We start from the raw sequence: 144,179 nt of genomic DNA on the forward strand, positions 1-144,179 counted from the left end.
TTGGCTTAAAAAATAATAAAAGTGCTTAAATCAGATACTAAAGAAAAAAGAGTAGTCAAATGCTTTTTCAAGTTCACCTGACTTCAGTAAAATCTTTAATAAATAAACTGACTTTAAAATTATTGGTAAAATAATATTAGAAATGTCTTAAGAATTTGCCAATATACTTGTTTTTGCATTTATTAATCAAGCAATATCATATTTATCCCTGCCAAACACTGTAAGGTGTCAAAATTTGGCACAGGGGTTACAAAACTATACACCTAGCCCAAAACAGAATGATCTTTGTTTGTGTAATCTTTAATAGATAAGACATTTATATTAGTTTAATAAAACTTGCTACATCTTGAATTTAGTAAGATTACCATAATTTTTTTTTTTTTTTTTTGAGATGGAGTCTCACTCAGTCACCCAGGTTGAAGTGCAGTGTTGTGATCTTGGCTCACTGCAACCTCTGCCTTCTGGGTTCAAGTGATTCTTGTACCTCAGCCACCTGAGTAGCTGGGACTATAGGCACCTGCCACCACATCTGGCTAATTTTTGTATTTTTAGTAGAGATGGGGTTTCACCATGTTGGTCAGGCTGGTTTTGAATTCCTGACCTCATGTGACCCACCCACCTTGGCCACCCAAAGTGCTGGGATTACAGACATGAGCCACCACTTTCAGCTGATTACTCTAACTTTTAATCTTGTAGCTTTAGACAATCTAGTCCAAAGGCAATAAGGTTTCTATCATCTTTGTTACAAAGCTGAACTCTAAGTTCCTCCCAAAGTTAGTTCAGCCCACACCCAGGAATGAACAAGGACAGCTTGGAGGTTAAAAGCAAGAGGAAGTCAGTTAGGTCAAATCTTTTTTACTGTGTCAGTTATAATTTTGCAATGGTGGTTTCATAACTTAAAATAATGACTATCATAGTTTTCACAAATAATCTAGGTAAACAATTAAAATAAAGTAACTATGTAAATGTAATAGGATAAATTCTTATAGATAAATTCATCATAATTTAGGATCTGAATAAATAATAAATATTTCATTATTTGGGTATTTGCTAATGAAAATATAATTGTAGAAAAACATTCTTTCTAAAAAATAAAAAGTTGGGTCCTTTTAAAAATGGTGAACAATTTTTGTCTAATTCAAAGCTTATTTAAAGGTCATGTATAAAACAGGGTAAAAGAAACCAGAAAATGAAAAAAATGTAAAGAAAGTTATAAGAATAAACAGTTTTTTTTAAAAGAAAGCTGAAAGAGAAATAATTTCATATAAGAAAGAATGTTGTATAGTAAATTTAGTCCTAGAGTAAAATGACTGACTGTTTAAGAGGGAGGGATGTTTAGCATAAACCAGAAAGTCCAAGCATGTCACGAATAGTCTGTGTAAGTCCCAAGAAGAGGATTTATATATTTTTTTTAAAAACAAACTTTTATACGATCAAGTTGTCACATTACTATTAAGTGTTAGTTTGCTCAGAAAAAAACTAAGATTAAAAAGTTTTTAAATAAAGATGATTACATCTGTGTATCTCTCTGTATGCACTTTTAAAGTACTTATGACATTGAGTTACAGGGCTTTGACTCCTGGATCTAAAAAGGATACAAGGTCCTGCTAAATTTTAAACACTGAAAGCAATTAAAGCCTCATATTCAGGCCTAGTAGAAGATGCCAATCAAAATAAACTGCATTCCTGAAACACAGGCCAGAAATTAAAGCTATTCAACTCCTTAAGGCCCAGGGACTATCTCAGAGGAGATGGGTGTATGAGATTGCAAAGACCGATTTTGAGAGAGAAAATATGTTGCTTCTCTGTAAATTACTCATTAATGTCAAAGGCACACTGAGGCAAGACCATCATATAGGCCCATGCCAGATTAGCAAGATTTTCCTGAAGCATTAAGTGACTCCCAAATAAAGGTTATAAAGGTTATGAAAGGCTAATGGAAATTTTATCTTATAGTCAAGATTAAAATTTTATATACTGTGGCTGGGCTCGGTGGCTCAGGCCTGTAATCCCAGCACTTTGGGAGGCCAAGGTGGGCAGATCACGAGGTCAGGAGATTGAGACCATCCTGGCTAACACGGTGAAACCCCGTCTCTACTAAAAATACAAAAAATTAGCCGGGCGTGGTGGCCGGCGCCTGTAGTCCCAGCTACTCGGGAGGCTGAGGCAGGAGAATGGCATGAACCCGGGAGGCGGAGCTTGCAGTGAGCCGAGATGGTGCCACTGCACTCCAGCCTGGGTGACAGAGCAAGATTCCGTCTCAAAAGAAAAAAAAAATTTATAGACTGTTTATAAAATTTTGAAAAACAAACGTAGTTGGCTTCATGCTGTTTTTATTAGGGCTTATCATTTGGAAAATTAAATCTCCTCTCTCAAAGAATGAAGGTTTTTGCCTTTTTTCAAAAAAAAATCCTTGAGTTATCACTTCAGTCAACTGAATGACTTATTTTAAAATAAACTGTGATATCAAGTATTTTAAACATTTGATATTTGATAACCTTTCCAAAATCAAATTACAAATTATGTCTATTTCTGATCTAATTAATCTTTTAAGATATGACATTCCCTAAAGTCCAAAAATGACATAATTTGGCTTGTTTAGCGTAAAAATTATACAGAAAGCATTGTCAAATATGAAACGGTATTTGGTTTTCTTTAGGGCATATTTGTATAAATATGTTATTGGTATGTGTTCCAAACACATGGGACACTCCTATAACTCTGATACAACTTAGTGTACATTATCAGTAATAATTGGGTAATAAATTTCCTTTTCAATTTCATCTTTTACTATGGCTCCCCTAAAACATTTGGTAATGCAGACAATTTTTGTCTTGTTTTGGTCCTCCTTAGAAGGTAGTTTTATAATCAGCTATAGAACTCTAACAGGTGTTCTTAAATGCAGGTTTCTGGTAACTTTGGAGATTGTGACATTAGAATAGAGGAAAGAATGGGATATAAAGCAGAACAGGATATAAATATGAACTGAACTGATATAAGACTAACCCTTTTAAATTTTTGCTTAAGACATTGCTGATCCTTTGTTTAGTTTTTCAGAGTCAGGAAAACTTTTAAACTACTTACAACTTTTAACAATTGAGTAAAGTACACTTCTATGAACAAAATTTGAGCATATTTGTTTGTCTCTACCGGTTTTCTCAAGAATTTGGAAACTATTTGTGAGTATTCTTAACTTATGACAATACAGTTATTTGCATAAGTTCAATGAGAATTTGTTTTCATCTGTAACAGGACACAATAGGAGAAACTGGTTTTTACCAAGGCTTTGACTGAAAAGGTGTGCTTTTCTCCAAGGAATCCAGCTTGACTTATGGAACTACTAAAAGCCATTTGGAAAAACTGGCCTCATGCCTTTGTCTACAGAGCCTCTGTACAGGGGTCCTGTCCTGTGATAGGTAAAGAATGTTACTTTCTGACAGGCTCAGGAGCCCCAAGCTTATCTTGGAACCTCAAGAAGAGATGATTACCCAACTCATAGGTATTTGGTGGCACAAACCCATGGCTGGGGTTTGCTTTGAAAAGTCTTATCTAAGATTCCTCCTGTGGAACACAGTTCCATCATAGCCAACTTAAAAGCCTATGTAAAAAATAATTTTTCTTGCTGCACTGTATACAAATTATTAGGCCAAGTATAATAAAGCAAATCAGTCCTACCATGATTTGTCTTTAGTAAAAGTGGGAAACTGGAGAAAGGAAAACTATGTTTCAAAAACTATAGTACACCTGTTGTTAGATTCTAGTCTTCCCTAGTGTTTTTCAATTTTTATTATTTTCTACATTTTGAAATGAATTCTAATTTTTCTTGGCTGTAAGTCTTCAAAATAATGTTTTTAATTTTTTTACTTTCTTTTTAAAATTTTTTCCTAATTTGGAGTCATTGAAAACTAAGCTGTGCTTTTGTAAAGCCTTGCAAACTGAAGCTGACAACTTAAACTTCAGAAGAAAATAACAACAACCTATTTACATACATAAGCCACTTTCATACCTGCCTACTAATATATGGAATTCAGGGTAATGTGGACTATATCTATTTTCCAGGATTGTTCTTTTGTTTGTTGTTGTTTTTCTCCCTTCCTCCCCCTATTTTCTTTTCACAGGACATGAGACTTAACAGTCTTCTAAAAGTGAGCTTTCCTAACAAATGAGGACCTACTCATAGCCATGAGAGATCAGACAAAACCTGGGACCACAGACTCATTTTCTTCTGAAATGCTTTGTCTGAAAGATTTTTAAAAAGAAAAAGGGGGAAATGTGAAAGGAAAATATCTTTGGCCCCCAAAATCACTAAAATAAAAGGAAAATTCAAGGTGCTTAGGGTAAACTTGCCTCCCATTCTATTCAAAGTCATCCCTGTGCCTACTGAGATAAATGCAAATCTCATTGCCTCATTTGGAAAAGCTAATCAGAAACTCAGAAGAATGCAACCATTTGTCTCTCACCTACCTGTGACCTGGAACACCCCTCTCTGCTTTGAGTTGTCCCACTTTTGTTTTGAGTTGCCTTGCCTTTTTGGACTGAACCAATGTTCGTTTTACATATGTTGATTGATGCCTCATGTCTCCCTAAAATGTGTAAAACCTAGCTGTGCTCCGACCACCTTGGGCACATGTCCTCAGGACCTCCTGTGGCTGTGCAGGGGTGCACATCCTCAACCATGGCAAATGAAACTTTCTAAATTAACTGAGACTTGTCTCCAGTTTTCAGGCGTCACGGCTGGTTCTTACATTGTGACTAATTTGTAGTATGGTCTTCTTTTAGCACATTCATATTTAGAACACCAAGGGGAACCTATAAATTTTTTTCTATCATTCAGATTTCTTTAATTATCTGTTTTGAAAAAATATTGGCTTCCCACCAATATTTTGCTGCATCAGCTTGAATTTTTCGTTGTATTATTTCTTTTTTTTTTTTGCTAACACAATGAAAGAATATAAACCCTTTTTATTAAGAAGGCAGATTTGAATAAAGTGTTAACATGCATTGGAAATAATTCTTTAAAATTCCTTTTTAATTTAATGAGGCACTTTTTCAACCTTTAGCCATTACCTAGACTATTTTTGAATACACAGCAAAAAGCAGGCAGATGTCAGAAAATAAAATGGCAACCCGCATTTGAAGGTTAATCTTTAGAATACATTTTGAAAGCAAATAAGACTTCTAAAACCCAAACTTGAATTCTTCTGAGCTCTTTTTGTAACAACAGAGCACCTTCATTTCCCTTTAACTTAGTCTTAACAGCACCCCTCTCTCCCAGCTGGGTATGCAGTGTTGACTCCCACTCAGATTCTTGCTGAGTTATTTCTTTTATGGGATCTGACCTGCTGCCGGAGCTAGTCAACATCTCATTTCTTATTTGGGTCTTCTCTCTTTTATATCAGCTCTGCCCCTGGGGTTCTGTTAGCTTAACTGCTCTAGATCCTCTGAAAGAGCTGAGGGAGAAGGCAGCCCCCAGCTGGTATCTATTCCCTCATCAATACCAGCAAGCTCCTCTTCCCTGAAAATATCTCTTTACCGCTAGTGTTTTCTAAAATAGGTCTCAATGTTAATAGTTTTATTTAGGGGAAAAAATGCTTTCTGGTCAAATAAATAAATAAATTTGGGAACTGCTCACTTAAAATTAAATTGGTTTCTTTATTGCAGAACAGCTCCAAGCTTTTAATATGCTAATGTGCATTGTGAATCTCTTAGAAGATGATGTAGTATACAACCCAACCCATTTTAGTGCAAAGCATTATTATTATTTCTAGGAGTATGTTTTGGGACTAATGTTTTTATGAAATTATGACTTGTTAAAACTCATTTTACTTTTTCTATTTTTTTTTGCTCAGTAGTTTCCAAACTTTAGCCATTAAAATATCAAAGTTGTAATTCTTGCCAACAGTTTTCTATAAATCAACTCATTTTTTTTTGCTAAAGTAAATATATATTTGAAAAGAAAACCACAGTGAATGAAAAATTGGAATTACCTACCATAAATGGAAAGTAACTATGAAAATAAGTAAAATAAAGCAATGCTATTTAAAAGACAAATTGAAAAAATAAACAAAAATCAAGTAGTGGAATGCAGGAGTAATATATTTAGCTGATTTATAGAAATTTGTGTCTTTTTAAGAAGAATAGAGCCAATAATAATCAAAGAATGATAAAAGCAATCTGTTCGCTTATTTTGGATGATTATGAGGATTCATCAGTAAGAGTATTTTGTTTTTTTGGGTGATACAAAATCTTGATTCCTCTGTGTACATAGCCAAACTGACCAAAAGTTATTGAAACATTTTCTGAGAAAGGGGTGTATACTAAGAATTGGTTTCTTTTTGAATTTTTTTCTTTTAGCCAGTCATTTGGTTCCTCACCATATTTTTGTTTCCTGTTTAGTAAAAATTTTCAAACACAGCATTGTAGAAAGGTACAGGAAATATACACATCACCATCTTCCATAGTCAATAAATGTAGTAGTCAGTGTTCTCAAGAGAAACAGAAGCAATAGGGCATATATAGATATGTAAGAGAAAATCCATTATGGGGATTTGCTTATGTGACTCTGGAGGCTAAAAATCCCCATAATTTGCCATCTGCAAACTGGAGAACCAGGAATGTTGGTGATGTAATTCAGTCTAAGTTCAAAGGCCCAAGAACCACACAGGGGTGGAGGTGAATGGTGGTGCTGGTGTTAAGTGCCAGTGCCCAAAGGCCTGAGGACCAGGAGCTCCAATGTCCAAGGGCAGAAGAAGATGGATGTCCCAGCTCAAAAAGAGAGGGAGCAAATTTGCCCTTCCCTGGAGTATTGGATGATGTGCACTCTCTTTGGTGAAAGCAGCATCTTCTTTTCTCAGTCTACTGATTTAAATGCTAATCTCTTCCAGAAACACCCTCATGGACACACCAGAAATAATGCTTTACCAACTATCTGGGCATCCCTTAGCCCAGTCAAATTGACCCATAAAATTAGCATCACAACAATATTTACTTTTAAAAATATATGCCTCATTTCTCAGCTGAATTATTTTTATTTCAATTTGTATTTGCATATACATTATTGCTGAACTACTTTAAATTAATAAAATGATGTCATTATATGACATTCCTAAATTTTTCTACATGTATCTTCAAAAATAATATTTTTCTGCTAGTCACAATATCATATCTGTATCTATCAAACATTAGTAATTTTTCAACATTATCTAATATTTAGCTCATATAAAAAACGTTTGTTCAATCAAAATTTTGTTACAAGAAGCTATTGAATGACCTCTACGTGAACTTCTTTCGAGAATGTCATGTTATTTGGTACTGTCCAGAAGTGATGAAAATAGTATTCCTTATCTATTCTCTACTGCTGTTTAATTTGGAGAAATACTGATGAAGCCTTTCTATAAATATTTCCAGTTATACTTTATAACATTAAAAATATTTTCAATGAGTTTTTCAGATGACTTGATAAATGAAACATTCAATCTGTGATGGTTAAGTTTTAGATGTCAACTTGACTGGGTTAAGGGATACCTAGAGATGATAAAGCATAATTTCTGGGTATGTCTGTGAGAGTATTTCTGGAAGAGGTTGGTATTTGAATTAGTGGACTGAGTATGAAGATCTGCTTTCATCCAATGAGAGTGGGCACCATCCATACTGCTGAAGGCCCAGATAGAACTAAAAAGAAGGAAAATTGGGTTTGACAGCTTCTGAAAGGCAAGAATAAAATAAAAGAAGACTTTCCTACTATGACTGGGGAAGTCACAAATGGTATGTGAACTCTGGAACGGAAATAACACTACTATTAATACAGTCCAGAAAGAGAGAGAGACCCAAGCAAAGGCCTCCTGAGAATGACTGAACAGAGGCTTAGCAGTAAGTCTCTAGAAGGACCAACATTTTAATTTTAACCTTGAAGGAAAATCGGACAACTCACACAGGCTCTATCTCTCTCCTCCCATTCCCCACTTTCAACTGTGGCATGAAATAAGCCTGAGGACAGGAGGAATTGTTTTATTTGGCTGGCTTGATTTTGTTTTTAAATTGTATATTAATTTATATGTTTTAAGTACTATATATACTCTGCTGTTAGTCCTAAACTCACTTTTCTTGTACTGTACTTGGCCCAATTATGTTACCTTCCTGGCCCGGGCAGACATTTGAGATAGAGATCCTTGGTCTACTAATGGGGTTAAGTGAAGAATAATGCAGGCTAGGAGAAATAACATCTTGGGACCTGAATCTGCAAAAAAACTTACTGGCAGAAGAAAGGTAAAATCGGGTGAAACTAATTTGGCCTATTTAATAGTTTTGCTGAGGCCTACACAGAGCTATCTCTTCTATCTGCTACCTAAAATTGTTTCCTGTTCTATTCACTCAAATTCCAAAAAAGTCACAAATAAAGAGAAAACACAAACTGCTGATTGGCTTCTAAAACCTTCCAGATGAAAAGGCTGGAAAGTGATGTGTATCTATACTTACACAATGGAGCCTCATGTGGAAGATATTAAAAAGTAAAAATGCTATATTAGGCCAGACCATCATATTGTAAGCCCAGTTCTCTGCCACTGATTTCAACAGCTGTAGGGAAGAGATTTTACCTTTAGCGTAATAAAATCTTAGCCTTGGGAGGGAAATAGATTTCATAAATGAGGAAACCAAGTGAGTAATTCTTTCCCAGGTCTCACAAATTGTGACAAAATGGCAGTATAAGAACAAAAACTCTGGTTGACAAACTTCCAGTTGCTCTTTTCACTGTACAATATATGATGGAAACATAATAGTTTGGCTCAATTTATTCAAATTATTGGTCTATATGACCTATAGTTACCAGGAGTTCTTACTTCATTTCTTCCTGAGAAAAGTTTTTGGCCTTTGGAATTCTGGGAATGTGTATGTACATATAATAAAGATTTAACTTTAACTAACATTTAGGTTGTATATCCACAGGAAAAGTGAAACGGAAATTTCACCTTGTCATTTGACCAATTTAGGGAAAAATGAAAATAATCTGCTACTGAAGGAGAAGAAAAGGGTGTTCAAAATTGATTATTGATGTTGATTCAACCTGTTTGGTCTTTGCCTAATTCCTCTTTTTTCTTTATATAAATGGAGACAAGAGTGATAAAAATAAGTCAGGGTCAGCTAGTTCAAACTATATGACTTGATTCAGATATTTGGTCTCTCAGTAGAAAACTTGAGAATAAACAAATCCACTCTCTAAGTTTCTGTTTTAGTGGACTCCAATTCAATTTGCATACTTCCAGAACCAGTTACATCACAGCACAAAGCATGGAAAGCTTGGATTATCTTTAGAGCATTCACCAATTTGTTCCTGGGTTCATTTGATCTTTAAACAAATAATTGTTGGTGTCAATGAAATGTTTATGAATAAAGATAAATAAGATGAATATGTTGCTCTTAAGAAGCCTATGGCTTACTGATGGGGTTAAAATAAGCATAGGAATTTCTATCATTCCAAGTAGACCGTAACAATGGAAGATATCAGTTATAAATAGGACTGGGGGAATCAGATAAATCTTAGAAGGGGAGATTGATTTGGTCTTGGATTTTGAAAGACGAATAAGATTTCTACAGGCTTTAAATCACACGGGTTTCTCAACTTAGAATGGCTACCTTGTATCTTACTAAAACGTCAATAATTATTTGAACAAGTACTGTTTGAATGCCTATGATATTCTATGAAAAAATTCTATTAATCCTTTACAGCTCAGTTAATAATACCATCTTACCTGAGCTTTGTATGAGCATCTCAGCAAAGATTCCTTCCTTGTTTGTGTTTCTGGTCTACTTAATTCATGCTGAGTACTTTGCATAAACCACATACGTAGAACTGTGTGCATTTATGTGTATACTCATTTTCTCTGTTTGACTTATAAACTCTTTGAAAACAGAAATGACTTTGTATGTTATTTTAATTTTGCCCAGCACTTAGTACAGAATAGGAGTTTCAAAAAATTGATTGAATAAAATGAACCAGGCAATTATCAAATCTTCATTTTCTGTATGTGTGGGGAAATTGTCTGTGTCTATGTCAGGCATTTATGTCTTCTTCATGACAAATAATACCACCATGGTCAACCCACCACAAGCCATGTTTCAGATAGTTGAAAATCAAATGATCAGATAGACAGAGCTTGAATTTCCCTATTGTCTATAATGTATTCTGGGTACAATTTAGTTTATTCTAATACCTAGTTTTTATAGAAATAGTTTGAACTTTTATGTAAAACTATTTTGTAAAGACAATGAAATGTAATCTTTGTAGAAAATTACATAAAGATATGTAACTTTGAATTCATAGAGCTTCAATTTTTTGTCACAGTATATTCATGTTAACTCTTAAGAGCTTCTAAACTCAGAAAGCTTTGGAGATTAAACACTGAAAGATTTTGTGCAGAAGAATGCTCAGGGGCTGAAAAAATAAAGCACCTCATCATTTTCTACATGTACCCATCAGCTAAAGCCTTTCCTATGGCCATATAAAAATTACTGAGGTAAGTTGTCTGGCTTCCACTTTGTTCCCCAATCTGCCAGTGGGGTTTAAACTCAGACTCTGAAGGATGTGTGTGACATACACTATTTTAGTCTGCCAGAATTGACTCTACCAACATATCTACCATCAAAATAAGATAGCTTTAGAGACTAAATCAGCTTTATTGTCTGAGAGGCCATTCAGATACCATGAAGCATTCTGATTAATAAAAGCTAACAAAACTCAGAGTATATGCTGTCATACTTAAGAATCTTAAGAGGTAGTTACTTTTAGTATCAAACAAATGAGAAAAAATTAAAGCTCGGAATGTTTCTGTAAGTTGCCCAAGGTCATGTAGTTGGTGAACAGTGAAGCAATGATTTGAACTCAGGCAGTCTAACTCTATGCCCACTATATTAATCTCTTAAGTTATTTTGCCTGGTGGAATTCCACCTCAAAATTTTATATGACACATTAAGAATACACCCAATTTCCTCTGAGAAAATAAACTAACCTTAGAAATAGATTCCGTTCTAGGTTATAGATTTTACTACAAGTTTGTTTTTGAACCTGCATGAAATAGACCCTGGTATCATTAAGTGTTACATAAATATCCCCTGAATGAAGGTATAAATAAATAGCATACCCCTATGGTGTTCCCTTCTTTGTTCCACTCTTCACTGAAATTTTCATTAACTCCTCAGTTTGATTCAGGGTAGTATGTAGTCAATGGAATTTCAGTGAATACTCCCCTCTTCTACTCAAATGCTGCCTGGGAAAGAAAAGCATTTGGATGTGAGTATTAGCAGAGTATTTTCTATGCACTCTATTACATTTGTAAAATTGCTATTAATTTTCCTCAATCCACTGCCATTTTAAGAAGTACTGAGATGTGATTATACAGCAATTTACTTGCTAACTTTGCCTTTTCCATCAACAATGTAGATGCATAATTAAACTATGTGCTCTGGGGAAAAGACACTTTTAAGTACAGAGGTAAAAGCAAATTTTTTCTCAAGAAAAGAGTACAAAAACCAATTTAAATACCAAGTTAATATTAGTATGTTAATATCAGTATGCACTTTGGCAAGAGTATATTTGAATAATTTGTTTCCATAGTGCTTTTTAATTTATTGACAGTGTGTTGTTGAAGTCTAATTGATCAGGTTCTGAGCCATGAAATCTTAATATATTACATAAAATAATTTAAAAAATCAATAATCATTTAATTATTTAGATATAGTGCTTATAAAAGTGACAAAAATCTCTCATGATGATTTGGAAGGATGGTATACTACATACTGTAACATAATTTTTAGGTTTTTAAAGCTGCAGATAAGACACAGTCATTCTTAATTTGCAGCAGGCATAGGATGAGCAGACGCAAATTAATCTGAATCCCCTGGAAGTCATTTTTATACTAGTTTCTTTGGCATTTCCCATTCATAAATACATGCATCCTATTACATTTATTTGCATTTAGCTGCAGGCTAGTAGAAAACCTATTTTAAAAATATGATGCTAAGCTCTGCTTGATTATTTGGCAGTGTATATCTCACAAGACAAAGCCACTATGAGCTATAAATGTGAGGCACAGAGAAACTAAACACACGCAAGATGCCATCCATGACTCTTTTTCTATGGCTTGGTTATGTCACACAGATCATAGGCTGGAGGGAAGATTTTCCCATTTTCTTTCCCCTACCACTTTTTACACTGGTAACATGGGTCAATATTGCTTTTCTCTGTAAGCCAATTTACACTTGGAAATGAAGTGAGCATTCAGCAGGAAAAGAAGGTGAAAGTATTCTGCTTTGTAGCATCTGCCAGGACTAATTTTTAAATTTATTTTGGCTGCTATAACAAAAAGCTATAGACTGGGTAGTTTATAAACAACATAATTTTATTTCTCATAGTTCTAGAGACTTGGAAGTCCAAGATCAAGCTGTGAACAGATTTGGTGTCTGATGAGGGCCTGCTTCCTGATTCATAGACAGCACCATCCAGCTGTACCCTCACATGGTGGAAAGAATGAGGCTGCTCTCTGGAATCTCTTTTATAAGGGTATTTATCCCATTCATGAGTGCTCCACCTTCATGACCCAATCAACTCCCAAAGGTCCCACCTCCAAATACTATGACATTAAGGTTAGGTTTCAAAGTGTGTACTTTTTCAAGAAAGGCAGGGACAGGCAGAGAACACAAAACTTCAGTCTATAGCAGTTGGTTAACCCTTTAAGTTTCTCTAGTTTAACCTGATCCCAAATGGCGGAAGAATGCCACAGAGTTCAGAGAAGCATCTTCTAATTGTCTTTGGTCAAATCCAGGGATCCAAATCATGACAAAAGAAAATCAATCTGGAACACATAGAAAATACTTTTGAGGAGGATTGTCATAGTTTAGGATCTACCTCGCAGACCTTAAAAATTCAGTTTCTCTTTAAAGTAAATTCAAGTGACAGTTACCATCTCTCAGGCAATAGTGGACCCTGGGTATTAGTAAAGACAGTTCTCTCAGGAGCAAGGCTTAATCTATATTTCTACATGCTACATTTCCAACATCTGGGGATGGCTGAATGTTTGTTCCACAAAGAAGAGCCTCTGCCCCCAACAAAATAAGTTTCCAGGGTTCCAGTTTCTGGCTTCATGTAATCATTTTAAGGATTTTTTAGCTTTAATATTCAGTGAAGGACTTTAAAAGAAAAGAAAGAAAATACAAGCAAAACAAACATACCCTTTGAACCCAGTGTCAATGGGTGTATCTAAGAATAAAATAAGTCATTCAGAGGCTTGATACAGACCAAATCTCTGTAGCTTCATAATTTGTGACATGGGCATATTAGCAACTTCCAGAAATCATCAAACTTGAGCAATTGGATCTCTTTGGTGGAGAAAGATGGCGAATAGAAGTCTCCATCAATTGTCTCTCTGTAGGAACACCAAATTTAAAAAACTATCTACACAAAAAAATCACCTTCATAAGAAACAAAAATCAGGAATCATCTCAGCCACAAGCGGGTAGAGCTCTTGGGGTAGGTGCTCTTGGGGTTCCTGATTTCAGGACTTGACTTATGTATGGCATTTCTGGACCTACCCTGAGCAGGAGGGGAGCCCACTGCCCTAAGGGTGAGTCTGAGGCCAGGCAGCATTCACCATAACCTGACAGAAGAACCCTTGGACCTTAAGTGAACGTTGGCTTTGACTGGCAGTACTCCTCATGAGCCTGTGGTAATGGTGGCCATGGGGTGAGGCTCCTCTGCTTATAGAAAATGGAAAGAGCATGGGAAAGACAATGTCTTGTGATTTGAGTGCCAGTTCAGTCATAGTAGAATAGAACAGCAGGTAAACTTCTAAGATTTTTGACTTCAGTCCCAGGCTCCCAAACAATACCTCTGGACCCACCTGGTACCAGAGAGAACTTGTCACCCTGAAATAAAGGACACTAGTCTAGCTGGCTTCACCACCTGCTGATTGTAGAGCCACAGGTCCTTGAGTGAACATAAGCAGTAGCCAAGGAGTGGTCACAGCAGGCCTTGGGTGAGACCTAGTACAGTGCGGGCTTCAGATCTGACCCAGCATAGTCTCAGTGATGGTGGCCACAGGAGAGTTTCTGTCATACCACCCACAGCTCCACAGCTCCAGGCAGCTCAGAACAGAGAGAGAGAGAGAGAGAGAGAGAGAGAGAGATTATTTGTTTGGGAGAATATAAGGGAAGAGAACAGAAGTCTCTACTTGGTAATCCAGAGAAATCTTATCCAAGACCAGCAAGGTGGCATCTCTATGAGTCTGCAAAAACCACAGCATTGCTGTCCTTGAAGTGCCCTCTAATGTAGCTATGGCTTGGATCACAATACCAAAGTTCTTTTGAAAACCTGGAAAGCCTTCCCAAGAAGGATAGATAGAAACGAGCCCAGATTGCAAAGACTACAATAAATACCTAACTCTTTGATGCCCGGACACCAATGAACATCCAGAGGCATCAAGACCATCCAGGAAAACATGACCTCAACAGATGAACTAAATAAGGCACTAGAAACCAATCCTGGAGAAATAAGGATATGTGACCTTTCAGAGAGATAATTCAAAATAGTTCTTTAGAGGAAACTCGATAAAATTCAAGATAACACAGAGAAGAGATTCAGAATCCCATCAAATAAATTTAACAAAGAGATTGAAATAATTAAAAATAATCAAGCAGAAATTCTGGAGCTCAGAAATTCAATCAGCATATGAAGAATCCATCACATTCTCCTAATAGCAGAATTGATCATTAGAAGAAATAATTAGTAAGCTTGAAAAGAGCCTAGTTAAAAATACATAGTCAAAAAAGATGGAAAATAATAAAAAACAATAAATCACACCTACAAGATTTGGAAAATAGTCTCAAAGGGCAAATCTAACAGTTATTTCTCTTAAAGGAGAGAGAGAGTAAGAGATAGGGGTAGAAAGTTTATTCAAATGGAAAATATCAGAAAACTTCCCAAACCAAGAGAAAGAGAGCAATATCTAAGGACAAGAAGGTTATAGAACACTAAGCAAGTTTAACCCAAAGACTACCTCAAGGCATTTAATAATCAAACTCCCAAAGGTTAAGGCATTTAATAATCAAGCTCCTAAAGATCAAAGATAAAGGATCCTAAAAGCAGCAAGAGAAAAGAAGCAAATAACATGCAATGGAGTTCCAATATGTCTGGCAGCTGCCTTTTTCATGGAAACCTTACAGGTCAGCAGAGAGTGTCATGATATATTTAAAGTGCTCAAGAAAAAAGTAACTTTTATCTTAGAATAGCATACTTAGTGAAAATATTCTTTAAGCATGAAGGAGAAATAAAGACTTTCCAAGACAAACAAAAGCTGAGAAATTTCATTAATACTATACCTGTTCTACAAGAAATACTAAGAAGAGTTCTAAAATCTGAAGAAAAGGACATTATTGAGCAATAAGAAATCATTTGAAGGCACAAAACTCAGTGTTAAGTACACAGAAAAACATGAACTATTATAACACTGTAATTGTGGTATGTAAACTACTCTTATCCAGTAGGAACCCTAAAAGAATAAGTACGACAGCTTTTCAAGATATAAACAGTACAATCAGATAAAAATGGAAACAAGAAATAGTTAAAAAGCAGAGGGTTAAGGTGTAGAGGTTTTGTCAGTTTTTTAAATGTTTGTTTATCTGTTAGTGCGAACAGTATTAACTTGTTATCCACTTAAAATAATGGGTTATAAGATAGTATTTACAAGCTTTATGGTAAACTCAAATCACAAAAAATGTAAGATTTCTAAAAAATAAAAACCAAGTAATTAAATTATACCACCAGCGAAAATCACCTCCCCTAAAAGGAAGACAGGAAAGGAGGAAAAGAAGACAACCAAACAACCAGGAAACACATAACAAAATGGCAGGAGTAAGTTCCTACTTATCAATAATAACATTGAGTGTAAATGGACTAAATTCTCCAAGAAAAAAATCATAAAATGGCTGAGTCGATAAAAAAAGAAGACCCGATGATTTATTGCCTAGAAGAAACATACTTCGCCTCCAGATATATTCATAGACTGAACATTAAGGAATGGAAATAGAAATTCCATACAAATGGAAACTGGAAAAGAGCAGGAATACCTAAACTTATATCAGACAAAATAGATTTTAAGACAAAAGCTATAAAAAGAGAGACAAAGCAGGTCACCGTATAATGATAAAGAAATAAATTCAGGAAGAGGATATGGCAATTTTAAATAAATATATATATATATATATATATGCACCCAACACTGGAGCACCAAGATATATAAAGGAAATATTTTTAGAGCTAAAAAGAAAGATAGACCCTAATACAATAATAGCTGGAGACTTCAACACCTCACTTTCAACGTTGGACAGATCTTCCAGACAGAAAATCAACAAAGAAACATCAATTTAATTTGCACTATAGACCAATTAAACCTAAAAATATTTGCAGAAGATTTCATTCAATGGCTCTAAAATACACATTTTTTTTTCTCAGCACATGGCCCATTGTTATGGATATGTCATATGTTAGGTCACAAACCAAGTCTTAAAACATTAAAAACAATTGAAGTAATATCAAGCATCTTCTCTGACCACAGTGGAAGGAAACTAGAAATCAGTAACAGGAAGAATTTTGTAAACTGTAAAAACATGTGGAAATTAAACAATATGTTCCTGAATGACCAATGGTCAGTGAAGAAATTAAGAAAGAAATATAAATATTTCTTGAAATAAATGAAAATGGAAACACAATATATCAAAAGCTATGGGATACAGTAAAGCAGTATGAAGATGAAAATTTATAGAAATAAGCACCTACATCCAAAAAGTAGAAAAAATTCAAGTAAACAACTAGATGATACATGCTAAAGAACTCAAAAAGCAAGAGCAAAGCAAACCCAAAATTTGTGGAAGAACAGAAATAAAAATCAGAGCAAAAATAAATAAAATTGAAACAAACAAAAACAAAAGATCAACAAAACAAAACGTTATTTTTTTGAAAAGATAAACAAAATTGAAAAACCTTTAACCACACTAAAAGGAAAAGAGAGGAAGCCCAAATGAATAAAATCAGAGAAGAAAAAGGAGACATTACAACTGACACCTCAGAAATTCAAAAGATCACTAGTGACTACTATGAGTAACTATATGACAATAAGTTGTAAAACTTTGAAGAAATGGATAAAATGGATTCCTAGATACATAAAAGTGACCAAGATTAAACTATGAAGAAATAAAAAACCTGAACAGACAAATAGCAAGTGATGATTTCAAAGCCATAATAAAAAGTTTTCCAGTAAAGAAAAACCCAGGACCCAATGGCTTCACTGCTAAATTCTACCAAATATTTAAAGAAAAGCTACTGCCAATCATGCTCAAACTGTTCTAAAAAAATAGAGGAAGATAGAATACCTCCAAAGTCATTCTATGAGGCCAGTATTACTCTGATAGCAAAATCAGCCAAAGACAAGTTAATATCCCAGATCGATATTGATAGAAAAATTCTCAATAAAATATTAGGAATTTGGACTTAACAATACATAATTAAGATAATTCTTTTATATGGATGTGGGATATTCCTATATGGAGGAAACACATTACCTGATTGCAAATCATACTACAGAGCTATAGTAACAAAAATGGCATGGTACTAGCATAAACAGTACATAGTTCTGTTTAGACACATAGAACAATGTAACAGAATAGAGAACCTAGAAATAAATTCATACCTCTACAGTAAAGTCATTTTTGACAAAAGTACTAAGAACATACATTGTGGGAAAGGACAGTCTCTTCAATAAATGATGCTAATAAAACTGGATATCCATTTACAGGAGAAAAAAAACTAGGCCTCAATGTCTCCTCATGTGTAAAAATCAAATCAAAATGGATTAAAGACTTAAATCTAAGACCAAATACTATGAAACTACTTCAAGAAAACATTGGGGAAACTCTCCAGGACATTTAACTGGGCAACGATTTCTTGAGTAATACCCCAGAAGCACAGGCAGTCAAAGCAAAAATGGACAAATTGGATGACATCAACTTAAAAAGCTTCTGCATGGCAAAGGATACAATCAGCAAAATGAAGAGAAAACCTACAGAATAGGAGAAAATATTTTCAAACTACCCATTTGACAAGAGATTAATAACCGAAATATATAAGGAGCTCAAATAACTCTAGAGGAAAAAAAATCCAATAATCTGATTAAAAAATAGGCACAGGATTTGAATAGACATTTCTCAAAAGAAGACGTACAAATGGCAAACAGGTATATTAAAAGGTGCTCAACATCATTGATCATCAGAGAAACGCAAATCAAAACTATGATGAGATATCCTCTCACCCCAGTTAAAATGGCTTATACCCAAAAGTCAGGCAGTAACAAATGCTGGTGAGGATGTGAAGAAAAGGGAATGCTTGTATACTGTTGATAGGAATGTAAATTAGTACAACCTCTATGGGGAACAGTTTCTAGGTTCTTCAAAAACTAAGAATGGAGCTATCATATGATCCAACAATCCCACTGCTAGGTATCTACTTGAAAGAAAATCAGCATATCAAAGAGATATCTGCACTCCCATGTTTACTGCAGCACTATTCAAAATAGCCAAGATTTGGAAGCAATGTAAGTGTCTGATATGGTTTGACTGTGTCCCTACCCAAATCCCATCTTGAATTGTAATCTCCATGACCCCCACATGTCATGGGGGGTCTTGGTGGGAGGTAATTGAATCATGAGAGAGGTTCCTCCATGCTGTTCTCGTGGTAGTGAGTGAGTTCTCATGAGATATAATGGTTTTACAAGCATCTGCCATTTCCCCTGCTGACAGACATTCTCTCTCCTGCTGCCTTGTGAAAAGGTGCCTTGCACCATGATTGTAAGTTTTCTGAGGCCTCTCCAGCCAGGAGGAACTGTGAGTCAATTAAATCTCTTTTCTTTATAAATTACCCAATCTCAATTATTTCCTTATAGCAATGCGAGAACAGACTAACACAGTAAATTGGTACCAAGGTAGTGAGGTGCTGCTATAAAGATACTAAAAAATGTGGAAGTGACTTTGGAACCGGGTACTGGGCAAAGGTACCCGGGCAGGGGCAGAATGATATGGTTTGGCTGTGTCTCCACCCAAATCTCATCTTGAATTGTAATCTTCATAATCCCCATGTGTCACGGGAGGCACCTGGTGGAAGGTAATTGAATCATTGAGCTGGTTTCACCTATGCTGTTCTTGTGATAGTGAGTGAGTTCTCACGAGATCTGATAGTTTTATAAGCATTTGACATTTCCCCTGCTGACACTCATTCTCTCGCAGGCTGCCTTGTGAAGAGCTGCCTTCCACCATGATTGTAAGTTTCCTGAGACCTCTCCAGCCATGTGGAACTTTGAGTCAATTAAACCTCTTTTCTTTATAAATTACCCAGTCTCAGGTATTTCCTTATGGCAATGTGAGAAGGGACTAATACAGTGTCCATCAACAGGTGAATGGATAAGCAAATTTGGTACATATGCACAATAGCTTACTATGCCACCGTAAAAAAGAATGAGATTCAGTCATTTGCAACAACATGGGTGGAACTGGAGGTCATTATATTAAGTGAAATTAACCAGGCAAAGAAATAGGCAAAGAAAGACAAACTTTGCATGCTCTCACTTGTTTGTGGGAACTAGAAATTAAAACAACTGGAGTCATGGAGAAACGGAGCAGAGGAATGGTTACCAGAGGCTGGGAACGGTAGTGGCAGTGTATGTGTTGGGGGTGGGGAAAGGGCATGATTAATGGGTACAAAAAATAGTTAGAAAGAATAAATAAGACCTATTATTTGCTAGCCCAACAGGGTAACTATAGTAAAAAAATAATTTAATTGCACATTTCAAAATAATTAAAAGTGAATAATTAGACTGTTTGTAACACAAAGAATAATTGCTTGAGGTGATGGGATATCCTGTTTACCCTGATGTGATTATTACGCGTTGCATTCCTGTATCAAAATATCTTATGTAACCAATAAAAATATACACCACCATGTACTGATAAAAATGAAAAACTAAAAAACAAACAAACTTGTATAATTGCACAAATGTGGTTAATCCCATGGTGTTTTTCTTTGTATATGCTTGTAATGAAACGTTTGACCAGCAAACATAAAACTTATCTAAAGGTAGGTGTTCACTGGCGCAGTGATGATCTGTTTGACTGTGTAAATAATGTTTGAAGCTGTCATTAAAATGTGTAATCCTATTTTCAATGCATGGCAGAATTCTGTTATTTCAAGGAATACAATGGTATTTCAGCACCGCATATACTGGTTTTCCAAGTTGGGATTTTTAGCAATATAAAGTATTATAAAATAGTACTCCCCTAAGGGCCTATGAAGAAATATTTAAACCTTTATGGTTATAAGCATTCTCAGATTATTGTGAAGTTGAAGACATAGGGCTGGTCCAGACATAGGGCTGGTCCAGATTTTCTATGTCTTTCTTCCCTCCTCAAAGTTACCTTCATTACCAGGATCAAGTCCAGGCTCACATGGATGACTCCATCTGAGATATGTCAGTGTTGAAAAGTGGAGAGTAGAAGTAATTATCCATATGCCAAGGGCCCCAAGTCATTCATCTGAGGCAACTGATATATCTGGTCTGAATTCTGCAACTGGTCGTCAATTTCATTCAACAAATTCATTCAATATACATTTATTGAGTTTCCTTCTGCAGAACCTTGCCTTTAGTGCTGGAAGAAAAATGAGGATATAGAAACACAAATTCTTTTAGCCAGTAGTCCCTATTTCGCCTTACAAAGCTGTGGCCGTTTACGGTCCTGTGATAAATAAAGCAGACTATTCTTAGTGATCTAATTGGCCTGATTTTTTCCTTTGCAGAGACCAGTGGATAATGCCCACCTCCAAGCCAGCATATTATATAGTATCTCAATCCCCACCTCCAATTCTTCTACCTATTCTATCTCTCCCCACATTATGGAAATCCATGTAATAGAAAAGGGAAAAAGGTGAGTTCAGATTCTATCTTATTTATAAATCATGTCACATACTGACATTTTTCTATGATTCTCAAAGCCACCTACATGTTCAGCATAAATGATTTGCATCATGCAGGTGATATCAAAAGTAGTTTTTAAAGCAATCATTTGGGGCAACAGGAAGAACGTTATATAAATGCCTCATAGAGCCTTGGCAGAGAGCAAGGAACAAAGCAGATTTGAAAGTTTTCTACTATTTGATCTATCTGGATCTCTTGTAATTAATATCAAGCCTCTGTAGTATTTTTAATATTATTCCTTAATAATAATTCAATATTCCATTTAAGAGTTTGCAGTTTAGTGGGAGTGACTGCATCGTCACTAGACAATTTCTCAGCTCTACTCTTCCTTTTACTTTTGGGAGGCTTCCACAAGCCAATTTCATTGCAAATGGGAGTATCATATATTTCATAAAGGAGCAATAAAATGTTCTGCTGAAGTCTTAGATCAGTGTTTCATTTCCTTTCCAACCAATTCAGAATTCTCTTTGGCCTGGGACTTAAGAGATTATGCTAATTTTTCTGGCAGCCCCATAAAAGATCAATTTCATTGTCTTCCAGTGTTTTTCACCTAATTAGCATTTTTGATCTCAAATAAATAGATGAGCTCTTTTTGTATAATTTATTAACTTGATTATTTCATCTCTCTTTTGTAAAAAAAAAAAGAAACCCAGAACAGTTTGCGCAGCTTAGGAAAATTTTAACATAACACAAGTCAAGGAGTTTCTATTTCAGAATTTTGTATACATTATCTGATATTGGATAGAGAGAGCTGTGTTCTCTCAGGCCCCTCAGAGGGTTTGTGGTTGGTGGAGGTGGGGAGTTGTGGAGAAATTTGTTTCCTCATTCCTTTCTTTTTTATCTTTACCTTTGATCAGTGTGGATTGTTAAAGGATTAAAAGAAAAGACATTTATATATTATATGCTTTAAATTTGTTCTGTAACATCAAACTGTAAAATATCTAAATATTGTTTATTACATATTTAATATTTGTGCCTCTTTCCTAATAATAGAGCACATATAGGGATATTAAATTAACAATGAAAGAAAGCATTTTATGAGAGAAATTATGGTTAAACGATTGTGCACACCATTTAGCCTCAAAATGTTATCTGTCATTTCTTGTATAGTCAATATTTAAAATAGCTTTGTTATTTAACTGTTTTGGTTTCTTCTCTTTTCTTTAATTTTTGCTGGCTTTTCTGGTTGCTTCTTCCTCTGACTCTTTTTCTTACCCTAGTCTAGGCTTCTACTTTCAGCCCAGCTAGGAGGACTCTCCCTCCAGATCCAAAACCAATGCTTTTTTGGACAAGAATTTTATTTACAGGTAGAAGGTGGTTTCATTGTTAGAGTAAGAAGTGGCTTCAATGAGTGGTTGGCCCTGCTTTGGAGAAGGGCCACAGATCAACTATTCCAAAAGCAAAGTTATTGTTTTGGTAGCTGTACTCAAATTTTACCTGGTTATACAAGTTGTCTCCTTCCAGTCTCATCCCATCCCACACTCCTTTGTCTCACTCGGCTTCAGTCTTCTTTCAGTTCCACAAATGTTAAAAAACACTATCCTGCTTCCAACCTGTCATACACCTTGTTCCCCACCTTTTGTCTTTTCTCTCAAGCTTAAATGTCATCTTCTAAAAGAGGCCTTCACTAATCATCAAAATAGATTACCCTGTTATATCTTATGATAGGCTTTTCCCTCATCACAGAATTTATTAAATTTGTCCATTTGATTTTCTATTTTCTTGCTTTTGTCTGTTATATTGGAAAATAAATTTCATGAGGCTGGGAATGTGTTCGAATTGTTCATTATTGCATCTTTATGACTTGGTTTAGAGCCTGGCATATATTAGATGCTTGAAAAATATATGTTGAGTAAATAGGCAATGGTCTTCATAGGAAGTTACTTCATTTAGTTAGATGATCACAGCGTTAAAGTGACTGTCTATGTTAAAGTATCTATGTGAAAGTACTGTGTTAAAGTATCTACATAAATTAGGAATTAACTTGATGTGAACTTTATTGCAAATTTTCTGAATTTGTGCTTAGCAAAGAAGAATTTTAGGAGCTAAAATGATCATTTGTCTCTGTGGTAGTGTGAATTTAAATTATTTTATTTAAAATAACAATAATTTTTCCTTACATATAGATCACTATAATGGCAGTACATGTTTGTTGCACAGAATTTGGAAAAAATAAGTGCGGTGAAGAAAGTATAAAACTGCTGACCATCAGTCAGAGATAAGTTGTGATACTTTTCTGGTTTAAGTGCACATAAAATGTACATACACATTATTCATTAAGAAATTTCCATGTATTGGGATCATACAGTATGCACCTACTTTGAAACTTGCTTTTTTGCACTTAATCTTTATGATGACCAATTTCCATGCCACTAGATATTGCTCAAAAATACAAGTGGCCACATGGTATTTAATCCTCTGAATGTTCTAAAATGTGTCCACTAATTATAATTCTGGCTCTAGTAATTGGTTGGGAGTTGGAAACTTGACCCAAGCCTGGATAATTGAATCTTCCTCTAGGATATTTATGACTATCGAGGATAAGAACTTCCTTCTTCTTTGGAGATGGAACAGCTGATATACAAATTGAGATCCTCATTATTTAGAAAAAGAAAGTAATAAGAGAGAATAAAATAAATATAGAAAGATGTACAGAGATAAAAGAGATGAAGAAAGAGCATACCTTGAAGGTATGCTAGCTCCTGATTCCGTTAGTACCTGAGACAGCTCTACCCTTCTTGTAATTTAAATGAACTGATAAATCCTCCATGAGCTTAAATTGGTTGGAGCTGAGTTTAAGTGACTTCTCACCAAAAGCATTTGGAAAAATATAGATTCCAATGACTTTTACATAGAACTTTGTGACATCAGCGAAAATCTGGGCTAATTATCATGAATAGCCTGAAAAAATTGTAGTCCATACACTCCTCTAGGTAATCTTACATCTATCCCTGAATTCAGTCACAGGAGCAAAGTGCTATAATCCTGAATTCTTTTGCATTGACTCCCTTTTAGATCTAAACTTTAGAGTGATGGCATCAGCTCATCTATTGGATCCATTAAGAAGAAGCCTACACTGTCACATGTGCTGAAAAGGATGCTATTGAGCATAGTGTCCATTTCTTTACCCAGTGTCCTCATTAGCAGACTATAGATAAAAATTCCTGTCTTGTCTTAGTAAATGGCAGGTTTAGTAGAGGACAGAGGACAGTCATACATTCCGCATTTCCAAAACATGTTTCAATTTACTCATAACTCAAAATTCAATATAATAAAGGATAATGAATAGTTCTGCTTGCAACTGAAATTGGCACTAGCCAATCTGGAAGGCAATAACATAAACATAGTTTATAATTTTCTTGGCACAACAATTATGAGATTATGCATTTTTTATTAGGAAAAATATGTTGTGAACCACATTATTTCAAATTTTATGCAAAAGGTAGAAGTTTATTACTAGTGCTGTGTTGCACTATTTTGTTTATTTTTACAGTGATTAGAGATATTTTAATGGCTACTTTGCAATTTACAACTATTTTTTGGTATGTATTCATGGGATCCTTGTGCAACTTTGCTACATTAGTATATTGCATTGTGGAAGTCAGGGCCTTCAATGCATCCATCACTGGAGCTACACACATTGTACCCACCACACAACCTCCTATCATCCACCCTCCTCTCACCTCTCCTGCTCTGAATCTTCATTGTCCATCATTTCACACTCTTTTTACTGTATTAGTCTGTTCTCACACTGCTAATAAAGACATACCCAAGCCTGGGTAATTTATAAAGGAAAAAAATTAATTGACTCATAGTCCCACATGGCTAGGGAGGCCTCACAATCATAGTGGAGGGCGAAGGAGGAACAAAGTCATGTCTTACACTGTGGTAGGCAAGAGAGTGTGTGCAGGGGAACTCCCCTTTATAAAACCATCCAATCTCATGAGACTTATTCACTCATGAGAACTGCATGGGAAGGACCTATCCCCATGATTCAGTTACCTCCCACCGGGTCCCTACCATGACACGTAGTAATTACGGGAGCTACAATTCAAGATGAAATCTGAGTGGGGATGCAGCCAAACCATATCATTCTGCTCCAGCCCCTCCCAAATCTCATGTCCTCATGTTTGAAAACCAGTCATGGCTTCCCAACAGTCCCCCAAAATCAACTCACTTGAGCATTAACTCAAAAGTCCACAGTGCAAAGTCTCATCTGGCACAAGGCAAATCTCTTTTGCCTATGAGCCCGTAAAATCAAAAGCAAGTTAGTTACTTTCCAGATACAATGGAGATACAGGCATTGGGTAAATAGATCCCTTACAAATGGGAGAAATTGGCCAAGACAAAGGGGCTACAGGCCCCATGCAAGTATTAAACCCAATAGACAGTCATTAAACCTTAAAGTTCCAAAATGATTTCCTTTGACTCCATGTCTCACATCCAGGTCATGCTGATGCAAGAGGTGGACTCCCACAACCATGGGCAGCTCTGCTCCTGTGGCTTGCAGGGTATAGGTCCCCTCCTGGCTGCTTTCATTGGTTGGTGTTGACTATCTGTGGCTTTTCCAGGCTCACAGTGCAAGCTGTCAGTGGATCTGATCTGCCATTCTTGGGTCTGGAGGATGGTGGCTCTCTTCCCACAGCTCCACTAGGCAATGCCCCAGTGGGGACCCTGTGTGGAGACTCCAGCACATTTCCCTTTCCCACTGCCCTATCAGAGGTTCTCCATTAGAACCCTGGCCATGCAGAAAACTTCTGTCTGGACATCCAAGTGTTTCCATCAGTTCTCTGAAATCTAAGCATAAGTTTCCAAACCTCAATTCTTGACTTTTGTGCACCCACAGGCCCAGCAACACATGTAAGCCACTAAGGCTTGGGGCTTGCACACTCTGAAGCAATGGCCTCAGCTGTATGTTGGCCCCTTTTAGCCACAGATGGAGCTGAAACAGGTAGGATGCAGGGCACCATGTTTGGAGGCTGCATAGAGCAGGGGGCCCCTGGGCCCGGCCCAGAAAACCATTTTTCCTGCTTATGTTTCCAGGCCTGTGATGGGAGGGGCTACCATGAAGGTCTCTGATAAACCCTGGAGACCATATTCCCTATTGTTTTGGTGATTAGCATTTGGCTCCTTGTTACTTATGCAAATGTCTGCAGCTGGCTTAAATTTTTCCTCAGAAAATGGGGTTTTCTTTTCTACTGCATTGTCAGGCTGCAAATTTTCCAAACTTTTATGCTCTGTTACCTCTTGAATGCTTTACTGCTTATAAATTTCTTCAACCAGAAACTTCAAGTCATCTCTCTCAAATTCAAAGTTCCACAGATCTCTGGGGCAGGGGCAAAATGCTACCAGTCTCTTTGCTAAAGCGTAACAAGAGTTACCTTTGCTCTAGTTCCCAACAAGTTCCTCACCTCCATCTGAGATCAGCCTGTACTTTATTGTCCGTATCTCTATCAGCATTTTGTTCGAAGCCATTCAAAAAGTCTTTAGGAAGTTCCAAACTTTCTCACACCTTCCTGTCCTCTTCTCAGTCCTCCAAAATGTTCCAGCCTTCACCTGTTACTCAGTTCCAATGTCACTTCCACGTTTTTTAGTATGTTTACAGCAGCACCCCACTACCTGGTACCAATTTACTGTATTAGTCTGTTCTCACACTGTAAATAAAGACATACCTGAGACTGGGTACTTTCTAAAGAAAGAGGTTTAATTGACTCACAGTTCCATGTGGCTGGGGAGGCCTCACAATCATGGTGGAAGGTAAAGTAGTAGCAAAGTCACATCTTACATGGCAGCAGGCAAGAGAGCATGTGCAAAGGAACTCCCCTTTATAAAACCATCAGATCTCATAAAATTTATTTCCTATCATGAGAACAGCATGGGAAAGACCTGCCCCCATGATTCAATTACCTTCCACTGGGTCCCTCCTATGACATGTGAGAATTATGGGAGCTACAGCTCAAGATGAGATTTGGGTGGGGACACAGCCAAACCATATCAGCTTTCATGTGTATACGTTATTTAGTTCCTGCTTGTGAGAACGTGCAGTATTTGTCTTTCTGTATTTGAATAGTTTCAGTTAAGGCGATGGCCTCCAGTTCTATCCATGTTGTTGCAAAAGACATAATTTTATTCTCTTTAATGGCTGAATCCTGTTCCATAGTGTATATATATATCACATTTTCTTTATCCGATCCTTTGTTAATGGACACTTGGGTTGATTCCATATATTTGCTGTTGTGAATAGTGCTGCAATAAACATATGAGTCTAAGTGTCTTTTTTATATAACGATTTCTTTTCCTGTGGGTAGATACCTAGTAATACTATTACTAGATTATATAATAGTTCTATTTTTAGTTTTTTGAGAAATCTTCATATTGCTTTCCATAATGGCTATACTAATTGCCATTCCCAACAGCAGTGTGTAAGAGCTCCCTTTTCTCTACATCCTCTCCAACATTTATTATTTTTTACCTTTTTAATAATAGCCATCCTGATTGGTGTAAGATGATATAATACCTCATTGTAGGAGTTTATTACCAGTTTTATATTGCACTGCTAAATTCTCATAAAAGGCAATTATACTCTACTAAGAATGGTTGAGCTTCTTCAAGTAAATTGTACTGTTTATATCCTGTAAACACTGTGGGTTATATAATTCATCAGGTTTTTCTGTTTTTGTTGATGGCTAAAAATCATAGAGATAAATTTGTGCCTCATTTATAGAAAATGCATAATAAAAATTGTTCACCATATTCCTGTTTTGTAATTAACTTCCTTCTTGGATCTAGTTTATATTCTTCCTGCCTTTGTGGTTATGCACTGTAACCTATTTTATCTTCCTTTGGTTCACAAATTTTATAAATTGTTTTATGTTCTTATTGGAAAATAATGAAACATTAGAATATAAAATACTTTGGTGGTACCTCTTTAAATCTTCTTTGCATGCCCCTCCCATTTATTCCCATGACCTTGCCCAATGACTGCCAAGTCCTTTGTTTCCTTTTTCCCAAAATCATTTCCTTTGGCAAGTGTCTATTCCTCTGTTGAATAAACGTAGAATGACTTAAGCAGCAAATGGTTTGGTAAGACACTCCACGTTGCTTTTTGTTTTGTCCTAATTCTTTTGAAAAACATCTTCTTAAAAAATCCACTTATTAAGAAATTCATCAATTTTAATTTTAAAAGTATAGTCTTTAAAAATTCTTTGCATAGTTCTCTTCTCAGCCTTCTGTAAATGACTCAAATTTTATCTCTCAGTCTTGCATCAATTTTTAAAATTTATTTTATAATTTTTATTAGTGTTTAGTGTAACCAGCCTTAAGGGGATGCCAGTCTTACAGGTAGAATCACAAACAGAATAAGAATTGGCATTAGAAAGCACTCAGTCTCTTTTTCTTGTTGTGTAATTACAGCTTTCAGTTTGCCAAGGAGAATCATTTTATAGATGAAGATCCATGGTTAACTAGACAGCAGAAGCTGGGGAAATAATTGAGCTTTACTATCAGTTAGATTTTATTTTCATCACACAATTTTGTTTTACATGCTTGCTTTTCTTTCTGCATTTTAATTACCAGTGTCCCTTCTGGGTTTGTGTATGTGATATCGTTTATGTATGATTTTAAAATATTTTCTATGTTTTCCTCCTCTCATTTTGACATTTTCATTTGTCCAAAGCAGTAATGGCTTTTATGGTAATACTTAGCTCATAACAACTTAATTTCACTGAGAATCAGCCCACCTGTAGGAAGGGATCTTCGCAGATCAGCTTATACTGTGTGACTCTCCCCCTTTGCCAAAGCACCTTTGCTAGATGTCCATTCATATTCTCTCCCAGTGAGTCAGCCAGTGTATGGTGCCTTGAAATGAACTGACGTCCACTCAGGAAGCTCTGGGGCAGGCATCTCCCAACCAGCTTCTGTGCTGGGAAAACAAAGAGAATGTCCAGAGAGAAGCAGAAATGGAGAGAAGGCATGACTAGTTTTTATTTTTAACTTTTTGTACCTACTTATTTACTGTTTCCAATGTTTCCCCAGTCTGGCTATCCTTGAGCTCAGTGTGTTACCCAACATCTTCCTCATAGAGTCTTTTTCTCTTTCTTAAGCCATGATAAATTGCTTTCTGTTACTATTAGAACTGGGGCCAAGCCATTATTACCAAAGTGAAGAGCCTCCAATGCAGTACTTTAGGAGCAGTAAATTCCCCTCTTCATGTCCCACCTTGTTTCTCTCATAAGAATTACATCAGTATTTTCTTCTCTCCTAGCCCCATAGCTAACATATTGTGCCCCTTGAGTTCCTTTGCCATTTGTGTTGCGCATTCCCATTTTGAATTATGCTTGTCCCAAGTTCAGGTCATTTTCCTTATCTGTCAAGTATTCCTCTGAGCCCTCTTCTCTCTTTGTCTCTCCTTGTGCTTCTGGCCATCTCTTAGACCCAGGTATTTCACACTATTTTGGATTTGGATTTCCACCTACAATAGGCCTGCTGCTCTCCTTGGCTTTGACCTCTTCCTACATTAATTCTTCTGCATCTTTTCTCCCTTATTCCATTCTTCCTGCAGGTTTTTGACAAAGCTGCATATATTGATTGGACTGCAAGTATTTTTTGTCTTCTTTCTTCTGTAAGAACAATTTTCTCTCTACTGTTTTTCTCATGGTGGTTCTTATTTATCTCTAGATTCTTCCTCTTTTCCTTATAAATTATAAAATTTTCTCTTTGGAAATAAACTTTCTTCTTTATATTCCTCTAACTGTTCCTGGAGTCTTATCTTACTGTCTTCTTATTGGCCTGTGTGTCCTCCCTGCATACATTTGGACTGAGAGAATAAGATCCTGACTCATTCAGATGCTCTGGTCAACCTCACTTAACTATGGCTAGTTCTTAAAAAATTTGTACGAGTGTGACTTTGTAGATATAGATATTAAAAAGGAAAAGAATATTTTAGTCTGGGTTTTCCAGAGAAACAGGAACAATGGGAGATATATTTATACCTATATCTTTATATATTTACCTGTTAATTTTTATATAACTATGAAAAAAGACACTTGCACACACGTTTATAACAGCACAATTTGCAATTGCAAAAATACGGAACCAGCCTAAATGCCCATCAACCAACAACTGAATAAAGAAAATGTAGTATATATACAATATGGAACACTACTCAGCCATAAAAAGAAATGAAATAATGGCATTCACAGCAATCTGGGTAGAGTTGCAGACCATTATTTTACCTGAAGTAACTCAGGAATGGAAAATGTTGCATGTTCTCACTTATAAGTGGGAGTTACACTGTGAGGATACAAAGGAATAAGAATGATATAATGGACTCTGGGGACTCAGAGGTAAGGATGGGAGGGGGATGAAGAATAAAAGACTACACATTGGATATGGTATATACTGCTTGGGTGATGAGTGCACCAAAATCTCAAAAACCACCTCTAAAGAGCTTATCCAAGTAACCAAAAACCACCTGTTCCTCCCCCAAAAATTTAAATAAAATAAAATAACAATTTTTAAAATTTTATATAATGATATATTTATATGTAAATAAATCTTCATTATGTATATGTATGTATACAGAGAAAGAAGAGAAAGAAAGGCAGATTATTATACAGAATTATATACAATTTATTCAAATAATTTTGGAGGCTATGAAGGCCGAGAACTTCAGTCAGCAAGCCAGAAACCCAGAGTGCTGATGGTATAATTCCGGTCTGAGTCCAAAGGTCTGAGAACTAGGAAAGCAAATGGTGTAAGTTTCAGCCCAAGTCCAAGTTCAAAAGCAGTAGAAGACCAATGTCTTCAAGGCAAGTTGAATTCTCTCTCTCAGCCTATTTGCTCTATTAATGCCATCAATGGATTGGAAGAGGCTTACTCACATTAGGGAGAGGATATGCTTTATTCAGTCTACTAACTTCAGTGTTAGTCTCTTCCAGAAACTCCCTCAAAGACACACCAAGAATAATGCTGAACCAAATATCTGGATACTCTGTGGCCCAGTCAGATTAACCATCATTACTTCAACTGCTCATCCACATCATGTAGGCTGTCAACTCTTGGTGAATGCCTCTGGGCTCACTTTCCTTTAGTCTCAGAAATACGAATTCCTGTTCTCAGTGAATTCTTTACTTCCCTCACACATGTCTCCCATGGCTATTCTTTCTCTTTGCTCTTTAATTTAATCCAGAAAAGAAAAGGATTTGCACAAAAACTGCCCACATATCGCATTTGAGGATAGTGAGACCTACAGAGGAGCTGGGAAAAAAAGATATTGTATACTCCATCAGTGCCATCAGCTAAATCATATAGTAGGTTCTATTTTTAATACATACATTCAGTCACTCCATCTGCAGGATTTTTTCACTGGCTACCTTCCTTCCATGAAATAGATCAATGACCTGTCTCCTCTTCCCCCTTATTCTATACCTCCCTTCTGCCCTGAAGCCCCAAGTTCCTATTTGTTTCATATGGGCAGCAGCTTAGCCTATTCTTTGCTGCATTGCATCCTTCCAAATTGTAAATTTACAAGTTCACTTTTTCTACCCAAAGACAATTCCTTTCCACAAAGCTATTAAAATGATAGTTTATTCATTTCGTCTTGTTTATTTATGCAAGTAATCATTTATTAAACTTAAATATACACCTACTTGGCATTCGTTGAAGATGGAGATGCAAACAATGGGCGAAAGATGTGTCGTAACAGTGTTTTCAGTGATACTACAAGCATGTTGTGCTATGATTTAGTATTGATTGTATTACGACAAAATTTAGAATAAGAAAGAAACGTATTGTCTCATGGGTTTAGAAATTCTGGCCTGAATAAGGGCTGAAAAAATAAAATATAAACGATAAAAAATAAATCACACATTTGTTGAAGCTACTGCTTTAAAAAATATAAAACATACTTCCTATTCCTAATGAAATTAATAGGCCAGAGAAAGAGATTTATAAGGAAAGAGGAAACTCCAGCACAGTGTGACACAATAGAGGTAAACGTGGGATGGTAGGATTTAGCGTGGATGGACAGTGGTCATCACTGAAATGGTGCCACTAAAGTTGGGTCTCACGCAAGTAACAAAGCATCTGCGTGTTCTTGCGTACCTCAGAGTGGAGGTGGGCCATGATGTTGAGGGAAGATTCAACATCTCCACAAGGGTACCTCCCTAATAGAACTCAGCATGTCCTAAATTAAACTCATTTTTTCCTCCAGTTTTGCTTTTCCTCTGACATTATCAGTACATGATATCAATGCTCGCCTTCTTCAAGCCAAAACCTGGGCATCCTTTTTCTGTCTCCTCTCCTTCAACAACATAGGGAGTCAATTTTTTTTTTTTTTTTTTTTTTTTACCAATTCTGGCTATTCTGAACAACTTTCAGATCTCTAAGTATGCCATACTTCCTTTGACCTCTAAACATTTGTAATTGTTATTTCCTTTCTCTGGGGCACAGTTCCTCTCCCATACATCACCCACATTTCCCTAGATAACTCATCCTCATTCTCAATGCCTCAGCTTAGACATCACTTGTACCAAAAAGGCTCACATAACAACCTATATCCAAATTAGATTCTCTTCCTGCAGGCTCCCCAGTGTATGCCAGCAAAGCACTTATGACACTCTATTGTAATTTCCTGCTAGTGTCTCTGTCTCCTTCAGTAGTTTATAAGCACCATAAAGGAAGAGATTATTGTCTATTTTAACTATAACTGCATTTACAGTGACTGGCACAGTGATTGCCACAAAGTAGGTATTCCATAGGTATTTGTGAAATGAATGAGTAAACACATGATTGAAATGTCACAGGTAGAAAGTTCTGAGAATGGTAAAAGCCAGAATGGGGATATCGGTCTGTGTAGCAAAATTGAAATGGAGGTAAAAGTCACCAGAATTGAGAAGGACAATTGTCTACCTTGCACATGTCTGAAGGGAATTGAAGTTGTCCAGAGTGGTAGTCAGTCATGAGGTGAATAGAAAGATCATGAGCCACAAGCCGAGGTCTTCAGTGAACATGATGAATGATATGGTTTGGCTGTAACTCCACCCGAATCTCATCTTGAATTGTAACTCCCACAATTCCCACGTTGTGGGAGGAACCCGGTGGGAGGTGATTGAGTTATGGGAGCAGGTCTTTCCTGCACTGTTCTCATGATAGTGAATGAGTCTCACAAGATCTGATGGCTTTAAAAACAGGAGTTTACCTGTACAAGCTCTCTTCTCTGGTCTGCTGCCACGTGAGATGTGCCTTTTATCTTCTGCCATGATTGTGAGGCCTCCTCAGTCATGTGGAACTGTAAATTCAATAAATCTATTTTTCTCTGTAAATTGTCCAGTCTCAGGTATGTCTTTATCAGCAGCATGAAAACAGACTAATACATTGAAGGAACAGAAAGTCAACAGATCACCAATGAGAAAGAGTAAATGATTCAGCAGCCAGATCTATTAGTGTCAAAGGAATAAGCGATTTTATACAAACATACTTTTTAAACCAAAAACATTTTATTCTGTCTCTACAGAACTCTCAGATTGTCTTCACGACCTATCTCTAGCACTTATTTACTGTCCTTAATATCAGCTTTAATCTTGGACCCCTAAGTGGAAAGCATCAGGTGACTATTTCTCATTGTTTCCTTTCAGTTTTTCATTTCCAAGTTCAGCTTTTCAGCCAGCCAACCCTTCTACTGAGACTGCCAGCTCAACATCATGCCTTTGAAAACAGTCACAATGCCTCCTATAGTGATTGTTTGCTCCCTGGAGAGAAAAAAACATGTTTTTAACCTTAGCTTTCAAAGTATGGTCTCTCATTGGTTCGTTCTCTTTCTTTTAATACTCTCTTCCAAATCTAATTTTTCTGATGCTGTCTGCTCACGTTGAATGACTTATTTTCAAGGATTTGAATTGCAGCAAACAGGTCTCTTCAGTCCATCCCAGTGAAATCAATAATCGGCATTACTACCATGTAATGTCTTGCCGGAAGTATTTTGTATTCCTTTTTATTTAGATCATTACAGCAAATCTTTATGTAATGGTGCCCTTCTCCTATCCTTCTCTGCCAGAAGTTTCTCTTTTTCCCTTTCTTCTCATTCTTGTCGCCGGTAAAAAGGTACAGCAGAGACACCGGTGATTTTTATTTTGTTCCCGTTTTTCTCATATCCACCATTACTTTTCTTCATACTGCTCCATTTCCAATTCCTCAGCTATTTCTCCCTTGTCACTTTTTAAAAGTTTCTGTTTGTGTTTGGGAGCTGACACAGAGCCTCCTGAGACACCGTCTCACTCTGACTGAGACATGGACTCACTCTGAAGGCTCAGAGTGTAGCACTGAGATCCTACCCATAGTAGGGGCTCTCCCTACCTTGCCTCTCCCCACCAGGATCTGCATGGCCAGACCAGACCCTAGGCCCCCGTCTTCATCATCCTCTATTCTCCTAGTTCTTGTTCTTCCCTGAGGTCTACGACAATGTCCCCAACAGTTAGTCACCCTGCTGAAGGAGATACATTTCTACCAGAAGACAGCAACTTGCTTTGGACAATTGACTTTGATCAGCACTTGAAGGAAAGAAGCCTTTGAAGATGAACTCACATGAAGCTGTTTTCACTAATTTGAGGCCTCCAAGTGACAATAATGAATAAAACGGCACCATTTAAGTTGGTAACATGAATTAGTAGCTTGTGAATATTATACATCCTTTATAGAAAAGAAAGCTGTCTTCATATTTGAAAAGTTTATCTTCTTTGACCAAGAAGGCAGCTCCAGTAGAAGCATGACACAGGAGAAGGAAACTAAATTAGCTCTTGTAACTAATAGGTGACACATGTTACAGATAGATCACACTTACTTCTGAGTAGAATTTCTTCTCTTAAAGTCAAACAGGATCAGTGGTAATATAAATGTTGGCCTGTTGCCTGAGATTTCCTGTGGGGGTTGCAGAAAGGCTTAAGTTAAAAGGAAAATACAGAAATCTTAGGTGTTCTTTGTGCTGATGATTTTCCCTTCAGTACTGTGGTACTATGACGTCTGGCTTTCTAGGTTATCAGGGTACATGTCTATGAAGAGACTGCATCCCCTTTCTCAACTGCATCTCCCTCTTGGAAGCTCTTTTACAGTAAACACTGGACTAGAGCCCACGCTTCTGGTTGCTGCTGGCTCTGATGCTTCTTTCTGATATGAGAAATAGGCAGAGGGACAGGTCAGAAGGATAACTTGTCCAGCTCAAAATTAATTCCTGTAGAACAGACAGCAAACCTGTGCCCACTGCCGACTCCAGGGTGAAGATATGGGCATCTAGAGGCAGCTTGTCTTCCCACAGTGGGAGGTTTTCTTTCTCTGTGCTTTTTACAATTCATTAGGTAGGTAGAGAAACCACTGTTACACCATTTTAAAAATGAAATGGAAGCAAAGATGATTATGTGTCTGGCCAGAGGCCAGAAAACACATACAAGATGCAACTAAGCGCAGGCCCCAAATATTCTGACAACCAGCCTGGTTTCTTGCTGTTGGTGTAAGCCACCTCTCTCCCAAGCCCTCATTCTTGGTCAGAAGTCATATTATTCTATACAAAATGAAGTTACATTTTAAAAATTCTAAGCATGCAGTTTGTTCTTCTGCCACTGAGCTGATTCATTTATCTAATCTGCACACACAGAGTCCTGACTTCATTGTGTTTTGCTAGAATCACATTCTGAGGCTTTGTGGTCGATATTATGCAATGCCACTTTGCCAGTTTGTGCTCTGCCAATTTTTTTGAGCAAGCTTAATTATGCAAATGTATCTGATAATAGATCATTCATTTTAGTCATGCACAATTATTTATTTTTTATGCATAGCTCCAATGACTTGGACAGAGCTTAGTAACAGCTCATCTCATATCTATCAAGGAGACGTAAGAGAGAACATAATTATGATGCAGGTCAACTGCTCTGGTGAGCATCAAGCTGCTTCAGGGAAACTTATATTTGAGGCAAAGCCAACTATTTCTAAGGAAAATGCCCACTGTTGCTGCCAATCTGTTGTTCTCAGAATAAAAGTCCATTTCATGGGGCTGGAGGAGCAATGACAGTTAAAGGCAGATGTAATGTTACTTAAAATTATGGTTTGGAGGTGGATGGAACTTCCACTGTTTAGTTACTTCCACTGACTCCTAAACTGTAACGTTTTGTCATTTGTGCACCTTCTAACTTTAGAGATAATAAAAAGGGGCCTGGAAGGAAATGCACTAGAGACAAGTGGAAAGAGATATCCTAGAGTGTTTTGCCCTTCTCAGAAGAAAATAGGTGACGCAAATGCTATTAAACAGAAATAGAAAGACTGGCTCTTTAACTTCTTCCATTTTTCCACATGGGCCATAATCTTATTACCTCTGGGCCTTTGCGTACTCTAACTGCACTTCACTTTGGACTCATCCTAGAGTTACCAGCTTAAATATTATTTCTCGCAAGAAGACTTCCCCGATCACTTCCCCTCTAACCTCACCCCTAGAATAGGTTAAGTATCCCTATTATGTCCTCTCGTAGAATCAGGTACATGATCTATCATACCTTTTATTTCACTTTGTAGGATTACATAATTCACTATTTCCTATTTATGAAGGTGGAGACCATGTCTATTTTGTTTATTGATGCTCAGCTAAAACTTAACTGAATCCATGGAATCGTAATACTTAATAAATATTTACTAAACAAAATAATAATTAAATGAATAAATAAAAGGTTGGAAATTGTGATGGGGGCTCAGGCTTTGGTTTCTTTCTTAATGTCCCATTGAAACCCTAAAGGACTCATCTAACGTGTCAGCAATATCTACTTCTCTCTAACTGTGGAACACAACACAATATCATTTCTAGTGTACAGTGTTAATTTGAATGGTGATTTTGTGAGAATGGTGGCCAATGTTGGCAATAGTACTTGTCTGCCCAACAAACTTTGCCTTAATCTTTCCCCTGCTTTTCTTACCACTGTTCCTCCTTTCCTCTACTTGCTCATATCCACCAGAGAGATGGGAAGAGGATGTATGCCTGGCCAGTAATGACTCTTCCCCAGGATCAATATTAGAAGAAAGCCCTCTCTTTTCTTATGAGGTTGCCGAGCTGGAGGATTTGGATCTGGGGCCACTGATGGCCATCTGCAAGAGTCTATGGATAAAGCCAGTCAGATCAAGTAGAAAGTCAGAGTCTAAGGTCCTGATTCTTATACTTCTTTGTTTGCTGTCATGGTCTTTTTCAGTATGCACTCCAAAGCTGCTCTCCTAGCCCAGCTAAACTGGACATCAGCATTCTTTTCAAATATCAGCTGTTTGCCTATTATCTTTATTCCTTTTGCCATACCTATATGTGGCAGGTTTTAAATGTATTATTATTATTTATTATTTTCTTTAACTCACTTTTTAACCCAAATATATTTATTTTAAAAGAAAATAAGTATTTTTTCCTAACGTCAATGTGAGTTTAATTTCTATTTGTTGCAGTTGAATAAGATCTGGCTGATGCAGTAATTAAAGTGCATTTATCTTCAAGGAGATAGGGAGAATCAGCTGAAGTCGGGGGAAACGCAGTCACATTCTTAGATTCCATGTTTAAGTGGGGTTCTGACTTTTAAACCTTGAAGAGTCCTGATAAATATAGACATTGACACCTGAGGCCAGAATTAAGGGTCATGTTTTGATAAAGTTTTTAATGTTGGTGACTAAGTAGTGGAGGGTACAAGAATTGAACAGAATTGGGTGGTGACCCCATTGAGATTTTAAGGAAATTGTATTGACAAAGACACCCCAAACCTGGCAAAGGATGTCCTATAATTACGGCCCTTAAGGCCCTTACCACAGCTATACTTGTACCAACAGAAAGTACATAAAGCACCGTAACACAGAGAAGTCATAATTCTGCCAGAGGCTTATCCAAGAAGGCCAATGGTTGTGGTCAGGTAACCAGGGAGGGGCAGAGAAGCTCAGCAAGGGCTTGCACTATGACCAGAGAGGTAAGTCCTTGATATTCTGGCTCAACAATATGCTGTATATGCTGTGGACCAGAGGTGACTGGCATTGCTTCTTTTTTTCTGTGCTTTCCAAATGGGAGTTTTAATTGCAGACATTGTATATTTCTCTATAACTTTATATTGGTCGTGTAGGGCTAGTTAAATTTATTATATGACAAAACTATGAGAAGAAAGACTTGGGATTAGATACAGCAAATGATGTGCTTTGTGTTGTCTCTTTGGAAAGGGTGGATGTGTTTTCTGTTGTAGATGGGATACTGGCATTTTGGTAGGTGGGCATTTTTTAATTCAGTATCAGGAGAGAAGGGTACCTTGAGTGTGCTGGGAAGTCAAGGGGTGGAATGTAGTAAACTATGGTAGATATTGTATTGTCCACAGGGTTTATCCATCCTCTTCTATAGCAACATGCTCCTTCCTCTTATTTCCCCATCTCCTCCCACCACCACCATTCCAGCCATAGGGATGACCTTGCAAACCACGCCTGACCAAAATTGTGTCCTTGGATTGAGAAAATTTTGGAAAAAAAGACACTCTGTTTTCTACTGGGGTTGCCTTAATGGGAGGATGCGAATCTGAGAATGTTGAGACTAAAGGGGAGGAGAAACGGAAAGGAAGGTTGTGTTTTCTTGGTTTGATTTCCCATCTCTGAGGCCCCAAGGCCCTGGACCCTGCAGTTACTCATTTGATAATGAGGCTACCTTAGTGTTCTATCCACTTTCTTGGGTCAATAAAATCTATTTTTCTTAGTGTTATTTGACATGGATTTTTATCATTTGGAACTAAAAGAGTTGTGAGCTTCTCTCCTTGGAGAGTCTTTCTTTGACTCACTGTAGCTAATTTAGGATCCTTTCTGCTATGTTCTATGTTTTATAGCTCTATTGCTCTCTGAAATTACCTTTCTTTGTCTAATTTTCTGTTTATTGCTCATTTCCTTCCTCCTCACTCTGCTGCTGCTAAAATGGAAACTCCATGAGGTCAGATATTTTGTCTGTTTCATTTATTAATTAATTTCTCCAAGGCCTAGAACAGAACTGGGTATAGACCAGGTGTGTCTTAATAAATACTTACTAATTGAATCACTCGCTGTCACAGGTATAAAGACTATGGAGTGACAAAGAGGAGGGAATCTACAGAAGGAGATATTCATCGGTTTATCCCGGTTCTCCTAGTTTTCCTATTACTTCACTAACTGATATTACAAGTTTTCCCCTTTTTTCTCCTTCAGTTGCTTTTCTCAGTCCTTTTTCTAAAGTAACCTCACTACTTGATCTACAATACTACTTTCCATTACCCATCTCTGCCCCTTTGCTTTTTTTTGTTGTTGTTGTTGTTTAAAACCACCAACCTCAGTTCACATCCACCTTCCATAAATACTTATTTACTGGGTGATTTAATTAGTAAAAACACTGCATTTCCTTTTGCTTCTTCATCCGAGGAACCAAACTCATCACAGGGCCTGAACTCTTCATGACCAGCCTGAATAGTTTTCTCGACCTTCCTGTGGGTAGAAGGTGATTAAGAACTCTATTTTCTTAAAGGTGTATAGTATTTTATTGTCATTAAAGCATTTTTGATAAATTAGTTAATCTCAGTTGATTTAGATAGCATCCCTTATGAGGTAGGCTGGGATAGGAATTGGTATCAAAAATTCAGAGATGAGAAAACCAAAATACAGAAAAGCTGATGATTTTTCTAAAGCCACAGAGGTAGTGAAGGCTAAGTCTGTACTTTAGTGTTTTGCTTCTTTGTAACATGCAGTTCTGTAGAGAAGACTGTCTATTGGTATGAGAAAAAAATCATAGAGCTTTGGTAAGCTGCATGATGTCAAGGCCACAAACTCAGTTATGACCATATTTTCCTAGATTTCCCAAACAAAGTAGGAAATCAAATCTTTCTTACTAGGTAAATTTTGATATTAAGAAACTGAAAGCTGTCATTTGGATTGTCTTATGGTACTATCTATTGAACCTCAGACATAAGGTATAGAAAGATATAATTTTTTAACAATTTGCATTTTACCAGTTTTAAGAAAAATCCAATACACCGTAGGCCCAATGACATTTTGAAAGTTTCAAGTCTGTAATGGCTGTCATGATATGAATCATTCAAGCAGAGGCCATGGTCCTGAACAAAATAAACAGCTTGAAGAGAGACAAACACATTTTCCCTCTACTTGGCGCCATTGTTCGAATGAAACAAATCCACTAAAGCCATGGATACTATGAAGAAGGCTGAGGCTTCTACTGTGTCCGTGGCAGAAGCACATTCTTGAGGAAAGGCCACCAAGCCAAGAGCAGTGACTTTTCTTCTCTACTACAGATAAGAAATGTGACCCAGACAGATGTTTTCAGTTCTCCTTGCCTAAGTTTCTTTATTGGTAAAATGCAAAAATTAGAGTACACAGGCTTAGAGAGACTTCCGATTCTAATAATTGTTGATTTGGAGTCATCTGACTCCAGTGCTGCAGTTGTTACTGATTATAGGTATTTTCTTACTCATTAAGAGAAACAATGACACCAAGTAAGAAGACCACAGAACTTGGCGATGCAGGTGCTGAAGAGTTGCTCTTAGTTCAACTACCATTGTGGCCAAGAGAGTAGAAGACAGAGTTATTGCTTGGGTGGCAAATACTTTAATTTGCACAAGGATGTTTGTATAACTCAGAGTGAGTCACTAGGTTCTTACCTACCTGATGGGTAACTAGAACATCTTTTTTCTTTTTTTTTTATGGCAAACGAAAGTACAGTAACCAGTACTTTGGTTGCACTTTTACATACTTTCTTGTCACCATTCCTGGATTCCTATTCTGCTTCCTAACCCCAGGAGGGAAGGAGAAATGGGGATTGATAGGGCTTGGATTTGGTCCCTGCCCAAACCTCATGTTGAATTGGAGGAGGGCCCTGTTTTTGGTAACAGGAAAGTGGCTTAAAGAGCCAGGCAGGCAAGCTTTCATATGTAAATGCTGGCAATTAAAAACTAGGTCCATTAGTGGCTTATGCCTGTAATCCCAGCACTTTGGGAGGCTGAAGTGGGCAGATCACGAGGTCAGGAGATCGAGACCATCTTGGCTAACCCAGTGAAACCCCATCTCTACTAAAATAATGCAAAATAAATTAGCTGGGCATGGTGGCAGGTGCCTGTAGTCCCAACTACTCTGCAGGCTGAGGCAGGAGAATGGTGTGAACCCAGGAGGTGGAGCTTGCAGTGAGCCGAGATCATGCCACTGCACTCCAGCCTGGGTATCAGAGTGAGACTCCATCTCAAAAAAAGAAACAAAATAAAACAAAACAAAAAAACTAGGTCCATTCGACATGGCCAATATGGCGATTCCCACCTTTTTCTCCTTGCCATCAGACAAGTGTCATGGCCACCTCCAAATAACACCATGTGCTTAAAACATCATGGCAGCCCACATTTACATATTAAAGGGTTAAGGTGGAAGGGCCAGGTTTTTCTCAGGCTACGTAAATAACATACCTTGTCAACCCAATCCCCTGGGCCCTATGCAAATCAAACACCACCTCCTCCAGACTTCAATATAAGCAACCACTTTTCCACCGCATGTGGGGTTCCCTCTCTTGGTTTGGAGCCCCTTTCCCTCTGTCTCTGTGTGGTGGGGCTTCTTCCTTCTTTCTTGCCTATCAAAATCTTTGCTCCTTAAAACCAGTCCAAGTTTGGTGGTGTCATTTTATCTACATTGGCACGAGACCAGAAACCCTGGTGTTCCTCCAGTCATCGGAGCCATATAGTTTTGGTGTATTGACCAGGAACGGGAATTCATTTATCCAAGTGGTGAGTACAGAGCAGAGCGAATCTCAACCTCAAATCTATCCTTTAATCTCAAGGCTGTCTTCCTGATATCCTGTCACAAAACTTTCCTTCTCTTTGTATCCACGGTCTCCTACTCTCTCTGTGTGTGTCTAACATGTGGGAATTCTTACAGTTCAGGGAAACAGGTATATTAGAAAAGATCAGCAATCAAGCAGGCAGTAACTTAATAAACATCTCCCTCTAGGGTTTCTCTGGGGAGTGCATGGTATTTTAAGACATCAGTGTTAACCAGAGGAAATAAAAATCCTCTTCATAAGACACATTGCTGGTTGTCTGCGGTATATTGCAGCTTCACAACTTTTCCTTTTTGTGTGTTTTCTACTGGAAACTAGGCTCCAGGCAACTTCTGTGAACAGGAATTTTTACCTTTAGCAGTTAGGAGTAAGATGCCTTCTGCAGTCAAATTTTAGTCCTGATACTGTTCCATTGGCATGAAAATAGCCATTTGGTTCCTACATTCCTTTAAGGCACCTATTCTGTCTCCGATTAAGACAGTACTTAATTAGTAAGGGAATTTTAAGACCAGAAGTTAACCAGAACCATTTTTCAGAAGGTAAATGCTGTAGCATGAGCCATAATAGCAGGCAATCTAGCACATTACTTCCATTAAAGCAGCCTTGCCCAAAGGTGACATAGTCTCTCCAGAGATCTGTTTTATGGGGAGCCAGGCAGATCACATAGGTTTAGAAAGTCAAAGGGAAATCACAGAAGGCAAATAAGCTAAGGTTGTGTGGGTAAGCACAGTTAGTCCCATCACTTAGTTCATCCGGTTCCATAGCTTGCAGGACCATGCCTTCAACTATGGGTGGCACATTAACATGGTGCTGAGATCCAGGAACCAGGGAGGTAAAACAGTAGGAGAACACTCCTATGGTCTTCTTCTCCACCCTGGGTCATATGGAAAGGAAGGAGGCTAAGATAATGCTTTTATTCTCGCTTTTTTTCTAGATGGGAATACATTATCTTCAGCTTGCACCCCCATGGAGTGCACTCTGAGACACTGGAACTTCTTTAACTTCAGAACTTTGAAGACAAAAATGATTCATTTTATTTTGCACAAGGGCATGGCATTTTTATTAAACCTTTGCAAGCATTGTAAAATCAACACAGCTCTTTCAGCAATCATATCGAGCAGGCCCAGGGAAAATAGTTCCCCAAAATCAGAAAAGCAACTTTCAGGGGAACCATCAAAGGAGTCCCCTTATTTGGGGCCCCTTCAAGTTCCCTTCTCATTACAGGACCTTAGGCAAATAAAGGGAGATTTAGGCCAATTTTCTAAAGACCCTGATAGGTATATGAAAGCTTTTCAAAATTTAACTCAGGTGTTTAACCTCACATAGAGGGATGTTACACTGCTCCTAAGGCAAAACCTAACAACAGTTGAAAAGCAAAAGCTCTGCAAGCAGCAAATAATTTTGGAGATGAGCTATATATCTTCTATAACACACAAAAAGGGAAGAAAGTGAATAGGGAAAGCAAAGAAACAGCAGAAAAAACATTCCCAATTGGAAGGGAAGCAGTTCCCCTTGACAACCCTAATTGGGACCACAATAGCTCTGCAGATGAATGGAAATGGAAGCATTTTTTAATATGCATTTTACAAGACCTATGGGAAACCAGGACCAAACCTCTCAATTACTCTAAACTGCCTATAATAGACCTAAAGCCAGATGAAAATCCTGCAGCCTTATGGAAAGGCTGAGCAAGGCACTAATAGAGTACACCTCCATATCCCCTAATTCCGTTGAGGGACAGTTCATCATAAAAGACAAGTTTATTACACAGGCAGCACCTGATATTAGAAGAAAACTACAGAAGCAAGCTATAGGACCAGATAGAACTTGAGAGAACCTCTTGAAAGTGGCCACTTCAGTCTTTTATAATAAGCACCAGGATGAGGCCCCAAAGAAAAAGAGAAACCTCGAAGGAAGAACAAATCCTCTGGTAGCAGCTTTGCAGGCTTGCAAAGTCCAGGATCCCCAAAGAACATCTGCTGGTTGCTATTGGTGTGGCAGTCCAGGGCATTTTAAGAAGAAATGCCCAGGCAGCAAGACAAAGCAAACTAGACCCTGTCTAGCCTGTGGCAAAAACCACTGGAAATGAAACTACTTCTGAAGGCAGAGGTCACTGGGTTCAGAACCAGTTTCACAGATGGTCCAGTAGGACTGATGGATCCCGAGGTTCAAACCTCAGCTCCAGCGGCTCAAACTGCCATTATAGCACAGGAGCCCCAGGTGATTCTGGAAATTATAGGAAGGAACGTAGACCTCCTTCTAAATGCTAGAGCCAGTCTCTCTGTTTTCTTCTCTCTAATCCAGGCCTTCCCTCTTCCCATAGCACAACTGTAAGGGGCATCTCAGGAAACACTCTAATCTAATGTTTTTCTTAACCTTAGTTGCAGTTAAAAGGATTTATTGTTTACACATGCTTCCAAACCATTGTCACGATAGCTCTACTAGTCAGAAAAGCCTCCAAGTTAACCCTACAAAATAATTGAACTGTTTACACCTACATAATGTGGCAGAGCTACTGTTCTCTTAGCTAACAAACAGCTGGTAAAGCAAGAAGTACATAAGGCAGGATAAGCAGTAGTCACTCTGAATAACATGTCTCCCCAGACACAAGCACTCAATTAGCTGAGCTAATAGCTCTTACAAGAGCATTTAATTTAAGCAAAGGAAAGGTTGCTGACATTTATACCAACTCCAAGTTTGCTTTCTTAGCTTTCCATGCTCATATTGCCATTTGGAAGAAAAAACATTTTCTTACCACCAATGAATCTCCTATGAAATATCACCAGGAAATTAGCAGGTTATTATCCTCAGTTTTTCTTTCACAAGAAATTGCAGGGATGTATTGTAGGGAATATCAAAAGAGAACAAATGAGGCAGCTGAAGTAAATAGATTAGCTGATCAGGCAGCTAAATCAAAGGCAAGGAAACCTCAAGGCATTAACACACATCAGGCCCCTTCTAATTCAGGAAGGCCTCATAAGAAAAATTAAACTTCAGTATTCTCCCGCAGAAATAGAATAGGCCACTTTTCAAGGGCATTCTTTCCAGCCCTCAGGATGACTGCAGTCAGGATGGCAAACTCTATTTGCCAGCCTCCAGCCAATGGAAAGTCTTAAAATTCTTCATCAAGCTTTTCACCTGGGAAAAGATAAAACTTATCAATGTGCTCAAAGATTGTTTTCAGGCAGAAAACCTCTAAATTGGTGAATCATGTAACCTCTCTTGCTCACTTCCAAAAGGAATTAACACAACTGGCAGAAATCCAACCCCAGGAGACAGAACCACCTTTATTTAACCTAGGAAATTTGGTATTAGCAAAAACCCTCATCTCTCTCTCTCCTTCCCTAAGCCAAGCTGAGAAGGGCCCTACACTGTTCTTCTTTCAACCCCCTCAGCAGTAAAAGTTATAGGAATTAACTCCTGGATATATCACACTCAAGTCAAAGCATGAGGAGGTGAGGGAACAACCCCTGACAGCCCAAAGGAATGTCCCGAATATCAGTGTAAAGAAATAGAAGATCTGAAGCTGGAAATCATGAAAGGTAAGTAACTGAGTGAGGGCTACTCATCTTACTCAGTCCCACTCCTACCTCACCAGATACTTTTTATTATTTCTATCATTTCCTCTCAAATTCACTGCCAAATATTAAAACTTCTTTTTAACTCATATTTGCAGGAAGATTTTAATTATACATGGGATTAAATTTCTAACTTTGCAAATCTTCAAAGGAAATGTTATATCACGGCAAGCAAAGTTTTAAAAGGAAATTATTTGCTATGCCACTCTTGTGGGAATTGTTATAGTCATGCTACTATTTGTAATAGAACTATACAGTGTGGCAGCTGTAACGTAGAATTCTGGTTGTAAAATCCTAATTGCTGTAACATTTTGCTTAATTACTGTCCTTATAACAGAAGTAATAATTGCAGGAAAGATTTAGTCCAGGTTGTTTTGCTTATAATAGGAGTAATAGTTTTGGATAAAAAGCAAGCATGGAAGTTTTACTATCATTAAGTTTAGTGGGACTTTTTACTGAAGGTTGGTAACGTAAGACACTCTAAGCTATAAAAAGAAGGTTATAAAGAAAAATATTTTATATAAGAAAAAATTTTGTATGGTAAATGCTTGTCCTAAAAGAAAATGACTGGTTGTTTAAAGAATGGATGTTTAGGACAAATCAGAAAGTTTAAGTATGTTGCAAAAGGGTCTGTGAAAGTCATGAAATAATTTAATAATTAAAGAAAAGGAATTGCCAAGATTAATGCTAAAGTTACATTAGCCACCCAATAACATGTTTCTCCCAGTCATATTACAAGTTATAAAAATGCCCTAAGCCTAAGTTATTTTCTAATGGCAAGTCAAGGGGGAAATGCATATTTTCTCAAGGAGAATGTTACTTTTCTATTAATGTTTCTGGTAATGTACAGCAACATCTAGTGGAGGAAAACTAGTATTGCAGTCCATTGGGGTAACTGACAGGTGTCTCTAAATGCTCACATTCTAACCCTGTAATTTAAACTTTACTGTAAAACGTATATCTTTTTGCCTAGAAACAATCAAACTCCAAACAGTGCTGCTAGCAGAGCCACATGTGGACATGCCATTCTGCCAGGAACCCTTAGATCAGCCTCAGGAGAAGGCCTAACTGCTGTTCCTCCACACAATGCCCCTTTTCAGCAGGAAGTAGCCAGGAAAAAATCATCTTTCAACACCTTGTAACAGCAGTTAGATTTACTTCTCTTTAAAAGGGGAATAATACAGGAGTTATTAAGAACTAATTTTAGGCAGCTGGATAGGGTAATAGTTCTCAGTGAAAATTTTTCTTTTAATGGAAACAACCCTTGAAACATTTTGCTTGTAACAGAAAGGTGGCTTGAAGAGCCAGTCTGGCAAGCTTTGATAGGCAAATGCTGGTGATTAAAAACTAGGTTCATCTGACAAGGGCAATGTGGCGATTCCCACCTTTTTCTCCTTGTCACCAGGTGTGCCGAGTGTCATGGCCACCTGAATATAACACCATGTGATCCAAACCTCATGGTGGCCCACATTTGCATGTTAAAGAGTGAAGGTGGCAGAACCAGGTTTTTCTGGGTCTATGTAAATGACATGCCTGGTCAACCCAATCCCCTCCCCTGGGCCCTGTGCAAATCAAATACTGCGTCCGCCAGGCTTCAATATAAGCAACCACTTTTCCACCACACATGGGGTTCCCTGTCTTGGCTGGGAGCCTCTCTCTCTCTGTCTCTGCATCAGGGGCTTCTTCCTTCTTTCTTGCTTATTAAACTCTGCTCCTTAAAAGCACTCCATGTGTGTCCATGTCATTTTATCTACATTGGCGTGAGACCAAAAACCCTGGTGTTCCTCCAGTCATTGGGGCCGTAACACCAGGCCCCGTAAGTGAAACATTTGACTTTAACTTGTTTTTTCTTCTTGACAAATAATTAGATTTTATTCTGGGGAAGCAGAATTCTATGATGGAATAAATGAATCATTGACTGTTGGGATATTGAGAGGCAAACGTGCCACTTTCTTTTGGAAAGCAAATAATGCTTCATGATATGTATTTTATATCAACCTCATTCTTAGCTTGATTTTATTTCCTTGCTATTGTAGTCCCTTGCTTTCACTTTATCAACTACTTCTAATGTCATCTCAATGTATTTTATGTATTTTTGAAAGGTAATGTAAGTCTTTTTAGAATATAACTATATCAATATACAAAATTAAATGACTGATGCTAGTAAGGTAACTAGCAGACATAAACAAAGGGGAAAGACCTACGTATTTGTGGATTTCTTATGTACAATCTATGGCCAGTTTGAATATTGTGTTAGGATTTATCTGCAAATCCTATAAGATCCTGCTTCACTTACAAGGTTGAAAGCAGGTATAGTTTAGGTGAAGAAAGTCACAGAATGAGAGGAAATTCTGCACTTTTAGCTTCAATATGGTTATTATTAACCAGGTGCATGACCTTGGCCAAGGCTCCTAAGAATTAGTTTCCCTATTTTAAATGTCAAGGGGTGATCAGTTCAGAAATAAAATCTTAATGTCTTTAGGGACCTGACGACCTCAGTGAGGAAGTACATGTGTGAAGTTCTGGGTGTGAGACAGGCCAAGTGGGCGCTGTGCGGGTTGAAGAACACCTGCCCCACCCACGGCATTCCAGCAGAGTGAGCTGGGTGGGTTAAATTTGTCCATAGGCTGCCAGGTGGGATTTTACCTCCTTTTTCATTTGTATTTATTTATTTCTTCTCCTAATTCCTGGCCCTAGTGATCCTGCAGGGCCCTGGCTGTTCTGACAGTCTGTGGTGATGATTCCATTATTCCATGCAGTCCGCCTCTTTCGGCCCAGACAAGTGCGAAAAATGAAATGAAATGACAGTCTGAGTGGAAGCTTGAGCAAGGGCATCACCAGCCCGGAGATGGGAGAAACCTTTTAAGAATTCATGGACAGCTTCTGGCACTGGCACCAGGGCGTAGCTGCCTATAGTTGGGGAACAACGCGGCTAACAGACTGGCCTAGTGGGTGCTGTGAGGAGCGGGTTGCCCTTTCTGATTCTGATTTTGGGTTGGCCATAGATCTAAGAAGCAGAATCACAAATAGTGGCAGGTGGTAATAAATAACTCTTTCTTGGCTTCCCTTTCTTCCCTTTCCTAGGGCCCTAGACATTCAGCCTACTTTCTGTTCCTTTTACAATTTTCTCATTATATTCTAACCATCACTCAAGTGCAGTTCAAATGCCAGTTCCTCTTGGAAGCCCTACTTTCTCCTCAGCTGGAGTTCTCCTCTGTGCTCTATCAGTGTTTTGCTTGGCGTTCATTGACTGCAGATTGCATTCTACCAGATGCTAGTATTATTATATAGGGTCTGATTTCCCCTGCTGGAACGTAAGGATATTGAGAGGAGAAACCACATCTTTTCTGATTTTCTACCTCTCTCCCAGCCTAGAATGGTGAATTGCCCAAAATAGATGGTAGTAAATGTTCAGTAAATAAGGTAGGAAAGTCTAGGGCAACCAGAAATAGAGGCTCGGTCCTGGCTGCTGGATCTGTCAGCTGTGCAACTTTGAATGAATTATCAACCTATGGCTCGATGTTTATCATTAGTTAAGTTCCTTTAAAGAATTGTATGAGAAAATCATGTATGGTTCTCAGCATCATATCTGGTGCCTATTAAGCACTGAATAAAGGTTAAAAACAATGTTGCTTTGTGTTGAGTTATATGTGCACTGCAACTGCTTTCCTTTTTTCACTGTGTGAAAAATGAATTTATGCATGTTGATGCCAAAATGCCAAAGATGGCTTTGTGAGTGACAGCTTTATGATGCACCAGGAATGCACTGACAAAAACTGGGAAACACAAATTCTGCATCTTAGATTCAGAAGGATATGGAGAGACAGTGACTGATGTTGGAAAGCAGCAATTGCAAACTAATTATGAAGAGAGGGCCTGAGGTAAACAGAGTAAATTTGATTAAGAAGAGCCATTGTACTAGCTGTCCTGAATGACATATTTGTTTTTTGAGAAAAAGAGAGAGAGTCAGAGGTAGAGATTAAGCAAAAACTGACAAAAATTCAAAGACAAAATCTGCTTGTGGAATCTCTCCCACTAGGGTTGGTGAGGTAGAGAGAGACCAGGCAATTCTTATGTGTGGATGGCTGAGGGTTGAACAACCTACTTGGAAACCTTGGGCTGTACCTGGGTCAGGGGATTCACACTGGGTCTTAGCAGAAGGGGCCAGGCATCCTCCAAGCTGAGGGAAGAGAATCCTCTGTTCTCTGGGAATGAGAAAACCCCTAACTAATCTGTAAAAACGTGCCAAGTACAGGTTGGTGACTGAGCTATGCGTGAGTGATTCCCACCTTTTTCTGGAGCCAGAAATTTCACAATTTCTTATAATTTGCATTGTTGTTCCTGATTTTTGAAGCACCCATGATTAATGAACTGATGTTGCATTAATAGAAGGATTTGAGACTAGATGAAGCTTTATGGAAAGCCCAGTAATTAGAAGGTTGCTTGGTGAGCATGGAATTAAACTACCGTATTTCACTAACTGTAAGACATATATATTCTCACATTTTAACGTCTTCAGAATTATGATATATATTAGACAATGGCTTCTTACTGTTGCTGTTGATCGAGCAGCAATTGGAATGCAGCTCGTTAAAATCTGCATATGCATAAAATCAATAACCTCAGCATCAAAATTTGGGAAATGGGTCAGCGCCTTGGGAGAAAATCTCAGAGACAAATGTGGATCACTCTTTTAAGAAATATGAGGAAAAGAAAAATCCAGAATAGGCAAATATATATAGACAGAGAGTAGATAAGTGATTTCTTGGAACCAAAGGGTGAGGGTTGGGGGATAGGGTAGGTGAGGGTGGGGGAAAGAGAGAAATTTGGAGTGACTACTAATGATTAAGGAGCTTCTTTTTTGGGTGATGAAATGTTCTAAAATTGATTATGGTATTGGTTGCACAACTCTATAAACAACTAAAAACCACTGGGCTGTACACTTTAAATGGGTGTATTGTATGACATGTGAATTATGTCTCAATAAAACTACTTTTGTAAGGAAATGTGAACTTACTATGATCATGATGACTCAGGAGATGGAAAAGAACGTTAGTGACTCTCAGGCAAAAAGTGGCTAGGAAGAATCGGGTTTGTATTGTGAAGAAACTTTAGAAATAGTTTGAATTTCACTAATATTTTTCAGTTTGTATGTATACAAGATACAAATGCTTAAATCAGTCTCTATCATTTAGGAGCCAAGAGGAAACTACGCATGTAGGAGAGAAACATAGAGGAAGTGCTGTGAGCTGGGACTGGTAACAGCAAAGCCTTTGCCACTGCTAGGTGGAAGAGGGAAGATACTACTAGCAGCCAGAAGGAGAGAGTTGTGAGACAAGGCCTAGGGTGGTAAGTATAAGAGGAGGAGGGCTAGAACTGGTGCATGTGACCCCTCGGTCAGGGAGCTGGGAGAATAAATAGCCCCATCTCCTTTTCTCTCTCTCAGTCTCTAATCTCTTACTGAGGCTCTCCATTGGTCAAACTCAGTTGGAAGTCAGAAGTTAGAGTACATAATCCATTAACTCTCAAACTTTTGGTCATAGGATTCTTTTACACTCTTAAAAATTATTGATAATCCCAAATAACTTTTGTTTGCTTGACTAATATCTACTGATATTTACTACACTGGAAATGAAACCTAAGAAATGAAAATAATTAATTCAATGAAAAATAATAGAAAACCCATAGCATATTAACAAAAATGACATATCTCAACAAAATAGCTATTTATTTCAAAAATAGTGAGTAGAGTAGCATTGTTTTATATTTTTGAGAGTTACCTTAATGTTCGGCTTAATTAAAGACAACTGGATTCTCACATTGTCTCGTGCATTCCAAGTATTGTGATATATTGTTTTGGCTGAAGTGTATGAAGAACATCTGTCCTCATACAGGCATGTGGTTGGAGAAGTAAGGGGTATTTGGAGTACCTTTTTACGTAAGTATGAATGTTCTTTTTAAATAACACACCACAACTTAACAAGTTGTTTCTTAAAGGTTGGGACAGTATGGAATCTGAAATTATATCACCACATTTTTTTGTACTTGGTTACATTAAAATCCATTGGTCTATCTTGTATGTTGAATGTACCTTTTACTTGTGCATGATTTTCTAGCTTCAAGCTTTGGTTATTTAACAAATATAGGTTTAGTGAATTATGCATATTTACCGCATATTGACATATATGACAATATTAAAAATATCCACATCTGTTTCTATCACTACTGATCTCATCTGAAGAATCTTTAAGCTCTGGGAAGTTGTAACGTCATTGTAGCAGATAAAAGTTTAAAAAAAAGGGGGAAGGGATGGCATTGGGAGTTATACCTGATGTAAATGACGAGTTGATGGGTGCTGATGAGTTGATGGGTGCAGCACACCAACATGGCACAAGTATACATAAGTAACAAACCTGCACATTGTGCACATGTACCCTAGAACTTAAAGTATATATTAAAAAAAAAGACAAAAAAAAAAAGTTAAAAAAATCTGATAATCTGATGTTTACTTGAAAGCTCAAATTTTATCATTGGCAACAAATACTAATACAATCACTTGTTTTTCTTGAAGTAACAGGCTCACTTGCATTATTTTTGAGACGATATCTGTCAAATATCTAATTTTGAATACCATCGTTTGTCTGCTAGTCTTCTTTCCAAATGATGTTTCATGAGAAAAGCAGGTAGTTTAACTTGCAGCCCAAACAATCCTGTATGTGCTTTTCTGGGAGGCAACACTCATGCTTTGGTATGCAGTAGAAGTGCTTCATGCATGCTCACATTTTGATAAACCATTACTTCTTTTTAGAGATGGGGTCTTGCTGTATTGCCCAGGTTGAAGTGCTGTGACTATTCACAACCCATAGTAGTGCACTTACAGCCTCTCAAACTCCTGAGATCAAGTGATCCTCCTGTCTCAGCCTTCTGAGGAGCTGGGACTACAGGTGCATGCTACTGTGCCTGGCTCATATCTCCATTTTGTAAGATGGAATATTAAAAAGAGGAACTCCAAGGTTTAAGTGGAATAAAATGAATATTGTGCTTGCTGCTTTATCACAGACATCCTTAAATGAAAATTGATTTTTTAAATAATTGAGAGTGCTTGGTGAGTGAAAAACATAATAACTGCTAGCATAGTTTAGTGTCCCTGCCTTGATGCCTGCTAAGGCGACAGTAGACAGGCATTATTCACCTTTGCTTTCATACCATCAATACAAATGCCATCACAGCAGAAAAGACGAATAATATATTCATATTATTATAAAGATAGTTTTGACCTTGTGTACCTCCTGGAAAAGTCTGGTGGAGGGCCAGGGGTCTGAGGGCCACATTTCGACTACAGAGGTAGCTCTTCTAAGGCAGGCTTCTGGGGCAGAAAGCCATATGGAAAAAGGTGGGGAGTAGATTTTGCAGGGACAGGTGAAAGGAAGTTATAGAAAACAAAGCCTAAATAAGCACTTTACTGTAATATTTTAAAAGTCTCTCTTATAAGAAAGATATAGTGTAGTATAATTGCAGCTTGTTTTTTCTTCTTTAGTTGTATAGAAAATAATGTGCATTTTTGAATGGATTCTTTGAGTCTTAGGTTCTCTGATTTATGATAAGGAAAGAGAATCAGAAGAATCACACGGTGGAGAGGTCCTGATGTATCTCTTTCCACGATCGTGTTGAATTGCCATGGGGAGCAGACAGGTTGGGGTCTTTGGGATTGAGCTTCTGCTCCCTAGGTGGAATATTGTGACCATCTATCTGAGAAAAACATGGTTTTCTAGGCTCCCATTGCTAATGAATCTCTTTTATGATAGACATTTTGTCTTTTAAATTTATGAATGCGTAGATGAATAGGTGCATGAATAAGTATTGGTGGCCTAGAAACCACTGTGCCTCCTCAAGGGACTTTGCCTATCCACTCTTGTGGGATGATTTTGTCCCTTCATATTTATAGGGCAGATTTACCTTCTTTATCTCCAAGCTTCTTTCACCTTTGGGGAGGACGGCTCATCTTACTGTCACCCTTGTACTCCTTGCCCTATACGCTTAAAGATTTAATGAAGAAATGGAACTGATCTGTGCATTCCAGTGTCTTTAGACACTCTTTCACATTTGTCTGGCCAGCGTTTCCACAGTTATGGCTCAAGAGGAAGATTAGTGTCATCTGCAAACTGTAATCACCTGGGTTTATATTTGCAAAAGAAATGGCAGCCTGAAAGCTATTCTTCACTTCTAGGGGATTAGAGCTTCAACTGATATTGGACTCTCTTATTTGTTTCTATAAATTTTTAACAGCCTGAAATGACATTAAACTCGGTGGAGAGCGCAATATAATGCCACTAATCCTGTTGATCTTATCCTACTTTACAGAGGTGAGAAGAACAATAAATCCCTTTATGTGTAAATCAGGAGAGATATTAGCCATTTCTCTGCAAGGACATATCTTATTACTAGAGTTGGCTGAAACAAAATCAGAGCTCAAGTATTAAATTTGAGATGCTCCGTTTTTCTTCCCCCTGATAGTCCACTGATTCTCACCCTCCTCTGATTGTCCCTTCTTCAAATAGTTGTATGTTTCCATCTGTCTGTCTGCCTGTCTGTCTACCTCTCTATCAATTTGCTAAACCTCAGGTTTTGGCCATCCTGCTATTTTAGGATATATTCCTGCAGAGTATCGTGACAGATAATTTTAGGGAACAGAGTAAGACTTCATTCTTGGTTTCTAAGATCTTGCAGTCTACTAGAAGGAATAAATCAAGTGTACATGTAACAGAAACTTAAGACTGTATTTAATAGACTGTTGGTAAGGGTGAGTGAGGACTTAGTGACTGTGCTTGAATTCTGTGCTTGTCTCTCCCACTTACCACCTGTACAACTCCAGGCAAGTCCCTTGACCTCTCTGAACCTCAGTTCTTCATTTGCAATACAAATTAATTACATAGAGTTTTTGCGATGATTAAATGAAGCATGGACTACTTAGCACAATGCTATTTATTGCTATAGTTAGTATTATAATTTGTGTTCAATGAGATGTATAAGCAATGACCAAAGTGATCCTTATAATCATTGTTAATGGTGTATTTGCTCCACTTCCAATAATGCATTAGGTTTGGGGGTTCTTTGCATGTACATTAGGACAGACTACTTTCAGAAATAAAGCTAGCCACGGGCCCCTGAGCACTCGCCAGCACTATACATATGGTAAAGTCATTTATTTTACGCAAGTGATATGGCCATGCTTAAAAAGAGATACTCCTGAAACTATCTTTCCTGTGGTAGAATATGCTGCAGTAAAACACCTGCACTGTTTCAAATAATTCCTATTCAAGTGTGTTGCCTTTCCAGAGCTGGAATTTATCCAGATCAAAGATTGTCATGGTCACTGCCCTGCATATGTCATCATGTTTGCTGTGTTTGGTCCCAAATACACCAAGCCCACTGTCTTCAGCTGTTTGCAGGTTTGGCTAGTATCTGTGCTTAATGTCTTCCCATTTTCTATTATACAGGGTGATACCTACCACTTCCCCCTCTTGCTGCCCCTTCTCATTCCAACAGAGACACCCATCACTCACTTGAGTTATGGAGGAAAAGGAATCACAGTCTCTAGAATTTAGGGTACCAGAAGAAGTCAATCTGCTTTAGGACTTTGGCAATCTGGAGTTCCCAGTGGAACAGGAGAGCAATGGAGATAAATGAAAGAAGCCTATAATCAGAACATCAAAGTGTCTTGTAGCCCAAGTTCTGATTTACTTCTTATGCTAGATGAATCACTGAGGCTTCTGGGGCCTCAATCCACCCATCTGTATAGTAGATGTATTGCACTGTAAGGTTGTTTTATTAACCACCTCACCCATTTAACATTTATAAAGAGCCTACTCTGTATTATGCATTGTGTAGAATATGAGACACAGTTACGCACACACCACACATATCATTGCTCAGAATGTGTTGAGAGCCATAACAAAGGTAAAAAAATGTGAGAGGCTGCAGTTGTTCTGCTGTGTTTCTTTTAAGCTACTTCTTAGTTCTAGGCATTAGGGACAAATCTGTGATTTGTCTCTTCAAGTTCATTCACATCTCATGGATCATCACTACACGTCTGGGACTCTGTTGTCTCCTCTAAAAAATGAGAGAAATGAATAGAATAGCTGTTCAAAAGGATTTTTTTTCAAGAGGGCAGATGGAGAAAGGTGAGGAAGATTAAAGGGGAAAATCCATCCAGATGAATCATTCTGTGGTCACATATCTATTATCTTATTTGTCTCCTAAACTCATTGTGAGTTGGGCAATGAAGATATTCTTGTTCCTTTTTGAACTAGAAGAAAATTAAGACTCAGAGGCTGAATCATGTTCTGAAGGATACCTCAAGGTCAGGATGCTCAATACAGTACTATCAGTATGATGCACAATGGAATCTATGTTAATTCCTTAAACTCAAAACTCACCTCTGCCATGATTTTAACCTTCTTTACCAAATAAGCTTTGTCAGAATTAGCTAGTCATCAGCATTTTCTTCTCCTAACTTATAATGCATGTAGTAGAAAAGATAATGTACGGTGCTATCCGTTTTTTTTTTTGGTGACAAATTTTCATCCAAGTTGAGGTTGGAGTGCTTAGAATTAGCTCACCCAGAGGATGTTTCTCCTGCCAATAGGTGGCAGAGTGAGTAAGTTTGTCTGAGAATGAAAATGAAATCTGAAAGGAGGGTGCTTGGATTGGGATCTCCTGTTGAATCAACCTACAATGATGATGTACCTACAATGCAAAGCCCACCACAAAGCATGGAAGACTTGAAAAAGACACCATCTCTTTATCTTTTGCAGTTCACATTTAGCAGATCCATAAAAAGACTTTTTCTTTATATAACAAGAAACATTATGCAAATGGTGAGTAGAGCAAAAGAAACATAAAGAGCAAAATACAACTATGTTAAGTAAACCATACATTTCTTATCTCTTCTTGATATCATGCATTCCTTAGTCCTAACTCTAATATTGAGGAAAACAAACTGTGCTTATAAGGAGCCACAAACAAATCAAAAACAATAAACCCCCAAAACTCTGACTCAGACTCAGGGACCCCAGCATTCTCTAAAGGAAGGAAGTCTCTTCTTCTTTCCCTGACTATCCACTGATACTGATAAATGCTAAAGAGTTTTCTCCGGAACAAATTGTCTTTTTTCCATTCCTTTGAATAACCAAAGGAAACTCAATTAAAACTATTTATAATTGTATATAAAGAATAACTTGCGAAAGATATATTTTACTTGTCTATTTGCCTACTGAATTATTAAAAGGCAAGAAATGGAATATGAAAATACTGGTGAACTCTTATCTATCCTCCAAAACCCAGCACAATTGGGGTTTCCCCAGGGAAGATTTTTCTGTCTCTTTGTTTATGCTTTCTTCTGGGCTCCTAAAGCACAGTGTACCTTTTGACATCACATACATTTATCAGGCTCTTTTAAGAACTTAAAAAATCTTTATATTTTTCTCACCTGAGATCTTAGATGTCATGATGATATAATTAGTTATCTTGATTCTCAGTGCCGAATGCAGGAATCATATATTAAGTATTTATGAATAAATGATGCACAAATAGACAAACGGTTAAAAAGGAAGGATTGGGCAGTTTCTAAACTGCATCTTCATTTTTGGAAGAATGTGAAAGCAACCATGCAGAAATCAGGAAATGACAGACAGCTTGGCGGCATCATTTTTGTGACACATCAGCCGTAACATATTTTAGAGCCATATCTGAGTTCATATCTGACCCTGCCACATTCTAGACAATAATTGAATACCTTTGAGTTTGTTTACTCATAAAATGGGAAAAAAGAGTGCTTTACAGAACTGTTATTAGCTTAAATTGCTAATAAAAAGCTTTATACAATGTGAATATACCTAGGGTATGATGACTGTTACTGTTATCTCTGTGACAAACCACTTTCTCTTTTAAGTGGTATTGAATATCTTTACCAAATTGCAGGCAAATTGGCAAACAGATCAAAAGTAGTTTTTGTTTGTAGTTGTGAGAAACAAAACAATAAGTTTTTTGTTTGTTTTCTTTTTTGTTCTTTTTTTTTTTTTGTTATCACCTTGGTTTTGCTACCAAAGAAGTAAAGGCAGTTTTGCAGATGAAAAATTGCTGATTCATTGAAGAAAAAAATGGTTTGCATTTGTTATTTATTTTTATAATTTACTTTAATGGACAGTTTGAAAATGAAAAGGGCTTATTTTATTTTGTCCTTATACTAAATTTTAAAAGGTGTTTTTATAAAGATCCTGAATTGTGTTATGTCTCTGATAGGTCTTAGGTACTTTTTTTCTCTGGAAGATTTATAAATTAATAATTTGATAGGCTATAATTTAAAGTATGACTTTAAGTTGAAATTGGGACCTGTGAAATTTTGAGAGTGGAGAATGCCTTTGAGTAAAGAGAAAACACTCAAAATACATTTGTGATTTGTAAAGTTGTTTACAGAATGATTCAACAACTGGAAACTCAGAGATCCAAGTCTAAGTTAAATTGTCTGTAATACCCATGGCTGTGCGGTCTCCTTCTTTCAGTTCACTCCAGGATCAGGTTAGCTGCATCCTTAGCTTTTGGCATGGAATATGCTTTGATGAACAAGTGTCTCATCAAATAGCCAGAATGGTAGAACTTGTGTACATCGAGGTCAGATACCAGGTGTTACCATAACTAAAAGATCATGAAAAAATATAAAGTAGGTGACAAGATCTCCACCTGCTGAATTCACCTCAATTCTTAAAAGTTACGTCTTTGAGGGCAAGCAGCTTGAAAAATCCATGCTTTAAAAATGCACCGTGATTTTCTCACCCCCCCATCCCCTGTCTTAGCCATATCCAAAGAAAATTTTTATCCTTATTTTTGTCTGTGGAGTGAGATTTTCTTTTCAAGTGCTTGGGAGCTTTCCATGGTGTCCTGTGGAAGATTTGAAATGAAGCCCTCTCTTTTTAAATCCTTTTCTTTTCTTAGACAGAATTGCCTGTTATAATTTCTTCTTTTTTACTCTAAAAAAAAAAAAATCAAAAGAAAGGAAGAAAAAGAAGCAGGAGAAATCCAGTTGGAGACTGCAGCCCAGGTATTACAGAGGACAACTGCTGTAATTGGTTGTTAAAAATGGCACTGCAATCATTTTCTGCACTGATGGAAAATCGACTTTTCCTCTTAACATTTTCTTCTGTGGCTAGGGAAATTAACAATTTAATTGATTTTAATGAAATGACCGTTTAAACATGCTCAAGTGCTAGCTTTAAAGAGAAACAAAAGTGTTTTGAAGCATCTCTTCCCTAAACCAAATTCTTATGTAATTTGAATAGTGAAGTGTGTGAATGTTGATACTTAAATGCTAAATCATTCAGATTTGGTTCTCAGTATAAATTTTTCTGATCAAGATATATTCCAAAGATTTAGCATAAATTGTAGCCAATTGCGAGGACAATCCAAAGTGATTTTTTTTTTTGAGACGGAGTCTTGCTCTGTCACGCAGGCTGGAGTGCAGTGGCATGATCTCTGCTCACTGCAGCCGTCACCTTCTGGGTTCAAGTGATTCTCCTATCAGCCTCCCGAGTAGCTGGGATTACAGGCATGCACCACCACGCCCACCTAATTTTTGTATTTTTGTTAGAGATGGGGTTTCACCATGTTGGCCAGACTGGTTTCAAACTCCTGGCCTCAAGTCATCCACCTGCCTCGGCCTCCCAAAGTGCTGGGATTACAGGTGTGAGCCACCACACCCGGTCCATAATTGAAATATTCTAAACTGTGTTAAATCATTGAAAACTGATTGGGGGAAATCTGAAAAGGATTGTATGATAGCCATATGTAACTAGTCAGGAAAAAGAAAGGTTTCTAGGGAAATGAACTTTATTCTCAACCATATTCTTGGACCATCCAAGAATCCTTCAGTGGTTATTGGAATGTGTGGTGATATGAGTGACATAAATTGAAAGAAAAATGTTTCCATCAGTACAAATAACCACACTATAGATACGAGCAGTCTCACACTTTGCAGATACAAAATTTCTGTATGGAAATTTGGAACTATTTTGACAAATTTAAAAAATGTTCCTATCCTTGGCTCCTCAATTCCATTCTAAAAATCTATCATAATAAAAGTTAGGATGTGTACAAAGATTAACCTACAAGCATGTTCATTGTCGAAGTGTTTATTACTGAGATAAAGTGGAAAGAAATCCAGAAATCCAACAATAGGGTTAAATAAATCATAAATAATTGTCTACAATGCCATGTCATTAGACCTGAAGTTGCTGTCAAGTTAATGAAAACAGGTTATAAAATTATATAGAGTAGAATTCCTTTTCCCTTATTTTTACAATTAAAGCATGTGAAAACATCTAGACAGTACACTTTAAAATGTTACTAATGGTTATCTAATTGGTTTTGGGATTAGGTACTCTCTTTTTATTGCTTTCTTCTTGATATTCTCTACTTTTTCTACAATGAACATGTGCTTATATAATAAAATTGTCCATTTGTCCACATATTACCATGCTGGGATGACTCAGAGTCTCCCAGCCTTCCTGGGCATAATCAGAATCTTTGTTTTAGGAGGAATTAGATTTCTTCAGATTATAAGGATTTTGTAGTTTTCAACATCTTAATGCTTTCTGATTTTATAACATCTTACGTCTTTAAAACATATATTCCTCACAGTGCTATATGGTTGTGTTAATTTTTTAATGCAAGTTTTTTTCTTGAGTATCTTTTGTGATAGCTACTTAGATAATGGGGAAAATCCAGGACTTGGAATTACTTCTTCCGAAATGTTGTTTTATGATCTACTTCATATATATGAATCACTTTGGTATGGACACTGGGTAGTGACTCTTAAAATTCTTTTCAGTAGATTGGAACTGAGAAGCAAATCAGAGTCAGAAAAGAAAATCTAGGAAGCTCCAGTAAGAAAATAACTCTCCCATCTTCATCCCTGTACTAGCATCCTGAAGAACTCCAAAACATCCTTAATTTCTGTAAATGAGGCCAGTGGACTCTCCCTGGTTCCATTATGCATGCAATCCAGTCGTAATGATCTGGATCAAAGATTAAACAGTCATATACTTCCGGCTATAATGGAAAACAAGTCATATCATCCATCCTTCAGGCGCACCAATTTTATAATTTTCCAAAGAGTATTATTCTCATCCATTTGTATGCCTGATGCCCCGATTTTCGTGTCCAAGTTTCCTACTGTCGTTGTGCCTTAATGCTCACCAACTTAACTGCATCAGGGCTTACACCATTGTTGCTAAATCTTCTTTGCCATTTTGACTAGGTCCTCAAAGGGGAGCAAACCTGGAATTAAGGTGATTAAAGTCTGGAGAAACGATTTCTATAGTGACTGGGTTAAGGCACCTTGCTTTTGTGTGAATTAAATTAGTAATTTATTTCTTGGGCCTAGTTTGTCCATACTGTTGGTATAGTTCATGCTAAATGAATAAATTGAAGATCTTCATTTCACTAGAATCATGAATAGTTTGTATTACACAACTAACTATTCTACTAATTTACTATTTGAATAGAAATATATTGACCTTAGGAGGCCCCAGAGAGTGAGTGCCTCCAAAATTCCCAACGCACTGCAGGTGAATTTCCCATGATAATTTCTCAACAAGACTAGCCCTCCCCAATCCCATCTCCCCACCCAGGCAAAGGTAGAGATTTCTTCCTCTGTGATACCACATTACATTGTAAAATCTTTATTGTTGCACTCATGATAGTATATGCTGGCTCTTTATTTGGTCTATTTTCTCTTAGTAGACTTTCAACTCCCTGAAGTTCAGTACTGTGACCTATTCATCTTTCCATATCCAATATCTGCCATAAAATACTAATCAATGGATTAAACACATGGAATGAATGAGGAGATAACTAAGAATTTGATATTCTCCTTTTGAAGAAATGCTACAGGAGATGTTCATTGACTGTCAAGAATAACCTTATGTCTTGACTAGCACCAATAAAAAGCAAGAAAGGGAAGTAATGATATTTTATAGTGCCCATTTAATGATATTTAATTTTGGGAGAAAAGAAGGAATTTTCATTCTCTACTGTGTAAGTCAATCTGATAAAGTGGAGACTTTCCGGTTCTTTGATTGCTAGGGCATTTCCTGCATATACAGTTGCTGCTCAGTCTCACCAGATAGCTTTTTTTTGTTGTTCAATAAAAGTGCAGCTAACTTCTGCAAAATGCTGATATCATTCTGCCACTTAGAAATCTTGCACTGTATCAGAGCTGCTGCAGCAAACAGCAGCCAGCACATCGAAGCTTGTCTGGAGAAATGAGCAGTCTGAACAGCAGCCGATTTCCTTTCAAAACTGTAGTATAATTGAATAAGCTTTTACTTTCTCAGACACTAGATAAAATATTGCTTGAATATATCATCATTCAGAAAAAAGTAGAGCCTTTCTGTGCTTTTTTTCCCTATTCTCTCCATATCTGTTCATTTCTACAATCTATGACATTCTAGTCAGCACACAGATTTAGGAGAAAAATGTCTTAAACTGACAGAATCAAGGAACTCCTAGAAATAACCTGAAGTTGATAAAACACATTGGGTTAATCTAGTCTTTAGCTCTAGGACTTAGAGGATATAAGCTAGAGGCTTCTTCATTCTTAGAGGTCAGTGTGATAGCAGAACTAAGGTTATTATAAACTAAGTGTCAAACAATGTGCTGGGTTACTTATGCATCCATTCTCTATCTTGGAGATGGAATGAGGAATTAGCTGAAGTGGGTTTATTGAAGGACTCAGTCTAGTGGGGAAAAGAGACAGTATGATAAATTATAAAAACACTCACTGGGGACTTTGGGTTCCTAAAGGAAAAAACATGTATTCCTCCACATCTTCTTTTGTATTACATTTGTTATGGGATTTTAGCACTTCTAGCAAAAGAGTTCTGGCTATTTTAGTCTCTTGGCCCTAAGAATACTAGACCATTCTTTCCAGTATTCTGTGCCCTATATAGTTTCTCTCCTGAGATCAATGGCTATGTCCCCAAACTTTGACCCCAGCCTTCTTCTTGATCTTGAGGCAGGACCAATGTTTACTCTCAGACTACAGCTGACATGCTTGGATTTTGAAACTTGTCATTTGGCCCACCTGGTAACACACTCCTGGATTTTTCATTCCAGGCTTCCTCTCTCTCTGTTTTTGGATCCACACCACAGCAACTCAGTCACAAAAGTCTGTTGGCAAGTTACTGAATGCAGACGCCAGAGAGAGACTTAGGTCTCTTATTTCAAAAGGTCAGCAGATTTATTATGGTATCATGGACACCAAGGGGACACTTAGCTCTCCCTCTCTGGTTGCCACTTTTTAAGGCAATTAGAGCAAATTAGGTCTAGCGAAATGGAAATTTAATTTAAAAAATTCTTATTTATTCAATGAGTAATTTATTCAGCATTTTCTGGGTGCCAGGCACTGTGCTAGGAATTGGAAATACAGACATATTCTCACGTAATTGATAGTCAATGGGAAGGCTGAGATGGAACCAAATGGTTACACAGCAAATGTTTTATGAGCTCAATAGAGATTTTGAGGGGAAAAAGAAAGACCAGGAGAACAGAATAAACCCCCAAACAGAAGACAAAACATTCTACCTGGGTCTTAAAAGTCAAGTAGTTTGCCAAGGAACAGGGAAACGATCTGTTCAAAGGCATTGCAGTGGGAAAGAGTGGTGTGATTGGGCAATGACTTTAATGTGGAAAGAAGGAAGCAAAGAAGGGCCAGGGGATTGACAAGTTCTGTCTGAGATGTACGTGAATTGTTCTCTTGCCTGTGCATTTCCTGCTATGTTTCTCCCCTCCTTAGTGGAGAAGAATCTCCACTTTCTCTCTCCCTGCCAAGGGCCAGAGTTTTAATAACTCACTACTCTCAGAAAGTTAAATTCAACATGTTCTGCGGGAAAATACTTACATTTTTGACTCTCACTATAGATGCTAAATTTTATCAGATGGTCCCCAACTCATCTGAAAAAATTAATACCATTTTAAAAAAGTGAAATTTACCCAATATTTTTTATTTAAGGAGTGGTTGAAAGATTTGGTGCTTCTGATTCATAGTTTTACTATCATACAAAATAAACCCCCACAGCCTACATGTAACTACTCTAGTAATGTACTTCATACCCACAAAATGGTCTCAGCAACTTGTAACCATCAGGGAGAGCCTCTGTGTTCTTAAAATGAAATGCTTAAATGGTAAGTAAGAAGATGACTCTTACTGTAAGCATCTGCACTTCTGGAGTTTCAATTTCTCAAGATCAAAGATTAACAATCTGGTAAGATATCGACTGCACCAGTAATTCTCAAGCCTGGATGTACATCCTAATCACATATGGAATTTGTTAAAAAATAAAGGGTAGATGGAGGTGGAAATTAAAGATTAAAAAAATTCCACAGATGACTTTGGTGCATAGTCAGGTTTGCAAATTTCAGGATTCAATGACTTATTTGGATACATCCACTCATAAGACTGCTAGGCAATTTTGTGGATGAATAGTTAAATAGTTCTACTTAGGCAAGAGTGTGAATTGTATGTATATAAAAATAATTTGTTGGGAAAGGATTCCTAAGTGTTTTTATGAATTGTGAAGGATTGTTTTGAAAACCATACTTTGAACTGCTCATTTGAACTGTAACCATTCTTCTATTCTGGTATAACAGAGCATACAAGATTTCATCTGTTATTTCTTGTTTTTTCCTTAATTGATAAATAAAACTTGTATACACTTATGGTGTGCCAAGTAATGTTCACACATAAGTGTACATTATTAAATGATTGACTCAAGCTAGTTAACTATTTATGTTTTTCTCATTCTTATCTGTAATACCTCTGTTGCTTTTGGCCGTTAATTCATAAATGTCTTTCACTCCAGGCAAACCCAGACAGGACTGTGCTGTTACCAGTGCAGAATTGTCTTCTCTTGGTGGGAGCAGGTTTCTTCAACCTGTACATTAACATTCTGTTGTGACTTTTCACACGGTTGTTTAAAAAGCAAGAGGGCTGCCTGGGTGCGGTGGCTCACACCTGTAATCTCAGCACTTTAGGAAGCTGAGGTGGGTGGATCACCTGAGGTCAGGAATTTGAGACCAGCCTGACCACATGACAAAATCTCTTCTCTACTAAAAATATAAAAGTTAACTGGGAGTGGTGGTGCATGCCTGTAGTCCCAGCTACTCAGGAGGCTGAGGCAGGAGAATCACTTGAACCCAGGAGGCAGAGGTTGCAGCGAACCAAGATTGTATCACTGCACTTCAGTCACTTCACAACAGAGTGAGACTTATCTCAAAAAAAAAAAGTGTGAGGGCTAAGTGTTGTCAAATTGTTTAATTTTTAAAAAAGATGAGGTTTATGGTAGAAAAATCAAGTTAAACATGGATTTTTGAGAGCTTGTTTGGAGGTTCTAGCAGGGTAGTACAGCTACTAGTATTCCTTTGACCAAAAACCAGTCCTCCTCTATCAGGGATGATCGACTTCTTCCACTGAGTCCACAGCTTCGTGAGGGACAACATGGCATGGTGAGGGAGGAAGGGGTCACTCGCCCAGCCAGTTGGATCTGCCAAATCAACCCAGCCAGATCAGCTGAATCAATGGGGTAACAGATGTCACAGCCAGATCATCCTGCAATCCTAAACATGGACTTTTGAATAACACACAATGACATCGGTCCTTTCCCTTGTTACACTTCAAGTATGTGTCTGCTGAAGAGGGGACCAAATTGGTGATGTTTGTGTCAGTGGTCCACCTTTGCTGAGAATGGGGTTGCAGGAAGGGGATAACTGTTCTGGGGCCTCTGCCACAACCAGGTAAGTATTCACCAGAATGAGAGAACCAATTCTTGCCCTCTTTCTGGTAAACTCACAACCTTCCAGTGTGGGCATTACGGCCACCATGAACATGTCACAGTGCTACAGATATTTTGTTTATGGCCAGTTTTGGGGCCAGTTTATGGCCAGATTTTGGGAGGGGGGCCTGTTCCCAACATGTCCCCCTTCTTTGATTTGCAAATTGATAAAAGCAAAGGCAGCTTTGTCACAATGAGATACTTCTTGCAGGAGTCAGGATCCACATCTGCAGACTACACAAAGACAAACAACACAGACTAAAAGCACAATCATCATTGAAATCACAGAGCTTTCAAGTGTTTTTATCCATTTTAATGGGTTACTAGCTGCTAATCTGTCTGCAGCTCCTCCAAGCACTACAGTTCCTGGCATTAAGGTCAGGGGTGCCTGGGATGCTTTAAATATTTGTTCTTTTAATTTTGTAATATTCATAAACAAGTTAGTAGAGTGTCCTTCTGGAGGCTTTTTTATTCTTTCCCAAATTTTGATCTTATTAAGAACTATTAGTAGTTTCCACAAATCCTTGTGTTTAGCTCCTATTGTGGGCCATATCATTTGAGGTTGAGGTGCCACTATACCGCCATGGTTCCAGATAATAGGAACTCTTGCCATACTTTTTATCATTTAGACCATCTGACCATTTTGCTCAGATCAGCTGAACATAATGTGGCCACGGCATGCAGACTTAGGGGTGTAATTTAAGCTAAACATCCCCTTAGGGGACCAATTAACAATGATTCCATAGGAATCGTTGTGCAGCACCTCTGCCTGTTCTGCAATGCAATCTTCCTAAACAAGTACATTCATATTTTCTGGCCAGGTTCAATTTGTTTACAAATAGGTTTTTGAGGGTGGCATGCCTCAATTATAGGAACAATTTGAATTTCTCCATTGTAATCTTAATCAATGACTCCTGTATGTATTTATATCCCTTTTAAACTTGACCTAGACCTTCCTAAAAGTAATCCTATTGTCCCTGCTGGCAAGGGTCCCCAGACTACTGTTGGGACCTTTTGTGGGGGTTCCCCAGGCAGAAGGCTCACAGCTTTTGTGCAGCATAAATCTACTGTGGCACTACAGGCTGTGGTGAGGGACAGACATTGTACGGGGGTGAAGCAATGGCCTGAGCTGGAAATGTCTCGGTTTAGAATGGAGCCCTGGACAGGCACCTCATGACTTTTCCCAAAATCGGGTTCCCATCTTTATCAAACTTAGAGTGACACTGATTAGCCCAAAGTTTTCCTTTTTTACATTTTGTACATATTTTGGGCTTAGCAATTTTCTTTTGTCCCCTATCTGGCAGCCTGACTCACTGATTTTTTCTACATTCTTTATTAGTATGACCACACAGTTAAAACAAGCTCCAGGAAATGGAGTTATTTCCTTTATCCACTCTTAGTCCTACCATTGCCTGTGCTAGCAGAGTAGCGTTATGCAGATTACCTCTGATACCATCACAGGCCTTGATATAATCAACCTTTCCTTCTGATAGGTCGCAGAGCAGCCTGGTAATCGGGATTAGCATTGTCGAAAGCTAGTAACTGCAACACTATATCCTGAGCAGCCAAATCTGCAATTACCTTTTTAAGATACTCCTGTAACCGAGCGATAAAATCCACATATGGTTCTTTTGGTCCTTGTTTTATAGCTCTAAAGGAAGGGTGTTGTTCTCCACATGAAGTGATTTTTTCCCAAGCTCTAATACACACTCCTGTAAGCTGTTCTATGGCATCATCCTGCGTGACCACTTGTGCATCTAAACCAGCCCAGCTGCCAACCCCCAAAAGTTGGTCTGCAGTTATATTAATTTGAGATTGGGTCTGGGCATTGCGAGCAGCCTGAATGGAAGCTTCATCTGCCCACCAAGTTTTAAATTGCAAGAACTGAGCAGGAGTTAGACAAGCTCAAGTAAGAGCACCCCAGTCAGTAGGAATTATCCAACTGGAAACAGCAACATTCTTTAACAGTCCCATTACAAAAGGAGAACCTGGTCCATACTGATTTATAACTTGTTCAAATTCTTTGAGTAATTTAAAAGAAAAAGGCTCAAATATAGCTGTAATATTTCCCTGTTGATTTTGGGGGGTGTATTCTATCAGGGAACTGCCAAGCCTCTAAATCACCCTCTCGTCTAGCTTGCTGAATTCCTGCTTGAATAGAACTAAGAGCGGTTGCTCAAGGTACTGCTTGAACAGTCACTGGGGCAACTACTTTTTGCCCAGTGTCCTCCGGAAAAGAAAGATCTGGAGAATCTTTTTCTTCAAAATATAATGAGGGGGTGCAGAAGGGTAGGGATGAACCTCTCCCTCCTCTGTCACTTTAGCTTTAGCTGGCAAATAAACCTGTTCTGTAACCTCTTCTGTTACTTTGTTATACTCTTCTTCCACCTCATCGTCAGTGTGAAAAAGTTCCAAGGTGGAATGAACCAGACCCCACACTTGTCCCATTGTTATCCTGATGCTTCTGAGCTCCGCTTCTTACTCACCATGGGGATTGCTTTAAGAGTACTTGGCTGTCCTCCAGCTAGTTCCGTGTTCTCCAACCGTCACTCTGGCGACCCTTTGACCAGGATTTGAGCTCCCATGATGGATACCACTTGCTGAGACCAGCTCGGTTGGGGAGACTCTAATCCAGCGGTGCTAGAGGAATTAAAGACACACACATAGAAATATAGAGGTGTGAAGTGGGAAATCAGGGGTCTCACAGCCTTCAGAGCTGACAGCCCCAAACAGAGATTTACTCACATATTTATTAACAGCAAGCCAGTCATTAACATTGTCTCTATAGATATTAGATTAACTAAAAGTATCCCTTATGGGAAACCAAGGCATGGGCCAAAATAAAGGGATGGGTTGGGTTAGTTATCTGCGGCAGGAGCATGACCTTAAGGCACAGATTGCTCATGCTATTGTTTGTGGTTTAAGAACAACTTTAAGTGGTTTTCTGCCCTGGGCGGGCCAGGTGTTCCTTGCCTTCTTTCTGGTAAACCCACAACCTTCCAGTGTGGAAGTTATGGCCATCATGAACATGTCACAGTGCTGGAGATACTTTGTTTATGGCCAGTTTTGGGGCCAGTTTATGGCCAGATTTTGGGAGGCCTGTTCCCAACAGTTTGTCTTTCTGCACTTGACTTATTTCACTTAACATAATGGTCTCCAGTTCCATCCATGTTGTTACAAATGACTGGATTTCATTTTAATTTTTTTTGGCTGAATAGTACTCCATTGTGTATATGTACCACTTCTGTTGTTCCATTCATCTGTTGATGGGCACTTACATTGCTTCCAAATCTTAACTATTATGAACAGTACTGTAACAGACACAGAGCTGCAGATATCTCTTCAATGTATGGATTTCCTTTCTTTTGGGCACATACCCAGCAGTCAGACTGATGGATGATATGGTAGTTCAATTTTTAGTTTTTTGAAGAATCTCCCAACTGTTCTCCATAGTGGATGTACTAATTTACATTCCCAGGAACAGTTTGTGAGGGTTTCCTTCTCTCTACATCTTCACCAGCATTTGTTATTGCCTGTCTTTTGGATATAGGCCATTTTAACTGGGGTGAGATAGTATCTTATTGTAGTTTTGATTTGCATTTCTCTTATGATCAGTGACGTTGAGGCCCTTTTTCATATGCCTGTTTGCTATTTCTATGTCTTCTTTTGATAAATGTCTATTCAAATCTTTAGCCCATTTTTTGATTGGATTATTACATTTTTTTCCTGTAGATTGTTTGAGCTCCTTATGTATTCTGGGTATTAATCCCTTGTCAGATGGGTAGTTTTCAAATATTTTCTCCCATTCTGTGAGCTGTCTCTTCACTTTGTTTATTGTATCCTTCTCTGTGCAGAAGCTTTTTAACTTTATTGATCCTATCTGCCCATTTTTGCTTTGGTTGCCTGGGCTTGTGAGGTGTTATATTACTGAAGAAATTTTGCCCAGACCAATGTCCTGGAGATTTTCCCCAATATTTTCTGGTAGTAGTTTCACAGTTTGAGGTCTTAGATTTAATTCTTTAATTACTTTTGATTTGATTTTTGAAGATGGCAAGAGATAGGGGTCTAGTTGTATTGTTCTGCATATAGATATCCAGTTTTCTCAGCACCAGTTATTGATGATTTTCTTTTCCCCAGTGTATATTCTTGGCACCTTTCTCAAAAATGAGTTCACTGTAGGTGTGTGGATTCACTTCTGGGTTTTCTATTCTGTTCCTTTGGTCTATGTGTCTGTTTTTATGCTAGTACCATGCTGTTTTGTTTACTATAGCTCTGTAGTATAATTTGAAGTCAGGTAATGTGATTCCTCCAGTTTTGTTCCTTTTGCTTAGGACACTTTTGGCTATTCTGGGCCTTCTGTGATTTCATATAAATTTTAGGATCATTTACCCTATTATGCGAAGAATATCATTAGTATTTTGAAGGGATTGCATCGAATCTGTAGATTGCTTTTGGGTAAAATGGACATTTTAGTAATATTACTTCTTCCAGTTCATGAACATGGAATATGATTGTTTTTTAGTGTTCTCTTCAACTTTTTTCATCAATGTTTGTTTTCATTAGAGAGAGTTTTCATTTCTTTGGTTAACTGAATTCCTAGGAATTCAGTTTCATGTGTGGCTCTTGTAAATGGGATTACTTTTAAATTTATTTTCAGAATAAGCATTTTCTCTTGACAATATTTCCCAAGCCCAGCAGTTTGCCCAATAGTAACAATTTATAAACTTAGTTGATGATCACACCACCAAGTGGATCCTAACTCCATTTTACTATTTTATTCTGCTCTATTTACTCTCACTGTGATTCTTTTTTCTTTATGTTCTCTTCCAATTGCATACACTAAAATCCATTCAAAACCTTATTATTCACTTTTCTCACGGTTCCTATTTACTCCAAATTATTTATCACAATAATTACTTTTCCTTATTCTTTTTTTTTCCTTTTTCTCCTCATCCTTCTTTTCCCCAGTTACTTCTTTATTTCTTGAGGATATGAATGTAGAACAGAGAAGTGTGCTTAACAAAAAGGTTTAGTGAAAATAAAAAATAAGAGAGGTAGAAAGTAAAATGAAATAAAATAAAAGTAAGAAATGAAAGCAGTAGAGACAGTGTGTTGCTTTTGGTCTAAAAGTAGAGAAAAGTGCACTTGAAAATTGAGGCAAACTAAATGAAAAGGGTCATGGTAGCCAGCTATTTGTAAAGCTTTAAAGCTATCCTTTTAGATTTGAGGACTCCTTTCTGAAAGCAAGAAGTGTGGAGGGGAATTCCTTAAGTGGTTTAAAGGGCTTAAAGTCATCCTGCTTCCTCTCCACACTTTGGAGAACACTTTTAATTAAAAGGTTTCCAAAGAGGAATGTGGAAGAAACAGAGAAAGAGAAAACTGGCATTGACACTAGAATAGAACTTGATAATGAGGTAAATGAAAAGATGACAAGCACTGAGAATAATATTATTGCTTAGATGTTACCTGGGCGTCTGTGTGAACCAAATTGTCACTTAAAGGCATAAATGAAGTCATGGTTTTGAAAAGTCTGTGGCTAAAGGTAAGATTTAGGTAGTTGTGCTTGAGTATCCAGTAATTTAGTTATTCAGTAATATTATGAGATTCATTTTTTTAATGATACTATAAAAAGTCACCAGCTAAATTTAGACTTGGTTACTGAAAATAATGATTTTGAAACATGGTCATCAGAAACTCAAGGGGTTCGGCAATTCTGACCCATCTGAAGACCTTTGCAGGAGAAAGTAAAATTTAGTGAACTTGAGTTTTCTTTTCTGTGTATGAGTCACACTAGTCTTGCATAAACTGTGAATCCTAGGTGCAATCTCACAACTGTGAAATAGGGAGGATACGGATGCTGCTTCCTTTAGGAGATAATGAGCAGAAGCAAATGTATTTATCTATGAAATGGAATTTTGATAAATAGTAAAGCTGTTTAATGCTAGGGATTCTTGAATATCTAACACATGCATTCATTTTAGGTAGGCTTTTTTCACAATCCGTTTTCTTATTGATTATGTTTATTACATTATTGCCAGGAAATATGGCCCATATGACCACCAATTTTGAATATATTGATATTTTCTCTTCTTTCTTTCTTTCTTTTTTTTTTTTTTTAACTTTTAGGTTAAAAGGGTACATGCGCAGGTTTGTTATACAGGTAAATTGCCATGTCTTAAGGGTTTGGTGTAAAGATTGTTTCACAAGCCAAATAATTAGTATAGTATCCGATAGGTAGTTTTTTGATCCACACACTTCTCCCTCCCTCCATATTCAAGTAGGCTCCAGTGTCTGTTATTCCCTTCTTTGTGTCCATACATACTCAGTGTTCATAAAACGTCAAAATAGACTAATGATGCATTTCTCAGAATGTGTGCCCACATGACTTAGACACATGGCTGTACGTACATGTATGTAACTACTTCCCTGATCAGTTGTAGGATATTTCCAGTACTCCTAAGGGCTCCTATGTAGCCCTTTCTATTAATATTAAGAGTGGTTTATTATGCACCAATCAACAGTGAATACATGTCTCTCTCTCTGTGTTTATTTAACCCAAGAATGAGTACAGTTTTCTTCTTTAATATTTCAAAGCATAATATATTAATCAACATAGGGTAAGTCCATGCTATGTTAATAAATAATCCAAAAACCTTAGCAGCATAATCTGGAAACATTTATTCCTTCTCATGCTACATGTTCTGTTCATCTTGGCCACTCAGAAAATAGACTTATGGAGAATTTATTTTGACATGAGCTTCCATGTTTTAGGGCTTTATTAGGGACTACCTCACTCACAGTACCAACTTCTGGGTTAGTCAGATTAGGCAAGGTTAAACTAAAAAGATGATATGAAATCATCCGAATGTTAATAGCTCAACATAATGAATGTATTGTTGTTCACATTGCATATCCATCTCAAGTCAGCAGGTGTGTCCTGGCTATTGTAACTATTTAGGGACTCGGGATGGTACAGGATCCATCTTGATACTTTTTTCTATAATTACCAAAGCAAGGAAAGAAGATGTAGCAAGTCACAAACCAACTCAAAGTTTCTGCCAGAAAGTGACACTTATTACTTCTGTTCATTAAGAAAAGCAAGTCATGAGGCCACATCTAAGAGGATAGGGAAGGGCAATCCTCACACCTGGTTGCAGAGTAGTTATATTTGTGAACAACTCAATTGCTTATCACATGTTGCAAAGGCCATTTCCTGAAATTTAATGAATGTTTATGAATAACACAAGTGCAGAACTGAGAGTGACTATTTTAATATATTAAATAGTTACTTTTAGTTGTCATGGACCCCAAGCCCAAACTTAGGAGCCTTAACTTTGAAAAGGATCTCATGTGTTAGATTATTTCTACTTCCGATGAGCTATTTCCACACCCACATTTTTTGGGGGTGGGGGCACAGAGTCTCACTTTGTCACCCAGGCTGGAGTACAGTCATGCAATCTTGGCTCACTGAAACCTCTGCCTTCTGGGTTCAAGCTATTCTCCTGCCTCAGTCTCCCAAGTAGCTGGGACTACAGGCATGTGTCACCATGCCTGGCTAATTTTTGTAATTTTAGTAGAAATAGGGCTTCACCATGTTGGCCGGGTTGGTCTTGAACTCCTGACCTCAAATGATCCACCCACCTCGGCCTCCCGAAGTGCCAGATTACAGATGTGAGCCACTGCGCCTGGCCCTTCTACACCTTTCCACAACCTTCCACCCCTCAGAATCAGGGGACAGCATCTTTTGTTTTCCAGAATTTAACGATTCTCTTCTTTTTTTCCCCCAGGAATAACAATTCATTTTTACCCAACCTTATTAACACTGCCATTGCCCATTTCTTTTAAGATAAATATAATATCCCCTGCACCTGCTCCATATGTCATCTGATCTTCATAACCCAGGCACATACAATATTCAACAGACTAGATCCTAATAGGTTGCTCATCTGAATGAGAGAGCACAGATTTCTTCTCCTGTTACTCTCTTCTGCAGCCTATTCTTTTCCTGAATGAAGTTTTGGATAAGAATAAGAAAAATGGTTTAGGGTATAATTTGCCTCAAACGTGTAGCTTCCCCTACCCACCGGAGTTCCCAAGAGGCCAGGAAACCCGCTCTCTCGCTAACACATGGCCCCTCCCCCCCCTAAAAAAAACTTTTCAGGGGAGATTTATCTCAAAGAACCTCAACCTTTGAATGTTTGCCCTAGGCTTCTTCACTCATGAGACTGCGGCTCCTAACTAATACAGTGGTAAACCAAGTTCTGTTCTTGCCTTTAGCTTGCAGCAGGGGTGTCATTGTATGTACTCTTCAGGCTATTCCAGGGTGCTCATTTTAGCTGTTTTGCTTTGGGGATAATGCAGAATGGGACTTAGGTAGGATAAGACATCAGCAACACATGTTCAGGTGTCATCTACTCAAAATACCCACTCACAGAAATCTTTGCTTTCCTCATCTGAAGGTTAAAGCATGGAATTTCTTTTGATGGAAGAACACATTTTTGTACATTCCTTGGCTTCATTTATAGTCTATATATTATTTTTTACTTGTGGCTAAGTCATGTCTTTCTGCCAAATTCTTTCCCTTTGGGGATAATACAAAAGTCATTATTATAAGTGAGGTTCTCTTAGTGCTTACTGTGTGCTGGATTCTGTGTTAAGTACTTTTTGCATATTATATCATTCACTTCTCCTTACAGCTCCATGCTTATTGTTTCCATTTTACAGATTCCAATTCTAAGATTAACAATGAATGAGAGGAGTCTGGTTTTTAATCTAGGTCTTTCTGACTCAGTTCATATGCTCTGTCATGTGTATAGTTTTGTGATTTTTCTTCCTGTCTTCAACTGTGGCTCTTAACTTGCTATCTTTTTTACTGAACAATAGCATTGAATCATGCTTAGTAGAGTGATCCCTATGAGTCCAGCCCTCCTCCAACCCAGGAAAATAAAAGAGAAAAAAGAAAACAAACAAAAGCCAAAAACAGCAAACCAACAAATATTCAATAACCCAATGCTAAATAGCAATTTACACTGTAGTTTTTATCTGTCAGCCATTCTATTGAGGTTGTGACTGTTAGTTACATGGAAGGATGAATCAATTGCCCCTTTTGTTGGTCTCAGTTTCCAGACTGAGCATGTCTTTCTGCTGAATGTGATTCAGGGAGATCCTTAACCAAAGTCATTGACTTCATCTGAGACTCAACTAAAGGAACTCACCAACAGAGAAAAACACAAAGAGGAAAACTGTTCTTAATGAGTGATATATATCAGTTTCCAGTATGATATCCTCCTTAGAGAACTTTAAGGGTAATTTTAATCTTTTGTTGACATCAGAGCTTCATCTTCATGCAAGCTGTGACACTTTTTCATGACATATTGATATGTTTGGCTATGTCCCCATGCAAATCTCATCTTGAATTCCCACGTGTTGTGGGAGGGACCCAGTGGGAGGTAATTAAATCATGGGGGGCAGGTCTTTCCTGTGCTTTTCTTGTGATAGTGAATAAATCTCATGAGATCTGATGATTATATAAGGGGAGTTTCCCTGCACATGCTCTCTTCTCTTGTCTTTTGCCATGTGAGACATACCTTTCACCTTCCACCATGATTATGAGGCCTCCCCAGTTACGTGAAACTGTAAGTCCAATAAACCTCTTTCTTTTGTAAACTGCCCACTCTCAGATATGTCTTTATCAGCAGCTTGAAAACAGACTGATACACATATTATGTTACATCAGATAGAGAAAGGACCTTAAAAGTCATTTAAAACTACCCCCTCAGAGTATGTGGAAACTCAGCCATAAACAAGTCAAACAGTATATCCAACAAAACTAGACTGAGAATCCCCACACCATTCTGCATGTGGTGGACAGGGATCAGGGCTTGGACTCAATGGCCAAGTTGCAGACCCAGTTCTATGGCTCCTATTTCTGTACCTATGGGAAAGAGATTTTTCCCTCTTCCATTCACAGATGTTGAATAAAATATCCCCTCCTCTTTTTTTTTGCTGTTAAGATTAGGTAAAATAATGCATGTACACTTGATTTTTAAACCATTAAGTATTATATAGATGCAAAAATATATGGTCATTTTACCTACACCAGGCTGCTTCTTTTTAACTTTGCCCTTCCTTTTACATTTTATTTGCCTTTAAATTCTTAATCTCTCCATCTGGAGTGAACCAATAATTTTGCAGATCTTTCTCCACACTTTCCCACACTCAGAAGGTATAATAAGAATAAGTCTAAGGAGTCCAAAAAGGATTAGACCATGTAGTCAAGAGCTACTTGAGCCTCTGTGGGAGAGGGAACTCTCAATTTTTATTCATCACCCCATTCTTCTTCATCTTTCCAATAAACTAATCATTTTTATAACAGTGGAGTTCAGGCTTGCAACAAGAGTTCAGAACAACAGGGTTAATCAGTTATTTGTGTGTACGTGAGCGCATCCAGTGTCACATGTGGGAGTGATAATTGACTATCTCCCAATTCAGAAGTTATTATGCTCTCTAGGTGTGTTGGTGGTGACACCTACACATAATGAGTAAGATTAGTAGTATCCCATACAATTTGGAAATAATGACTTTTGACTCAGAACATCTTGGGTGGAGTGAAGGCTCTGAGAATGATCAGTTTTGTGATCATTGGCAAATTATTTATTCTCTCCCAGGCAAGGTTTCCTCGTTTTGAAAATGGACATACTATTGTAACTAACCTTGTTTGGTTGCTGTGAGAATGATGTAATTATGGATGCATGTATAGAGATATCATAGTGGTATTAAAATACATCTACAGATTCTTTAACACAGTTCCCATGAAGACATGGAGTGGACATCCCTTCCCTTCACACTTTGCCCTGACCTTGTGACTACCTTGGTGAACAGAATGTGTCAAAGTGATACTGCATGGCATTTGAGTCTAGGATCTAAAAACCCACCCAGCTTATGCCTGTTTCTTGTGGGGAACACACTTTGAGAACCTTCACCTGGCAAGTAGGGAGGGAGTATAGTAACTCAAATTATCTTTTATAGAGATGAGGGAGTGAGGGAGGTGGGGGAAGGGGGAGAAAGAGAGAGAGAGAGAAAGAGAGAGAGAGAGATGTCTGAGTTCCAGTTGGTCCAGTCACCAGCCTTCAACATTTGAGTCTTCTTGTCCAGGTACCATATGAGTAAAGAAACCCTGAAGAAGATCCCAGCCCTAGCCATTGTCTGCCTGCAACTGTATAAGAGATCCCAAGCATGAACTACCTAACTGAGCCCTGTCAACTCTCAGAATCTTGAGAAATAATAATAATAATAAATTATTATTGTTTTATCCATCATTTTTGTTTGTAGACCACCAGACAATCAGAACAGAGCTTAACACCTAAGGTATTATTTTAAGTATTTCATATATTTAACTCATTTGCTCCTCACAACTCTGTTACTTTTTCCATTGCACAGTTTGGATAGTTAATGTACAGAGAAGTTAAATGTATCACCTGGCCTTTTCTCCATGCAACAAATAACTCCCAGATCTAGCAATGTAAAATAATAATTCTGTTAATCTGGACCTGGTTTGACTGATCTTGGTTGGCGCCACTTACGTGTCTGCAATTAGCAATTGGCTCACTGGGGGCTGGGGAGTCTGTAATGGCCTCATTCACATTCCTAGTCATTGACTCCTCACCTGGGAAGGGGTGACTGGGCCATGTGATCTTTAATTCCCTTGCAGAGTAATCTGGCCTTGTCCTCATGGTGGTGACAGCATTCCAGGAGAACAAGTGAAGCATTTCAGGGCTTCTGAGGCCTAACCTTGGGGGTGGATCACTGTTGGTTCTGCCATACTTTGTTCATCACATCAGGTCACAAAGCCAGCCCAGATTTAAGGCATGAGGAAATAAAATCTGTCTCTCAATAGCAAATCATATTGCAAAAGGCAGGGTTATAACAAAGGAGATTCTTGGGGTCACTTTGCAACAATAGGCCACGTTAGGTAACTTGCCCATTGTCACACAGGTCACAGGCAGCAGAGCCAGGATCTGAACCCAGGTACCAGGGCTCCAGAAGGCATACTCTTAACTACCTCACTACATCGCCTCTAAATGCATGAGAGCTATTGTTAGCTCTTGGTGAAATCCACCTCAAAACACAGGCTGGTTCCTATATCAAATCAGGGACCCAAGGTTTTCATAGTATGTCACAGAAGATAGCTTGAATCTTTGCTTAACCACTTACCAGATGTTGTTCTTGGGCAAATTACTCAAATTCTTTGAATCTCATTTTCCTCACATGAAAAATGATAGTTTTTGTAAGAATTATCCTAGACAATAAGGTACAATTATTTCTGCTAGAACACAGCATATGCCTTCCTAAAAATCACGATGTTATGCAAAATCACACAAAAAAACAGAGGCTTATGAGAAAACTGGGATTAGAGGCAAACACTAAAACATCAGTGACACATGCAAAGAGATGATAGGACTTTAATGAAATGGTGGTGCTGTTTTATGTGTGTTAAATTGTTAGGAAATACATACATAGTACAATAAATACGATCCTTTACTTCAAAAAAGATTCAAAGTCTGCTTGTGCAACTGGGTGTCAATAGATTTGCAGCTTGTGAGTCATTGTGGCATGATAGATGGAGTGCTATCTGAAATTGGCTAAAAAGTTTTAACACTGGGTGTGGACAATGTGACTCATCATATGTGTGGTGAACTGAGGCAGCTGGTAGATGTTCAAAGTGTGTTCCTGCATATATTTTGTATATTCTTAAGCAGTTTGCTTCATCTGAGTGTCATTTTCTGTATTCAATTGGTGTTTCTTGAAGAAATAAACTGTGCATAAGCAAACAAATCCACATTATGTTCAAGTTGTTCCCTAATATATCATTTCGTTCTTGAACAAGTTTCTGTTTTCAAAACAAGCATTATAACAAAATTGCCCATAGAGTGGTTAGCATGCATCTAGCTCTTATTTCCACTCAATAAATATTAGCTCATTACTCTTAATAATGAGACCTCATTGACTGTAAAAGAAACACATATTCTATTCAATGGTATTAATGTAGGTGAAGAGAGGATGCATGGGTGTCTGGCAAGGAATCTGCAAAAAGTAAGCTAGTGAGCAAGAATTGTCAGTGTGTTTCCAGCACCGGCCAGTAAATTCAAGTGTCCTGCTTTCTTGGCAAGTAAATCTCAATTTGGAAATGGATGTGTCAGGCCTAATGGCACTGGTTTTTAAGGTCATCCAGCTTCCTCCTCCTGCTCCGAGTCTGGGCTCACTCCGCAAACTCCTGATTATGATCTACCCTCTCATGTCATTGCAAGGCTGCGTTCTCCTGCTGACATAAACATTTTGGACCACTTGGCAATTACATTTCTTAGAGTAAATTGCAAAATTGGCACTCTGCTTTGTACATTGGTCTCCTGTAAATTCCCAGGGATTAATCAACTACGAGCACACTGATACTTTCTATTTTCTGGATCTGCAAAGCTAGGGAGCAGATGCTGGAATGCCATGACCTGCAAAATGACTGTGCCCCACCAGGCCTGCCAGCTGCCTCCCCAGATGACACATTTACCCACTCTCGAACTGCAAGGGCTGGCACATAACTGCCTCAGATCTGGACACATGTATGTGTGGGATGTAAGACAGGCTTTTTCTAAGGTCCCTTCTCTTACAGAATTAGAATCGATTTCTTCCTTCACTAGTAATTTGTTTCAATAGCTAGGGTCTGAACTTCAAGCATAGCATCTTTACTTATAACCACTTAGATTTTGGGTAGCTGACTTGAGTTTGAATGAATTTGCACCTGCAAATACTGATTTTTCTCTTTCTTTCGTAGGTAAATTATCTTAAAAGTAAAAGATTAACATTCAGCTGTCTACTCTATTCCCTATTCAACTTGAACCAAGCTTGAACTAACAAAAGCACATATGATTAATGTCACCAAAGAAAGAACTAAAATATAAATAGACCCTTTTCTTATTTTGTTTCATTGCAATAGTGTCAGACATCTAACTCCGTGACTAGTTCTGAAAGTCACCACTTTTGAAGATGCTAGGTTTGCAATGTTTTTTCTTACCAATTGAGTGAATTTGTAGGTTTTACCTATGGATGAATGTACAGTAGTATAAATAAATGGGGATATTTGCAAATGTTTATTGTAGTCTGAAGGCAAAAATAATTATCCTTTTCAGCAAGTTGGAACCATAACCATCACCTGAAATGTTCAAAACCTGTAAAGCTCAGTATTATTAATAGCTGTCATCGCATAAGAATGCCTTATGAGAGTGTTTAAGCTAATTCAATTATATTTTGCATATTTCTAGAATGAAACACCATCTTTTATGATATAATGTCCTAAGGATATAATAATTGTATGATCTTTGACCTTTAAGAGTCTGAAGTCTGGCTGAAGCAATATTCAAATGAATTAGTCATTCAGTCACTAATTCATTTATTTAACAAACTCATGTAGAGAACTTAAGGGCTAGGAATTGTTTTAGACATTGAGAATGCAACCATAAACTTGAGAGACAAGGTGTCTGTTTTGGTGAGAGTAAGTATACAAATAAACAAGATAATTTTAGAAGGCCAAGAGAGCAATGAAGAAAATAAAGCAGGGTGAATTAACACAGAATGAGTAGGGAGAATGGTACTTTAGCAGGGATTATTAGGGATGGCTTCTTTGAGTAGATGACAACTATGCTGAGATCTGAATATCAGCACATGGACAGCTGTGAGGATCTGAAAGATGTAGTCAAGGGCTTCAAGACTGTGATAAGTGACCAGGAGCACTGACTCACGCCTATAATCAGAGCACTTTGGAAGGCAGAGTGAATGAGACTCGGTTTCAAAAAAAAGAAAAGAAAAGAAAAACAAGACAATGATAAGTGACATAATTTGGATATGTGTCCCTGTCCAAATTTCAGGTTGAAACATCATCCCCAATGATCAAGGTGGGGACTGGTGGAAGCTGATTCAATCATGGGAGCAGACTTCTCAGGAATGATTTAGTACCATTTAGTACATAGTACCATTTAGAACATTTAGTACTGTTCTTGTGACAGTGAGTGAGTTCCCATGAGATCTGGTTACTATAGCTCAAAAGCAGACATAGACAATGCATACACAAATGAATGTGGCTTTGTTCAAATATCCATCACATTTGGCCTGCTGGCCATGGTTGGGCAACCTCTAGTCTAGATATAACCATTTTCAGCACTTCCAGGTTTCTTCTTTTTCTCCCTTGTTTCTTATTCCCTATCTCTTCATTCCCATTCTTTTGGTTTTGTTAGTCTTAATCTTTGAAACCCAGATGTTTTTGTTACATTACTTAAATCATTTGTAGTCTCATCAACTATGATATTTAAAAAAAATCAATCTGCTCGAAGATTTGGTTGGATGGCCTATGATAGTGACTTGCCCAATACCACACCACCTTCTTGGTGAAAAGTGCACAGCAGTATTCATTTCTCACTTACTGCTGTATCTTCTGAATTAATTTTCTGGCACTGAAAAACTGATTGATTACGAAGATACGGAGTCATATATTATTAGTTATGGTCTTCAAATGCTATGTAAAATCAAAGAGCAAGTTCTATTAACTCTTCGTCATGAAGTTTTCTATCCATCTATAGAGAATAATCTTGGATGATCTACATAAGATTGGATCCAACCAGAAAATAAAATAATGTAAATGTTTAAAATTTAACAGAGTGAATTGGTATCACCAGTGATTAAGCTATGCAGTTACATAGGGATCAGTAAGACCACTTAGAGATTAGCAACAGCAAGAAGCTTCTACCAACCATACACAAGGTTGGGCTGGGGATAGAGTGGGGAGCTGGGGTTACTGTAGCCCAGGGATTGGAGCCACCAGTCAGAAAGCAGAACTCACTGAAGGCCTACTTGTCGAGAGAGCGAGCTCTGGAACAAACAAAGCTATTTCTAACAATGCCAAAGACATAAAGCTGAGGAAAAAGAATGAGTTATTTCTTTCTTTTACCTTCCAATTACCTGCCAAGCCTTCTGCCAGTCAAACAGCCCGAAGCCAATGACACAAGAGCCTGTGAAACAAAGTGAGAGAGGAGGAGGGAGGAAGGGCAAGGTGTGGGTCTGAAGGGAACAGACCCACGATCTGTTCATCCACTCTGCCTTTTGCCACCATGCTGGATCAGGTACTCACTGCTTTACACATGATTGACTTGGCATCTTGTTAAGTTACCCAATTTCCAAAATCAATTGGTTCTTCAAGTTGTGTTGCTCTACATGATTGGTTAAACTCACAGCTAACTTTTATGTTTGAACTCAAGTCCTACTTCTTTTTTGAAATGTTTATGATCCCTCCAAAAAACCATGGTAAACTCTAGCTTTTCTGAAACCCTGTTTGAGGCATCATTTCTTTTATTCCCATAGGTTTTTGGTGAGCAGGTGGTGTTTGGTTACATAAATAAGTTCTTTAGTGGTAATTTCTGATATTTTGGTGCATCCATCACCTGAGAAGTGTACACTGTACCCAGTTTGTAGTATTTTATCCCCCACTTCCCTCCCATCCTTCCCTCTACAACCCCTAAGTCCTCAAAGTCCATTGTATCCTTCTTATGTCTTTGCATCTTCATAGCTTAGTTCCCACTTATGAGTGACAATATATGATGTTTGGTTTTCCATTCCTGAGTTACTTCACTTAGAATAATAGTGTCCAACCCCATCCAGGTTGCCGCAAATGCCGTTATTTCATTCCTTTTTATGGTTGAGTAGTATTCCATGACATATAGATAGATAGATAGATAGATAGATAGATAGATAGATAGATAGATAGATAGATAGATAGATAGATAGATATAGATATAGATATATCAATCATAGTTTTTTTTTAATCCACTTGTTGATTGATGGACATTTGGGCTGGTTCTGTATTTTTGCAATTGCAAATTGTGCTACTGTAAACATATGAGTGCAAGTATCTATTTTTGTCTGCAGCATACCACCCTGAAAGCACCCAATCTTTTCTGAGGCATCATTTCTAATAAGTCCTAGACACCTAATCACATATTTCCTTATACTGGTTCTAAACATTTATTCTAAGTAGCATGTAGGTTTTTTAAAGGCAGGAACCACATCTTATATTTCTTCGTGTTGCCTATAAGGTTTATCACATGCAAGTCAGTGCCAAACAAACACTTACGGACTGATTAGGTATTAAAATAAGAGAATCTTAAAAGCAAGAAGAAAACTTCACTTGCCTAATTCATATTCTCTTAAATAGTCACATGGAGATTCTTAAAAACATCAGAATGAGAAATTGGCTAAAATAGAGAAAGCTTTGCAGAGAGGTCAGAATGTGGAAGGTTCTTGAAATTCTTTACTAGAAGGAAAACTGAGCAGAAAACACACACAGGCACACACACACACACAGACAGAGGCACCCATCAGTGTGGGCAAAATGAATATCAGGGCCTAGAAGCTGAAAGTGCTCTGGTTACAGGTACAGGGTGAAATGTACTTACTACACACAGAACAACAAAAATCTGCTGCAGTTGCTCTTACAAATGCAGGTATTTTCAAACATGCTTAGGAAGAAAGTTACTGGGGAAGTCTCTTGTGATCTCTTTGAGGGACTGACTACCACATGAGTTGTCTTCTTCTCCTTGGAAGGAAGCCTGTCTCAGAGTTTGCTTCTCCAGGCCCTCACTGTCCCTTTGTGATGCGAGCTATCTGGAGGAAAAGAGTTTGGGTTTTGCCCAACTGAACACCAAGAACAGACTGTCTCAGAACCAGAGGTGATCCAAAACTTCATCATCATTCATAGCCCATTGCACAACCTCAGCTGAGCTCATTCTGTACTGCCTGGGATTATCCTCTTTCGGTGACTCAGCTTCTTTGCCAATCAGCAGCTTCAGCTTTCACACTACGCAACTTTGTGCAAACATTTTCCTGACACATCCTGGATAAGTAACAGGGCGATGTAACATGTGCTACACAGGCATTCCATTCCCTGGTGTCCATCAACAGCCCTTCCACAGTCTGCATGGATGCCCCTTGTAGTTATGCTAGAAACAAATTCTTGTTGGTTTTTTACAGTGCCTGATGTTCTTCAAGACCACATCCAGCCCTCCAGTCCTTGGGGGTACTTGCAGGTCATGGACAGGAAAGAGCTGTGGGATAAAATAAAGAACTGTTTCACTAAGATCTCAATGGTTTTGCAAGACGAACTTCCTCTGAAAGAGGTACTCCTGAGACACAAAGTCATGATTCTCCTTACCAGACACAGAGAGTGAGAGTGTAGTGATGTGCAAGATGGTTCTGTAGTAGTTTGGTGTATAAGCGTGACATCATTGGCTCTTCAACCCACTGACCTGAGGATGTCTAGAGGGAAAGTGGCCTTATCTAGGACCCATAGTTCCTGGGACCTAAGAAACATGTGGATTATAGGTGCAAGTACTTTGGAGGATTCTCAGAAATAATTGGGAAGGTCATCTTTCCTCTCTGGGTTGGAGTATTTCTGACTAAAGAGCAATGGAGAGTCCTCAGAACAGTTTTTTTAAATTGATATGATGACTGTTGCACTCTCAAGAGGCTAGTGATGCTTAGAGCACCTGGGTTCCATGAAAAATTGTCTCCTAACAGCAAGAAAAGACTCAAGAATGGAATGTCTTTGGTGAAACTGAGCTTTTGAGTGATTCAAGGCCAGGCACACCTAGTAAGCTGGAATTACTGAGGAGATTTGGGTATTGTTTTCCAGGCAGATCACATGACTCTTGAAGTCCCTCTTCATCCTGAAATTTGAAGGTAAGAGAATTTGCATAGAACATTCTTATTGGACAGATCTAAAATATTCTGTTATCTGTCTCTGACTTCTTTTCTGTGTTGTTATGAGGCTACATGTCTTTATTGCTTCAGCCATAAGTACTTATTTTCTTAGTCAAGAATATTGGGGGACACAAGGACAAAGTGGCAATAGAAAAGTACGAGAGGCAACTTTGGAAAAAACAACTTTTGTAGGCTTACATATCTTAAGGGAATTTAGGCGCACAGTTGCTTGTAGGATCCTGGATGGTTGCCTACAATCTGTGCAGTAGAATGTGAGGAATTTCAAGTGCAAAGTTAACGCTCTCCATCCTACCCGCATGCCCGTATGGCCACAACAGATCCATACAACCGACAAGATATTTTTATAGATTTTCACGTGGGAAAGTACATTGATAATTTGAGGGCTTATTGAAGAGAATTGTCAAGCAGTCAATTGACGCTTCCACATTGGCAAGCTGACCTCATTATTAGCTTGGTTTGAATAACTTGACAACACAGAATGTCAACAGTTCATAATCTGATGGATCACTTTAGACAGGCAGGAAACTAAATTACCCTTCAGACAAGATGATAAGGTTGAAATATGTAAAGAGAAGCAGTTTTCTCCTTAGAAAAGGCTCACTATAACATTTGAATCACAATATAGTACACTCCTAGAGCAGGAAGATTAATGATAGATAATCTACTTGAGTAAAATTAAGCCCCTGAGTAATATGAAAGAATAGGGGCAATTTTACAGATGTAGTAACTCAAAATTCTCCTGCCATGCACAATCAGTATGGGCACCGTTGCAGCTTTGGAACTGATAACTTATCTGGTGCCTGGGGAAAATGACATTTCAGAAAAGCAAACATATAATCCAAACCAACAACCAATTCAAGATTAATGTGCCATTTGTGAGCTTTATTTTATTTAACCTTGTCCTTGTAAGTCAATGGGTCAAGACAGAAGTTCATTTCTGGGGTCGTCATTTCCTTTAGTTTATTTAAATTGCTTTGTTTTGAAAAATTTCAATTGCTGTTTTATTTTTTGTGTGTGCAAATGCTTTTGTTTGTAATATTAAATTTTATAATGGGTATTTTGTAGGGGAAGACAACCCTTATAAATTTTTATTTTATATTTGTAAAAATATTTTGTTATACTTCTTGTGTAAGTCTTAAAAGTTTCAAGTTGTTACTGCATGAAATTTATTCCTCCTTTACAAAGAAATTGGCGGGGGTGGGGGCACTTGATTGTAGTTAACACCATTAGTATAAAAGTTTATTGCCTCTTCCATTTTACTAAACCCACTTTTACACTTTTGTTTTTATACATATTTTAAAATCCCATAGTTTATAGTCAATGTAGAAACACAAAATTTCCTGAAGGCTTATCAATTTTTGGTAACAAAATAAAATAGAGTTTAGGAAGGAAGAGATATATAGAGAAAAATACTGCAATGTTCTCCAAACAGTTGTGGAATTGGGGAGTGCAAAGTTTGAGTGTCTATTTTCTAGATAATCACCTTAATTTTTCTATTTAGATTAAATCTTTTTACTTGGGCATGGTAAATTCTTGCAGTCGGTGTGAAGATGTTTTTGGCTTTCAACTTTGGCTTAAAAATATATTTTCAACTGGATGTCCATATATGGAAGAATGAAGCTAGACCCCTATCTGTCATCATATACAAAACTCAACTCAAAATAAATTAAAGACCTAATGTAAGACCCCAAACTATAAAACTACTAGAAGAAAACATAGGGATAACACTAAAGGACCTTGGATCAGGCAAAGGTTTTATGACTAATGCCTCAAAAGCACAGACAACTAAAACAAAAATAGACAAATGGGACTATATTAAACTAAAAAGCTTCTGCACAGCAAAGGAAACAATCAACAGAGTGAAGAAATAACATGTTGAATGAAAGAAATTATTTGCAAATTATTTATCTGACAGGGAACTAATATCCAGAATATGCAAGGAACTGAAACAACTCAACAGTAAAAGAAGAAATAATCCCATTAAAAAGTGGGATGTTCATTGCAGCACTATTCATAATAGCAAGGATATGGAATAGACGTATTCATGAACAGATGAATGAATACAGAAAATGTGGTGTGTGTATATATATGGTGTATACATATATGATATATACACACACACATACATACACATACACACACATACCATTGAATATATATATAGCATATATATAGATATATGCACATATGTGTATGCATGACCACAAATACACAAATCTGTGCATGTATGTATATACATATACACATATGTGTATGTATGCATACATGTATACATGTATGTTTGTATGTAGGCATACATATGAATATACATATATATGTGTATGTGTGTATACATGCATATATGCATAGTGATATATGTGTATGTATGCATGCATGCACATATGTGTGCGTACCTATGCATATACACATAAAAAAATGGGTGTGTATGTGTATACATACATGCTTATATGTTCATGTACACCTACACACATGTGTGTATACGCATACAAATACACATTTGTGTATGTATAAATATACATATGCACATGTGTATATAAACATATATACATATATGTGTATATAAGCTTATATATACACACACAGTTTATGCATACACACATATGCATACATATGTAAGTTTATATACAGATATGCATATGCATATATACACAGATATGCATAAGCATGCAAACATATATACACATGTCTATGTATATATACATATAGAGATGTGTGCTTTATATGTAGGCATATATGCATATATATGCCTGTACACATATATACATATATGTATACTCACATATGTGTATGTATAAGTATACATATATACACATGTGCCTACATATACACATATGAGTACGTATTTGTAAATATACGTATACATATACATACAAATATACACATATTTGTGTATGCATCTATGCATACAGTATACACATATAAGTGTATGTATATATGTGTATATGTGTATACATATATGTGCATGTATATGTAAGCATATAGTCACATAAATGTATTTATGTTTAAAAATATGCATATGTGCATATGTATGTACAAAGGACCACATATATGCATGTATAAACACATACATGTGTATGCATGTGTACCCATATGCGTACATGTTTAGGCATGTACACACATACGTGCACATATGTACATACATATACACATACATATATGTATGTTCTTACATATACATATATGTGTATCAAAGTGTACATATACATGTAAAATATATATGTACATGTTTACATTTATGTGCCTAAATCTACACATGCATGTATATGCGTGCATATATGTACACATGTACATATACACATATATGTGTATGCATTTATACATAAGGTACCTACATATGTGTGTAAGCATGTATACACATACAATATACATGTATGTGTACAATTATACACTAAAACATGTGTATGTCTGTACGTCTTTATGTTTATTTGTATGTGTACATAGACATATGTGTGTGCTTTCACACATACATATGTGTAGGTATGTTTAAATATGTGTGTATCTGTGTAGACATGAACATAGATACATATATATGTATCTATGTAGACATGAACAGATATACATATGTGCATGTATGTATACATATACACATGTGTATGTGTGTATATGTGCACATATAGGTGTGTATATGTATGCATGTATACATTTATGTGTGTGTAGAAATGTGTATCTACACTTGTACTTATGTATATTTATGTTTATATATGTAGACATATATTGTTATACCTATATTATGTTGACATGTACATATACATGCCTGTGTATGTACCTATACACCTACATATGTACACACGTGTGTGTGTATACCTATATATGTGTATACGTATATATGTATGTGTAAACATTCACACATATATGTTTTTATATATATGTGTATGTATGTGCAAATAGACATGTATGTGTTTAAACGTTTACATACATAGGTTTATGTGTATGCATGGATACAGATATATATTTACGTGTATTGTTGCACATATACATAGTACACAAATATACATTTACGTGTTTGTATATTCACACATATATATGTGTATGGATACAGATACATAAATGTTCATACATGCATTCATATGTACATATATGTCTATGCACATGAGCATGCATATTTGTGTAAACATGTGTGTGCATGCATGCATGCATACATGTATGTATGCAGATACATATATACATGTTTTTATATGAGCATATGTAAATATACATGCATGTTTGTGTCTGTATACATACATGTATATGTGTATAATTATACATATATACATTTATGCATATGCATGTATACGTAAACATATATGCATATATGTACGTGCATGTATACATTTACTATATACATATATGTGTATGCATGTACACATATTTGTACACATATACTATGCATATATGCACATTTATGTATACACATACTATATACATTTGTGTATTTATACATATGCTATATATGTTTATATACACGTATATAGACTATATACATGTATGTGTATATTTGTACACATATATACATACACTATTTACATATTTATGTGTATGTGCATACATGTAATATGTACATTTATGTGTATACATTCATATATATAGTACATTCATGTATATATACACACGTATACATAGGCTTTATAGTTATATGTGTATGTATGTATACCTATGTATATACATAAATGTGTATATATACATATATCATATATATTGTATTATCTATTTAATATTACCTATTATATATCATTTCATATTTTGACAATATGTAATATTATATAGGCAATATAACATGTATTATATAAACTTATATAATATATATAATATGCATATATAGTATATTATATGTTAAGGTAATGTATAATTATAATATTATTTAACTTACATTTATTAAGATAATATATAATAGATATTATATAATTTGTATCTATATACATTATGGTAAGTAACACATTTATGTATCTGCTTACATATATATATGTGGTAGTTTTCTGAATCTGAAGTGTTTCCTTTTAAAGGGGCTGGGATTTGTGGGAAGAGACTTAACCTTGATAATTCGTTGTTTCTTAGTCTCTGCTAGGATTAAACATTTTCTTCCCCTTTAGTTCTGTCTCTTTTGTATTTACAGTTCATCTCCTTACCAGGTTTGGCTTTCAAGTTTTCATCCCTGATCGTCTCCCTCTTCAAAATGTAATCTAGCAAATCTTGCATATTTTTTTGAAGACACAGGCAGCTGTTGGGTGCACGGGTCTTTTTCATGTAGTTCTTAGTGACTTGCGGTTGAGATGTCCTTGCTCTTCAGTGTTACTGAGTGATCATCTCCTATGTGATATACGCAGCTGGTGAAACTTGTGTTGTATTCCCCTTTTAAAAACCTTTATTTTAAGTTTATGGGTACATGTGAAGGTTACATGGGTAAATTTGTGTCATGTGCGTTTGTTGTACAGATTATTTAATCACCCAGGTATTAAGCCTAGTATGTCTTTGTTATTTTTCTTGATCCTCTCTCTCTGCCCACCCTCCACCCTCCAATAGGTCCCAGTGTGTATTGTTCACCTCTGTGTCCCTGCGTTCTCATTATTTAGCTCCCACTTACTTTACTCTGTTGATAGTTTCTTTTTCTGTGCAGAAGCTCTACCAGATGTCCAAAGAAGAGTTGGTAGCATTCCTAGTAAAACTATTCCAAAAAATTGTGGAGGAGGGACTCCTCCCTAATTCAGTCTATGACATTAACATCATCCTGATACGAAAACCTGGCAGAGAAACTTCAAGGCAATATCCTTGATGAACTTTGATGCAAAAATCCACAACAAAATACTGGCCAACAGAATTCAGCAGCACATCAAAAAGCTAGTACACATGATCAAGTAGGCTTTATACCTGGGATACAAGGCTGATTCAACATATGCTAATCAATAAAGATAATTCAACACATAAACAGAGCTAAAGACAAAAACTTGATTATCTCAATAGATGCAGAAAGGCTTTTGATAAAATTCAACATCTCTTTATGTTAAAAACTCTCAATAAACTAGATATTGAAGGAATATACATCAAAATAATAACAGCCATCTATGACAAGCCTACAGCCAACATCAAACTGAAGAGGCAAAAACTGGAAGCACTTCCCTTGAAAACCAGCACAAGACAATAATTCTCTCTTTTACCACTCCTATTTAACATTGTATTGGAAGTCCTGACCAGCACAATCAGGCTAGAGAACGAAGTAAAGGACATATAAATAAGAAGAGAGAAAGTCAAACTATCCCTGTTTGCAGATGACATGATCCTAAATCTAAGAAACCCCGTAATCTCAGCCCAAAATGTTCTTAAGCTGATAAACAACCTTGGCAGTCTCAGGATACAAAATAAATGTGTTAAAATCACTAGCATTCCTATATACCCACAACAGGCAATCCAAGAGCCAAATCAGTAATGAACTCCCATTCACAAGTGCCTCAAAAAGAATAAAATACCTAGGAATACATATATCTAGGGAGGTGAAAGTTCTCTAAAAGGAGACCACAAAACACTGCTCAAAGGAATCAGAGACAACACAAACAAATGGCAAAACATTCCATGCTCATGGAAAAGAAAAATCAATATTATTAAAAAGGCCATGCCCAAAGCAATTTATAGATTCAATGCTATTCCTATTAAAGTGCCATTGGGATTCTTCACAGAATTGTAAAAAATTATTTTAAAATTCATATGGAACCAAAAGCGAGCCCAAATAGCCAAGGCAATTCTAAGCAAAAAGAATAAAGCTGGAGGCATCACACTACCCAACTTCAAACTATACTACAGGGCTATAGTGGCCAAAACATCATGGTACTGGTACAAAAACAGACAGAGAGACCAATGGAACAGAATAGAGAACTCACCAGTATGGCTGTACACTTTCAACTATCTGATCTTTGACAAAGCTGACAAAAGCAATGAGAAAAGGATTCCCTATTCAACAAATGGTGCTGGGATAACTGGATAGCCAATTGCAGAAGATTGAAACTAGACTCCTTCCTTATACCATATACAAAAATTAAGATGGATTGAAGACGTAAATGTAAAGCCCAAAAGTATAAAAACCTGGAAGGCAACATAGGCAATACCATTAAGGACATAGGCGTGGGCAAAGATTTCACGATGAAGATGCCAAAAACAATTGGAACAAAAGCAAAAATTGACAAATGGGATCTAATTGTGTTGTATTCTCGACACAGGCAGTGTTTTCCTGGAAGCTCAGGCACCTCCCTGATGACAAGACACCAGCCTGGCCCATTGCCCTGAAGTCCTCACTTTGCCCCCTGCAGTCACCGTTTCCTGGGCACGTTTATTGCACCACAACCATCAGCAACCTAGCTGTCCCCTGTGAGGCCACAGGGACATCTGGTACCTTTCTGCAGTCCTCTCTGTGTTTGAATACCTTCCACCACCATTAAACTCTGTTATGGCATCCGATGCTGTCTCCTCTCGGGAAGAGGGATACAGGACCTCTCTGGGTTCATCTTCTTCCTCTACTCAGAGCATATGTAGGTTTCTTTTATCATTTCCTCTCCTTCAAGAGGGCCTATAAAGAAGAAGAGTTAGAGGGGGGATTTTCATCAGGCTTCCCAAGCTATAGAACCAGAAAGCTTTTTATATGTTTTCTGTAAGGTGGGAGCGTCTTCACACTCTATTGCTGCTTCATACTCCAGATTATTACAAACACCTTCTCTTGTGATATGGAAAGATGAATTAGGCCACCTTTGAAAACTAGTTTTCTATCTTGAGAACATTTTGTTTTCAGGGCTGGTGTTGCGCAGTCCAAGTTTTACAGGTGAGTAAATTCACTTGTGAGGCAGGAACTCAACATACTCTCTTGAGGCTAGAGGCTGCAATACCATACTTGTATGCAGCTGGTGAGAGGAAAAAGCAGGCTCAGTGGGGTCCTCAGTTCCCACCTGTCTCTGTGTGACCTCCGCCAGAGAAGTTGCCTATCCTCCACATGGGGGCCACCCCAAGCTTCATCCTTGTCACCTCTCAAGTCTATTCTTTTATATTTTATCTACCCCCATCAACTTTCATTTCCTCTTCCACCTCTGCATAGGACATTAATCTGGACTAAAAATTAATTTCATGCAACACCATGAGATTTTGCATTGCTAATTCATTCCTCTCTCTATGATGTTTGTCCACTTTTAGACGAGGAGAAGAGAATCACCAGGAACCTCTGGCAATGGAGAAAGAAGTTCAATGAAGCTTGTTCCTATGTCTTCTTTCAGTAATTCACCTACGTTGGGGCAAATAAAGCATTGAACTTCTACTATGGTCTCTGAAGTTTGAGCTATCTCTTTGATAGGGGAAGAGAAAAGGGGTCGGGGAATCTTTTAGTTCTAAGATCCATTGCAAAATTATATTATTAAAGGAAATAAACAAATACTTAACAGGAGAAAAGGAAAGACTGCTAAGGTTTAAGACCTATGTTTTTAAACAATTGTTTAAGAATTCCTTAAAACTTTCCACTTATAGCACAGGATGATTGATGTTCTGTGTGAATATGTGTGTGCCTGTGTGTGTGTGAGTGTGTGTGTGTGTGTGAGAGAGTGATAATTGAAACATATTATTTTCTTGGAATCTCATGTTTCAGTTTAAAAATGTATGTAAATTATACGCTATAATATAGAATATTTGTTTCTTTTCATAGAAAATAATACCTCACAAGTAAAATTAGCTTTCCATGTTTATGTTTTGGTAGAGCCTGAACGCCAGATTAAGAATCATTGCCTTTCCTTACTGAAGAGGACTGTGGAAGAGGTGGCCAGCTCTCTGCCAAGATTCATGCCCTTCCACACCAAGCAGAGTAATTATTAGGAAGGGACTGATAGCAATTTCTCAGCAATAAGTCTCAGATCTAACCCTTCTACCAGCTTTACATATGGACATATGACTTGTTTTTGCCAGTGAAATATGAGCAGGAAAGATATTTGCAAAGATATCCACAAGTTTCTAGAGCATTGTTGTGAAGAAGCAGGTGCGCCTTTTCCACTTTCCCTTTCCCCTTCTGTAATGTGCTTGGAAACATTGTGCTGAAGATGTAAAATAAGATGAACCAATGCTCATGAATCACATGAATGGAAGGTGCCCACCCAATGCCAGTCTTGGGCTGTCCCCTGAAGAAGAAATACACTTATATTGTGTCATCTGTTACAGAAACTTAAGTTACCATAAATAACAAAGGATGTGCATAGAATTTAGAATCCACGAGTTGTAAAAATTTCTAGATTAAAATAGGTCCCTCTGTTAATCAATTTGGGAGCTAGCCACCAGCCAGAGAATGAGGGGAAGACAGTGGGGAATCCTTCCTCCTGACCATTTCTCCCAAAGTGTATGGGGTTAAGTGAATAGAAACCTCTGCTTAAATGGGGTAGAGTGTGTGACAACCCCTAGAACAGTATCTGGCATACAAGAAGTTATCATGAATATTTGTTGAATGTTAGTCTATAGTGAATTTGTATAATTTATTTCTCTTACACATGTATTTTATTGCATTGATTGAGCATTCATTTAGCACTTATTGTGTGTTGGGTGATTTGCCTCTCAGGGCTGGCTAAGAAATGTGAGCTCACCTTCAAGGTAGGGCTAGCTGCTGGAGGTCCAGACAGGAGCTTCCTATGGTTCCCTGGAATTCCACTTCAGATTCTCCGAACGCCAGGACCTTGAGTACAGACGTATTCTCCTGACTTTATTTCTTCCCCTTCTTTACCTGCTTTTTCTTTCAATTTCTCTATGTTTTCCCACTCCTCTTTTCTTCTCTCATTTTCTTCACTCTTCATCCTCCTATTCTTGTTTCTTTTCTTCCCCTTCTTTCTTCCCCTCCCTCCTCCACCCCCTTCATTTTCCTCTTCCCCTTCCCTTCCTTCCAATTACCCCTCATCTTTTATTCCCACTTAGTCCCTCTTCTTTCTTCACCTTTTCTTCCTCAATCTCAACTTGATTTCTGCCCTTCTATGGTTTCAATGTCCCCTAAGGACTGTATGTTGAAAACTTCATCCCCAATGGAAATGTTGAGAAGTGATACTTTTTTTTTTCTTCTTTTTTTTTTTTTTTTTGAGATGGAGTCTTGCTCTTGTTGCCCAGGCTGGAGTGCAATGGCATGATCTCAGCTCACTGCAACCTCCACCTCCTAGGTTCAAGTGATTCTCCTGCCTCAGCCTCCTGAGTAGCTGGGATTACAGACATGCACCACCACACCAGGCTAATTTTTGCATTTTTAGTAGAGAACGGGGTTTCGCCACGTTGTCCAGGGCTGATTTTGAACTCTTGACCTTGTGATCCGCCCACCTCGGCCTCCCAAAGTGCTGGGATTACAGGTGTGAGCCACTCCACCAGGCCAAGAGGTAAGACCTTTCAAGAAGTGATTAGGTGATGAGGGCTCTGCCCTCATGAATAAATTAGTGTTATTACCGCAAAAGTGGGTTAATTTTGAGGGAGTGGGCTCTGAAAATAAAGGTAAGTTTGGCTCCCTTACCATCCCTCTCTCTTTGCGGGCTTTCTCCCCATGTGATGCCTTCCACCATGTTGTGACACAACCAGAAGGCCCTCACCAGATGTGGACCCTAACTCTTGGACTTCCTAGCCTGTAGAACACTGAGCCAAATAAACCTCTGTTCCAGGACTTTTCCTTAGTTCAACTAAAGATGGGGGTCCTTGCCACAAGGCCATGAAAATTTAGGCTCACAGACAATTTGAGGGGTGAGTAAGGCAGGGTTTTATTGGGTGCAAAGGGGAAAAAAGGGGAAACAGGGACCCTCTGCAAAGCCGAGTCCCTGCTAGTGTGCTTCCTGTCTCACAGTTTGAATCCCAGTTTCCACCCAAGAAGAGGAGGAGCCAGGCTCCTCCCCACTGCAAAGCGTGCTAACTTCTGTGGCTCCACCACAGTTTGCATTCTTCCCAGTGAGCGGATTGGTAAGAGGCTCTGCCAGGGAGCCCTTCTCACCTGGCTGTCTCACTTCTATTGTTTATAAATTACCCAGTCTGTGGCATTCTGCTATATAATAACAAAAAATGGACCACAACATGCTCTTCCACCTCTGTTTGTGGTTTCAGTTGCCGGAATATGCTAATTCTACATCAAAGACTCAATCTTGATAAACTCTACTGCAGTTTCCTCTACAGAAGGAAGGATCACGTCCTAGTTCAGGCTACTATAACAAAGTAACATAGACTGGGTGGCTTATAAACAACAAAAGTTTGTTCTTCACAGTTCTGTAGGCTGGACGTTTGATAATAGGATGCCAGTGTGGTTGGGTACTGGTGAGGGCACTCTTCCATGTTACAGATGAACATCTCGGTGTATTCTCACATGGTAGAAAGAGGAGAGAGAGCTTTCTGGAGTTCCTTTTCCAAGAGCACTAGTCCCAGTCATGATGGCTCCACCTCCATGACCTAATTACCTCTTCAAGTCTCTGCCTTCTAATTCTATCAATTTGGAGTTAAGATTTCAATATCTGAATTTGGCAGGGACAGACAAACATTCAGTCCATCACAGAGCAGTTATGTCTCCACTGGCCATAGTGGCAAGTTTTAACACCTATGAAATACCGATTTGGACCTTTCAAAGAGCTTTTACTTTGATGGGCATATTTCTAGTAAAGATATCCCAAAGACCTACAGGAATATTTAAAACTGGAAAGGACATTGCAGGTCATATAATTTACCCAAGTATTTCCTTGAAAAATGACAAAATTAATGAGCAGAGAGGAAAAGAGGTTTCCTTAAGGCTAGGAAGCTAGCTTGTACAAGAGCTAGAATGACTCCTAACTCTGAGCGCTATTTCTTTAACCCAGTGATTCTCATTTGATTGACCATGTACCACTAGAGGAATGTGGAAATATCTGTGGTAGAACTCATGATCTTCATAATAGAAATTAAATCAACTTCATTCTTGACAAGATCCCTGCAATAAAGAAAATCTACAAAGAATGGCATATGAAAGAGGATCCTATAAGCATTTAAATATCTTCTTCAGACAAAAGTGTTTATGTTTCTCTCAAGGAGAAACTAAGCTCTTTGATAATGAGTGGACAAGAGATTTTGAGAACCATTTTACTTCACTCATTAGACTATCCTTTGTCCACAGTTCACTTTTATTGGGAAAGTGATTTCCTCTTCAGCAGTTTGTTACCACCTCCTTTTCATAGCTGGAGTCTTCTAGTTACTATGATATCAGACAATTTTACATCAAACCTTTAGAAATCTATCCAAATTTTTTATCTGAATTTGTAGCTTCCTAATGTTTTAGACTGTACTGTGAAATGTAATCTGGTCTGTGCTTACACTCCAGTCATCTGTCTAGCATGCATGTGTTTTGGCTCAGTGCATATTCTACTGGTAGGAGATCCTGATAGTGAAGCAAACCTGATATAGATGCTCTGACTAGCTCTAAAACATAATTACACCTTCAGATGAGGCTGATAGTCCTCCCACATATAAGTGGGCAGGTAGTATAGACTTTGCACAGATGTTAGTCTGTAGATTCTTTTTGATTACCTGTTTTAGGACTTACTAGCTGTGTTAACCTGGGAAAGTTGCTGGACCTACCTGATCTTCAATTTTCTTGTCCTTAAATTAGAGATAATAATAGTACCTATTTAGGATAGGTGTGTGCGTATGCGTGTGCATACGTGTGTGTGTGTATTAGGAACACTGAGAAAATACCGTGAAATATGCAATTAGTGTATGGCAAAGTCTGTTCTCAAAAACGATTAGTTGTTACTAATTGCTGTAGTAAACAGTGACATTATCCTCTTCATCCTCTCCTCCTAAGTTTAAGAAGGTCATGTAAGGTCACATATGTGAAAGCACCTAGTTTAGCTTGCTGTTCATTACATATCTAAAGAAGTTAAAATGATGTATATTCAAGACTTGATTCTGGATGACCACTTCATTTTCCATACCAGTACTGCAAAGTCCATTCAATAAAGCTGGCTAAGCAAGGAAAATCAGCTACATCAATGTGTATAATTGCTGAGTTCAAAGTACTTATTAACCTGCTGAAGCTTCACATGTTTTTCTGATTTAATCTTTAAAGAAATTCTCTGGTCTGTTTGAATTCTGAAGACTAGGCCCATTCTCCAAATAATGCCATCCTCACTACAACAAACAAAACCACATGGAAGGACAATAACCAGATTTCACTCACCACTGACATATTGGTCATTTCTCCTCAATTCCCAACAAAATGGCAAATGCAATTGCTCTTCTAAGAGGCCACAGATTTCTGTAGTGCTTCCTGAAGATTTGAAACTGTAGTTTTCACCAAATCAGGCCCTTCTACCTCCACACTATCCTTCCTGACTCTGGACAACGTCACAATACCCTTACATCATTGCTCAGTTCTCCTGCCTCCTTAAGAGATTTGGAAAAGATTAACATGGCTAAAGGCCAAGGTGATGAGGACTGGATGGGAAGATCTTAGTCATAGAAGACTCCCTTTTGCCCATAAAGATATTTGGCAATTTGCCTGAACAGTGGAGAAAAATGATCAAATCAGACTCTCCATCAATTGTGTGCTATGTGCAACATTGAGGTAAGTCAGGAAAATAATGGCCAATCCTCAAATGCTTGTTTTATATAATTTGTTCCGTGTCTCATCACTGAAGGCAAGACCACTTAGCCATTGTAAGTTGGCCTTGTGATAATTTTTTTGAGATGTATGGTTTTTATCTTTTCAACAGGGAACATTATTTCTTACTGCTTGTATAACAATTTCAATGCAATTTTATGCTCGTAAACCTTTGCTTTTTATGTTGTCAACTGAAGGTAAATAAAAACAACATTTAAATAATGCATGCTAATAACATTCATAAAGGGAAGAGTGTTTACAATAAAATTGAAAAATCAATGCCATCAAGCTCTACGTATTCTAAAAACCCATACTCATAATACATTATTATTTCAAGAATGGTGACATTTGAAAGCTGTTAGGATGTCTTAAGCCCTTCCAAATTATATGACTTGAGAATATTAAATAATTATTTCTTTTGATTTTTCTCCCCAGCTATTCCAGGAAAAATGGGAAAGATAATCATGCAAATGAGGCTTGGCAACTTGCTAAAGGATCATAAATCACTGAGGATTGTCCAAAAACCCATATTTTATGTTAGATGCATCTCCTTAAAAAGTGGAAAATGGATCTTTAATATTTCCCGAAGAAAAGTTCAGAGTATATTTTAGCTATCAGAGCTCCAAATTTATAACACAAGCTAAGTCCAGAATTAGGGGAGAGCGTTTTTTTTTTTTTTTTTCCCATTCCTCAGAACAAAGGTGAGAGATAGTTTCAGGGTATCAGTGACTGCACTGTACAAATAATTTTTAAAGACCGGATCTATAAAGGTAATGAGTTAGAGAAAATTAAAGAAAAATTCAGCACTTTCATTTTTCTGAGTCCTCACTTTCTGAGATCAAATTGTTCAAATTTTCCTTATACTTTGCATAGGCAGATAGCTGCCATTTTGTTGGGGCAAAATAAACTTTGGGATTTCTTTAGTTTATTTCTTAACTTATAGTTCTACATGAGTTGAATGATAAGAACCATTTATATAATCCAGCCCCATGTGGAGGTCAAAGCTGCTGGACTGCAATTGTAGAATCTTGTCTTCTATTGAAATCTGCTAAACACAGTGAGAAAACAAGGGAACAAGAGCTGAGTAACTCATGAAAAAGACATACAAATTCTGAGAAATAAATATGAATCTAGCACACCAGCTGGTGGGAAGTGAAAAAAAAAAAAACCCTAAAAATGATACTGTCAATTTTAAATAGTAGAAGCCAAGACATGCCAGTAAATATTCACATTCAACTAACATTTATTGAGTGCCTGCTGCACAACAGGGGCCCATGCTAAGTATTTCACATACATCAGCTCCTGTCTTGTTCACAATGGTCCTGCAAACAAAGAAAAGAGATGAAGTTTTTACAGACAAAAAACTGATATGTCTAGAAGTTAAATCAAAGACTTCAAGGCTTCACAGCTGGCAAGTCTAACTGGGTTTCAAATTCGAGTTTTCTTTTTTTTTTTTTTTTTTTTTTGAGACGGAGTCTCGCTCTGTCGCCCAGGCTGGAGTGCAGTGGCCGGATCTCGGCTCACTGCAAGCTCCGCCTCCCGGGTTCACGCCATTCTCCTGCCTCAGCCTCCCGAGTAGCCGGAACTACAGGCGCCCGCCACCGCGCCCGGCTAGTTTTTTGTATTTTTTTAGTAGAGACGGGGTTTCACCATGTTAGCCAGGATGGTCTCGATCTCCTGACCTCGTGATCCGCCCGTCTCGGCCTCCCAAAGTGCAGGGATTACAGGCTTGAGCCACCGCGCCCAGCCTCAAATTGGAGTTTTCTAACTCTGCCCCAGGTAGTGTTCTCCCAGAAGTAGATCCTGGTCCAAGGACCTGAGTGCAAGTGATTAAGATGGAAATGTTCTCAGGCGAAACCAGTAAAGGAGTAGGGATACAGGCTAGGGACAGACAGGAAACAAGGCAAGGGCACATTTTACAATGAAGCCTCAGGTTTAGATTTTGCTCTGGGGCAAAGAAGCTAACATTCTGTGCTCTCTCATAAGTCAGTCTGTGACTGGTCCAGGCACTTTCCTCTCTCCAGAGTAATCTTCTGATGTAGGAGCATTTAGTAGCAAAGCAAGCAGAAGATGGATGCACAGAGGTTAGGGGAATCATCAGTGTCCACTAAAGAGAAACTCTAAGACTCTCACTTGCTACTATGCTTTGTGGGCCTATTTGTTATAACTTTAGAATGAAAATTTCCGCCAAATAATGGAGATGAAATTGCAAGACAAATACAAGAGAGAGACAGGTATTTCAGAGGGCATCTTTGAAGATTGCAGGCAATTTCTTTAGTTTCAGCAGAAAGAACCATCTGTATAAGATCTATAACTTCATAGCATTTGTGTAACATGAAATGTTTTCCCTTGAGGTTTCCCAGGATTAAAGGGAAAAGGAGAGCATTCTTGTTTGTTTTGTTTGTTTCCCTCTCCTAATTTCACATTTTTGTGAAAGCCTGCACTTGGATGTACCAAGAACAAGTTGTTGATGTAATAAGTCAAGCCGGATTAATTCACCACTTCTTAATAAAAATAAATTACTAGTACTCACATCCTGCTAAATTTTAAGAAATATTCCTCCTATCTTTGTTTTCTCACACTGCTATAAAAATGCTACCCGAGACTGAGTAATATATAAACAAAAGACGTTTAATTGACTCACAGTTACATACCTCAGGAGACCTCAGGAAACTTAACAATCATGGCAGAAGGTGAAGAGGAAGCAAGGTATGGCTTACATGGCGGCAGGAGAGAGTGAGTGAAAGAGTGAGTGAAATAGTGAGGAAGTGCCACACTTAAAACCATCAGCTCTCATGAGAACTCCCTCACTATCACGAGAACAGCATGGGGAAAACTGCCCCTATGAATCAATCACCTCCTGCCAGGTGCCTCTCTCCATATGTGGGGATTAAAATTCCAGATGAGATTTGGGTGGGGACACAGAGTCAAATCATATCAACTTCTCTTCATATCTTGATTTCCACTGTGTATGGTCAAATAATTAGTCAAAATAATGATGTTTATCTGAATGAGCTGTGCCAGTATTCTTCTGTGCTGACCATCACTTTACGAATTACTCGTGGGAGCATACGTACTCCAAATCACCTCTTTGCATTGGGAACTATAACTTTGACTGCAGTCACTTGTGGATCTTCCACTGACAACCAGAATAATAGGGTTTGCAGAGCTCATGCCTCTGAGGGTATGAGCTATATGCAATATTTCATATAGTTAATCTAGCAAATTACATGCACTGTATAATGTGGTTCTAATGTTAACTTTCCATCTCTCTTCCCCAAGGATTGGCAGAAATACCTCTGACCCTCTCTCATGTGTCCTCATCTTTCCATGTCATTTATGGCCTTCATTATTCATTGGTCCCTGTCCCACCCAACTCATTCTATTTCTCATGTTTCTTTGTGTCAAGAGGGATATTTCATTTTGATTAGGTTTATTCTATAGAGAATTCTCACCTTCTGTGGTTGTTCAAAGTACATGCTTTCAGTAGAGAGCTTCACTGGCTTTCCTAAATTCAACTTTTATAGCATTCTTTGGTTTAAGAACATGAGGAATATTGGTCCTCTTTCAACACATGCTCTATAGTAAGCAAGCCATAACCACCAGTTACATCAGCAATAGCCTTCCTCTCCTGCTCTGCACATTCTCTGACTTCTGCTCTCTGAGTGATATTATCAATGTGTGGTATGTGTGTACTGGGGGTCTAGAATTCCTGCATTTTTGTGAGGGATATAACAAATTCTAGATTTACTAGCACCTGAACCCCTCGCAAATGCTTTTATTGACACTCGACGTGGGTTTCACAGAGGTGTTCTGTACATAGGGAGGGCCCAGGTTAAGAGTATGACTGTGCATATCTATCTGCACTATTGCTTCACATGGAAATGTAGGCTGGGAATTGTAATCACATTTGTGGACCAGTTCACAGAACCTCTGTGCATATAAAAGTGTGAAATAGACTCACTGACTTTTTCTTTTAATAGTCAGTATAGTTAGTGAAATATAACTTGTCATTTACTACTAATCAAATACAAGGGTTTCAAAGTTTCTATGACTCCAGAAAAAGGTGCTTATGCCTAATTTATAACCAGTTCCAGAAAAGTAAATGGCATTCCATAGATCAAATACGAGAGAGTCAAACTAGGATACATTAACATCACACTTAATTATATTTTTTAAATGACATAAAGCAATAAATTGAGATGGATTTGTAACTGCGGAGAAGCAGATAAATTTTAGGCATCTGAAAAGACATTTATCATCACAAATGCAATTTTCTAACAAATAACACTGATTACTTCCATTATAGAAGCAGCCAGAATCTGACAATGAAAAGAAATATTTCATAAACCCCTTTTTAAAAAGATACTAAAATTCCATGTAACTCTTTCTACCTTTAACTAGATGGAAAACTGAATGCTTACTCTCATATTAAATACTGTTTACCACTCTCCTGTAGACATCACTTCTCATTTCTTGGAATGTGGACCAATTTCACAAGCATATCTCCAGGGTATTTTGTTGCTTTGGGTCAAAATTCATTTTATGGCTTTCAAAGAAGATTCAGCTATGCTGAATTAAATAAACTGTAGAAGTAGAGTTCCTTAGCACAGAGATAATTTGTAACACAGAGGTAATTTTATAAATTACCTCTGTGTTACAAATCATGATAGTAAATCATCGTACCACTGTGCTGTTTTAACGTAGCATCTGAAATGACTTGACTTGAATTTAGGAGGCAGCCCATGCAAAAGAAAGAACCCAAGCAAATTTTCCCCCGAAGATAATATTGAGTGGATGTTTATGAAAAGTGATACGGAGGTCTAGTGGTCACTATCATCCATCTGGAATGTAGGCATAATCAGAAATGAACTAGTGCCAGGCAGAACTAGACCTTTCTGTGGTTAATCCATATCTTTGTGCTTTTCAGTGTTGCTCAAGGTTAAGATGGATTTCTGATCATTACCATATGTTTCATTTCCAGGACCAACTAAGGTTTCTAAACTTCAGCCTTTCTTTTGCCTAGACTAATTATTACCTTCCCAAATATACAACTAATGTTACATTCTATAATTTTGGATAAAACTGAACCAAAACAAAACTGTCTACTGTCTTAGCTCACTGGAGGCACACTTATCTCAAGCATTTAAGATGTGTGAGAGGAATGAGAAAATGGCAAACTTTCTAAGGGATATGAAAATGCCTTTGACTTTTCCTTAGAAAAAGAAGAATAAAAAGAATTTAACATGCTTTGATTTAAAATGTGTTATTATAGCAGATGAATTAGATATATCTTGTGGTGATCATTGAGGCCTAACCTACAAAAATATTTAGGATTTTTCATTATTCAACCTATTTACAAGCAAAACAGAGCAACTTGTTAAAAAATATATACCTAAATTCCTCCAGTGAGACTTAGATGTCAACAAGGCAATAAAAAGCCATCCCTTTTTCTGATGTACAAATATTGGAAAGTAATCCATGAGAAGCAGCTCTGATTTTGATTGGCTTTCAAGTTGGCAGAGAAGGGCCCTTTAGGGGAGCTCTGAGCCTTATTCACGAACGAGATGTATATGGAGTCCTTGGAGCTTGCACAGCTATTTGAGACCTGACTTTACCAACTGTTTGTTCTAATAAATAGTGGAAGATGGAATTCCATCAACCGTCTCTTTTTTAAAGTTAGAGAGTCTCTAACACCCCCCCAAAATCAATCAATCTATCTATCTACTTATCTATCTATCTATCTATCTATCTATCTATCTATCTATCTATCTAATCTATCTACATGTATTATTACACATAGGAAATATTTAAGACTTTGAAACAGGCAAAAGAGACTACTGGACATTCTTTCACTGGAATGCTCTGAAGTAGAGTCTTGGGAGTTGTCTGTCCTTTAGAGATGTGCACTTTTGTCTTTGCTAGACTATGTTCCAACTCTGTCGACAGACATTAACTTGTAGAAAATTGATGGTAATGGGAATATTTTCTTTTCTTTGCTGTGCAAATGATTCCTTTTCAGTACAGAATATAAATCTCTATGTAAATCACACCTTTATTGAAACAGTTCGAACATCTTTATTGTTTCCTCATTAACATGCCAATTTTTGACATGTTCTTTTTATATTTATATGAGTCATAATTTATATTTTTAAAAAGATTATTCTTTAATAGCATTCAATAAAGGATATTTTTTCCTTTTTAGGGTTAAAATGATTCTGGATAATGAGCAATGATGTCAGTAGGAACAGAATTGGTTGGCACTACCTGTGTAACATAAAACCAAAAATAGTTGGGGAATGGGGCACGGCTGAGAGTATTGTGATAATTGGGAGCAAAAAGCCAGTTTTGTGTTACACACACCGCCCCCCCACCACACACACACACTCATAGCAGAACATTACATATGTTTATGGAGTGGGGAAGAAATAGAGATAGGTCATTTCATTTTCTGAAACTTTCCCCTTGCCTTCTATTTGATTCCTGACTTAATATTTCTAACACACATCATTATTTGTTTTCCCTTTTTCCTAGAATACATTTCACAGAATGCCTGCAATTTATACAGCAGCTATATTTATTTTGGCATACTGTCAGTTTTATTTCTTTCAAAATAAAATTTCAAAATACTTTGTCAGCTAAACATTTAAAAATCTGGGCTGGGCGTGGTGGTTCATGCCTGTAATTTTAGCACTTTGGGAGGCCAAGCAGGAGAATTGCTTGAAGCCAGGAGTTTAATACCAGTCTTTGGAACAAAAAAATACCTTATCTCTACAAGAAAAGAAACAAAAATTTAGCTGCATGCAGTGGCATGCACCTGTAGTCCTCAGCTACTTGGGAGGCTGAGGCAGGAAGATCACTTGAGCCCAAGAGGTGAATGCTTATATATATATATGTTAATACTGAGTGTTAACTTGATTGGATTGAAGAATACAAAGTATTGATCCTAGGTGTGTTTGTGAGGGTGTTGCCAAAAGAGATTAACATTTAAGTCAGTGGGCTGGGAAAGGCAGACCCACCCTTAATCTGGGTGGGCACAATCTAATCAGCTGCCAGCACGGCTAGAATATGAGCAGGCAAAAACGTGTGAAAAGAGAGACTGGCCTAGCCTCCCAGCCTACATTTTTCTCCTGTGATGAATGCTTCCTGCCCTCAAACATTGGACTCCAAGTTCTTCAGTTCTGGAACCCAGACTGCCTCTCCTTGCTTCACAGCCTGGAGACAGCCTATTGTGAGACCTTTTGATCATGTGAGTTAATACTTAATAAACTCATATATATATATATATATATATGTGTGTGTGTGTGTGTGTGTGTGTGTGTGTGTATTGCATTAGTTCTGTCCCTCTAGAGAACGCGAATACGATATGTATGTGTGTGTGTGTGTATATATGTGTATGTAAATATATATATGTGTTTGTGTATATTTATTATTCTGTGTGCTTATTCAGAGGTGGTTCATGGTGGTATCCACTATTCCTCCATTCACCCATGTCATATAATTAACTAAAAGACATAAATTGATTTCTAAGTTTCTTACTAAACGACATAGTGCTTTCCCATAAGCCGCTAGGGCAGGTCCTGGGAAGACCTATGAGCTGTTGATAAAGATGCAGCCTGCACTTGGGGAACAAGGGCAGAAGCTGTAGTAAGAAGTGATGGAGGCCTGGTCAGCAGGGTTTCCATGTAAGAGACAGAGTTTATAGTTATAGACCAAGCAAGAAGACAGGCTCATCGCAGATAGTGCATGTTGAATATGTGTAGTTGACTCAGCCTACTGCTGAAACAGCATTTGCTCATCGGTTTTCTTCTCTGGAAGATGCTATCAACTGGTACTGTGTCCCCACAAATGGCCATGAGCCTGGTCAGGGAATAACATGGCAAGGGGGACTCAGATACATTTTCTATCCTGAACAGAAGAGCTACAGGGCATTCTACATACTAGTATGCTTTGTCTCTCTCTTTAATATAAAAATCTCTTCTATTGCCCTTACTAAAAAAGATAAGTACATAAACATTGGATAACTGGGCCTTATTAATATGGGGAAATGCCTGAAATCCCAACGTAAATATCTGGTTAAACTGGATTAGAAAATGTGGCTTAGACTCAAACCTAACTGGGAAACTTCTACCTCTTATATCAAATCGACACCACAACACATTTAGGTAAAAGAAGAGCTCCTGTGGAATAATGTCTCCACTCATTCCTATTACCTAGGGGAGAGAGAACATGGAGCTTGTGAAGAAACAAATCATTTAACATTCTATCAGGGGAATTAATTTTCTATCACTGGAATTTATGGCCAAGGGAACCAGTCCCACCACTGGTCCACAGACCATACTTGAGAAGTACTGCCATAGAGTAAGTCCCAGCTTCTCTTCCCAGGTTAACATGTGTAAGCAGATGAAGTGTGGTTAGAATGATCATCTGGATGAGTGGTAACTTGATAGCTGACATCAGGAACAACTGTTTAAATCTAAGAGTAACAGACAATTTAATTAAAAAATAGTTTATCTTGGGGGAGAGCAAATCAGAGCAGTTGTCTTGTGTTCTGGTACTTGGGGTTTCCTAGGAAGAAAGGAAAGGGAAGAGGAACAGATAATTGCTAGTGACGCAACATCTTTAGTATTGACATGTATTATGGGTGGAATTGTGTCCTCTTAAAAGATACGTTGAAGCCCTGCCCCTCAGTACCACAGAATTTTACATATTTGGAAATAGGGTCATTGTGGATATAATTAGCTAAGATGAGGTCATATGTGAGTAGCATAGACTCTAATCTAATATGACTTATGTGCTCATAAGAGAGGAGAATGCCATGTGAAGACAGAGGCATGCAGAGGGAAAGTGACTGGTGAAGATGAAGGCAGAGATTGTAATAATGCATTTACAAACCAAGGAACTCAAAGGATTGCCACTAAACCCTAGATGCTGCAAGAGAAGAGATTCTCCCCTGCAGGTTTCACAGGGAGCTCCTCCCTGCCCACAACTTGATTTTGGACTTCTTGCCTCCAGAACTGTGAGGCAATTATCTTACACTGTTTCAAGCTTCCCAGTTTGTACCACAAACTGGGAATCTTAGAAAACTAATATAGCATGTAAGTTCCAGTAAGTAGCTGCATCACATCTTTGATAAATGAGAAGAATGAACCAATTCATAATCAATTTACTATCAGCATTCATCCATCTATAGTGTCACACATCCAGACTTCTGATTTCTTTCTCTAATGTGACACCCCCCCACTTTCTATTACATCATATCATATTAGAATTTTACCCTTTATTTGCACTTGAGATTTTATTGGCAAAAATCACTTTAATGGTTACCTGAACCATACATGTAACAAAAGATTTAGGGGGAAAGGACTTTATCACACTCTTCATCTCTATATCTGTCATATCACATGACCATATGCTTCTCTAAATCAGGGAGCTCAAACATTTATTAATGTATCCTACAGAAAGAATAATATTTGATGTTATAACCAGTGTCCATATACCTATTCATTTGCATAAGCTGAAAAAAACACTTACCTTTACTGTTCTTACTACATGTGAAATGGATAGTTTCTACTGCATTCAATTTTTTAAAATGGTTATAATTACTCTATTAATTGATTTTACACCTATTGTTGAGTGACAACCCACAGTTTTTTTTGTTTTTTTTTTTTTTTTTTTTTTTTTTTTACTATGGCCCATATTATGCCTAGTTTCTGAATGCTAGCCTCTAGGGATGGTTCCACCAAGTTCTATGTCACTCTTTTTCTCCTAACCACATACACATATTAATACCACAGTTTTATATGATGTGGAGACACATAGGTCTGAGAATGTATAATGGTAAATATTCCTTAAAATTAAAAAAAATATGACCTCTCAAACTCAAGTAAAACATTTATCTTATGAAAACAAGTTTCTAGCTATTTACAAACAGAATTGCAGCTATATTAAATCATTGTTTCTTGGTATTTATAGCAATGAGGCACTTTTATTCATGGAGCTATTAAATATAGGAGCCCTTTGCACATGGAACTTCTGGATTATTTGTTACCACTTTGTTTCCTGGTCATTTCAAACAATTATTCATTTTCCTTAACCAGGTTGACTAATTTTCTTTCCTTCCTGAAATAATTCATTGTTTGAGTGAATCTACCAAGTAACAGCTTGTGTTCTGGAGATAATGCAAGTAAATGCAGAGCTGACAGCTAATCTAGATGAGGCCATTTGTTTCAGGTGAATCTTAATGTGGTTTTAAGAAAAACAATCAGAAAGTATCCCCTGACAGATCAGCTAATAATTTCGAGAAAAGGGAGATAGCTATTTTTCAGGCCTCTCTTCATTTTTAACTATTTCTTAATAATTTGATGCCACTTGGGGATAACAAAAATTGATAATCCCATAATATGGAAGAGAAAGATTTGGTTTCCTTTATATTAATAATATAGTTTTATTGTCAGAAATTAAACAAACAATTCTACCCTATTCTCTAAAGAAAGTCAACAGAAAGAATTCCCTGAGATCAATTATTCAAATCTGAAATCACTATTTCTGTCAGATATTCTTGCAGGTGTCATTGAGTTATGCTACCAACTCTGTAGGCCTGGGCCATTTAGTATATTTTACAATGCAGTTATTTCAGAGTATTTACTGGAAAACCATATCTCTCTAAATTACATAGTTTTGTGTGTTCATCAGTAAGCTTTTTCTATGACGAATCTAAGGGAGATTGGTGATTCTCATTTTAAAATTGCATGGGCTGTAATCATCATTGTGAACATACTCTGGTTTTGGAACTGTGAGCCTTGAATAGTCATTTATTCTCTGTTGGTGCTAACTTAAAACTCTTTACTGAACTAAATAATACTTCTGTGTGAATAACTCCTACCAGTTAGGAGTACCAGTTAGGAGAAGGTGGACTGGCCTACACACAAACAGAAGCCTTGGTTGAGTGCCTTAATTTTTAGAAGACATCAACCTCTTTCTTTTTATTGCCAATTGATTTTTAAAGAAAAAGAAACAGTGTAGAATTGACAACACAGAATACCTGTACTTCGAACATTTTTCTAATTCTCTAATGCCCGAGTTTTTACCTAAAGCCAAATTACACAAAGTTAATGGAAGATTACCTTTGTGATCTATAGCCTATTTGTTCTTCACTGTGCTTGAAATGAAGGAAATTATAAGAAGCAATCGCAATAAATTTGCCCTTACATCTATATAGGAATATCATGTATTTTAACACTTACTGTATCTTCCATTTAGAGAATAGTGAGGAGAACTTATCCTTTGGGGTCACAAATGATACAACAGTTGATGATTGGTTGTCGATTCAGATGGAGGTGTTTAAATGTTCCAGTTTGCCCAAGAGAGCCTGGTTCCTGCCTGTTGTTCTGTTTGTTAGTAGTTTCTTCCCCTATCCCTCTTATTTTCAGAAGTTTCTGGGTTTGAAACATGAATTCTGCCCAATTTGGGGTTAATCAAAGGAGACAGAGCACCTTCCCCATTAGAAAGAGTTAGCCAGTCTTGCTTAATGAAGTTTGACTTTGAGGAATGGGCAAATCCCTCAGTCTGTTCCTAATGCTAAGTGAAATATTGTAGTCAAAAATCCAGGACTGGTCAGACCTTAGAAAAGTAAAAATCAAGCAATTATTGAGTCTTGGAAGAAGCGTGAGCATTTCAATGCTTCGTTGCAATGTCTTGACTAGGAAATACAGAGTTAGGAAAACTTTTCCCTTAGTCATTATAGGAATCAAAGCAGTTGCATGGTAAGGGAGATGTCCTTAATTTTGATGAATTTTCTGACACACAACTCAAAAGACTGACTGTGTCCTATATGTTAAACCTCACACCTATGACTTAAAATAGTTGAATCTTAAAGAAATAATCTACTAGATGGCCAAAATTACTGTTTAGAATTTTTGATTCACTTCTAAAGGGGATTTAAAGAATAACTCCGTGCATGACTAACACTCAAGGAACAAAAACTATTTACTTCCTTGAATGTGTTTGTAAGCCTTCAGTATAATTCTGTCATCCTAAACAGTGCAAAAAAAAAAAAAAAAAAAAAAAATCCCTCTACCATACAATGCAGGCCAGACGCATTATTTCTTAAAAAGTCTTTTGTTATTATTATTATTATTATTATTATTATTATTATTATTATTATTGAGATGGAGTCTCTCTCTGTCGCCCAGGCTGGAGTGCAGTGACACGACACTGAAAGCTCCGCCTCCCAAGTTTCCACCATTCTTCTGCCTCAGCCTCCTGAGTAGCTGGGACTACAGGCGCCTGCCACCACACCCGGCTAATTTTTTTGTATTTTTAGTAGAGATGGGGTTTCACCATGTTAGCCAGGATGGTCTCAATCTCTTGACCTCGTGATCCACCTGCCTCGGCCTCTCAAAGTGCTGGGATGACAGGCATGAGCCACTGTGCACGGCCTTTTTTTTTTTTTTTTTTTTTTAATGATTGAAAATATAGCAGCAATTTGAATGTGAAAATCAGGCATCCTAAACAGCTAGCAAATTGCAGGCCCACAAAGCCAGCCATCTTTTTATCCTTTCCTTGATTGATGAATTGTGCAGAAATGATCAAGATCAATTCAAGGATGCATGAATTTCATCTTCAGTTTCTGAGTGTTTTATTAGGCCTGTAATTCTGTCTACAAGATGACGCTGTTAGAGAATGAACAAAGAAAGCAATTGATATTTTATTCTTATCCTGGCAATGACTTTTGCATATTACCATCTTCAAAATACAATTGAGTGAACAGTGATTACTCCTGCATAGGCGTAACTGCATACATGTGGAAAAAGCTAAAAATGAATAGCATGAAAATCGCCTTTAACTTCTAAAATCATTTTCCCAATCTGTTAAATGAGGCCGGGTTTGTGCAGTGAACTTCAAGCATAAAACACAGTAGGCTCTTTCAGCCTTGCTGCTAACTTAGAGTCCAGTAATGTAAGGTGAACAGAAAAAGTATTATTAATATCAATTTTTCTACCCACGGACGTGTCTAAAGGAGATTCATCTACTAACATGTTCTTTAGGTCCTTGCTACTCAAAGTGTGATCATTAAAGTTTGAAAAGTGCTGATTTAGGCTGGTTGTATTTGCACAGCTTTAGAAACGTATAAATCCATGTAGAATATTAACCAGGCTTATTTTAATGTCACATCTATTGAGCACTTACAATGCACTTTGCATATTTTTAGTATGTATTTGTGAAGTTAGTCCATGGATTCTATTCCATTAACTACTGGGAATAAATGTTCAGTTGGCTTAATTAGCAGAATTTTTTCTCTTCTCTCCTCCTTCTCCCATGATAAATATTTCTTGTTAATCAGTGGTATTAGAATGTAAATAGATCTTTTAAGTTAATTTATTTGCAAGTGATCTCCCACAACAATTTCACTTCATGAATTTCCATTTGTGGAAAATATTACTGTTCAGCTCACACATATACAGTGAACTCTCATTGAGTCACAATAGTTAAGGAGGAACACTACTGGTTATTTGATCATTCAAGTTAACTGATAATTACATTATCCACTTCCAGAAATTAAGCAAAATCACATGCACTATATAAAACATAATTTAACTATTCACAATAACAAAGACATGGAATCAACCCAAATGCCCATCGATGATAGACTGGATAAAGAAAATGTGGTATATATACACCATGGAATACTATGCAGCCATAGGGAGGAATGGGATCATGTCCTTTGCAGGGACATGGATGGAGCTGGAAGCCATTATCTTCAGCAAACTAACACAGTAACAGTAAACCAAACACTGCATGTTCTCACTTATAAGTGGGAGCTAAACAATGAGAACACATGGACACATGGAGGGGAACAATGCACACTGGGGCCTGTGTGTGGTGGGGGACAGGCAGAGAAACCATTAGGATAAATAGCTACTATATGCAGGACTTAATACCTAGGTGATAGATTGATAGGTGCAGCAAACCATCACATTTACCTATGTAACAAAACTGCATGTCCTGCACATGTATCCCAGAACTTAAAATAAAATAAGTAATTTAAGCTTTTCTTTTACAGGCATGATGAATTTCAGAATCTTCATGTGGCTCAAACTCCATCTAGTACCTTATGGATTATTTGGGTACCAAGGCTTGTAAAAATTTATCTTTGGAATATTTGTGGAGTCAGCCCTGCTTCTCTCCATCCCTGATGTCATTACTGTGGTTCCAGTCACTCTTGTCTCTTGACTAGCTTAATGCATCATTTTTCTACCCAGTCACCAGGATTGTCTCTAACTCATTCTTCCTTCTGAAATCTGAGTGATTATTGAAAATAAAATCTCATATATTTATTTCTCTGCTTAAAACATACAAATGCTTTTCTATTTCTTGCAGGATAAAGTTCAAAATTCATTCAGTATTGTCTGGATCATATTTAATTTTCAGTGTCATATATAATTTGTCCCCTCTATGTTTCAACCCCATTATCCACATACCCGTCTTTTCACCTTTGATCTACTCTCTAGTTAGAATAATGCCTTTCAGATCCCAGAATCCTCTATGTACTTCCTTGCCTCCAAGCCTCTGCACTTGCTGCCCCCTTACTGGGGTCATTGTCTTTCTGTTCCACACTTTCTATCCCAATACACAACTAATTCATGATCATGCTTCAGGTTGCAGTACCATGATGGGTTCATCCAGGAACACTTCCTTCCTTTCTCACACGTCTCTGAGCTCCAACCCAACTGATACATCTCCTTCTTGATCCTATGTCTGCCTATACACTCCTTATCCCAGCATGTACATTTTGACCTTGAATTTCCTGTTTCCCAATCTATATTCCAAAATCTATAAGGGCCTTCATGATGGTGTGTAAGTCTTTCTCTCTGTTACACCCCTAATGTCTAGCACAGTGACAGACATAGAAGTCATTCTAAACATTTTTTTATAAACAAATGAATGCACTATTTTTATTGACATCAAAATGCATAGAATCTAATCAGTTTAAATATCAGCCTTCCCTATGCACTATAAGAAAGAGAGTAGACAAACTATTTACATTGAGTCTTTAGTTACCCGAGTTTGTACCCTAGAAGATGTTTTATAAAATGAATACCCACTATTGACATGTTTCCTGCTCACTTATTTTCTTTTCATAAAAGTAAAGTGCAGATTGTGCAAATGCAGAGCTGGCTGGGCTGAAATTACCTGGCTTCCCTTTATAAAATGAACATAAGATTTTGCTTATTTGCATGCCTTGACAACTACGAGCGAGGATGGATTGTGGAACATATTCTTGGAATCAAAATTTCTAAAATGAGAATGGCAGAGTATATGAACAAGGAATGGGGGATGACACTTCAACAGATGATCAAATCTTGAGAAAGTGCAAGCTAAATATAGTAAGCCATGATAAAACTCTGAGAATTTAATCAAGCAATTACATACAGGGAAAGTATTTAATTAAGATGTAATCAACAGGATTTCAGGTTTGTTAAGGAATAATCAAACCTGGCTGACGTCATCATCATCCAATAAATCCTCCTCCTAAAGAATTGGCAAATAATTGGTATTTCAAATTCTCAAGAGTATAGCCCAAGACTCAAATGCTGATTGAGATGCCCGAGAAAGAGCTATCATCTGTGGAAAAATGAGAAGTAATTTGCCGTGGTGACTAATGACCTCCAAATCTCAGTGGTTTCCAACCATAAAAGTTATTTCTCTTGCACATTTTATGTGAGCTGCCAGTGAACTATAGCTCTGCTTCAACAGGTCTTTACTTCAAGATCCAAGCTTAAGAAGAAGCCCCTATTTGGAACAAAGCGTTCTTGTGGAAAAGGATATACAAGAGGCAGTATTTAAACATAAAACCAGCTTTAAAGATTCTCCTCAGATATGGCATATGTCACAACTGCTTACATTCCGTTGAACAAAGCAAGTCATATGACTGTTAAATGAAGTTTAATGCAAAGCCGCCTCCTTACATATTTTTAAGTTCAGCCTAAAGGTTCCTCTGTACATCGTGAACTATAGCCTAAATGGAAGTGTAAACAGATTGTAGCCTACTCTTGTGCCAATCATCGAGTTTTTGCCAAAGGGGCCAAATGTTCAAACCATATTCAAATAAGGCAAATACCAAGCTGTAACCAATCTGGCTGTTCCTGTACCTCTCAAAACTTATGTTTTCTGTACATCACTTTCCTTTTTCTGTCCATAAATCTTGTTCCACCATGTGGTTGCCCTGGAGCCTCTGAGCCTACTCTGGCTCGGGAGGCTGCTCAATTGGTGAATCATTTTTTGCACAATTAAACTCTTAAATTTAATTTGGCCAAAGTTGCTCTTTTAACATGACCAAGTATTCCACTAGTCTGAGGAAATTTTAGCCACTAACACAGAAGCTCGATGACTCATGTTCAGGGAGGTTGGTGTTATATACTCTTCTTACGTGGAAGGGGATGGATATTTGGAAACAAAGTACCATAGTATTTGAATGGAGAAAGAAAGAGGACAGTGTCAAACTGAGATACTTGGCAGGGATCTGGAGTTAGTTTGAAAATAACGGCCTTTGTGGGCTAACATTCTGAAATTCATATCTAGCCCAATATCTATTCAGGCTGTGTGGCTGGAGGCTAAGGATCTCAGATCACATAGATCTCAGATGGTGATGGCTAGAGATATGGGCTCTACTGTTTATTAGCTTTGCGACCCAGTGGGTCACTTCATTTTGCTGAATCTCACTTTTTGTGGCAGAGCTCGTTTTCTGCTCACCAAATATCCAAGAAACATTTACATGCATCTCCAAATTTACTCACCCCACTTACGATTAGGGAGAGGCGGTGTGAGAAGTTCTCACTGATAGGATATGAACACTTAATGGCTCCTAAAATCTTCCCTGAGATCTTCAGCTCATTGTCATCTCTCCTGCAGAACTGGGGTTGCTAGATGGTGGAAGTAGAGAACCCTGAATCACCTTCTGTAGAAGAGTGGCACAGGAGAGTCACTTGACCCACATGGGACTGACACCAGACTGTAAGATAACAAAACTGGTTTGTGTTAAGGCCTTGAAATTTTAGGATTTGTTTGTTTCTTCATTACTGGCCAACATTCATCTAAGGAAGAGGATAAAGAATATCTCCAGGGTTTTTGCAAAGGTTAATTGAGATAATTTACACAAAGCACAGAGCAATGTCTTCCATAATATAGACTCAATATATGGCAATGATTACAGTTTACTTTAAGGTTGATTACATTCATCTAGAGATTAAGAATAAGGTCTTCAGAATCAATGGATATAGTTCATGTCTCAGATATGCTACTATGTATGTTAAGAACATTATTTAATTTCTTTACACTTTAATTTCTTTATGAAATTCCATCTGATCCACAAGGTAATGTATGGGGTAGTGGTGGCAGTAATGGTAGCTGATAATCTTCTGCTTGATCCCTCATCACAGCTGCAGAATTGGTCATTAGGGAAAAGAACCAAGGAGATAAGCTTATGTAGAGATCCAACTGTGGTTTTGATCAGATTGATGAAACTAACCAGTCACAGCTCAGTTACTACTAGAGTGGTGTCCAACCACAAAAGCAGTGATCAGATAATGGCCAATTATCTGAGTATCAGCAGTGAGTCTGCTGCTGGAGACAAGAAAAAAAGACAAACAAGACTTTAGGATTTAGAAAAACAATGTATACAATTTTGCCTTTATGTTGAGTTTGTATTTCTCTTTTAGCAATTTTAGAGCAATAATGGATGCAGCATTAAAAATTAATTTTGCTTTTTCCCAATCATAATAGTAGTAGAGTTTATTATAGAAAGTTAGAAGTACAGAAATTTGGACAGAAAGAAAAACATACATGGTTCTAATCTAACAAATAACTAATAATTTTTCTATGTTTATATTCACTTTTTTTCTATGTGTTTTATTTGTTTATTTAACATAGTTGGGTTTTCTAATGTTATATTAAAATTACTTCATAAATATTATTTTCAGGGACTGTAAATTATTTATGTGAATGTACCACAGTTTACGTATTTATTTCTTTCATGACATTAGCTTTTTTGCTGTTGTAAATAATGCCCCTGTTAACTTCTCTGTTACATATTTTTACATTCTTTGATTTATTTTGTTGGGATAAATCCACAGAATTGGAATTACTAGGACAAATAGAAAAGATATTTATAAGAAATAGTATACTATATTGCCAAATTGCTATCCCCAGCAATACATGAAAATAATGGTTTCACATGGCCTATTATGGGTTTTATTTTTGCATATTGCTAATTTGAAAAACCTTTAAAATATTTTTTGTTAATATAGAATATCTAACTACATATTTGTTAGTAAATATGTATTAATCATTTTATTTTATTTTGCATTTCTCGTGATATGGAAATTTGCCTAATCTTCTGAGATTACTCATCATAGTGTATGATTTTTGAATTATCTCCTTATGTCAGTTGCCAATTTATCTAATATTTTTCTTATTGATTTCCATGAATGTTTTTTGTCTTAACAATATTAGATATATAATCTTCTTATCATATCTTATTTATTATCAGGAGAAATAGTAGGTGGTTGCCCAGTTCTCCTTAACTCATCTTGAGCTGAATATACGGCTATCTTTTTACCCTCTCATATTTTCTTATAACTGAATTGTCCATTGATTATAATTAAAATCTCCCTTTTGGATGGACTCTCAAGCTTAGTAGTAGCCAGCTCTTCATGAGGTGAGGCCTACCACAGACTTTTCAACTTTTAGCAAATATACTTAATATCTGTTGGTTGTTTCTTAAAAAATGACATAGTTTCAGAATTTTATTTTTAAGTCCTTCTGTCTGCATGTAAAATGTTTCATCCAAAACAACTTTGGAACTGTCAGAGAGGTACTGAACTGTGGCTGAGTTTCTGTGTAAAGTGAAATCTAAGAAATAATTGGCACTTCATAAAAATTTCTGTTTAGAACCACAATTTACATCGTTTCTACTTCAGTCATTTTCCAATATTTTTTCACAGATTACCATTCTAAGAACTGGGAATGTTTTCTCAGAATTCTCCCATGAAGGTGCTGTTTTTCACGATTGCCTACCCTGGTGTGAAGAAGAGAAGAAATTGCAGAGACTGTGGTCCAAGCAGTTAGTTGAGCTCCTATGAGTGGTTTCAGTATAGGTATTTTTCTACTTACTGTTGGTGTAGCTAGGTTTCCAAATGTCACAAAGTTAAGCAAATATCTCCAACATCATATGTGGCTTTCACGTGTTGTGGATTCTTTTGGGACTATCGTCTTTCTTCAACCCTGGCCTATTTTGATGTTTAGGAGAGAATATCTTAAAGATTTTGGCTTCTAGAATTTCAAATGCACCAGGACACACACTGAATAACTTTACTATCAGATAGTATTACAAGAAATGTCTTCTCAGTTTAAAAGGCATCATTCATTCATTCAACAAATATATATTGCTTGCTTAGGGGAGGAATTGTGCCTGCATTTGAATTTCAGTTATTTAGCAGCTGTGTGTATTGGGCTAAATCAATTTGATCTTCTCAATTTTTCTTATCTATGTTGCATTATTTCTACTACGATGACCATAAGCTAAGCATGGTGCTAGGCACAAAGCATATTTTAGTGAATAAAGCAAGCACAGACCTTGCACGGGGTTAAACACAAGCTGGAAAGAGACTTCTAGGCTTTGGAGAGGATAATAGAGACTGCCTAAATTTGCATCTCTCTTTTGAAAATGAATATAGGATACAAAAAAGGAAATAAAATTTCTCATAGCTCAAAATTTCAACTTTAGTCAGAGAAAAATTACCAAAAACATAATTTACATGTAGATGGAGTCTGCTCGAGAATTTTAAAAGAGCTTAGAATCGGGAAATTGGGTGGAACTGAAGAGAGGGCAGTGGAGTCTTAGTGTCAGTGTGACATTGATTTGATCAATCGATGTTCATCCCCAGAAAGACTGAGTCCCTCCCTGAATGGGTAAATATGATGTGGAGTTTCAGTAACCTGGCAGATAAGAGCCCTGGCAACTGGTGAGTCCGAGGAAAGAGGGTTAGAAAGTGAGCAGCAACTGAGATGGCTCTCATGGGAAGGCATCATTTCTGAGGGAAAGGAATGTATCATGGAACATGGAAGTGTCTCTGGGTGGCTTGGAGGTAAAAGGAAAGGAAGCTGCTGAAGATAAGAGCCACAATATCACATGAAAAAAAAAAAAAAAAAACCAAGAGTGATTCAGAAGAAAACACATACACACAAACAAATCCTTAAAGAAACTGAGCATCACGGTAGTCACAGAAGAAGGCACTCTTAAACTAAGACATTGAATACAATAGCCAATCTCTGACATCACTGCTGGTCTAGGAAAATCCAGCATAAACAAAGACACCAATGACCAAATGATCCAGCACCCCTATAACGTTATTATACATGATAAAAGAAGTGGTTACAGAAAATTCAAACCCTTAAATACTTACGAAGATGAGAAATGCCAAAACATGAATTAAATATCCAAATCAGATAGATAAAACATTAAGCTCAAAGAAAGCAGGGAAAATGTCAAAAAAAAAAAAAAAAAAAGCAAAGGAAAACAGAAAAATATGAGCACTAAAAAATAAATAATTAAATATTATAAATTATTTTTGTATGTAATAATGACATTGTGGTTATGTCTTTAAAAACTATCCTGGAGCTCTCTTACATTACTAGTTGAAGGCAAAAAATGATCCGTCCACTTTAGAAAAGAGTTAGTTAGTTCTTTTGAAATTAAACACACACTTATCATAAGACCTGTCAATCCTGCTCTTTGGTATTTACCCAAGATCAATGAAAATTATGTTCACACAAAACATCAAATACAAATGTTTATACTGGATCTTTTTGTAATTACCAAAAACTAAAAACAATCCAGTTCTTCAGCTGAAAAACAGATATACAAACTGTGATACACCCATAAAACTTGATTCCCACACAACAATTAAAAGGGGTAAGCTATTGATACATGCAACAGCATGAATGAATCTCAAAAGCATCGTGCTAGGTGAAAGAAGCCAGATTCAAAAGACTGCTGTATGATTCTATTCACGTGGCATTCTAGAAAGGTAAAACTACTGGGAGAGAAAACAGATCAGTTGTGCTGGAGCAGGAGGAAGATTGAGTACTAAGGGACGTAAGGGAATTTTTTGGAATGATGAAAATGTTGTATGTCCTAATTTTAATGATGCTTACATAATGTATAATGGCTCAAAAGATGGAACTGAACATCAAAAGGGCAAATTTTACTGCATGTAAATTATACCTCAATAAATCTGATTAAAACAGTCTTACAGATTTAAAAGAATTTTAGAGACTCTTGCTAAAACTTTTACAAGTAAAATAATATAATATTTGATATTTTCTTCAGGATAACCTGATGGTTTGGATAAAATAGGTAGAGAAATATATAAAATAAGATTATCCAAGAGTTGCAATTGTTGAAACTAGAGCTCATTATATTGTATACTTCACTATTCTATTTGGTATTCTTTATAGTAAACAATATTTTAAATATATAAGGTTAAAAGTAATTGGAAATTAGTCAACATAGAATAAAAATTTGATTTCCTATATTATTCTGATGGAAAAGCAAATCTTGGCATATTTTTCAGGAAGCTGTTACGTGGCCATCACTGAAAAATATCTGGCTTGAAAGTCTAAAAGTTTGAAAGTCTAATTTGGAATTTTATAAAGTAGATTTGTTCTATGGGAGTTCCATATTAAACAAAATTAAACTGCAGTTTCTCAGAGAGGTTAATATACTACTGTGGTATACAACATTGCCCACATTTATTTGTATATAGAATTCCTTTTTTTCTCAAAACATTTGCAGAAATAATGTTACATAGAACATACTTGAGATTCCATACCATTTTCAAGACTGAAGTACATACTTGTAGTAGCCTAGGTGCCAAGAGGCAACTTAATGCTGGAGTCAAAACTTGGTGTTTCACGTATTAGAGTAATGCTAGTTCCCATAACCTAACTCCCTGAAGTAAAGTGGCTTAACATAATAGAAGTGATTTCTCCCTCACATATCTGTCCAATGAAAGTATTTTGGATGGTAATTCACTTTCCCTCATGCAGTGCTTCAGGAATTGGAGCTCTATCTTATCCCTTTTCCATCCTCTAGAGCAGCAGTCCTTGAACTTTTTGGCACCAGGGAATGGTTTCATGGAAGACAGTTTTTCCATGGACCAGGGGTGAGGGATGGTTTCGGGATGATTCAAGCGCATTACATTTATTGTGCACTTTATTTTCATTATTATTACATTGTAATACACAATGAAATAATTGTACAACTCACCATAATGTAGAATCAGTGGGAGCCCTGAGCTTGTTTTCCTGCAACTAAATGGTCCCATCTAGGGGTGATGGGAGACAGTGACAGATCATCACGCATTAGATTCTGGTAAGAAGCACACACCTACATCTCTGGCATACAGTTCACAATACAGTTTGCGTTCCTATGAGAATATAATGCCGCCGCTGATCTGACAGAAGGTGGAGCTCAGGTGGTAATGATAGTGATAGAAAGAGGCTGTAAATACAGATGAAGCTTCTCTCATTCACCCACAGCTCACCTCCTGCTGTGCAGGCCCATTCCTAACAGGCTGTGAACTGGTAGAGGTTTGTCATACGGGGTTGGAGATTGCTGCTCTAGAGGTTTAAGTGCCTCTTCATCTAACCAGCCTGAAGGAAGAATGAATGGAAAAGGCACACTGACGCCTTAATCAACTTCTGCCAGAAGAGATATACGTCACTTCTGCTCCCCTTCCATTGATGATCATTCGCCTCATGGCCTATTTAGATACAACCAAATCTGAGAAGTGTAGTTACTGACTGGGCAGTTATTTTGCATGACAGGAACACATGATTTTTGTTTGTTTGTTCGTTTGTTTTGTTTTGTTTTGTGAGACAGAGTCTTACTCTGTCTCCAAGGCTGGAGTGCAGTGGCACGATCTCGGCTCACTGCAAGCTCCGCCTCCCAGGTTCACACCATTCTCCTGCCTCAGCCTCCGGAGTAGCTGGGACTACAGGCGCCCGCCACCACGCCCGGCTAATTTTTTGTATTTTTAGTAGAGACTGGGTTTCACCATGTTAGCCAGGATGGTCTCGATCTCCTGACCTCATGATCTGCCCGCCTTGGCCTCCCAAAGTGCTGGGATTACAGGCATGAGCCACCGCGCCCAGCCCCAAAAACATGAATTTTTAATGCACAGTTAGCTGTCTCTACTATGGGTTACAGTACTTTTGAATATTGCATAAGTGCAATATTCAAGGAATTCAGTGATTCCACCAGAGATTATGATTCAAATAATCTGAAATGGGGCCCTGGCATCAATATCTTAAAAGCTTGCAAATAATTATATTGTTCAGAAACTCCCAGATAATTATCTAGTTTGACTTGGGAACCATAGAAAATAGCCACTAATTCTTACTGTGGAAAAATAATCTCTTTATTGCCAATCCTGAGCTACTTTTTCAGAGAGATTAAGCATATTGCCTTATAGAAGATTGGGTTCTTCAGGAAACAGAATCATGCCTGGCACTTAGCATGTAGGGTGTTTATTGAGGAGAATCAGCCCCTGTGGCAGGAAGTGAGGTGGGGAAAGCAGGATTGATTGGGCAGAGTGGGAGATTGAGATGTAATGCAGGCTCTGCATCATGCTTTAGAGATGAAAGAGTTCATCAGTTTTCCTCTTTGGGGAAGAAATAGCTGGGTCTTCATAACCCTGCTTCCATCTGTCGTAGAGTAGATTTACCCAAAAAGGGCACAACCTTGGGTGAAGCCACTCACTTTAGCTAAGGTAATTTCTGAAAGCCTGATGTTGAAGGCTGTTTGCCTACAGCACATTCAACAACTGGGGTAGAAGACTTTCCCTTAAGGAGATGCTTTAAAGAGGAAACAAGCAGCACATTTCCATGTTCATCACAAGCGTAAAGTCCTTCACTAGTAGACAAGAGAATGAGCTCTAGAATAAGATTACTTGTGTTCAGAGTCACACGGTTTACTAAATGTGTGACTTTGGAAAAGATGATTTAACTCCTTCAAACTTAAGTTTCCCCATGTAGAAAACAAGGTATCTTTTTAAAAGATTATCATGATAACTAAATATAATACATATAAAATATGTATTATACATACATATAAAATAGCACATTGATTGGTGCTACTTCTTGTTTCCAATTATTTTTATCCTCATGGTTATAACACATCAAGAAAACATGTCAGCAGCCTCTGCAACATGTGTACTTTCCAGTCAGAATCAAATTCCTTCCAAGTCTTGTTCAGGGACCTTACAGTTGGTTATTCAATCAAAATTCTTAGCTGCCTTGTCTGTTCTACGAGTCTTTACAGTACCGTAGAATTTTTGTGACTGCAGATCCTGCAATTGTTTAAGCGGCTTCTGGCAGAACTGCTCCTTCATAGTTTATTCAGAAAGGAAACATTTTTTTTTCTTTGCTGAACATTTAAAACATATCAGATATGTTTGAATGATTTTTCAGCACGGCTAATAGTAATTTGCTAACACTTGCTCAGAGCGTTAAATGATTCTGCTCATTGGACTATTGTCTTTAAATCTTTGTTATTTTAGTCTATGGCCATACCGCCCTGAACGTGCATGATGTCATCTGAAATCTTTGTTATTTGGGACATTAGTAGGTCAGACGAAACAATTAGGAGCATTGTTTCCAGGAAGCCCTGGATGAAATATCCATGTGAAATCTTGGGACAGCTCTCCAGTTTCCTCCCTCTGAAGCCGCAGGGTAGATCAGTTTGTTGCATTAATTAGCTGACATCTTAGGCTTGGAGGGGCTAAGGTATAGGACAGGAGCTTTGCAATCATTTGTGGTAACATGATAAGTAAAAATGATGGTTGAAGGGCTGCTCAGAGTTCTAGTTCTGCCTGTAGACTCATAGACTGCAGGTAGAGAGGGTGAGAGACCAAGTGGGAGAAAGGGTACCACATTTCAAAGGGGGACACCAAAAGCATACCTTATTGATTTTTGACTTAGTTTTGTTATTGTTTGAAAAGCATTTGAAGAAATTTGACCAAAAGGAGAACAATTCAAACAATACAAAAATGTAGACAATGAAACACATTTTTCCCTCCTATCCGTTACTCCATTTCACTATTCCCTTCCCCAGAGGTAAACACTAATACAAACTTCCTGATTATTCTTCCAGAGCTCTTCTCTAAAGATAAGCAGAAATGTGTACATGGATATACAATGCCTACTTCGTGCTTTACTAAAGTTAATTAAATTAATTAGATTACTATGAGGTTGACACTCTTATTATTGTCCCCATTTTATAGATGAAGGCATAGAGAGGTTCAAAAAGTTGCCCAAGGATACACAACTTGTAAAACATGGGTGAAGAAACATACAAGTAAATATAGATAGACATAGAGATATGGATACATAAATATATTGACATAAATGTATATACACATATCATATAGTGGATTTTATGGTGATATATCATTTGAAGGTTATTTGATTGCAGTCTTTTCATATTTTAAACCATGCATTTGTAATTTCCTTAAAGGTCATCTGTGCAGGTCATGCATTGCACAGTGCAAGGCGGGCCATTCATGTAGATTACATTGTCAATGCCATTCTTGGAGCAGTTCAACATGGCAGCAGTGCTTGCTTATATTGACCTAATTTTAAGTGGAATGTCTCATCCTGTGATCAACTAGCATTTCCTTGGGTTATTTGTAACATAGGATAAAATATAGTCCCCGTACACAGCAGTATTACAATGTTCACACTTGTTAAAACTAGAGGAAACTGCCTGATCAAGATCCCCTCCTTCTGACTTTGGCTTGTTTTTTAAGATGAGTATGATAGTAACATGATTGAATATTTTTCTTTCCTGTTGTTTCCACCTCAACTAATTTTTCATAAAGAATGACCGCACTGTTTAAACAATTGATTCTTACATTCTTTAAAGATATGAATAGTTATGAGCTGGCTCTAAAAAGATTCATTGAAAAAAATAGTATTTGAATAGATTGTCTCTCTTAGACATTCACAGAAGGTCTTGCTGTCCAAATCTGTGTGCAGTGCACTCCCAATGTTCTGGAGCCAGAGGGAATAGGAATTCTATTCTTTCATGCTCTGGGAAAGGGTCCCAGCCACACCTGATGATCTGCAGCCAATGACACCTCGATGCCCTTGGACAGCTCTTCCAAGAATAATATCATTTTGCCTCCCAACAAAATAGATATCTTTTTTATTTTAACCCAGAATACTCCTGGAATATAAATCATCCAGACAACTGAAACTTATTTTTTGATGGCATGACAGATCACTGGGTGTTAGATCCTTGAAGATACATTATTTTTTAGAAGTTGCCTTTAAAATATCGCTTACCCTGTCACAACAGATCCAAGTTTTATAATCCTGTAGCTAGTATTCTAAATTGCTAAAGTCAACACTAACTAGGATGTCCACTATTAACGATTGAAATAGACTTTCTTTTTTTAAGTGTGTTTGAAATTATTTATTTCAATTGTTTATTTTGATGAATTGCATGAAACTCAACTGAATCTATCTCACAAGTGGCTATAGATAATATTTATCTACCATGTACACAGGAGTTTTTCTGTTTTTTAAGACACAACTCATTTTGTTTTAGTTACACTGGTCCGGAACACACTTGCCTATTTGCATTTGTATGTAAAGGTCTTCATGTTGTTTTCATTATGGAGCATTTTCATGCCCCTGGAACTGAGACAAGAACAGAAAAGAGTTGGCCTTTATCCTATAACCTCATTTCTGCTCCTCAACATAATCAATTGAGTTCTATATTTGTCAATTTGGTTTTCTCGGCCACCATAATGGTTAATTACTAAATCAGAATTGATCACCAAGTGGTCTGATGCTGTTATCTTAACAACCCTGCATGCCTTGTAGTTCTTTTAATCATTTAAATGACTAGATCAGATTAGCCATTTGCCATTTGATCAGTAGCACAGTCACCAATATAAGACAGACTAATCTTATTGTGCACTAAGGTAAAGTCTTAGTGGGGGAAATGGTTGTTTAATGAATATATAAAATATTTGTCTGGGCATAACAAAATATTTGCAAATCTAGTGTCTAATATTGCAGCTATTTTATTTTTTCTAATCAAATGAGAAAAATGCTGGCCTTAAATGGATACCAGGTACCACACCACAGAAAATTCATTAATCAACAAACATTATTAAGAACTAAGTAAGTTTTCATATGTTGGACATTGGAGATATAGTGGAGATAATCCACAGCCTCTGTCACAAAAAATAAATCATATACTCCTGAAAGAGAGATATTGATAAGGTAATAATTTTAATAGAGCATAGTGAATGCAAACAATGTGTGATGACTGGAAGAAAAAGTGAATTATTCTTTCTACCTGGAGAAGCCAAAAAAAAAAAAAAAAATACAAACTGAGGAAGTTAAGTTGAATAGGTTCCTGAGGATTATTAGGCATATCCAAGGTATTCCAAGAAGAACATCGTAAGCAGGGGAAAAGCACAAGATAGCACAGCATGCTTGTTGTTCATATTTCTTAATAGAAACTGACAACAACCAGAAAAGCTGATTTGAGTAAAGGGGATTTTTACTGGAAATCATGGTAGACAAAATAATGGCCACATCAAGGTGTCCACATTCTAATTTCCTAAGCTTGTGACTATGTTATGCTACACAGCAAAGGGGAATTAAAGTTGTCAGTGGAATAAAGTTGCTAATCAATTGACCTTAATTAAAATAAAGACATGATCCTGGATCATCCAGGAGGATTCGGCAAAATCACCAGAGTTTTTACTTGGAGAAGAAGGAAGCAGAAGCATCGCAACCAGAGAGACAAAATTGTGAGAGACTCGACCAACCACTGTTGATGGTTGTGAAGATAGAAGGGGTTCATGAGCCAAGGAATGCTGGCAATCTTCTAGAAGCTGGAAATGATAGGAAAGCAGATTCTCCCCAAGAGCCTCCAGAAAGGAACAGAAGCCTGCTGACACCTGGATTTTAGCCCAGTGACACATATTTTGGATTTCTGACTTCTAGAAATGTAAGGTAATAAATTTGTTTTAAACCACGAAGTTTTCGGCAATTTTAACAGCAACAATAGGATGCAAATGCAGAAATTTACTGAAGTTGTTAATGTAATTCAAAGAAAAACTGTACAATCAAGGCTCAAGAAGGGAAAGTATGGCTGGACTCAGGTTCTAGTATCATCAGAGTGCTCCGTCGTCTGTCTTCCTCTGGATCTATTGGCTTCATTCTCTGAGATCCCCATGCAGGGGATATGGCCACCAGCTGCCCCAGATTCCTATAATGATGGCTTTTCAATCAAAGAGAAAATAAGTTCCTCCATCTTGGCTACAATTTTAAAAATGCCATGAAAAAAGTTTTACTGTTCCGTTTTGGGTCAAAAGTCCAACTTTTGAACTACATTCATGGAGTGAATAATACTAATTAGCCCAGCCTGCATCATGTGTCATCAATTTGGCAAATAGGGTGAGATTTGTTACCAAAAGAAAGGGGACAAGAATGTAGGGAATATTGAAATAGAAATACCACCTACATCATGTTGCATGAACTACATATGGTTTATTATAGTGAGAGCATAAGTAAGTGAGGAATTCAACTCAAACTCATACAAATAGACCACACGAGTAAGTTCCAACTCTGTGGGCTTTATATTATTTTCAGAGCTCCAGCTTAACAAAATATATGTTTATGAGTTTCCTGTCAAAAGATGGAGGTCATGACAGATGAGTTCAATTTATTTATTTATTTATTTTTTCATGTACCCTAGAACTTAAAGTATATATATATAAAAAAAGTTGAGTTCAATTTATGTTAGTTCCATCATCTTGTTTTCAGTATAAGAAATTCAGGAATTGGTCAGCTGTGTGGAAGGTCAATTTAGAGAGACCAAAGCTTGGAACTAGATTACTCTGAGAGTAGCTTTCCCTATAAGGCAGGGGATCACTAAGAAGAAGTGGTGGTGCTTGGGTCAGATTCAGCTGTAGGCAATAGGAAAGTCCACTCACAATTCCTCAGCCTTTTGGATGATGCCTTGGATGTCTGGATTTACGTCTAAGCTACATTCCTTCCTAATTTTATTACTTTAGGCTAGTCACTAAGTACTGTAAGTCTTATTTTCATTGCTTGCAATCTACATATTGATCATAAAATCTTGTCCCTGTAGAAGCTTTCATTATTGTGAGTGTATATGTACGAGACATTTTACTGGGTTCCAGGAAACTTCAGTTATGAAGAAATCACTTGGGATACAAAGTAGCGTAAGTGAAGGGAAGAGGCAGGAGACCTGGTGTAGTAACATAGACATAAAATCAAACAGGACCTACAGTAAGGTTAGCTTGATGCAGAGGAATTTAAGTTTTTAAGAGGCAGGAGACCTGGTGTAGTAACATAGACATAAAATCAAACAGGACCTGCAGTGAGGTTAGCTGGATGCAGAGGAATTTAAGTTAGCTAGGAATACTGATGTTGTCTCTGCCAGCAGATGTGATGGGTTGATGAGCCAGGGGAGCAGGGAAGTCTGGGTATACTTTCAGTCTGCACATAGAGGAGGTCAGTTAGAGAGAGAGAACAGGGAAGCAGAGATGTCATTATACTCTCAGTTCTGCTATTCCCTATTCCCGGTCTCAGGTTTTCCAAGTATGGAAACCAATCTTAAGCCTGACATTCATTAGGCAGTTTCTTAAATGAAATGATTCAAGTAAACCTAGGAGAGGAACATTGAGCCAATGTGTGTTCACAAAAGACTGAAATAGCAACTTTTTCCAAAATCTTAGAATGAGATCATTGCTGACTCTGACGTCTTAGACTAGCTAGACCTGAGGCCACTCAATAGAGTGTCTCATTCAATGAAACAATATTATTGTCAGGAGTTATTCCAGCCCATCTCTATCAGTTTCCTAGAGCTGCTACAGCACAGCACCACACATTGGATGACTTAAAACAAAAGGACTTTACTGTCTCATAGTTCTGGAGGTTAGAAGTTTTAAATCATGGTATTGGTAGAACTACACTATGAAACCTGTGAGGAAATGCTTTCTTCCTTTTCCTAGATTTTGCTATTGCCATCAATCCTTGGTGTTTTATGGCTTGCAGCTGCCTAACTCCAGTCTCTGCTTTCATCATCACACGGCATCCTTTCCATGTGTCTGTCTTCAAGTGGTCATTTTCTTATAAGGATGCTAGTCCTATTAAATTAGGAGCCCATCTTCCTCCAGTCTGCCTCATTTTAACTTTCTTAATTATATCATCAGTGACCCTATAAATAAGGTCATATTTTGAGAGATCCTGGAGTTTAGAACTTCAACATATCTTTTTTTGAGGGGGACATAATTCAGCCCATAACACCATCCCCTTATTTTTTACCAACTCCTGTTTAGAGTCTATATTCAACTCATTACTCATTTCTGACTCCTGATTTTCTCTTGTATGTATCACCCAGTTCTTACACTTGGGATTAGAAGTTGGCATAGTGTTTATACAGACTTGAGACAAAGAAAAGCCTTGAGGAGCTGTTTGGACATTTTTATCTAGGCCTTGATGTTACTATGAGCTGCCTGACCTTTACAGATATGTCTTGGTGTTCTCCGGTTAAACAACTTCACAGAACAGCAACATCAGACAAAGCTACTATGAACATGATCAACTAAGACAAAAACAAGGCCACTCTGTAATCATGCCCGAACACAGAGCAAAATACAAACACTATCCAAACCACGCAAATGACCAAGTATCTCTCTATCTTGACAATAGGAGTGACTGCTGCTTTTTAATTTTTTTCCTTTTAACGAATTACTGCTTTGCCTTGGTCTAGTCATCCCTCTTTCTAGGTAAGATTAATTAAGGTAAATAACTAAAATTACTCTAACTTTCTAAGAGGATTTAATCCAGAGCAAAGCCTCACATCTTTAAATCCTCCCTAAGTCACATAACACAACCCCAAATCTTATAGTAAATTCTTTCTAACACCCTCTTCCTGAGACACTCTATGGTGTACATTCTCACTGCAACAAGTAATACACCCAACCTGTTCAACTATGAGTGTGTTCCTGAGGATATTTGACTGGGGGGCATTCACAGGCATCTTAATAATACAAATTAGCTAAAATGTGATAACTGAAGTGGAGACGTGTTTTCCATGTGGAATATATCAACCTAACAAATGATTGCTGTTCAGATTATACTGCAAATAGAAAAATGCAAGTATAAAAAAAAGGTTGTATTTGCAATATTATTAATTGCTATACATAACTAGGGTTCAATTTCAGTCATGTTTCTTTTATTTTATAAATGAAATCAAACTCAAGCTTTGATACCACAGTATGGTGTTAGATCTAGTCTCTCTCTCTCTCTCTTTCTCTCTCTCTCTCTTTTCGTGTCACCTTCCTTTGAATGGTCAAAAAAACCTAGAAAATGTATTGAACCCATGAGGGATGAGATCTATCCAACTTCCCCATCCAATTGTGGGATGGAAAAGGGAAGGCCTAAAATATAATCTGACTACTGCCACTACTTCTGGCTACCCTATAGCATCACAGTTGGACATTCATCCTATCCTGGGAGGTGAGGTGGTCAGAACTCTTTGAGGCAAGATGGATGACTCCAATCCCTCAGCACCTTGCACCACCAAAGGCATTCTTATCTTGTTTCTCCAGGTTGCAGCTGTTAGTGCTTGAGTCCTTCAGACCCAGCAACTGCCATTCCACTGCAGTGGAATACACATTAGGACTGCAGTATTAGAGGTATGTCAGGCACCTGCCCCTTATGGACTGAAACCACTCTTCTTTTCCCTTTGTAGGGAACTGTCTCTCAAGGGTGCGGTAGCTCATCTTGTTAACTCTCCAATGTCTCTTTACGTTCATTTCCCTGACAATGTGAGAATACTTAATCTCTAGAGAGTTCTTAAATTTCCACCCCTTTGTGGGAGGGAAGGAACCTTTGCCTCAATGAGAAGAAGCTTTCCCAAGGATGACATGGGGCCTTTCTAAGCCTTCTCTCAGTGGAGCAGAGAAAAAAGGAAACCTTTTTAATAATATATTTAGACGCTCAATGGGGTCATACTGTGGCATGCATGTGATATAGTAACAGAAAGCTGCTTTATTTTGGGGTGGCTGCTCACTTGGAATCGTTTTCTTTAATTCACATTGGAAGTTGAGTTCTGTGGTGTGGCTTATTTTGATAATTTAGAAAATGAATACATTTTGCCAATATTTTGCACTATTCCAATTTTTTTTTTATTTTAATTAGGTTTGTTCTACTCAAATTTTGTCATCATATTATTATCTTTAGCTTTAAATAACAATGTATCCTTGTATTCTTAAAAATATTACTTAAATTTTTTCTAGGAAAAATCAAATTATCATTGAAAGTTAATATTTCCTTAGCTCTTAGCTCTTTTTCCCCAATGAAACTATTATTTTTACAATGTAATTTGTAATAAATATGATACTATCTAGGTGGCATCTATCAACAATAATTATGTTGTAACAGAACAGAGAGTATTACTGCTCATTTTAAACCTGGTCAGGACTTTGTCCTTGACTACCTCCTTCCCCTCTTTCCCTTCTTAATACCCTGGTGGAGCACTTCATTCTCAGATAAAAATTTCAGTATCAAATCATTGGCTTCTGTACAAGTCTTTTGAGGGGAACATTTTGGGATTGCCATTGTTTACCCAAATGTTACTAATGTTACTTTACTTGTATGAGTCCATTCTCACATTGCTATAAATAACTGCTCGAGACTGAGTAATTTATAAAGAAAAAAGTTTTAACTGATGCACAGTTCCATATGGCTGGGGAGGCCTCAGGAAGCTTACAATCATGGCCGAAGGGGAGGCAGACACATCTTACAAAGTGGCAGGTGAGAGAGCACATGAAGGAGGAACTCTCAAACACTTATAGAACCATCAGATCTCATGAGAACTCACTCACTATCATGAGAACAGCATGGAGGAAACTGCCCCCATGATCCAGTCACCTCCCACCAGGACCCACCCTTGACACATGGGGATTATGGGGATTACAATTCGAGATGAGATTTGGGTGGGGACACACAGTCAAACCATATCATTACTCAACTGCAAAATAACTAAGGTCTATTTTACAAGGGATTGTGCAAGCAGAAAAACATTTCTGTTATACTATTAGCAAGTGAGATCTTCTTTGCTTAAAAGTGTGTCTTAATGTCCTAGCAGAGAGCAAGCCTGAGAAGATGGGCCTTAGAATAGGTCGATTTTTGCTGGAACCAGAAAGAAGTAGACAATGTAAGTTCCAGGACATCACTTTGTAAGAGTGGCTGGGGTGAAAGGAGTGGCAGTTTATAAGAGTAGCAGTTTGTAAGAGTGGCAGGAGTGATAGGGAGATGGGCAAAGGGTAAATAAATCAAAATTAATTTGTTTACTAGTTTTGATTTGGCCTCTTCCAAACCTTGAGTTTGTCGGCAGTAGCATTTAGTGTCTTTTAAAATCATTAACTAAAATTAATTAAGATAAGAAAATCAATTGTGTCAGGTGTGGATTTTTTAAATGAACTTAAGCTAAATAATATTGACTCTCTTTGCAACTCCTGACACATTCTTTCTTGGTTATTAGTATTATTTTCAAAGACTATTTTTTTTTTTTTTTTTTTTTTTTTGAGACGGAGTCTCGCTCTGTCGCCCAGGCTGGAGTGCAGTGGCCGGATCTCAGCTCACTGCAAGCTCCGCCTCCCGGGTTCACGCCATTCTCCGGCCTCAGCCTCCCGAGTAGCTGGGACTACAGGCGCCCGCCACCTCGCCCGGCTAGTTTTTTTTTTGTATTTCTTAATAGAGACGGGGTTTCACCCTGTTAGCCAGGATGGTCTCGATCTCCTGACCTCGTGATCCGCCCGTCTCGGCCTCCCAAAGTGCTGGGATTACAGGCTTGAGCCACCGCGCCCGGCCTCAAAGACTATTTTTAAAGCAGTTTTAGGTTCACAGAAAATAGAGAAGATACAGAGATTTCCCATATAGCGTCTGCCTCTACACACACATAACCTCCTTTATTATCAACATCCCCCACCAGAGTGAAACATTTGTTATTGGTGATGAACCCAAAGTGCCCATACTTTAATTAGAGTGCACTTTTGATGTTACACATTCTATGGTATTATACAAATGTGCAATGACCCATACCCATCATTAAAGTATACAGAGTATTTTCACTGCCCTAAAGATCATCTATGCTCTGCCACTTCATTCTTCCACCACCCCAACTTCTGGTTATTTCAGAAAACTTGGAGTTAATTTAGATTTGTAGTACATAGCTGTAATCTATGTAGATGAGATTACAATCTGTAGAAAGCTGGGAGACATGTTCTGTTTCACCCATCACTGATCTCATCCTTATGGAATGCGATTTTAGCCCTGGTGACATCCAATTGTGATCACAGGAAAACACATTTCCCTGATGCTTTTAATTCACTCTCTGTTCCTGGATAGTATTTATTTATTTCTGTTCTTTACAATCAGACATACTACAGAGAAAAGCTAATAGGATAAACACAATGTTACTTTTCTGCTCTACACTGATTCCAATGAAAACTGAATTCTCGATTCTCTGACAAAGAATATTTGATAGGAATTTTGACCCTGAATCTCATGTACTATATGCTTTTAAACAAAGCTATATGCATATATATTGTTCAAATTAGCAGAATCTTTAGGCATTTTCCTTTTTTTCTGTTGTAACCGGGAACCTCAGTTTAAAAAATATGTTTTAATTATCCACATTATTTTTCTTCATTTCCTCCCCTCTCACCTCCTCATTCCTTCCCTCTCGAGACACTCCCCTCTGGCAATGCATACTTATCTAGTTATACTATTGCCTAAGAAATCCCAGAGGCTAATCTTACAACAACCTAGGCACAGAAACCCTGTTGTGGAATCCACCTACTCTGGGAGAGCTGTGAACAACGAGTCCACCACCAGCAGGCCAAAGTCAAGATAATGCCAACCAGACTTCCTGATGGGCGATTGCCCAAGATAACTATCAGAATGAAGACACACAGACCCTGCACCCTGCACAACTCCTCGTGTCACCCATGCCAAGTTTCCCTTTAAAAACCCTATGGTAAATTTTAAAATTTAAGACAGTACTTTAAAATGAGAACTTACCATCTTCTTGGTTTGCTGGCTCTCTGATTAAACCCACTTTTCTGTCCGCCAGTCCTTGCCTGTCATGTCTGGCTTTCAAGTGGCAAACAACCAAACCTGGGCGCAGTTACATTCTGGTAATATAAAATTTCTCTATTTGCAGAATTATTACTTCAAAAATGCTTATTTACTTTTTATTGCTCAGGAATTTGAATTAAAATATATCTTTATTAAAGCACCATCAATAATGAATTTTCATCTGAAGGCAAAATTTCAGTGAACAGAATAATATAAATATTTAGTCTCTTTTTTGACACTTTGTTACTTTCAGTTTTATGATTTCTTTTGCATTTCAGTGCTTTACAAGTACAGCATTCTAATATACCTTTAGAATAATAAATTCAGTGACACATATCTCAAATAGTAGAGACATTGGTTGAAAAGTCATGGAACTAGTTGGCAGATAAGTTATTTCAAATTTTGTTCCTATATAAGCTGTGTGATCATTGGAAAGTTACTTAAACTCTCAGATCCTCATTTATTTTGCTAAAAAAACCACTGATAATAATTATCTATGTAGAGTTATTGTTAGAATTAGGGATAATGTGTACAATGTAGTAATGAGCTTGGCTTATTTAGATACTGACTAAAAGGTAGGATTTATATGAAATCCTTGGGACATATGTATTAGGCAACCTGTGAGATGGGTCCCAATGATCCTTGCCTCCTGGTGTTCCTGGCCTTAGGCAATCTCTTCTTCTTTGGGGTGGCTGGAATTATTGCCTTGCTTCTAATGAATAGAATATGGAAGAGTGTGCTCTCTCTCATAGCTCTGGGTCACTTGCCTTGGGGGAAGCCAGCTGCCATATTGCAGGGCAGCCCTGTGGAGAGGCCCATGGGGTGAGTGACCAAGGCCTGTCAACAGTCATGAGAATGAGCTTGTACACAAATTGACTGTTCTCAGTGATCTCATCCAGATGAGACTGCAGCTCTGCCTAACATCTTGACTGCATCTCATGAAAGAGCTTGAGTCAGAAACACCCAACTAAGTGGTGCCCAGATTCCCGATTGACAGAAAATGTGAGATAATTAGTGTCTGTTGTTTTAAACTGTGAAATTTTGAGGTAATTTGTTACACAACAATAGATGACAAATATGTCATAAAAAGCATTGTAGCTAAATTTTAAAAAGCATTGCAGCTAAATTTTAGGAACAAATCATTTGGTAAATTTATATATAATTCATCATAAAACTACATCTGATGTATACTGGTATGGGAAGAGGTGGAGCGGGGATTATGAGGCAGTTTATGAGACAGACTTTAGGCTATGTCTCTTCATCTGACAGTAGCCATGAATCTCAAAAATGTGTCTATGAAACAGTAGTCTGCTTTTTTAAATGCTCCAAGAAACACGAGCATTGTGGTCTCCTATGTTTGGGAAACACTGATACATTTTTTGAATCTTGGAAAATCACAATGAATATAGTATGTTACAGGCTCTAGAAATCTCAGAGCTGCTAAAATTTCTAATAGGTTAATGCTTTGCTATGGACTGAACATGTCCCCCAAAATGCATGTGTTGGAAACTTAATTCCCAATGCAACTACAGTATTCACAGGAGGGCCTTTTGGGAAGTGTTTAGTTCATGAGTGGATTAAGTCTGCTATGAAAAGGGCTTATGACCATGAAATTGCTCTTTTACCCTTCTTCCTTCTGCTGTAAGGACACAGCTGGAAGGCCTTCACCAGATGCCGGCATCTTGATCTTTGATTTCTCGTCCTCCAGAACTGTGAGAAGTACATTTTTCTTCTTTATAAATCATCCAGTCTCAGATATTCTGTTACAGTAGCACAAAATAGACTCAGACAAACTTTAATGTTAAGCATCCCACAAAACTCTCTGGCAAATTGTGGGTTACTTCCACCAAAAAGTGTTGAAATCCTGGCCTGTTCCTCATTGCAGCCTGAACTTAGCTTGTAAGCAGCTATTTGCAATCTATTTAAACTTGCCTCAGCCCCAGGCCTTAGGGGTTCAACCTTTCCCCAGAGCAAATGTTTTGTTATAAAATAACAAGAACTCAGTGTTATAATCAACAAATGGTAATAGCTGAGTAAGTTCTAATCTCACAGCACAGAAAAAATTGTTCCCGGTCTCATTCTGTCATTCCCATTTCATCATTTTCCTCTGATTTGTTGAGTTATTGCTTAATCTCAATAATTTAGTTATTTTTTCAGAAGGATTTGTTAACAATACCTTCTACCCCCTCGGAGCACTCAATAATATGTATAAATTATATTATTTATATATAATAAATATATATATAATTTATAGGTAATTTATAAATAGTATAAATATATACTATTTATATATTATATATATTTTATATATATATATGTTTTTCAAATTTATAATTTCTGGCTAAGTACAATTTTAGTTCTCCATGAAAGACTTGTCTTCAGTATGACTTGCAGCATTTCTGCTAAATTTCGTATAATGTCTTTGCAACATATTACAAAATTCTTTGGAAATGTTTGTGTACCATTTGCAGCAGTGTATGGCAGTTACTACGAGAATTACCCTTAAAATTAAAAACAGAAGTGAAAAGTTTTGCATAATTGGAAGGGCTTTCTGATATTGTTTAAAATGTTAGGATTTTGACATAAGCTATATCTCTGTGTGTAGGTCTGTTCTCATTTGGATATAATTTTTGAGATTATCACTGGAAATGTTATTACATCAAATTTTCTATATCAGCTATGCTAATACCACTGTCAGAAAAATTTTACAAAAAATTCTCCAGGGTATACATTTTATGGAGTGTGCTTATTTAACAAATTCTCTTCTCTGAGCACTAACAACAACCAAAACAACAACAGCATTGGCAATCGTTGAGTGTCTGTGTGCTATATACTCCACCAGGCATTTTACATCTGTGTAATATATCCCTGTAGGATTTTACAACAATCCTACAAAATAGATATTGTAATTCTTATTTTACACATAAAGAAATGGAAGCTCAGAGCAATTACATCACTTTTTCAAGGTCTTAAAGCTAGTGGTGGCGGAGCCAGCATTGAAACACAGGTTCGTTTACTCCCAGAGCCCTGTTCTTAATAATTATATTGCTTTAACAATTTTTATGTATTTTAATTTACACTCTCTGCAATTCATACTCAAGGGTTCTTGACATGGTGACAAGAGAGAAGAGATAAAGACAGAGGCTTTCTAAGGCAGCGAGAAGACTCTTCCTATTTCCTCTGGCTTAACCTGGGCTTATGCTCCTTTACTGGCCCTGTTGGTATAATCAGCAACATCTGTGTTGTTAGAGGGTGGACAGGGCATGGATCATCTTAGCTCAAAGGTAGGTTCTAACAGCATAGAAGATGGAGTAGAGAAAAAGAAATAGTGTTTTGTTTTTTTTTTCCTCTCTGTTACTTACTAGAGCCATGCTGTCTAATATGGCAACCACTAACCACATGTGACTTTTGAGCACTTGAATGTGGTTAGTCCAAATTAAGATAGACTGTAAAACATACACCCCTCCCCCAGATACATCATATTTCATTAAGGCAACATAAAAAATGCCAATTATCTCAATTATAGCTTTTATAATTATTGCATGTTGAAGTAGTATTTTTAAAAACATTAGCTTAAATAAAATGTATTGCTAAAATCAATTTCTCTTGTTTCTTTGTATTTCCTTCAATGCAGATACTAGAAAATTTAAAATTACATATTACATATGTGGCTTGCGTTTGTGGTTTTCATTATATTTCTATTGGATCACATTGTCTCAGAGGGTAAAGGACAGGAAGAAAACGTTCCTGTTTTTCACAATTTCCCTGCCCTCAGACCTAAAACCTTGAAGATAAATATTATCAAGTTCCTATTTTCCTGAAAAGGAGTAAACAAATCCAGCTATCTGCAATTTCTGGCACTGTAAATAAATGACTTGAGACAATTTTAATGTGTTTTCTAAAACTATTTATTCCATATATGCTGCATGCAGTCCCGAATAAAGCTCCTGTGGATCAGGTAAGTTCATTTTTGGGCCACTGGCACTTATATATCCACCAATATCTTGGCCCAATCTCATTATATTATGCCAACTTTGAGGGAAAAACTGAGTCATCACCTTCCTTTGTAATTTCCTAGACAATGCTCCACTCATAATGGGTTTTCAGAAACATATCTACCTGAACAAAGTCACTCGTCCACTCATTCACCACCATCCTCTGATGATGTGATTTATTTTATTCCCTGTGATTCATCTTGGTGAATGTGCCATGTGGTTTTGAAATAAATGTGTATAACGCAGATGTTGGGTCTAGTGTTCCATAACTGTTAGATCAAGATAGTTGATACTGTTGTTCAAATTGTCTGTTTTTACTGATGTTTTTGTCTAGTTGTTTTATCAACGGAGTACTGAAATCTCTAACTATGGTGATGGAATTATCTTTTTCCTTTTAATTCTTTCAATTTTTGCTTCGTGTAACCTAGCTTTTCTTTTTTTAATTGACAGATAATATTGTATGTTTTGATCATGTATAAAACCATATCGTGTTTTGAGGTACATATACATTGTAGAATGTGTAAACCTAGCTAGCAAAGAAATGCATTCCTCACATAGTTACAATTTTGTGGTGAGCATTTAACATCCACACTTCACATTTTTCAAGAATATCATATATTGTAATTTACTATAATCAGTTTATTGTACAATAGATCTCTTAAAGTTTATTCCCCCATGTAACTGTAATTATGCATCCTGTGACTAACATCTTCCTGAATCCTCCCAACCACCCCAGCCTCTGGTAACCACTATTTGACTCTCTACTTCCATGAGATCAACTTTTTTAGATCCCACATATGAGTGAGAATACGCAGTATTTATCTTTCTGTGCCTGGCTTATTTCACTTAACATAATGTCCTCTAGGTTCATCCACATTGTCACAAATGGCAGGATTTTATTATTTTGTGTGGCTGAATAGTATTCTATTGTGTATATATAAAGCACATTTTCGTTATCCATTCATCTACTGGTAGATGTTCGGGTTGATTCCACATCTCAGCTATTGGAAATAATGCTGCAATAAACAGTGGAGTGCAGATATCTCTTTAGCATACTGATTTCCTTTCTTTTGGACATATACTCAGTAGTGGGATTACAGGACCATATAGTAGTTTTATTTTTAATTTTCTTAGAAACCTCCAAACTGTTTTCCATAATGGCTGTACTAATTTTTATTCTCACCCATAGTGTATAAAGGTTCCCTTTTCTCTACATCCTTGTCAACACTTATTATTTTTTGTGTTTTGGATAATAGCCATTCTAACTGGGGTGAGGTGATATTTCATTGTGGTTTTGATTTGCATTTCCCTGATGATTAGTGATGTTTAACATTTTTTCAATACCTGTTGGTCATTTGCATATTTTCTTTTGAGAAATGTTTATTCAAATCTTTTGCTCACTTTTAAACTGGGTTATTTGCTTTTGCTATTAAGTTGTTTGAGTTTCTTATAAATCTTGGATATTAATCCATTGTCAGATGTATAGTGTGCAAATATTTTCTCCCAATTCTGTAGGTTGATTTTTTCACTCTGTTGATTGTTCCTGTTTCTGTACAGAAGCTTTTTAGTTTGATGTAATCCCATTTGCCTATTTTTGCTTGTGTTGCCTGTGCCTTTGAAGTCCTATCCAAAAACTACTTGTCCAGACCAGTGTCGTTTCTCTAGAAAAAAGCATTTTCTCTATGCTTTCTACTAGTAGTTTTATGCCCTCATTTTTAATGCTTTATGTTTTTGTGGTATATATATTTTTTATAACTCTTTACTTTCAAGTTATTTGTGTCTTTATACTTCAAGTGCATCTCTTGAGGACAGCATTAAGTTGATTGGGTCTTGCTTTCTTTTTTTTTTTTTTTTTTTTTTGAGACGGAGTCTCGCTCTGTCGCCCAGGCTGGAGTGCAGTGGCCAGATCTCAGCTCACTTCAAGCTCCGCCTCCCGGGTTCACGCCATTCTCCTCCCTCAGCCTCCTGAGTAGCTGGGACTACAGGCGCCTGCCACCTCGCCCGGCTAGTTTTTTGTCTTTTTTAGTAGAGACGGGGTTTCACCGTGTTAGCCAGGATGGTCTCGATCTCCTGACCTCGTGATCCGCCCGTCTCGGCCTCCCAAAGTGCTGGGATTACAGGCTTGAGCCACCGTGCCCGGCCAAGGGTCTTGCTTTCTTATCCCCCTGATAATCTCTGCCCTTTAACTGGGAGTGCTTCATTCATTAACATTTGATGAATTATTCATATGGTAAGATTTAGGTCTGCCATTTTATTACACTTTTATTTATCCCTTCTGTTTTCTCTTTCTCTTATCTCCATTCATTGCCTAAGTACTAAATATTTATCATATTTTAGTTATAATTTATGCATTGGCTCTTTGGCTAAACTACTATTTTTAGTGGTTGTTCTAGGGATTACAACATACACTCTGTTAGTTCATTTTCACATTGCTATGAAGAGATACTCAAGACTGAGTAAATTATTTTAAAAAAATAGGTTTAGGCCTGTCACCTGTTGCACTCCATACTACCACGGCTGATGCTCTCTTGAAAGCACTACCTCTCACCAGGAAACCAACCAGCACAAAAATAGTGCATTAATCAACCAAAGCTGAGGACCCTCACGGAGTCCCTTTCACCCCCCTGCCACCTCCACTGGAGCAGGTGCTGGTATCCATGACTGAGTGACCCACAGATGGTTCACATCACAGGACTCTGTGCAGACAACCCCTACTACCAGCCCGAAGCCTGGTGGACTTGCTAGGTGACTAGATCCAGAAGAGAGATAACAATCACTACAGCCTGACTCTCAGGAAGCCACTTCCCTAGGAAAAGAGGGAGAGTACTACCTCAGAGGAAACACCCCATGGGTCAAGAGAAACTGAACAACAGCCTTGAGCCCTAGACCTTCCCTCTGACAGAGCCTACCCAAATGTGAAGGAACCAGAAAACCAACCCTGGTAATATGACAAAACAAGATTCTTTAACACCCCCCAAAAATCACACTAGCTCTCCAACAATGGATCAAAACCAAGAAATCCCTGATCTATCTGAAAAAGAATTCAGAAAGTTAGTTATTAAGCTAACCAGGGAGGCACCAGAGAAAGGCAAAGCCCAATGTAAGGAAATAAGAAAATGGTACAAGAAGTTAAGGGAGAAATATTCAATAAAATAGATAGCATACATAAAAAACAAAACTTCAGGAAACAATGGATGCACGTATAGAAATGCAAATTGCTCTGGAAAGTCTCAGAAATAGAATGGAACAAGCAAAAGAAAGGACTTCAGAGCTTGAAGACAAGATTTTTGAATTAACCCAATCCAACAAATGACAAAGAAAAAAGGAATAAGAAAATATGAACAAAGCCTCCAAGAAGTCTGAGATCATTTTAAACAACCAAACCTAAGAATAATTGGTGTTCCTGAGGAACAAGAAAAATATAAAACTTTGGAAAATATATATGGGGGGATAATCAAGGAAAACTTCCTCAACCATCCTAGAGAACTAGACATCCAAATACAAGAAGCTCAAAGAACACCGGGGAAATTAATCACAAAAAGATCATTACCTAGGTACATTGTCATTAGGTTATCTAAAGACAAAGGAAAGAATCTTAAGCGCTGTGAGGCAAAAAACACCAGGTAACCTATAAAGAAAAACCTTACAAATTAACATCAGATTTCTCAGCAGAAACCCTACAAGACAGAAGAGACTGGGGCCCTATCTTCAGCTCCCTCAAACAAAACAGCTGAGAATTTCCTATCCAGCAAAACTAAGCTTCATAAGTGAAGGAAATATACAGTCTTTTTCAGACAAACAAATGCTGAGAGAATTACCAAGCCAGCACTACAAGAACTGCAAAAGAGGAGCTCTAAATCTTGAAACAAATCCTGGGAACCCATCAAAACACAACCTCTTTAAAACATAAATCTCACAGGACCTAAGAAACAAAAATACAATAAAAAAGGTATATTGGGCAACTAATAGCACAATAAATGGAATGGTACCTCCCATCTCAATACTAACATTGGATGTAAATGACCTAAATGCTCCACTTAAAAGATACAGAATTGAAGGATGGATAAGAATTCACCAACGAACCATCTGTTGCTTTCAAGAGACACACCTAACACATAAGGAGGACACAAATAAGGTAAATGGATGGAAAAAGACATTTCATGCAAATGGACACCAAAAACGAGCAGAGGGAGCTATTCTCACATTAGACAAAACAAACTTTAAAGTAATAGCAGTTAAAAAAGGCAAAGAATGTCATTATAAAATTATAAAAGGCCTTGTCCAACAGGAAAATATTACAATCCTAAATATATATGAACCTAACACTGGAGCTCCCAAATTTATAAAACAATTACTAATAGACCTAAGAAATAAGATAGACAGCAACACAATAATAGTGGAGGACTTCAATACTCCACTGACAGCACTAGACAGGTCATCAAGACAGAAAGTCAATAAAGAAAAAATGGATTTAAACTATATCCTGGAACAAATGGACTTAACAGGTATTTACAGAACATTCTACCCAATAACCACAGAATATACATTCTATTCAACAGTGCACGAAACTCTCTCCAAGAGAGACCATATGATAGGCCACAAAATGAGCCTCAATAAATTCAAGAAAATTGAAATATCAAGCACTCTCTCAGACCACAGTGGAATAAACTGGAAATCGACTCTGAAAGGAACCTTCAAAACCATGCAAATACATTGAAATTAAATAACCTGCTCCTGAATGATCAGTGGGTCAAAAATGAAATCAAGATAGAAATTAAAAAATCCTTTGAATTGAATGACAATAGTGGCACATCATATCAAAACCTCTGGGATACAGCAAAGACAGTGCTAAGAGGAAACTTAAAACCCCAAATGCCTACATCAAAAAGTTTGAAAAAGCACAGAGAGACAATCTAAGGTCACAGCTCAAGGAACTATAAAACAAGAATAAACCAAATCTAAACCCAGCAGAAGAAGGGAAATGACCAAGATCAGAGCAGAACTAAATGAAATTGAAACAAAAAAATACAAAAGATAAATGAAACAAAAAGCTTGTTCTTTGAAAAGATAAATAAAATTCATGGACCATTAGTAAGAATAACCAAGAAAAGAAGAGAGAAAATCTAAATATTCTGAATTAGAAACAAAATGGGAGATACTACAACTGACACCACAGAAATACAAAAGATCATTCAAGGCTACTATGAACACTTTTATGTGCATAAACTAGAAAACCTAGAGAAGATGGATAAATTCCTAGGAAGATACAGCCTTCCTAGCTTAAATCAGAAAGAATTAGATACTCTGAACAGACCATTAACAAGCAGTGAGATTGAAAAAGTAATAAAAAAGTTACCAACAAAAAAAGTCCAGGACCAGATAGATTCACAGCAAAAATCTGCCAGACATTCAAAGAAGAAGTGGCACCAATTCTATTGACACTATTCCACAAGACAGAAAAAGAGGGAACCCTCCCTACATCATTCTATGAAGCCAGTATCACCCTAATACCAAAACCAGGGAATGACATAACCAAAAAAGAAAACTACATACCAATATCACTGATGAAGATAGATGCTAAATTTCTTAACAAAATACTAGCTAACCAAATCCAACAACATATCAAAAAGATAATACATCATGATCAAGTGGGTTTTATACTAGGAATGCAGGGATGGTTTAACATATGCAGGACAATAGATGTGATACACCACATAAATTGAATCAAAAACAAAAATCACATGATCATCTAAAGAGATGCAGTAAAAGCATTAGACAAAATCCAGCATCCCTTTGTGATCAAAGATCTCAGCAAAATTGGCATAAAAGGGACATACTTCAATGTATTAAAAGTCATCAACAACAAACCCACAGCCAACATAATACTGAATGGGGGAAAAGTTGGAAGCATTTCCTCTGAGAACTGGAACAAAACAAAAATGGTCACTCTTACCACTCCTTTTCAACATAGTAGTGGAAGTCCCAGACAGAGCAACCAGACAAGAGAAAGAAAGAAAGGGCTTCCAAATTGGTAAACATGAAGTAAAACTGTCTCTGTCTGCTGATGACATGATTGTTTACCTAGAAAACCCTAAAGACTTCTCCAGAAAGCTCCTAAAACTGATAAAAGAATTCAGTAAAGTTTCTGGATAAAAAAATAAATGTACACAAATAAGTAGCTCTTCTCTACAAAAACAGCGACCAAGCTGAGGAGCAAATCAAGAATTCAACCCCTTTTACAATAGCTGCAAAAAAATAAATAACTTAGGAGTACACCTAATCAAAGAGGTGAAAGAAATATATAAGGAAAACTACAAAACATGGCTGAAAGAAATCACAGATGACACAAACAAGTGGAAACACATCCCATACTTATGGATAGGTAGAACCAGTGCTGTGAAAACGACCATACTACCAAAAGCAATCTACAAATTCAATGCAATTCCCATCAGAATACCACCATCGTTCTTCACAGAATTAGAAAAAACAATCCTAAAATTCATATGGAACCAAAAAAAGAGCCTGCATAGCCAAAGCAAGTCTAAGCAAAAAGAACAAATCTGTAGGCACCACATTACCTGCTTTCAAACTATACAATAAGGCCATAGTCACCAAGACAGCATGGTACTGGCATAAAAATAGGCACATAGACTAATGGAACAGAATAGGGAACCCAGAAATAAACCATAATACTTAAACCAACTGATCTTCGATAGAAGATCAGACAGAGCAAACAAAAACATAAAGTGGGGAAAGGACACTATTAAACAAATGATGATGGGATAATTGGCAAGCCACATGCAGGAGAATGAAACTGGATCCTCATCTCTCACCTTATACAAAAATCAACTCAAGATGGATCAATAATTTAAATCTGCAACCTGAAACTATAAAAATTCTAGAAGACAACGTTGGAAAAACCCTTCTAGACGTTGGCTTAGGCAAGGATTTCATGACCAAGAACACAAAAGCAAATGCAATAAAAACAAAGATAAATAGCTAGGACTTAATTAAAGTAAAGAGCTTTTGCACACCAAAAGAAACTGTCATCAGAGTAAACAGACAACCCACAGAGTGGCAGAAAATCTTCACATTCTACACATCTGACAAAAAACTAATATCCAGAATCTACAATTAACTCAAATTATAAAGAAAAGGCAAACAACCCCATCAAAAGGTGGACTAA

The sequence above is a fragment of the Theropithecus gelada genome, chromosome 9, assembly GCF_003255815.1.
Source record: "Theropithecus gelada isolate Dixy chromosome 9, Tgel_1.0, whole genome shotgun sequence".
In the NCBI taxonomy this organism is placed as follows: domain Eukaryota; kingdom Metazoa; phylum Chordata; class Mammalia; order Primates; family Cercopithecidae; genus Theropithecus; species Theropithecus gelada.